General features: G+C 38.7%; 1 protein-coding gene across 11 annotated transcripts; it reads right to left on the bottom strand.

The window, feature by feature from the left end:
• Positions 1–12,984: 12,984 nt before the first annotated feature.
• MYBPC1 (myosin binding protein C1) lies at positions 12,985–106,780 on the bottom strand. Of its 11 annotated transcripts, XM_059936752.1 has the most exons (33): positions 106,644–106,780; positions 88,582–88,623; positions 84,824–84,865; positions 78,652–78,690; positions 77,748–77,783; positions 75,953–76,063; positions 66,698–66,846; positions 66,243–66,360; positions 64,691–64,742; positions 62,592–62,648; positions 57,153–57,319; positions 56,064–56,196; positions 54,410–54,534; positions 53,325–53,430; positions 51,883–52,049; positions 49,967–50,129; positions 48,749–48,855; positions 48,291–48,424; positions 42,578–42,737; positions 41,225–41,329; positions 40,274–40,462; positions 38,895–39,029; positions 35,839–35,892; positions 34,738–34,905; positions 31,347–31,435; positions 28,034–28,229; positions 25,169–25,308; positions 21,719–21,878; positions 20,696–20,832; positions 18,856–19,042; positions 16,920–16,978; positions 14,792–14,834; positions 13,602–13,647 (listed from the first exon to the last, which is right to left on the bottom strand). In XM_059936752.1, the coding sequence occupies exons 1-32, from the start codon at positions 106,666–106,668 to the stop codon at positions 14,829–14,831; spliced, it is 3,558 nt and encodes a 1,185-aa protein (XP_059792735.1). In that variant the 5' UTR covers positions 106,669–106,780; the 3' UTR covers positions 13,602–13,647; positions 14,792–14,828. The 11 variants fall into 11 exon arrangements, with proteins under 11 accessions (XP_059792733.1, XP_059792736.1, XP_059792734.1 ...); XM_059936755.1 differs by lacking the exon at positions 16,920–16,978 and having other exon boundaries at positions 13,558–13,647; positions 106,644–106,779; XM_059936756.1 differs by lacking the exon at positions 35,839–35,892.
• Positions 106,781–112,798: the final 6,018 nt, after the last annotated feature.

The following is a 112,798-nucleotide window of genomic DNA, read 5'->3' as shown; positions in this document are numbered from 1 at the left end:
CGGGTTGCTCTAACTCATGCGGTGTGCACAGCTCAGATCTCCTAGTGTGCGAACGCCCTGGCCTTTAGCCACACTGCAGGACGCCGCAGCCTGCAGAGCCGGGCGGTGGGGAGCGGGGTATTGTGTGAGAACATGATTTTTGCACGTCTTGGGTCACCGGCATGAGGTCCCCATCCGTCGGCCTGAAGAGAGGTCTTGCCTGATAAACACACGGGCACAGTTCTTCCTTCCAACCCCGAGGACTGGGGCCCTGGCTGTGTATTAGCTCTAGAGAACCCTCACTTGCAGGTTCAGGGATCAAGGTTCAGGGTTCAGATTCCAAAGTATTGGACCTACCACTCAGGACTTAGAAACACCGTCTAACAAGGGGACTGAATGGTTGAAAGCCAAATAAATGCCTATTTCTCAGAGCATCTGATACCAATAACAATGGATATTTTTACACACACCCTTCCTCCCAAAGACAGGGATCCAGGTGGTATCTTCCACTGGCCCACGGAGCAAGCATGCTTGCCACACAATGGCAGTTCACCAGGCCCTTACCTCACAATGCACCCATTTAGACAGGGGATAGCCTGTCATAAACACGTCATTTTGCACAACCTTTGCCACTTGCCTTTTTCTTCACCTCCTGGTTCTTATCATTACGCACTTCTCTAAGGCATAGAACAAGCTCAGAAACTGCTTTCATGATAGTTCGGTAGGGCAGCGGCTATCGGCAGGTGCAGTTTATCCCATAGATTCCACCACAACACCTTGGAGACAGGCCAACAAACTACTACCCAGCCCACCACCTGTTTCCATACAGCCCATAAGCTAAGTACAGCTTTTTAGACTTTTTTTTTTGGCTGCCATTGGGTCTTTCTTGCTGTGTGTGGGCTTTTCTCTAGTTGCAGCAAGCGGGGGCTAGTCTTCGTTGCTGTGCGCGGGCTTCTCACTGCTGTGGCTTCTCTTGCTGCAGAGCACGGGCTCTAGGTGCATGGGCTTCGGTAGTTGTGGCACGTGGGCTCAGGAGTTGTGACACGTGCGCTCTAGAGCGCAGGCTTGGTCGTTTTGGAGCCCAGGCTTAATTGCTACCCGGCATGTAGAATCTTCCCCGACCAGGGATCGAACCTGTGTCCCCTGCATTGCCAGGAGGATTTTTAACCACTGCGCCACCAGGGAAGTCCCTAGACTTTTAAATGACTGATAAAAATTTTTTCTGTGATGCAAAATTACATGAAATTCATATTTCTGTGCCAAGAATAAAGCCATATTTATGCCTTACATATTGTTTATGACTGCTTTCATGCTCCAAGGGCAAAGTTCAGTGGTGTGACAGAGAGCATATGGCTCGCAAACCCTACAATATTGACTGTCTGGCGTTTTACCATAAAAAAGATTAGCAATCCCTTCCTTAGAGCAATATGAGGGTGTCTGCAGACCAAACCATGCACTGAATATACATCTCCTAATCTTTAATGTAAAAAATGATGCTGACAAATGCAGGAAAGGAATCAGAACGACAGAGATCCACTTTTAACTATGTTGGTTTTTTGTACAGTAAACTTGGAAATACCTGTCTTTTAACTTAGTGCCATGAGTAAGCCAAGGAAAAGTCCTTTTCCAGGTAAATAAATTTAACTATATTACAGATAATTTCTAATATACATGAAGAACATCAGAAAGAATGAAAGGGCAAGCCATAAATGGGAAAAAGGTATTTCCCTCAAATAAAATCCATATTGAATAGTACCCAGATCATATAAAGAATTCCTAAAAATCCACAAGAAATAGAAAAACAATAAACTAGATTTATGTTCAGATATCTATAACAAAAGCCCCAAAACGTGGTGACATAAACAAAATAGAAGTTTATTTCTCTCTCACATAAGTTTAGAATTGACAGCCCAGGACTGGGATGGTGGGTCCATGGCCGTCAGGAACCCAAGCTCTTCTGTCTTTCTGCTCCAACATCCTCACTCTGGCTTCCACCTACAAGGTCATCTCTTGGTTCTGAACAGGCTGCTGTAGTGCCAGCCATCCTATTTGTATTTCAAGCAGCAGGAAAGTGGAAGAGGGTAGGAAAAAAGCTGATGCCACTCAACTCAGCCAGCAAAGTAGAATGCTTTTTCAGAAGTCCCTAACAACAGTTGTACATACCTCCCACTGGCCAGAACTTAATCACCAGCCTACCTAAGTTCAAGTGTTATCAAGGGAGAATAGATGGGTACAATCATTTGGTAAAACAGTCTGGCATTATCTGGTAAAGTTGATGTGCCCATACTCTGTAACATCACAATTCTGATCCTGGAGTGTATCCCAGAGAAATTCTTGCATGTGTCCTAGGAAACACATATAAGACCATTCATAGCATCTTTGTACAGTAACCAAAAGCTGTAAATAACCTAAATGTCTACCAATTCTGAATGGATAAATAAACTGTGGTATTTTCACATAATTTAATATTATTTAGCAAGTTTAATAAGCTATGCTTATTAACATAGATAAATTGAACAAGCATAATACTGAGTGACAAAAAAGCTTACAGAAAAAATGCACACAGTATTATTTAGCAAGTTTAATAAGCTATGCTTATTAACATAGATAAATTGAACAAGCATAATACTGAGTGACAAAAAAGCTTACAGAAAAAATGCACACAGTATGATTTCATTCATATACAGTTCGAAGACAGGCAAGATTTTGTGTTTAGGAATACGTACATATGTGGCAAAGCTATGAAGAAAAGGAAAAAATGATGAATACAATTCCAGAGAGTCGTTACTCCTGGTAGAGAGGAAAGAAGATGGGACTGTGGAAGGGCACACAGATGGCTTCAAAAATATTGGTAATTGTATGAGTTAGGATACAAAACTACAGAGGCTGAAATAGGATAGATGTTAATTTTTTTCACACCTAATTGGGTAGACAATCCAGGGCTGGTATGGCAGCTCCAAGGTGTCAGGGACACAGATTTCTTCCATTTTATTAGTCTGACACCTTAGTGTGTTGCCCTTGTCCTTGTGGTCAGAAATGGCTGGCCACAACTTCCAATCAGTTGCAAGGGGGAAAAGAGGGGAGACCCTGTGTTCCTTTCCTTTTAAGGGCATGGCCTACAGATGCACACATTGCCCTGCTTTCATCCCATTGGCCAGAACTTGGTCACATGGTTACATTTAGCTGCAAAAGAGGCTGGAAATGAAGGCTTTAGCAGGCCAACCATTTTTCCAGCTAAGAAATTTCTATTGAAAAGTGGGGGAATGGATATTGGAGTGTCACCTAGCTGTCTCAACCACAGTTTTTAAACGAGGTAATAGGAACATGGTATTCATTTTATTATTATTTATGCTATATGTATGTGTAATCCTTTTCTTTTGCAAATATGGAATAGTTAAAAAGTAGTAAAAGTCAAAAATTAAAAAAAAAAAAAAGCACAAAAAAAGCACATCTTTAACACTCATGCTCCTAAGCTGCTTTTCACCTTTCCCATGGTTTTTATTTTTTGAGGGGCGGGGGTGGGGTGGGGGGCGGTGGTTGGCGAATTTTTGGAAATTTCAAATTAATTCAAGGCGTATCTGTCTAATGTCAAAGAAAAGTAGATTAGAGATTTCCTATTATTTTACCTCTTGCATCATGGCTTCCTTTGATTATCATGGTTTATTACATAGTGATTGATATCTATATAATTTTTCCTTTTCCTGAACAAACATGGCAGCTTACACTTAGGAGTTCCTATCCTATGCCAGGAACTGTTCTGAGCATCAGGAGTTATTTCATTTAATCCTCACAAAAATCCTAGGAAGTAGGTACCATTATTAGTCCGCATTTTGCAGATGAGGAAATTGGAACACAGTGAGGTTCAATAGCTTGCCCATGATTGCTAGAATAGAGATACAGCCAAGATTCCAGCCAGTGTCGTCAGAGTCCAGAGCCTGCACTCCTACCTATGGCTAAATGTCACCTAATAAGTTACATATATTAAATACCAGACTTAGATGAGTATTTTTGTCAATATTAAGCAGTCCTTTTTCTATATATCATCTCACTAAATTTACTGAAACTGATGAATCATTCCCTTGCTCAGAGGACTTTGGTAAAGTCCAACCTCCCTAGCTTGGCATTCTAAGGTCCACTCTTCTTTTCCAGTCTTATCTCCCAAGTGTCTCTTCCCTCACTCCCCTCCCTAAGTCCGATGCTCCAGCTTCACGGGTCCATTAGCTGTTCCTAAACATACCAAGCGCTTCCTCATGCCCCGCCCCACTTTGCTCCCTGGGCTTGGGGAGTACCTTCCATCCCTCATCACCCTTAAAACATTGCTTATCGGTCAAGGCTCAGCTTAAATTCCACCTTCTCTGAGATGGCCTCTCCTATTCTTCCAGTTGACCTCTCCTGCTTCCACACAGAGTACCTTGTACCTTGTGATCCAGTCTGTCTTGGGGCACTTATTTATGTACTGATCTGTTTCTTGTCCAGCGTCAGAGTATCAGGACCACATCCCTGCACCGAGCGTGTTCCTGAGTTCTTGGCACCCAGCAGACATCCATACTTCTAAAAACTCTTTGTTTTGAAATAGTAGACTCACAGAAAGTTGCAAAAATTGTACAGAGAGATCCTGGGTACTCATCCCCCAGCCTTTCCCAACGTCTTACGTATCCACAGTACAAGAGGCACCCACAAGTTTTTAGTTGGTTGCTTATCTTGGTTTTATTACTGGTTCTTTTTGCGTAACTTGCACTCACATTTCAAATCTTCTTCCTCAGCGTCTTCAACATCTAGGCCAACTTCCCACAAAATGTTATTGTCTCATATAGCCACATTAGGTGTAAAATAACTGCTTCAAAAAGCCCCTGACTTTCATTGGTTTGGAAAAAGGCATGGATTGCAATCAAGAAATCACCTGGCTAGATTTGCTGTGTAGCAGAATTTTATCACTCAGGGAGTCAAGCTATCTGTGTAAGGGTTTAGAGCTTTGGACCCACAGGCTAGAGTATTTAGGAAGATTAGTATAGTTCTGTAGTATATACTTGCCTTTTCTCATCTACTTGCTTTGGTTTATTTTGTTTTTATAGTTTTGTACTTTGTGACTCTAAAGTCTAAATTTTATAGAACCATGGAACCTTACAAAATACACGAGCAGAATACAGTTGTCAATAACAGATTGACAAAAACCTTTGCTGTCTTCTCGAGAAATGCTTAATTTCTGGAACAAGGTCAGAAAAGCAAATTTCACAACAGAATCCCTCAGATGTTGTAACTGTGCTTTTTATCTGAAATTGCAAAAGTGATTTAGGGTTGGAAACTGATTTCCCTCAGAGACACAGTTCTTAGCATTCTGCCCTATTTATATCCTTTAACTGTCTTTTATTTATTATCCTTTTCTGAGTTCACATCCTACTGCTTTAAAATGTTTTCCATGGTATGATTTGAGGGCACTAGAGGGAATCCCCTTCCTCAAAAATTCCTTCTTCAGCAATCTGAGGTGAGTAAAGCCCCACAATGAGTTATTCCTATTTTGGGGTTGGGGCTTTTAGGATAAGCAGAGTAGGTCAGACTTCCACGTTAGGTTAGGTCATTATCAAAAACACCTTAGGAGGGCTTCCCTGGTGGCACAGTGGTTAAGAATCCGCCTGCCAATGCAGGGGACATGGGTTCGAGCCCTGGTCCGGGAAGATCCCACATGCCGTGGAGCAACTAAGCCTGTGCGCCACAACTACTGAGCCTGCGCTCTAGAGCCCGCGAGCCACAACTACTGAAGCCTGCACACCTAGAGCCTGTGCTCTGCAACAAGAGAAGCCACCGCGATGAGAAGCCCACGCACTGCAATGAAGAGTAGCCCCTGCTCGCCACAACTAGAGGAAGCCCGCGTGCAGCAACGAAGACCCAATGCAGCCAAAAGTAAATAAATAAATAAATTTATGTTTAAAAAATAACACCTTAGGAGTGATGCTTTTATCAGAATGTCTTTCCTCTGAGACACCTGAGAGAGAATGGCTCCAAATAAATAGCCATGCAAGGAACTTGCGAGAAAGACGGCTGAAGCTGAACTTCCAACATAATCGAGCACAGGAATCACCTGGAGATTCCGTGATAATTCAGGTTCTGAGTTAGCGGATCTGGAGAGAGAGCGGAGGGAAGAGTTTTCATTCCTAAGAAGCTCCCAGGTGATGCTGATGCCGCTGATAACCGACCACATTTTGACTGATGAGGGACTGAAGCATATTGAGTCTCAGGAGGCTTGGGTGGAGGCTCAGCTCTGAGCAGGCCCCAGGTGGAAGGGGGACGGGGCACAATGAGGAGACACAGGGCTGAGGACAATTAAGGGATAAGAAAGGCCAGGCTGGCTCACTTAATTTTGGTTAAACCTGTTCTTTCCAGGGCAAAGAAGGGATATATAGATAGATATCAAATTTTTCTATTTTATTTTTCTATTTTCTATTTTATATATATATAACTGATTATATAATACCACCTACAGTGGAATTGAGATCTACTTGTTGGTCCTCAGTGAGGGTGTTTGTTGTTCAGTGTTGATGAGTCTTTTCTAACATTCTGCTGTGCTTCCCAGACTGGGATACCTTTAGCTCCCTGACAATATGCTTGGAACAACATCCATTTGAAGATCTGGGAAGAAAAAAATTACTTTTCTATTAAATAAACTCATATATCATGGAGAAGAAGGTAGCATGTGGATAAACTTTAATGAATAGCATGTGAGGGGTGGTGGCAGTGGCTTCACGCTGGGCTCTCACAACCTGTCCAAAGTTCTCCTTTCTTCTGCAGAGAGGAGGGCTGTCGAGGTAGACAGGGGGAAGAACCTGTGACGGAGACCATGCTCGCGAAGCACAGAAGCAGGAGCTCTTTTCTTTCTAGTGTTGCTTTTCTCACTGCCGTTTCCTCTTTCCTTAGTTCCTTGTCTGGTGAGGTTGTTTCTGGCTTCATTTCTGTCTCGCTGCTCTTGACTGCCCTTCCCTCTGTACAGATAATAATGTGTTGGTCTGTCCTCCTTTCCTCCCTCCTACTTGACGTTGATCTTGGTCTTGGCCTTCACTGAGCCCTTTCTTGCCACGCCCTCCCTGTCTGTCCATCACTGTTGCTTAACTTCTTCAGGGAGTGGAGTTACTAAAGGCAGACTTTGGGTCAAAGTCCATGCTGGCCACTAGGAAGGCTTGACAGTCATGGGAAGACCCAGGAAACAACTTGTCTCACCGATGAACTCCCGCTTCTATTGCAAGATAATGTTTCTTGAGCCTTAGCTAGGAGCTATTAAGAAGCACATAAAAATAACACCACATATAGAGGCCCTGTCCCTTCTTGGCAACCTCCACTATTACCCTACCTGCCTCCAGCTCAGTGGTATTGCCCAGGGCAGGAATGAGAACTGAGTTTACAGTGAGCCCACTTGGACACTCAGGAATGAGGCTGGGATAACCCACCCAATGGCACTTTATCCCATAGCTTGCAGGGGATACATCATTTGGCTCTCTAGTGCTTGGAATCTTCCAAATGACCACATGACTTCAAATCAGCCTTGGTTTATTTTGAAACGTGGCTCCCTTCCAATTACTCCTCACCCCAGTTGTCCAAGAGGGATGCATTACAAACTCTGAATAGTGGCTCCTTTCTTTGCCACAGTGTTGCTGGTAACGCCTAGTTATTTTTTCTTTCTTTCTTCTTCTTCTTTTTTTCATTAACTTAAAAAAAATTTTAAGCCAAGGTTTTTAAATTAGTGTATAATATCTTTAATGTATTTTCTTGGTCTCCAAGACTAGGATGAAGGTGAGAGGAGAAGGCTGGAAGGATGAAATCTCTTGCCTGTGGATAGCTGTGTAAGTGCTTATCTATGAAAAACAGAGACATTCTCTCTAAAGCTATCGCTTGGGAGAAGAAGATGTTATGGTCAATTACCCACTTGAGTGCAAGGTTTTTGCCTTTAAAGATGTGAGTCTGCCAGTGTCCCAAGCCACACTCTGAGTGACCCCCCTGGGAGTGTTTAACTGACCTGTCACCTCCCTGGTGTTTTGTCCCTAACAATCAACTCCAGATGGAAGAAAAATATTTATCTAGGCCAGAGGCTACTCCAGCCAATGCATCTGGGGACAGAGAGAGATCATCAGGTGAGTTTAAGAGGGTGATGACAGCCCTTCGAACCAGGAGAATTGGTCATTCCATTAGTGCATTTGTTTCTCTCGTCCATTCTAAATTATCAAAGTTTAATTACAAAGGATTATATAAATACCTACATGTAGCAATCAGCTAAATCTTTGGTGCAAGGATGGTAATTAGTGACCCAGCTAAAATAAGGAAATAAAGATAGAGTTCAATTTAGAATCAAGTAATATTACAGGGGGAGCTGGTGAGAAGTCTGTCTGCTTTTCTTATTCCTTATTCTACTACTCCTAGGAAAAGAAGGCCAAATTTGTATTTCTAGAATTCCATTCAAAGGAACTGAAGTGAGGAAGGAGATGGAGGGTCAGGCCTGGAGTCAGGGGAGAAGAAATGGTGATAGTGGAGAGGTGAGAGAGATCTTAGTAAAGGAGAGTGAGGAGGGGACCCAGGAAAGGGAACAGAGGTGGTTGGGGGCTGGCTGACCCCTCGTTTTTATAGCTCACATACATAAATGTTTAGCAGTTATAAATCAAGCTAACCAATGGTTAATAAAATAGTTGTAGCCTCCAGTTTTTTGGGGGGATACCCTCATCATGACTTGGAAGGCTAGATTTGAATGTAGAATTATCCAAGTCTTCAGAGATACTTGCCAAAATATTGTGGCCCACCGAGGCTCAGGTCTCCCTGCGCTTTCCGCCCTGCTCCCTCCTGCACCATGAGGGGTCGCAGGTGTACACAGGCAGATGCCCTGCCTCATGCACAAGCTCAGTCAGATCCTCCACACCCCAACTCCCTGACAAACAGGTGCCTCTAGGCCACCCATTGGGCCTCAGGGTATATAGTCTGGCCACTTGGTTCTTCCTTGGGGGTTTGAACTCAAGGAAAAGGCCCACAAAATCTTTAAAAGTGGACTTGGGTGCCGTCTGCAAGAAAGGGGGGTTTGTAAGAGTTCTAAGTATGCACATCCCCTTGGTTCCATGGCCTCCCTAATTTGTGGAGGGAGATGTGGCTAGAGGAGGGCCAGAGTGAGGCTCTGGAAAATATAGAGGTCCCTCTTGCCCAGGTCCAAGGCTAATACTAAGTGGTAAAACTGTCCAGTCTCCCCACAAAGAACATGTTTAAATGTAGCAGATAAAGGGAATTCTCTGGCGGTCCAGTGGTTAGGACTTGGTGCTTTCACTGCCACGGGGCCCGGGTTCGATCCCTGGTTGGGGAACTAAGGTCCCACAAACTGTGCGGCGTGGCCAAAAAAAAAAAAGTAGCAGGTAAATAGCCAAGCTCTGGCCTTGGAGGTTGAAAGACCCCAGGTCCACACTTGTCAAGGAAGTTTCAGAGTCACTTGTCTTTGGCTGGACTCTACTGGGTTGGACCATAGGCATCCTGCAGTCACCAGTATAGCCTGAAGACCAGAGGCCTTTCCTTCTCTCCATTTTCTAGGCACCAAAAAAGATTCCAGTTGACCCAGGGCCTGAGATAGGACCCAGAAGGAGGACAGAGAGAATTTCTCAATCTCTCTGGCTAGTGGGGAGCTCAGAGTCATAGTTAATTTGATTTAGAAAAATAAAATCATGTGGCATGTCCTGTACTCCAACCTAGTGTGATACATGCATTGATAATAACAAATACATAAACCACATGATCCGATTTCTGAATCCTTATGGCGTTCTCTTACGCCTGCAGCATGCTCTGTTTATGTGCTTCCCTTTGGGTGGTAGTCTCGTATATTATCAATTTCTTGAAGGCAGGAAGTGGCTTATTTCTCACTGAGTTCCTAGCTGAATCCATCACAGTGCCATGCACACATCAGACATTCAAGAACTCATTTGTTGAGTTGAATAGAATGTTTCAGAAATCAATTTAAAAATGAGTGGTTAAGCAGTATGGTACTGGCACAAAAACAGAAATATAGATCAATGGAACAGGATAGAAAGCCCAGAAATAAACCCATGCACCTATGGTCAATTAATCTATGACAAAGGAGGCAAGAATATACAATGGAGAAAAGACAGTCTCTTCAATAAGTGGTGCTGGGAAAACCGGACAGCTTCATGTACAAGAATGAAATTAGAACATTCTCTAACACCACACATAAAAATAAACTCACAATGGATCAAAGACCTAAATGTAAGGCCAGACACCATAAAATTCTTAGAGGAAAACATAGGCAGAACACTCTTTGACATAAATGGCAGTAATATCATCCTTGACCCACCTCCTGGAGTTATGAAATTAAAAACAAAAATAAACAAATGGGACCTAATTAAACTTAAAAGCTTCTGCACAGTAAAGGAAACCATAAACAAAATGAAAGACAACGCACAGAATGGGAGAAAATATTTGCAAATGAAGTGACAAACGAGGGATTAATCTCCAAAATATACAAACAGCTTATGCATCTCAATATCAACAAACAAACAACCCAATCAAAAAATGGGCAGAAGATCTAAATAGACATTTCTCCAAAGAAGACAGATGTCCAAAAAGCACATGAAATGATGCTCAACATCACTAATTATCAGAGAAATGCAAATCCAAACTACAAGGAAGTATCACCCTATACCAGTCAGAATGGCTATCATCAAAAAGTCTATAAACAATAAATGCTGGAGAAGGTGTGGAGAAAAGGGAACCCTGGGAACCCTCCTACGCTGTTGGTAGGAATGTAAATTGGTCCAACCACTATGGAGAACAGTATGGAGGTTCCTTTAAAAACTAAAAATAGAACTACCATATGATCCAGCAATCCCACTCCTGAGCACATATCTGGAGAAAACCGTGGTTTGAAAGGATACATGCACCCCAATGTTCATTGCAGCACTATCTGCAATACCTAAGACATGGAAGTAACCTAAATGTCCATTGACAAATGAATGGATACAGAAGATGTGGTACATATATACAATGGAATATTACTCAGCCATAAAAAAGAATGAAATAATGCCATTTGCAGCAACATGGATGGACCTAGAGATGATCATACTAAGTGAAGTAAGTCAGACAGAGAAAGACAAGTAACATATGGTATCACTCATATGTGGAATCTAATTTTTAAAAAATGATACAAATGAACTTATTTACAAAACAGAAACAGACTTAACAGATATCAAAACCAAACTTATGGTTACCAAAGGGGAAACATCAGGAGTTCAGGATTAACATACACACACTACTATATGTAAGATAGATAACCAGCAAGGACCTACTGAATAGCACAGGAAATTCTACTCAATATTCTGTGATAACCTATATGAGAAAAGAATCTGAAAAAGAATGAATATATGTATATGTATAATTGAATCACTTTGCTGTACACCTGAAACTAACACAGCATTGTAAATCAACTATACTCCAATAAAATTTTTAAAAATAAAAATAAAAGTGAGTGGTTAAGGATGTATTGCCTTATTCCAATGTTTCTTGGAACTAGTAGGGTTTTTTTCTACTTCTATATTAACCTACATGAAAACATTCATTAAGCTTTCTTTTAAAGTGAGTAAATAGTGTAATGCTTTAAAAATTTTTAATGTTGTATGTTTAGCTCCCCAAAAGAATTTTTGGTAAATCCTGTGATATAATGTTTTTCTTTAATAGAACAAAATTTAAACAAAATTAGAACAAAATTATAGGAAAGCTAATAGCAATGACAGCTTCTGATATTTTTTGTTCTTTGCAGTTTCAAAATAGATGTTTTCTTCCTCATGGGAACTTTACAGTAAGTACCCTTAATATGAGGAGACATCATATGTAGAAAAATAACATTACCTAGCATACAATACAGTTAGAGTGGATAAGTCATGACTGGGGAAACAATATTTTGTAAAAATGCTCTATAGTTGCATTTAGGCAATGTTTATAAAAGGCATAACAAACTTGACCATGACTTGGCAAAACAGGTCAATGAGTATCTGAGTTAAGCAACCAGTCCAGAAGCTGCACTGAGGCCCTGACCCTGCAGCGGGCTGCGGGGACCACGCCGACAAGTTTGGCCACACTCTTGTTTGTTTGGTTTGCACATGGAGGTATGGTCTTCACGTCTTTATAGATTAGCCAGATTTCTCTTATGTAAAATATCTTAGCCAATAATGTGTACATAGGTTTCCTGATTAACATGGGTATTTACATAGGAATTGCACACATTATTATTTTGAAGGTAATTGAGAACATGGGGTGATAGCCAATATTCTTAACAGACATAAGGCAAGATCACCAGCCAAACAAAACAGAAAAAGAGGCAGCCACCAGAGTTTGGACAAGAACTCAAGTTTTCCCTTGCTTTTCCCAAAAGTACTGCAACTACCTGGATCATCCACTCCTTCCCTTTATGAGCCTCACAACTACCACCCAGGTTCCTATCATCACATCTTCCCAGCTCTGATCCGGAAAGAAAGCAGAGCAGAAACTTTAAGATGCTGTCCCAGGACGCTGTGGGTCTCCCTGTAGGTCAGGATATATTTAGCTCCTAGAACAAAAGGCCAAAAGAACAAAAGGGAGGGAGGCGAGGGAGAAAACAATAATGGTATGGTACTTTACTCCCCCTTCTACTCCACTTCCCTAACGGAAACTTTCTCTGTAACATCAGGAAGAGTGAAGGATGCTGCTGAAAAGATTACAGGCTTGTACGAAGGTTTCTCAGTTTCTAGATTTTGGGAAAGGTTTTCATCAGTTTGAATGGAGGCCATCAGCAAACTCTAAATCTGTAACTGCTCTGTAGTCTGCAACAGCTCTCCATCACTATGACTAGCTGTTTTGGCAGGAACTCTGGTGGATCTGGCCAGGATGCTATGCCAGAGACATGATTTGGGTCAGGCCTGAGTTCGGTAGAATCTTGGCTCCCAGCCTTCGTCCTCCGTTCTGTCTGATCATGCAACCCGAAACACATAAACGAATACTGTGTCATTTCATCATAAACACTTCAGATTTATTGTACCATTCATTGAATACATTTTCCCTTCTGTTGAGAAAACTTGTCTGAAAGACTTTAAAAAGTCTTGTAATGACTTTAAATGGGAAAAAGGGCACAGATCCACTGGTGTTAAGTAGGGTTGTATGAAATAAACAACTCTTCTTTGCTTAGAAAAATCTGTTAGATCAAAAGAAAGATGGGTTTTCAAGATTCTATTACGGTGTATTGTACTGTTTTTTTACTCTAGGGGAAAACAAAGCATTTAGAGCTTACTATTTTAAATTAAAATAAATGCTTTTGCTTATTCTATAGCTTGCTTTTTTTGGAAAGTACAGTGACCAAGCACAGACAACAATGACCAAAATGCTAACTTCAAATGAGATTTTGTTTGCAATTTTTAATTAAGCAAGCTGTGCAAACATCTTTTTTTTTTTCTTCAACATCAGGAGGAAAGAAAACAACCACACTTGGGAGCCTGGTAGCAAAACAGAAAACGCTTTCTCATTGCAACCCGATTTCAAAGCAGTGGTGAGCAGAGAGGCAGTGCCCAGGCCCTTAGTATTCCTCAGGATTGCTTGAGTGCAAGTTTCGCAAATAGGAATCAATTACGTTAGGAGGCACACCTTGCAAGAGGAGCCTGCAGAAGGAAAGACCACCTAGAAAGGACGAGAAGGAAAAGGCAAAGTCAAAACCGTCTACACGTGAAAAATCCCTGAAACAAGACTTCTTGACTAGCTACCTGGAAATGTGACTAATTATGTTCCAGTTCGTTACAAAGATTCATTCAGTCCCTACTTGGAAATCTTCTCCTGGGTTTAGCACATTTAGAATCTAAAACACTTGGCATCTAGAAGGAAAAGCAAGTTCCCTGCAGACCCATAGCAGTTTTTTGTTCCCTACTACTATCCGTTCTTAAATTCCTCATAGTTGGAGAGTGTTTATCGCTCTTTTTGAGGTTTTGAGGTTCCTCTATAGATGATTTAAGTGTTCTGATTGAATGGCAGAATAAATGCAAATCATGTTACAAATCAGTGGGAAGAACTGTTTCCAGTTTGTTAATGTTCCTTTCAATTAAGCACAAAGAGTTCCCATTCAAGCACATGGGAGAAGAAAAAAGGAACTACTCCTTTAACTTTGGTTATTCATACACTGTCAAAAGTGCAAAAATTGGAAATATTTTGTTAAAAATGGGAAAACCTGTCCAATACCTTCTGAAGGTGAGAGAAACACCTACTAATATTTCATACTTACCCTCCATGGTTCTGAATTATATTTAAAAAATAAAAGTACCCTTCACGAGAGAACCCATGAAACCATAAAAATGGTCCTTTAGAGAAGTGTTTTACTACTTGCTAATAAATTCACGTCCAGACAAAAACAGCATGCCATTTGAACATTCTTAAAACTTCTTCAATGCAATTTGGGAAAGTCATTCTCCTTTTTTTTTTTAAAAAAAAGTCACATATTGGTAGAAATGATGCCACTTATGTACATGTCCATTCCTTGATGCAAAGAGTTCAGAATGCTTGGGTATCACTCATTTTCATCTACATTAAATGCTTTAATTCATGCTCTACTGCATTCAACAACTTGCTTCATGTCAACAGAAGATTGTTGTGATGAATAAGTACTAGCTGTTAATGTCAAGATACTGAAATACACATTAAAACTACAATGTTAGGGAGTTTAAATAGTCTATTTTCATTGGGTTACATAATGAAAATCATGCCATACTCCACAGGCTTTGTATGGCTTATGACAGTCATAAGCTTCATATGCCAAAACCATATGAAAGCTTACCTTAGATGATAATATACATTCAAAAATCCTTACTGTGCTACAACTAAGGAAAAGAGAGAGAGAAAGAGAGAGAGAGAGAGAGAGACATGTTGTAAGCATTAATAAAGTGCTAAAACCAAAGTTGAGTACTTGTTGGATGAAATTATGGTCACGATTATGATGAGGTGATTTCATTAATCCTTAGTCAGGTGAAAAGTACAGGAAAATAGAAGCGCACGGAATGAAGGGCTGGGATCCAGTCACTTCAAAAGGATCATTAATAGGTAAAACATTTATTAATATGCACAACCACTTTGCCTGAACAGGTGGCAAAGCCAATTCGACTGTAAAGTGAATAATTATGGTAACAGTTTCCAAACCATTAGCTAAAGAAACCCCCCTACAACATATATATATTGTGTTTTTCAACAACAGAAAAACATGGACAATCAACAAAGCATTAGTATACATATATATATGTTGAAATTCTAAAAGGCAAAATTATCAAGTGGATATAGAAATTAGACTATTCTAGAATATTGTATTCTGAACTGACTATATATGACTGATCTAAATAAATGCAAGGCTTAAAAAAACAGGCTAGAAAGTGACTATACGTGCAATCTACAAAACTTTTAAAGAAAGAGTCCTGGGGGCTTCCCTGGTGGCACAGTCGTTAAGAATCTGCCTGCTAATGCAGGGGACACGGGTTCGAGCCCTGGTCTGGGAAGATCCCACATGCCGTGGAGCAACTGGGCCCGTGAGCCACAACTACTGAGCCTGTGCGTCTGGAGCTTGTGCTCCGCAACAAGAGAGGCCGCGATAGTGAGGGGCCCGCGCACCGCGATGAAGAGTGGTCCCCGCTTGCCACAACTAGAGAAAGCCCTCGCACAGAAACGAAGACCCAACCCAGCCATAAATAAATAAATAAATAAATTAAAAAAAAAAAAAAAATAAAGAGTCCTAATTCTTTCCTCTTTCGAAGTTGACATTATCTCTAGGAATTCAGAGAGCAAACACTGTAAACTCAGGCATGGGTCTATGTCATTAGAGTTTACATCAGGTTGTTCACCCAGCCCCAAAGAACTTCTTAATTCGCTCTTCCAAATAGGGGGTCAATCATACATATACTGTAGGACTCATTTATCACTTAATACATTTAGTAATGGGGCCTAGAATTTTTTTTCCTTTTAAGTTCATGAATATATGAAATAATCTTGGTCCCATGAAATTATCCAAAATGTTCAACAGATAGATGGGTTACAGCCATTCTACTAGAGAATTTTTCATTGGAAAATCTTAAATATGAAAGTTTCCAAATATTGGATCCAAATAGTCCAAATAGTTTTTATCTGTGTCCTCTCCCCATCAAAAATGCCCAGAACGGGCTTCCCTGGTGGCGCAGTGGTTGAGAATCTGCCTGCCAATGCAGGGGATACGGGTTCGAGCCCTGGTCTGGGAAGATCCCACATGCCGCGGAGCAACTGGGCCCGTGAGCCACAATTACTGAGCCTGCGCGTCTGGAGCCTGTGCTCCGCAACAAGAGAGGCCGAACAGTGAGAGGCCCGCGCACCGCGATGAAGAGTGGCCCCCGCTTGCCACAACTAGAGAAAGCCCTCGCACAGAAACGAAGACCCAACACAGCCATAAATAAATAAAAAAAAAAAAGACTAGCTTTAAAAAAAAAAAAAAAAAATGCCCAGAACAATTTTTCTACAACTTAGCAATGGAAAAATGTTCAATTTTCTGAACTTCAACATGAATCTAACGAACCCACACTGGAAGCTATCTTAAAGGAAGAACATCTCTCTCTACACTTGAAAATATTAAAGAAATGCCAAATGATTCCCAAATTTTGGTAATATTATATCTAAAATGAGGTCATCTTCAAATGTGGCTTTCTGGCTTTATTTATGGAAACCTGTGGTACGGTCCTTAGTTTTCTGACAACACTTATTCCTATATTACCTAATATCCTTGAATAATTTTGCCTTCCTTGTTCATGGCATAACCACTGTATGCCATGAGCTGCTAAGAAATACAATTAAAAGCAAATGAGAAAGACAAGCTTTACATGCAAAGTGCGATTTCATGTAAGAGGAATGGAACGGAAAGAAGAAATATCCAGTGGGATATGAACTTATAAAACCTGTTGCTGCCCCGCCAGGAAGACTGGTTGTCCAGGGGAATTTACTCCTTGATATATCACTGCAGAATTAGAATATTTGCACCAGTATTTATTTATTCTCGGTTGACAGTCTTACCATTTTTTTTTTTTCACAGCTTAACTTGATTCAAGTCACCTATTATCAGATAACAATCTGATGATAAATAATCTTGGCTTTACTTTTAGGACCAAAAGCTTTTACTAATATATCACAGTTGATACCTTATTATGAATTTATATACTAGAATACATTATTTATGTTATTAAATTCAATTACTATATAATTACTATAAAGAATATAGCATTTATATGCATAACATTATTCACTTATGGAGGACCCCAAATGTTGAACCATTTTGAAACCATCATTTTATATCATTAGCAACACTCAGTTATTTTCAAAGCATGCAGAAGTGGTATCGGGTTTTTGATTTTTGGGTTCTTGTTTTTTGGGTGTTGGAACATAAGTACCAACAATACCTTGGAACTAATAAGGAGTTTAGAAACCAGATGTGTTTGCAACTATGACCTTAATCTGCATTTAAAGCTAATAAGTAGGACTTCCCTGGCAGTGCAACGGTTAACACTCCACGCTTCCAATGCAGGGGCACGGGGTTCGTTCCCTGGTCGGGGAACTAGGATCCCACGTGCCGCGTGGCACAGCCGAAAAATTAAAAAAAACTAATAAATAGCTAAAAGAACAACATTTAAATTTGTATCCACTATCTCAATAGTAAAGTTTGAAATTTTCTAAGAATATTATATGCTTTACATTTAAGAGGAAAAAAATTTAAAAATTTTCTTTCTTTCAATTGTGAATCTACTATCCTGTATTATCTGAGGATGGACAAAAATCATAACAGAGAGACTACTGGTTTTTTAAAGTTACAGAAGGAAAAACTTTTTTCGAGAAGTTTCTCTACTATATTTACACTAGGTTTAGGACTTAAAAACTCTTTTGTTGTTGTTATTGTTTATATAAATACCCTAAGCATTTACTACGTTTTTCTAAAATAGATATTTATAAAGTTATATCTGACTTTTAGATTATAATTTCTTCATTATAGAGAGGTAGGAAAAGTAAAGACTTTGGTTATCACAAAATGGCAAAATAATGCAATAAGAATGAGAGAAAAGACATTAGGATCATGTCACTCCTTATCTCCTAACGGTGACTCTGACAGCTGTAAGAGTTTTCATCAGATCCCAAAGTAGGTATTGATTGTCAAGAAAAAAACTTCAGGATAAAAATTATACTCAATTAATATGAAAATTGATTAAGAGGACAATTACACTGAGACTTTTCTACCACATAAATCTTTATGTGTTTTCTTGGTTTACATTAGTTGCAACACTTCTGAAAACTAGTATAAATGAAATGCATACCTACAAATGGAAATTCTCTAGTGAGATTTTAAAAGGAACAGGTTATAATATGTGTATGCTGAATTCTACATGTGTAATATTAAGTACTAAATTAGCAAATTTATATATACATAGAAAGTTTCACAAAAATAGTAAACGAATTAAAAATAGTTAAATTCCTCAACTGCAGTTTCGTTAGATGAGTTTTTACATGAGGCTTCTATTTATCTAAGATGGACTACATCACCAAAGTAATACCGCTTTGACTTGATTCATTGTTACCATGCTGTGTATATACCACAATTCATTGAAATTAATAGTGCTTTAGTTAACAAGAATTGCAAGAGGTGAAAGTAAGTCAACTTAAAAAATCAAGTAGCCATCACAAATAAGAGTGAGTTCAGAATGTAAAAATGTCTTCTCTCCCCAAATCTTCTCCCCCCTTCCTCCCCTCCCCCAGAAAATGTTGACAAGTAATTTGGATTTGGCAGTAAGGACAATAATTAAATGATTTTCTTTCATTTCAGCCTACACAAGATCTGGGATGTCATACCTTTCACCTCCAGTTTGCAGTCAATCTCCACTGCCCCAAGGTCATTGACTGCTTTGCAGCTGTAGGTGCCTCCGTCATAGGGGCTGGGCTTTCGAATCTCCAGAGTACAGACCCCCTGGTTGCTGAACATCCTGTATCTTGGGTCATCCACAATAGCAACTTTGTTTTTCATCCAGGTAATTTTGGGCTGAAGATGGAAGCAAATTTGGTCAAAACATATCTGTACTTAGCCTAATAATAGACCATCAAAGCCAGTGACAGAATTTTAAAGCGTGGCTTAGAAAGAAAATACTACATCTAAGAAGAATCCACGTCAACTTGAGAACAGTTCCTCTCAAATTAAATTCTACTTAATGCTTGGCAAGAAAGCGAATGAGCAGTTCTGAAGAAGCCAGCCAGATTTGTTCAGAGGACAGCCCTGGGGCAATCTTCCCAAAGATTCAGTTACATTTAAATTTGATCTACAGGTCCATGAGGTTAACTCATCCTGGAGAGTGTATATTGCTCAGTGTTTTTCAAAGAATCCCTGTAAGGTGTCATCACCAGCCAATTTTCTCTACTTCCTTTCCCTGATATGCTTTTCTAATTCTTTATGGGCTGCTTATGCCTCCTCACCATTTAATCTCTCTTCTGACATCTGTTTTCATCACCTGGTGGCAATGGATGGATCTACTCCAAACAGATAATCCCAGATCAATCGCCCAGGAAGCCTACTCCATTCTGCTTGACTTCTGAACTACAGTCGATACCACTGACTTGCCATTTCTTTTTCATATTGTCTTCTTCTCCCTTCTGTAAATGCACACCCTCCACACTCTCTCCTCTACCTCTTATTGATTTTGTCTTGCTCAGACCCAAGAGACAGCACTTCTCAGTGTCCTTCACACCGTCCTCTTCCTCCTTCCGCCTTTCAAATGGGAGTATTTCCTGAGGCTCACACCTTGCTCCTTGACATTTTGCTTCACTACTCTCTTTTGTTTGATATTCCTTTCTGGAGCCTTGGCTCCAAGGGGTGGGATGTAGTGTCCCCATGCTTGGGTCACCCAAACCAAGAGTCACAGCCCTCGCCTTTCTCCCAAGCTCTGGCGATGCTCTCCTCACCTCCTGGTCATTCCCGCTTGAATGTACCAACATCACCTCCAATTAAACATGAATTCAGCATCTCCCTCCCACCCTCAGGCTGCCTTCTCCCTTTGACTTCTCTATTTCTGCTCATGGTATATGCAGGAAAAATATCACTGTCTGCAATTGTTCCAAATTCTAGGGCACTTTCTCTCAGTGCCACCCAGGGATAGATAGCTCTACGGGCAACATTCATTAATTTGCTGTTCTTTTCAAATGCCAGCAACATGAAACCTGAAATCCTTTCTAAATCTCTTCAGTCAGATGCGATCTCTCCCTTCCTGGTACTCTGTACCCTTATCACTGTACATTCGTATTCTGCCTTGCATTATAGTACAACTATTTGCTTTACACTATTACAGAAAGCTTGATAAATCAGTATCACCATCTAATTTTTCAGGTGACACAATATTACTTCCATCTCTTGATCTCTCAGTTCTTTTAAAAATAAGTGGTTTGGTTTTTCCTTAGAAAGTATCCCTTAGTTCGTAAAGAAATATAAATATTTTTTCTACATTTAAATAGTGTCCTTAATTATCCACCAATACCACCACCCTGTATCCCCCCTCCCTATCCCATAAAAAGACACAAATAGCAGTTGGAAGGTCAGTTTATATTACTACTTATAATTATAACATAGCGAATATAAAAGAGGGAGTTTGGGATTAATTTTTAAATTTAATTAATATGATTAAAAAAACCCCCCAAAACATGGTACCTTAGGATTTCCTCTCACACTGCAGTTCAGGGTGGCATTGTAACCAGCTATGGCGTAGGTGTTGACCAATGGCTGAGTAAACATGGGTGCCTCTGTGAAATTGAAGTCTTCATACACTGGATTTTTGTAGATTTTACCTTAAAAACAAGCATTAGAGATATACAAATTGGCCTGAGAATATATTATTCTTAGCATACTTGACTCACGTTGAAAACTTCCCTGAGCTTAGAAAAACATGTGTGAAGGCCACAGGGCATTCATTCAGAAGGATACCAATGTACAGCCCATCACACACGGGAAAGAAAGCCAGAGGGGTCATCTGGAACTGACATAAATATTGGGAAGAATTCAGCGTCTGGGTGTTTTGCTCAACAATGTGCTTTAACGTGAAAGTAACGAGGAAGGGCTGGAAGGACACGGTTTATGAGGAAATGAAATGACAGGGGTGGAATCCAACTTCTCCTTTCATTGAAAAGCAGCTCTCATGTGTAGCATCCTTGAAGGTGTCCAAGAATAAAAGTAACCCAAGCTCTAAAAGTACATGGTGACTTTTTCCTACCTCTGTGATTTTAGCCATTGAGAGACCCACTACCCAGATGTTGCCATGAATGAAAGCTTGTACATTAAAAAATGCAATCATAAAATAATTTTCCTGAAAACATTTTACTTGGAAGATTAACATTTTGGTTGGACATTCTTACCATAATTTTATTTATTTATTTTTTATTTCTTACAACAACAGAAATTTATTCTTTCACAGTTCTTGAGGCCAGAAAGACAAAATCAAGGTGCTGGCAGGGCCACGCTGCGCCTGGAGATTGGAGCAGGGAATCTGTTCCTTGCCTCTTCCAGCTTCTGGCGGCTGCCAGCATTCCCTGGCCTGTGGCTGCATCTCCTTACCATAATTTTAAATGTGCGTTTATGATACTCTTATTCCCTTTCACCACATCTTTTTCTTTCTGTCTTCTCTGTCTCATCACTGAAAATCAAGGTTCCCAGATGTCCAGCCCGCTTCCAACTCACCATCCTTGGCAATCACGGCACTCTCTTTTGTCATTGTTGCATCCTCACTGAGGCCGCACATGTTTTCGGCAAAGACCCGGAAGTAATACTCGTTTCCGATAACCAGTTCAGTGATGGTAGCACTGGTTCGGTGATAATGCTCAATGACAGTGAACCACTCCTGGAAAAAAAAATAATAATTTGAGGAAAATCACTTAAAAGTACACAGCTATTTCATCTGTTGATTAGAATAAATAACAGGGATGTTGCATTAACTAAGAGGGAAAAAAAGCACTAATTTTTATATTGAGGGTAACAGAAATGTATATTTAACTTGTTTAACGCTTTACAATTGATTTACACTTTTGACTACGTAATTTAATCTTCATTTACACATTAGATTCATTTACCCTAGATGTGGATGGAAGAAATTTTCATATATTGAGGTATGAAGAAGTCATTCTGGCTTATATGTGGTTTAACTTAAACTTCATGCTAACTAGAACAGCCTGTTTTGGGGTCTAATAAACATACATTGTACATCTGCTTTAACCATTTAAAGAAAAGCATGCACTGTCCAGAAGTGAAGAAGGTCTCTTTTGAAGACCCAGATAAATGCCTCCTTTCCTGGGACGTCAATGCTAGTACTCCTTCCGGGATAAAGCTCCCTTCCCAGGCACCAAGGTCATGATGACTTGCTGTGTATGTGCTGAACTGTCTCTTTTGGAAACCTTGAAGGAATGTATCCCTGTCATATCTGAGGTTCTTTGTTCAGACACGGTTGAAAACTCTGCTTCTGTGAGGCAGTTCCTCAGAGCCGTCTGAGAAGCTGTCTCCAGGGCTACAGTCCTCTCCTCTATTCTTATAGTAAATTGGTTATTGATTATTTCCATGGACAATGTCAACTACTATCTTTATATTTTCTTCATTACTGTGCAGTGTCTGTCATCTATCTATCTACCTACCTACCTGCCTGTCTATTTATCTTTTGTATAACGAAGTATAATTATAGAATTTTCATGCCAACTTATCTATTCTGAGGGAGAGATGATGCTAAATCACAACAATTAATATCACCCAATCAACTTGCCTAACTTTATTATCGTAGGTTCTTTCAATTCTTTGCTCAGATATTACTTCCTCTACTGTTTACCCTCTTACCACTCCACTTTGGTCATACTTTTTCACCTTAACGTTTTCTTCACAGCACTTGTTACCTTAAATATATGACATACTTACTATTTCACTTGCTTATCTGCTACCTCCCTCACTGGAATGGATACACAGTGATGGTAAAAATGGACTTTTCTTCTCACCCCTGTATTTCCAGTGCCTTATCACAGCACCTGGTATACAGTACGTAGCATGCATAAAATAAATGTTCATTGAATACAGGAATGAATGAATGAGCTAAAGCTATATTTTTCTTTTTTTTTTTTGACTTTTTCCTCACCATGTCAAGAAATATAGTGGTTTCAAAGTTTATCTTGCCACCAGTAGAAAACCACATTGTACTACATATGTTTAGTACCACTAATTGAGAAAATATATTTGCTGACAAAAAATTTCAGAAAGGAAAACGATTTTCCTTGCAACTTTTAGGGGCCATGATCATCTCTATATCTGGGATATTTTAAAGACACCAGACAATTGTAGTTATGCCCTCCTTTATTTCCCAAGCACGTTATGCAAACCTTTATTCCAACATTTATTATATTGTTTTATCATTTGGTTTTATGGCTTTCTGCTTGCTTATACTATGAGTGCTCCAAGAGCCGGAGCTGTCTTTTTGTTTTTGATCCACCAGCTAGAACAGTGCTCAACAAATAGTAAATGAGTGAATAAATGAATGTGTTGGCATACATCGTGAAGACAACGTTTATGGAAGGTATAAAGGACTACAGGAATTTAAGTGAAAAACAGCATCTGTAGCCACAGTGAGATAGTGGTGTGGCGACCTCCGGGGACGTGCACTGGGCAGAGTGAGCGTCTTCTGGTCTGTAGGTCTGTCCCTGCTGAAATGCACCAGAAACACAAGGGGATGGGATTGGGGCTCCTCTCCTGTCAGCAGGCAGACCTCAGACACACGAAGCAGCAGGAAAGTCCTGGCTCAGCTGGACTTGACTAGATATCTGAGAAGACAAGTGTTGGCAATGTGGTGGGGGTGGAAGAATGGGGGGCACCTGAAGGCAGTGTGGTACCCCTGGATTCACTGCCAGTATCTGGACAAAGGTCCAAAGAAGAGTCCTCATTGCTAAGGAAATCCAAGGTGGTCAATACCTCCCCTGCAAAGTCATCCATTGATCTAGCTCTCAAGCTGTCCAGGTTTGGCTGAAACATGTTTCTTTAAATGCCAAGTCTTATTTTGTCATGTAACACCCACCCAGGGGTGGGGGGAAAGACATGCTAGAAATAGTTTATGGAAAGGCAAGGCTTGAAATCCATTCCGGTTACTTAGACTGCTCTTTCCAACCCTCTCCCCTTCTATTAATCCAATGTAACCTTATACCCTAAGTTCTTACTGAGATCTAGTAGTGTAAATGCCTGCAGATTTCCTATCAATATCACTTGGTATGATGTTTTACTCTTCCTATGAGAATGAATAGTGGCTCCAAGCCATTCTGTGTCCAAACATTCATTTATTCATTCATTGACTTACAGGTAGAGCAATGGTAGTTGTAGTGGATGGATTCTGATTCAGAAAGACCTCGACTTTAACATTTAAAATCTGCTGATCTCCAGCAAGTTATTTAGCCTTTTGAGCCTCTGTTTCCTCATCTATAAAACATAGCTAATAATAATTCGTACTCCAACTGAGTTGCTTCTTGAATACTCTAAATGCTTTTCCTCCTCAGGACCTTTGCATATGCTGTTACCTTTAGAATCTTTCTTTTCTAACTGGAATTTTTTTTTTTTTTAAAGACATCAGTCCATGCTACCAATATTCATTTTACAAGGAGAAAGAAGTTGCATGGGTGCAGATCTGAGTCAGAATCCAGAGTGAGTAAATATTTGTTGAACGAATAACTTTATTGAATTCTACTGAGCATTCTGCCAGTTGCTTTATATTGTTTTGGCCACACTGCGCGACATGTGGGATCTTAGTTCCCTGACCAGGGATCGAACCCACACCCCCCGCAGTGGAAGCATGGAGTCTTAACCAGTGGACCGCCAGGGGAGTCCCTGTTTTAGCCTCTTGATAAACAAGCGAGGTAAACATCAGTGTCCTTATTTTACAGATGAGGGAAATGGAGATCAAAGAGGTTAAGTGACTGTCCATGTGTATGTGGTTTTAAGTGGAAATGCAAGTCCAACTCTTAGTGGCTCCCAAGGCTTTACCCTTCCCACTGTGCCACATCACTTCTCCATGACCGTCATGAGCTCCTCACCAGAGAGGACCTCATGCTTCCCCCTTTACTTCTGATGAAATGTTATTTTGCTGCTGCTGAACCAGAGAAAGCCAGACCTTACCATGCTCTTCTTGTCGGCCTTCTGGATCGTGTACCCTGTAATGGCAGTATTTCCATCATCCTTTGGTGGTAACCATGATAGAGCAACATTCTCTCCCCAGACATCGTTGATCTTCACAACTTGGGGTGGACCCGGACGGTCTGTAGGATGAATTCATGGCATCACTGTGAGGTCACTTTCCCCCCAACCTAGACCTTGTTACAAGAGGATATTTAAAAATGTCCTTTTCTTCTTGTATTTCTACCCACGTTTCTTTTGCATTCTTCTTCTCCGGAGAAGTACAATGCACTCCTACTAATCTTATCTGGAAACCCTTGACTTTCATCTTCATGGAAAGAAAAGGATTTTGAAAAGAAAATGTGAATGAAACTTCAAACATCATTAACCATCCCTCCAGGGGCCGACTACTGGCAGTGAGTCACAGGCTACCCTGCTTAATGGGAAAGGTAAGCTGATGCTAGACTTGAAATCATAGAGCCTACCTGGGCTGTGTAGCGCCAGCTTTCGGTGAGAGCCCTGAAGCCCACAGTCTGTGAGAGAGGTCCTCTGCTGCACTCAAAAAGCACCTTTAATGGGAGTGAGGAAAACTTATTTCCTCTGCCATTTCTCCCTCCAAGATTCATTTGTATTTATCAGTGTTTCCATTTTATGGAAGTAGAATGCATTAATGAAGAAATCAAGTCTTTCTTCACTTTATTTTTCTGCACCATGAATTTCTGTGACCTCTGACCTTCCAGTAAATTGCAGTAACATTCAGAAAGGCCAAAAGTCAAGCAAACGAAAACTTGGGGGGAGGGATAAATTGGAAGGTTGGGACTGACATATAACACTACTATATATAAAATAGATAACTAATAAGAACCTACTGTGTAGCACAGGGAACTCTACCCAATACTCTGTAATGACCTATATGGGAATAGAATCTAAAAAGGAGTGGATATATGTATAGGTATTCACTTTGCTGTACAGCAGAAACTAACACAACACTGTAAATCAACTATACTTCAAGAAAAATTAATTAATAAAAAAGAAAACTAAATCTTCATTGGGAGGCCCCCCTCAAAAAAAAATCACGCATAGAGGTGCAAGGAAGGACAATAATCATACTACGTATCTGCATAGCACTTCTTAATTTTTTCAGGGAAATTTCACATCTGTTATCCTTTGCAGTGCAAGCAGTACCCTTTCTGCCCTGAAATATTTTTCAGGTATTAAAAGGCAACTATAATTATTTCTATTTGAAATGTCAGATTGAAAAGAATAAACATCAGAGTGCTTTCTGGTCACGTTTTTCTCTCTTTTAAGCAACATTTAACATGCAGTCTTCATGGGCTCCGGGGGTGGAGCCCTTTCTACGATTACCAACAACGAGTCTCTACAACCACAGCTTTCTATCTCCTGTCTTCACCAACTTGTCCTACAGACAGATGTCTTCTCCCAGTTCAACTTCCCACCTGCACCCCAGGTCTGCTTTGTCTTCAAAGTTCACGTTGGCTTTTCAAACACTTGCTCCCCAACAGTAAATGGCTAGATTTTTACAGTCATGGCAGAAACATAAATCTGGGACTAATAAAATAAGTAGGATACTAATAGTTACTATTTATTGAACACTTTGAGTGTGTGAGTGACGTGCCAGGGACTTGTAACTACCTGGTAAAGTAACTACATGGCAAAGTAGGAAAAATAAAAAAGTCCCTCCTCGTGTTTCAGAGGGCAAGGCTCTTCCAGACCCAACCACAAGGGCTTCCATTAAAATAGAGCCAGCGCAGAACACAGGAAGATCAGCTCGGTGCTTTGTGTCCACCTACAGGGGTGGGATAGGGAGGGTGGGAGGGAGACGCAAGAGGGAGGAGATTTGGGGATATATGTATATGTATAGCTGATTCACTTTGTTATAAAGCAGAAATAACACACCAGTGTAAAGCAACTATACTCCAATAAAGATGTTTAAAATAAATAAATTAAATAAAATAAAACGGAGCCAGGCCAGACCCAAGGGCACATATAACATCCTCAACACTCCTTTCAACTTAACAAAAATCAAGACAGTTTAGTCAGCACGAAAAGATTGCTTAGTTCAAAGGACATGACCTTTCACCTAAGGGAAGGCTTGCCACAGGAAGCTGCTCCTTTGGTTAGAGAACCTCTAGTTCTAGCACATGTGCTAAACTGTAATCATAAAATTGATTGGAGACAAGGCTTCTCCTAACTCTGCTCTTAAGTTTATTTCTTGACATTGCAAAAATTATAGAACAGTTCAAGCGAGAAGGGTCTACTTGTAAGAGACCCTCCCTCTATTGTCCTAACTGTGGAAACAAGTAAGAACTAACCTTGTTTGGACAGGTAAGTATCTAAGCCCTGCACGACCAACCACAATTCAGTCTTTAACTGTTTAACTCTGTTTAGGTATACCTTTCTTACATTTAATAAAAATTCTTCATTCTCCATTAACGTTACTATTAGCAAATTTTAAATGTAGTAGGAAACATGTTAAACTATATCTAGAATCTATAATGTTTTCTTAATGCAAGAATTCAACATGGGAAATAGTTTTAGCATTGAAGCGTTGAGAAACAGTAAGAGAGAAGTGGATTGTAAAACAGCACTGATAGTTTTCACTAGAAAGTACATACATTAATTTTCTTTACTATATATGCCCTAAGTCTCCCATGATTAGTCCTTTTAGTCAGTGAAAAATTATTCTAAAATGCTAACCAATCTTCCTAATTTATCTATTTTTTTTTAATTCTAAAAAGAGGAATTTTCTGTAGAGCCAGCCTAACAGAAGAAATTCTGACTCTCGCCTTATTGACAAGGACAATTTGTCTCCATATAGAATGTTCTAGTTCCCTCCTCCAAACCTACCAACAACCTGGATATCGATGGATGCAGTTTCCACGTATTTTTCCACTTTGACCTGCAGATCATATTTCCCAGAATGGCTCCTCTCTGCTTTTCTGATAAATATGATTGTATCGGTCTCAGAGTTGCGAATGTTGATCTGATTCTTATCAATAGGTGCACCATCTTTCTTCCAAGTTAATTCTGGTCTTGGTTTTCCCTTAAAAGAAAAAAAAAAAGACAGAAAAAGTAGAGGCGGGAGAGGATCAGATTGTCTCCAGATTTTTTTTCAGCATTAAAAAAATGGGCAGTGGCTTACCCCATCCTAGGCAAGGTTGGAAAATGGTCTGGTGGTGGGCAGTTACAGCAGTAACGTAATATTCACTATTGCCCATCGATTGCATTCTGTATGCAAGGTACTATGTTAGGTACACGATATTTATAACTTCCCTTACTCTTCACATCAGGATAAGTATTATTATCCTCATTTTTTTTTTTTTTTTTGATAAAGGTATTAAATGACTTGCACAAGGCCTTGCAGCTAAGTGCTGGAACATGGTCTTCTAGCCAGGTCTCTTCAGCTCCAAAGCCTGCACATCACAGCCTAATGGTTCAGAACATGGGCCCTGGGACCCTAGAATCTGTATTTGGATCCTGACTCCACTACTTAATAGCTGTGTGACTTTGGGCAAGTTACTTAAACTCTCTGCCTCAGTTTCCCAATTTGTAAAATGGAATGAGAGTACCTTTCTTCAGGGTGGTTATCACAACTGAAGTTCTTAGAAAGCTTCTGCGCGCTGCAGAGGTGTTTCATTAATATCATCTACATGCTAATGATTATTATTGTTCCACTGTACTTTGTTGCTCATTTCAGACTTGTCTGTAATTCTCTCTCTGTTCTCTCTAGCAGCTGAAACTATTCTTTAAGAGCAGACTTTGAGTAATTATAATCTCATTCAAGGACATGAGTTTCAGTTTACATTACAAAGGAACTTCCTAGGATTCCTGAGCGCCCAGGCTCACCCCACAGACAGGAACCAAGCATTAATTCTGTTGGGTAACGCACAGCCTTCCCATGGGCTCCTAATGTGGCTTGTTGAAAGGTTCTGCTAAGGAATGTGAGAGACACACATCAAACCCCTCCCCATAGGGCTTGAAGAATGGTTGCAGGTGCTCAGATGTGCATATGGGAAGTAGAGAACAATATTGTTAAAGATGGGGAAAACAGGGCTTCCCTGGTGGCGCAGCGGTTGGGAGTCTGCCTGCCGATGCAGGGGACGCGGGTTCGAGCCCTGGTCTGGGAAGATCCCACATGCCGCGGAGCGGCTGGGCCCGTGAGCCACAGTTGCTGAGCCTGCGCGTCTGGAGCTTGTGCTCCGCAGCAAGGGAGGCCGCGACGGTGAGAGGCCCGCGCACCGCGATGAAGAGTGGCCCCCACTTGCCGCGGCTGGAGAAAGCCCTCGCACAGAAACGAAGACCCAACACAGCCAAAAATAAATATAAATAAATAAAAATTAAAAAAAAAAAAAAAAAAAAAGATGGGGAAAATAGTTCCAGGTCTCATTTCCTTAAGTGTACAATTTACTATTAACTACTGGGGAAAAAAATTGAGTTCTCTGATAACTTATGGAGTGAAAAAAGCACTGGATTCAGTATCTGGAGATATAGACTCTGTTCATGGCACTACCATTTATTTGCTGTGTGACTTTGGGCAAGTCACTTAACTTCTCTGAATGTCAGTTTCTTCCCTTCTCAAGGGGGGTAAGGAAATCTGCCATTCCTGCCTCACAAGGTGTTTCTGGGGTTCAAATGAGAAAAGGTTCGAGAACTCTAGAGGTTACATAAATATACAAACATGACATACCAGTCTCATCACCCCCTTCCTGGTAGCTGACCAGCCCCTGGGATGCCATACCTATGAGGTCCCTGTTCTCATGCTCTCTCCTCTCCCAGACCCAGGGACAGAGCTGAATACACTCCCCCACCCCCAACAAGATCCGGGAACTGGGATTAGCCCTAGCTGTTGACATGATGTGGAAACTAAAGGGCTGATTCAGCCCCAGTCCAGGGCTGGGGCTGGGGCTGGGTCCTGGGTGCCCGCCTTGTGCCAACTCCTGGTTTTTTTTTTAGGCTATGGGAGGACAGGAGTGGGAGGAACCTTGCCAAGCCATCGCCTTCCTCCTCTGCTGTGTTCACACTCACATCCTCCTTGACTTCCGTTCTGATTTCATGTGCTGTGTATGTAGAAGCTAACTGCCTCTTCTAAGGCTGGGCCCCAGGTGCAATGAGAATGGCCTGAACTGGCTGTCCCTTGAGGTTAGTTTTCATGGGAGCCTGTGTTTGAACCAGCTCTGCGTGTGTGTGTATGTGTGTGTGTGTGTGTATCCAAATGTTTGCAGAGACCTAAATTCTAGTTCTAAGGCCATGCTGTCTGATGTAACAGCCGCAAGCTCAATGTGGCCATTTAAACTAAAACAAATTAAAATTAAGGAAAATTAAAAATTCATTTCCCCAGTTGCCCTAGTTCCTAGCTGCACCTTTCAAGTCCTCAACAGCCACATTTGGCTGCTGGCTACCATATTGGACATTGCATATACGGAACATTCCTATCATCACAGAAAGTTCTATTGAACAGCACTGTTTAGAGGCATAAAAGGAATCGAATGAGTAAGGAGGTAATGGTGCAGTGTGTGTGTGTGTGTGTGTGTGTGTGTGTGAGTGTGTGTGTATGTGTGTGTGTGAGAAAGAGAGAGAGAGAGAGAGAGACCAAAAGTGATTATCATATGCAAAGCCTGGTTAATCTTATAAACAACAGATTCTTTTGAGGGAGCGATGATTTAACAATGTTCGTTTATTTCAGTTAGGGGCATCAAAATTTCAAATTTCAGTTATCCCTCATTGGAATTTGGGTGATTTGAGTGTGGTTTGAGGTAATCATGGGAAGTAAGCACATGTTGTTTTCCTGAATGTTACACCAAGAACTTCACTTAAAAAGGAAGATCAGTTTTACAGATGGATAGAACCAGAAAGATCTTTAAGCATTTCTTGTTGCGGTGTCTCCTGGGTGTTTCCTCTCTGGCACCCTGTGGTCCCTGAGCTTCAGACAAGACTAGGTCTCATTTATCTCATGCAGAAGGAAAATCTATGACAGTTTTATAGATTTCTGTACTTGTAAAGCAGGAGGTTGTTTAATCACTCTCCAAATCTCCTCCATCCTTTCCTGCTCCTCCTCTGAGGAAATTCTGAATCATGAGTAACTTAAATGCTGAAGTCCCTCCCTCTACTCCTTAAACACCCCAGCATGGGAAAGAGAAAATGAGCGACCCTGAATTATTACCTGGAAAGGTATAACCAGATTGATGGCTTCTCCAACTCTGCGGATATAGGTTTGCTTTAGGTGCCTTGGGATGCGAATCTTTGGAGCCTCTGAATGAGAGTAGAAGAGTGTAATTTTGCAGTCAGTTTCATACACTGGAAGCAGCATTACATAAGCATACTTGTCATGATACTCACCAGGACTTCCCTACGCTCATGTCTCTGAAGTAAAACCTCAGTTGGGCTACTAACAGATTATATGTGGTAACTTTGGTTCCAAATGTTCCCTTCAGGGAGAGATGTTTTAACAGTTTGACTCAACAAGATTATTCCCTGACCTCCTTAATTTTACTACAACTTCCTATTTTTATTATAAGCCTAAAGCAACTTTCTAGAAAAACACTAAATTTTCTCTTAGGACCTTATATATTGTTTTCTTAGTTTCTAACAGTGAGTATATTCTCCAATGAACATTCCATAAAAGATCTGCAGTCACCACATTAGCTGGTAGGACTGCCCATTTTTTCTCACCAGAAAAGAATAATAAAAAATGCTTTAGCACCTAGCACTTGTTATTTATGTAATTATGTTAGAATTTGATGGTAACTTTCTCCCTTTATGACTAAGGTGAAGTATATAATAGGCAGCCCTAGCCCACTGTATATTAATGTTCAGTCATTAAACACCATGAAGATACTAGAACATGTGGATGTAAACCCATCAGAAGCAGAGAATCAAGGCTCATGGCTCACAGCGATGAGGTGGGTCATATCACTTGAGGGCTCTGTATGGAACAGATACTGGGATAAATGCTTTTCACGAAGGGACCAGTTTAAACCTCATAGCCACCTTATGACACAGGTACTGTTTTTACTTCAGGATAAAGAAGCTAAAGCAACAGGGGTTTAAGTCACCTGCCCCAAGGTGACACAGCCAGGATTAGACCTGGAATCAGCTTCCGGTGCCTATGCTCTGCTTAGACACATGGACTGCGGGGTCAGAGAGATCTGGGTTTGAGTTCCAGATCAGACAGTAGATCTGGTCTCAGCCTATTCCGTAAAACTGGTATGATAACAGCATCTAATTCACAGCATTGTAGTGAGGATTAAATAAGGTCATCCATATAAAGCGTTTAGCATAATGGCTGAGAATAGTAAGTGCTCAATAAACTTTAGGGGAAGAAGATGATGATGATGGTAGTGGTGGTGATTTCTGAATGTTGGAGCTGGAAGAGAACTTGAGAGATCCTCTAACTCCCTAACTTTACATAGGAGGAAAAGGAGACTCAGCGAGGTTCTGTAGCACATTACACCATCATCATAATAAACGCTAACATATACCAAGGGCTTATTATGTGGCCAGCATTCTTTAAGCAAATAACATGGATTAATTTATTCAACTCTCACAACCTCTTGATGTGGTAAGTACTATTATTGTATCCGTTTTGCAGATGAAGAAATTAAGGCACAGGAAGATCAAGTCCCTTGCCTGAGACCACATGGTTAATAAATGAAGGAAACAGGACTCAGCTTTCATAGTCTGTCTCCAGAATCTACTAAGAAAATGTGCATGCTTCATACTTTCTACCATCCATCCATCCATCCATCCATCCATCCATCCATCCATCCATCCTCTAACTTACTCCCAAAAGGTTTCAGGCAGTCACACCGTAAGTCTGTGGCTCAACGTGGTCCAGACCCAGATGTTCAGGCCCCTTCCCAGTATTCTTTGCCCTGGAGCACCGATTCTCAAATTTTTTGGTCTCAGAATCCCATTACACTCTTAAAAATCATCAAAGGCCCCGCAAAGCTTTTGTTTATGTGGACTGTATCTATCATATTTACCATACTAGAAATTAAAACCAATAAATTTTGAAATACTTATATATTTATTGCTTGAAAAATAATAACAACATAAATATCATTTAAATGAAAACAACCATATTTACATTAACAAAAATCTGTGATATGAGTGGCATTATTTTATATTTTGGCAAATCTCTTTAATCTCTGACTTAATAGAGGCTAGCTGGACTTTATTTGTTTCTGCCTCTAATCTGTTGCAATACACTGTTTTGGTTGAAGTACATGAAGAAAATTTGGCTTCACACAGACAGAAAGAATATTTTAATAAACTTTTCAGACAATTGTGGGTATTCCTCTTTGATTCTACACTAAAACACGAGTTGTAATTTCTTAAGGGTTAGCTGCAGGATGGAATCTGAAACCTTCTATGAACTTTTCATATCTGTTACATTAAAGCCCATTGGTCTGCCTTCCATTTTGAATGTATCTTACCCATGCATGATTTTTTTAACTTGCACTGGTCATTTGGAAAATATTGCTTCAATGAATTATGCAGATTGTCCAAATGTTGAAATACTGCATTATTCAATGTCAAAAAATTACATTTGCTACTATCACCACCTACTTCATCAGAAAAGATTTTAAGTATTGGAAAGCTGCCAAGTCCATGATGGTGGATACCAGTTTTCCATAATTTTAATTTTTGCTTCAAAGATTAAAGTTTTTCATTGACAAGTTGACAATAAATACTGTAAGTTGTTTTCCTTCAAGTAACAGGCTCACTCCATTCTTTTTCTGGAAAATGTCTGCCAAATACCCAAGTCTGACTAGCCAGAGTTTGTCACTTTGTCATTCTTTCGAGGAAGAATGGAGTTTCATGGAAAAGGTCACGAGTTTAGGCTCTAATTCAGTTGCACAAATGTTTTTCCTAGAGACAACCATCGTACTACGGTATTTAGCGTAAGAGTTTCACATATACTTTGCATTTCATTGTCATACAGAGTATAGGAAAAAAGTGTACTCAAGAACCAAGGTTTAAGAATATTAATGATCTGTATGTATCATCAAGAACACTCCAAGGCAAAACTGGCCCTTTAATTTTAATTGCGAGTGCATGGTGGTGAGGAAGAAAAGACCAGCCAGACAATTTGGTGGCACAGATTGGAGCTGTGCTAAGGCACCAGCAGTTCTACACACCATCACTTTTGTACCATCCGTGCAGAGGTCAAGCATTGAAAAGGGAAAACAATGTGTTCATATTATTATGAAAATGGTTTTGACCTCGCAGACTCATTTGAGCCATTTTGCTGCTGTATGGTTCGTCTGAAATGCTTCCCCCCCGCCGCTCCCCCCAACCCCTTGTGACTAGGCAGCCCAGCTGCCTATTGGCTCATGGAACCTGGTGTAGTTATCTGGTCCTCATACCAAGTTATAAACCGGGAGCTGACCCCCCACGCTGCCTATAAAGGGCAGTTTTGTTCATTTCTAACTCCCAGGAGATATTAATAAAATATCAAAGGAGTGACAACAAAATAGGAGGGTTTGAGAAAGAAAGAGGTTAAAAAAAATGTGAAATGGAGACAAAATTTTGAAAGCCTTGCCACCTACCTATGATTTCTTTCACAAGGATGGGCTGAGAGTAGTACTTGGGATCGCTGGCACCGGCGGCGTTCACAGCTTTCACGCGCACAAAGATCCTTGCATCCGTTGGCAGACCTGTGATGGTGAACTTGGTCTTCTCGATCAGCTCTGTGTTTGCAACTATCCAGCTGTCAGCTAAAATCCATTAGGAAAAAAAAAAACAAAACCAAAAGACAAGAAGGAAGAATGGTGGTTAGTGAAAGAAATCATCCTGTTAAACAGTCAACTCCAAATTAGTATTTTACTCAAAATTAAATCATTTGGAGGGAATGTGACTTTGGCCTAGACTCAGACTACATGGCTGGGTGTTTTTCATATTTAAATGAAAAATGGCCTAGAATGGCTAATGTAAATAGCAGGAAGAATGATAATCAGATTCTACCATCTTTGAAAAACCTCTTATTCAGGATACTAGGGTATCCTGAACAATGGTAACTGTCCCAGGAATTTTGTAGTAGTTTATCCCAATTTGGTTTTACAAGGTACATTTTTACAACTGATGTAACCATGATGATGTTTAACCATCTATACACATTAAAGTTCAGAAAAAGAGGAAAATACTATTCTTATGAATGAGAGACACCAACCTTTACAGTCATATGATCTCTCCATTTTATCCTGGCTGGTTTATTATTATAAGACATTAATATGGGCAGGGGAAATCTGATCATGCTCCCAATGATGAAGAAAAGATGCTTATATCCATGGCAAAAGGAACCACAACTCAGGAGCCAAGACCTCATAAGGAATTGGCACGATCTTTTACCGCAATCGAAAGTTCTGATTTTTAAAATGCTTTTGGTGGCTTTGTCTACAACAGCAAGAAAATTTTAAGCCAGCATCCAGGTTTTACAAATATTTCAGGTTCTAAAAGTTTGTATGCATTATTATGCCCACGGGGGGAAAAAAAGAAGCTTGGATCCCACATTGTAAATTCACCGCCCACCCTCCCCCTCCATCTCTAAGGGCTTTTTTGTGTGTGGGTGTACTTCAGGCTGGGGCATGGAACATTCCCAGAAACTTTATCATACAGTAAGAAAGTCTGAGAGCTTTCAGAGAATACTTTACCTGGTAGATCATATGCAGCCTCCCCATTTTCACCAGACTGTTTTGCTGATGTACCTTTGAGAATCCATCATTAAAATTAATTAAACACACCCACTTTCACAACAGAAGAATATCGTACCAGTAGTCAGCATTCTCTGTTAGTAAAGTATGCAACGTATGCAAAGATATTTGTCTTCAGAACAGTGAGAAGAGACCAAACACATTAGAGGAGGGGGTAATTCCTCAGGAGGGGCACAGCCTGCCCTGTTCAGACCGTGGGCTTTTTTTGTCCTGAGGCACCTGCCACAGAGAAGAGGAGGAGAAAGGAGGCTGGGGCACCTCCAACTGTGGGAGCAAGAGGTAGAGAACAACAAAGCAAGACCCTGAAGACAAAGGCGGAGCAGTTCCTGGACTCCACAGGGGAGCAATGCCCAGTGGAACAGTCTACCCTTGCTCCTGTCCCTGCTACTTCAGCCTGGGAGGGTCCTGTGGGTCCCCAGGGAACACAGTTCTCCCACTATGGGGCTCACACATCAGAGTCTGGGAGTGAGGGCACTTGAGATACGGCCAGCCCTGTCTTACCAGGAAATGAAAATGCTCTCCGTGGAAGTGGAAACTGCCCCAGCAGCCCAGGAGGCAGCCCCTGGTTGCCATGACAACAAGCTCTTGGTCTGGCAAACTGAGCTGCATTCCACATGGGTGGAGGGAATGGAGCAGGGGGATGGGGACTAGACTGGCCCCTCTTGGAACCTTCTCCTCTCTCTTATTTCAACCCTTCTAGGAGTATCAGGTTGAAGGAGCAGCAAGCGAGAGGCATGTGGATGATACACATTACTTAGGACTTGGAAAAAGAGCTACATCTTGAAGCCAATGGTTTGTTTGGGAGCTACTGTGTTGATGTTTTCATAATCAAGAGACGATTGATGAGAACGTGAAATAGGAGACTGAGAAAACATGCATGAAAGAGTGAAGAACTAGGGAAGAAGAAAATTTCAAGAGAAAACAGGATGAAACAAGATCAGAGGGAAACGAAAACATCTCTTCGCATTTGAACTACTTGAGGGAAAGAGAGAAAGAAAACGGTGTCCAGGGGAAGGGAAAGGAAAGTGAAAGTTATTTAATACATGAGGAGAATTTTTAAGGAAGAAAAGAAAGAACCAGGGTGATGAAGAGTAAAATGGTGCAGGCATTAAACAATAAAATAAACACCAAGAGAAAGACAGAGTCCAAACCAACACACGATCTTATAAAAGAAAGAATTCTCTTACAGAATAAAACCTGCCATATCTAAAAGCATTAAACACTACAGAAAATTAGTCTGGAGGACAACAGCCATTAAAAGAGAATGAAGAATAGGGCAGCCACATAAAGGAAGTAAGAAAAGACTGCAAGAAGAAAGATATACACGTTATAAAAGAACTTCCATAGAAAGCTAATTCCAAAACGTTATGTGGCAAAAATATATACATAATAATGACTGCGTACATATATATATGTATATGCGGGTATACATATATATCTACATAGACCACACACAGAATTATGCAAAATACACTTCGTTGTATTTTATCTAAGGTGGGTAACATCAAAATGACAGCCATCTATCATTTTGCTGTATCTTCTTACTTTTTAAACCTATCAGAAAGAAAAGAGTAAACAATTTGCTCTGTTTCATACATACACAAAAGGTTTGTATTCAGCAGCCCCACCACACAGAAGATTGGGAGGTTCTGCTAGCTGGGTGGTATAAATAACAGAGAGGAGGGCTTGGGAGTTTTTCAAATTGGGGGAGGGGAATGGAATGGGAATAAACCATACTCCAAAGCACTCAAGATTATAATGTCTCCACAGGTTTTGGTTAGTGGCTTTCTAAGCCCTGGAAAAATCAACAATAGTGTTCTGTGAGTGAGTGCATGTGAACGGAACTGAGTGTTAACAAGATGCTTTATTCCCCCTTTCTCTCTACTCTCCCGACCAACACTGGTTATTTCCATGCGTGCCCCCATCCAGAAGCCTGGGGCTTCTTTTTCAGCAGTTTTCTCTTCAAAGTTAGAAATTTCTTCTCCATAGAGGTTTTCCTTCTGGGGAGGTGTTCACACTCCTGGTTTCCCAAATGTGCTCTGGAGTCTCTCTTTCCTTCACGTAAGATCCACGTTAAAGTTTGGGGTCCAAAGAGTTTTCTTAGAGTTAGAGGCCAAGTCTGGCCTCTCATTTGTGGAGATAGGAACAAACTTCCCTGGTGGATTGTTTCCCTACCATGACCTAGAATGCAGCCCGAGTCCAGAGCTGGGGCAATTTTATTCACCCATCTCCAAATCATGACAAGTATGAAATCAAAAACACAAGAGGCTTTTAGTGAATTTCACATCTTTTTTTGGTTTTAGGTACACTCTGGCCTATATTTTCTTGTGTCATTTTCTCTTTTTCTATTATTTCTATCAACAAGGGTTTTTTTGCCTGTTTCTCTTCCCCTCCTAAATTTAAGCCATTAAATTTTTATGCACTCATATCCTGAGACAAGTTACTGCCATAATGTTGAATCTATTTCTTACACCCTCTGGGATTTAATGCTGATTCTTTTAAACACTGAAAGTTGTCCTTAATTATTCTTTTTTTTCCCTTTAAGAAGGCAGAATTGATCACCAGATAGTCAAGTATATAATCTCTCTTTATTACCCAGAAATAGGCAGCTCTGTTGATAGCTGACCTCTGCTCAGTATAGAGTTTAGAATTTCCAACTTGCTTTATCCTACCTAGAATTTTATTTTGCTTTGGTACATTTTAATTCCACCAATTCAAGAAGTGGGAGTCCCTGAAGTTTGGTCAGAATCTCTCCTCCTATGTCCTAGATCGCTCGTGTTGTCGGATCTGGGAGCCTACCTGGGATATTTTTGAGATCTCAGTTTGTTAGTCAAGTAACAAAGAAGGGCTAAATTCTCATCCATCATAGAAGGATGACCTTTGGCTTGTTGTCATTTTCAGGAGGAAGGAGATGAGTTCCCAAGAAAGAGAAACAAAAGGGGGGCATATGTCACCTATTGATGAGGGTATTCGTTTGAACTACTAGTTGTACTTACTTCCTTCAAAGCAATACTCTAGCACATAGCCATCTAAACCTGCTGCACCAATGTGGTCGGGGGGCCGCCACTTCATTGTGACGGTGGTGTCAGTTACAGAGTCAACAGCCAGAAGAGTAGGTGGGCTGGTTACAGCTTCAGAGATAAAAGAGACAGAAAAAGAAGAAATTATTCACCACAGAATTATGGCACAGGAACTGTGATAAAATGAACTAGGATACAAATAAAAATATACACAGGGACTTCCCTGGTGGCACAGTGATTAAGAATCCGCCTGCCAATGAAGGGGACACGGGTTCGAGCCCTGGTCCGGGAAGATCCCACATGCCGCGGAGCAACTAAGCCCATGAGCCACAACTACTGAGCCTGCGCTCTAGAGCCCGCGAGCCACAACTACTGAAGCCCTTGTGCCACAACTACTGAAGCCTGCACGCCTAGAGCCTGTGCTCTGCAACAAGAGAAGCCACCACAATGAGAAGCCCACGCACTGCAACGAAGAGTAGCCCCTGCTCGCCGCAACTAGAGAAAGCCCATGCGCAGCAACGAAGACCCAACACAGCTAAAAATAAGTAAGTAAGTAAATAAATAAATAAATAATAAAAAATATACACAGAAGCCCCCCACGTGTTAATAAAATTCAACGAGACTCCTCGAGCATATGCTGTGTTTACGGCAAAGATCTGCCAGATGTGAAAATTTTTTTATCAACGCTGTCACACTTTCCCTCCATTTGGGAGGTTGACATGGGAGTCTGGGGGGCCCAGGAAGTTGAAAAAGTCAAAGTTTGAGATCTAATGATCTAGAGTAAATTTCCCATAACTTTCTAATTTTAAAGTGCAAACTCTTGTACTAAATATTTCTACTGAAAAATCTACTCACTATCAGAAAATAGTGGAGACGTCTTGTCTTCTCTTTCTTTGCCTTTACTGAACTGACTTTTTTGGTTCAATAGATAACATTTAAAGTGTGACTATAAAGCAAAGAGACTAGCTTTCAAGTGTGCTTGGTTGACTTGATGTCAATTTGTTTTAGTTATAGTGTTTACACCAGGGCGCTGGGTTATACTTTCAGAAGGACAAATGGGGGTAGTCTTGTGTCAATGGGCCCAGCTACATGTTTCCAGTGGGGAGGGGCAAACAGAGCCACCCACAGCTGTCCTTGGAATTCTGGTAATAAATTCCAGGGCCTACATTATGAAGGCATTCAACTCTATTGTGTTGTTTGTAATTTCTTAGAAAATTGCCCCTAACCACCTCTAGTCTCCTACTCCTGTATCACTCTAAGAAGCTTCCAGGTCTGCTCCAGTTAGAGGTCAGTAGGAAGCAGTCACAATCTGGGGCAACGATTTTCATGACAAAGACACACCTCTCTTGACTCACCCAATGGAACAAAAGGTTTGGAGGGCATACTGGGCTTGGAGAGGCCAACGGCATTGACGGCAAAGATGCGGACCTCGTAGGCCACACCTTCAATCATCTTCTTGGGCTCAAAGGTTGTTTCTTTGCAGAGATCAAAATTCAGCCTCATCCACCTGGAGCTTTGCTTCTTTTTCCTCTCAATGAAGTAACCTGAAGGGGACACAAAATGGAAACTGACGTTTTTTCCTTGGTCTCCAAAATTAAACTTTGTCAGATATTATAATGTTCAAAAATTTCCCATATTCTCAGCACTCTAAGTAAAATAGTCATATATGTATTTTTAACCCATCTTATTCCATTGGTTTTTTGAGAGAGATTATAAAGAATACAAATATTAACATCATGGGATATAGATAAAAATAACAAGACTAGAAAAAATTAAAATTGTATTAGGAAGAGAAGAGAAAAAAATAAACCACAGATATGTAGGCCATAGAAACCTACATAGTCACTCTATTTGAGCAACAGATGTGGCTTTGAGTCTCAGCAATGTAAGAAGGGGGAAATAACCAGTTTTGTGAGTTTCATTATTAGCAAGTAGAAGAAAGTTCCTGTTCCACAGGGGAAGCAAATTCTTCTAAGTATTTAACTCTAGAAGAAATTGCCTCATAGACATAATTCTATGGATCTAGGCATTTACTGACCAGAATAAAGTTAGACTTACAGTTGTTTCAAAATTAGATATTGAACAGAAATGTCAAACAAAAAAAGAGGACAGGCAATCAGATGATATTCATCAGAGCTATTTAAATCTCAAGTACTTATAAAGCATCCCCCAATATATTTCAGTGTGAATGGATATTTAAAAGTTTTCTTCTAAATGCAGTATTTTAAAATGTACTTTGTACTAATATGCATAAAGGGGACACCAACTCCACTGGCAGTTCCACAGATGGACCAACGTGCAGTTACCTAAGAGTGGGGACCCTCCATCATAGAGAGGAGGCTCCCAGTTCATGATGCACCAATCATCTCCCACATGTGTCACACTCGGTGCCACTGGAGGATCAGGGACGTCTGTAGCAAACAAAAAATAGAATAGAATAAAAAAAAAATAAAATTGAGGGAGTGAGAGCACAAAGAAGAATGTTCATTGGAAAGTATGTTTTTGGATGATAATCATAGAAGCAAGGTTATTTCGTATTATTTTTCCATGTTTACTGAAATGCACGGGTAACTAATTTGGGTACAAGGTCATGCTCCATATGGAATCAGGGAAGATGAGCCCAATACAAATAAAATCATGATGTCTCCAAATCCTTTAAACTACTGTCACATTACAGAGCCGTATGAAACCCAAGACTCTTGGTATTTACATTGAAAATGGCGACGAAGAAATTACTGCCTAAATGTTGGACGTGATTTTGTTTTTTTGTCTTTTAACCACAGAAGTGAACTTGCAGCAGAACTGAATCAAGGACTAATTACTGCACATTTTACATCAGTTGTTGTATAAGATGTTGGCTGGTAGAAATCCAAGTCAAAAATGGCAAGTTACCATGTCTTATAAATATAGTTCAGTACATAACAAAGTGACCTTAGTTTTGGATTAGTTTGAAATATGTTTCTTGGGAATTCCCTGGTGGTCCAGTGGTTAGGATGTTGCACTTCTGCTGCAGGTACGGGTTCGATCCCTGGTAGGGGAACTAAGATCCCGCATGCCACATGGCGTGGCCAAAAAAAAAAAAAAAAAGAGAGAGAGAGAAAAGAAAAAAAAGGAATATGTTTCTTAAGGGAAAGCTAAAGTGGGATGAAGAGATCATGAGACCTTGGCGTACCAGTAATCTGCCATACTCATTTCACTTGATTTCAGGGTCAGGAAAAATGTACTTAAATGGTCGTCTAAGAACCAAAGCAGATCTCACTCCTCTACAGTGAGTGTGATGTTGGAAATTATTTAGCAATTGTGTGTCAGTGACTGTAGAGGGCACTGAAAGGGAGTGTGGCTGTGGAGAGCTAATGACAGCAACCTCAAAAGGCTAACCTTAGCTACTCCTCGCCACAACTAGTCCTCTAGGCAAACAAAGAGACAAGAGAGGAAAGGAGAGGAAAAGGAAGAAAAAGGAAAGAAAAGAGAAAGAAAGACATATCAAGAAGTGGCAAAGATAAAAAAAAAGAAAGGCAGTGATTTATAAAATACAGCTACACCGTGTGCTTCTTTGTTGGCTACCCAGAAAAGCTGAGAGAACCAAGAACTTGCAAAGTCTACTTTGGATCTAGACATGTCAGCCTGATTCTAGAAGTCTGTGGACTCAGAGGGCTTACCCACAACTTTAATCGTGATGGCTGCATGTGCTTCCCCAGCTTCATTTTTCAGATTTATGTGGTAAACACCAGAATCATCTTTTTCTGCTACATCAATAACCAGAGTGGTGCTGTCAGGGTAATGTTCAGCTCTTATCCGGCTACCGCCCTCCATAATAGCCTATGGAGGAAAGAAATACAATGTGGCATGACCTGTGCAAACAACAAGGACACCTCCAGAGTGCCTGGGCACTTAAGCTGGACATGGTGCTAATGCCTGAAATATGTGTTCTTAGTTTAATCCTCCACCAGCTCTAAGGACAAAAGTATTGTCATCCCATTTTACACATGGGAAAAACTGTGGCCCAAGGTTACACGGCTAAGAAGTGGTAGAACTGGGATTTGACTCCAAAGTTCATTACCCATTAACTCCTTAAAGAGAAAGTTGGAGGACCAAAAATATAAGCGCAGAAGTGTCATTCTAGGAGAAGAGTTTCTTTGTACATGAAATTAGAAATCCTTAAACTCATATCAGAAACTAAATAATGATTTGTTCATTTCTTTAGATGTCTTGGAAATTTAAAAATACTGACAAGGGTTGAAGAAGGCCACAGTGCCAATTTCCCATACAAGTTGAGTACTGATTTTTCCCTTCCAGTAGGACATGAAAGAATGAACATCTAATTCCCAAAGTAAAGACAGAGTGAGGTTGAGACTTCTATTATATTTTCTTTCTTTTCTCCTTCTTCTCCTTCTCCTTTTCCCCTTCTTATTTTCCTTCATTTCTCGCCTTCCTTCTTCCTTACACCAGAAGTTTAAAGCAGCATTACATTTTTCTGATTCCCAGGTCATATCTTCCATGCAATAATGGACAGCCAATATACAAAGAGGAAAAACAGAGAAGGTCAAGGCAATTTAGAAACAGGGTAATTTGCCACTATTGTCAACTCTACCCTTTTGTGTCTGGATTAGGACTTGTAAGTCTTCAATAACATAAGATTGTGACAACGGTAAGAATACTTGAAATGGCTTTCATAATTCTCATTTTATAATAGAACAAAATTTCCTCATTTTAGCCAAATTCTAATCTTAAGATTGTAAAAGATGTTCTGCTTGAAAAGAAAAATAACTTACTTAGGGTGGTGTTATATTATCCTCTTCATATTTCTATGTTTTATTTTGTTTGTTATGCTATAATTTACATAAAGTAAAATTCATAGTTTTAGATACATAATCTATGAATTTTGACAAATTTATGTGAGTGTATAACCACCCCCATAATCAAGCTACAGACTGTTTCCATCACATCTCACAGTGTGTCCATGCTCCTTGGCATGCAACCCACTAACCCCACATCCTGGTCCCTGGCACCCACTGGTCTGTTATTTGCCCCTTTGGTTTCCCCTTTTCCAGAATGTCATATAAATGGAATCAAACAGTACGTAGTCTTCCGAGTGCATATTTTTAGACTGATCCATGTTGCTGCTTGTATTACTAGTACGTTCCTTTTAATTGTTGAGTAGTTTTCCATTGCATATTCCACGTGCAGTTGGAATATGTTTGTACAATTGGACTTTTGAGTCATTTCCAGGTTTTGACAATTATAAATAAATCTGCTATAAACATTCCTATACGAGTTTTTGTGTGGGCATGTGTTTCATTTCTTCTGGGTAAATACCTCGGAATAGCCTTGTGGGGTTTTATGGTAAGCTCATGCTTAACTTTATAAAAAACTGCCAAACTGTTTTCCAAAGTGGATGTACAATTTTGCATTCCCACCAGCAATGTACGAGAGTTTAATTGTTCCATATCCTTGCCAGCATTTGGTACTGTCAGGTTTTTTTTAATGGCTTTTAAAAAATACTCTTTGTTTTTTGTTCCAGCTTCTTTCACACAGCATAATTATTTTGAGAGTCATCCAAGTTATTGCAGTATATCACTAATTCATTCCTTTTTATTCCTTAGTACTCCCTTGTATGAATTTCTTACAATTTGTTTATCCATTCACCCACTGATGGAATTTGCATTGTTTTCAGCTTTTGAATATTACAAATAAGGCTACTATGACCATTTGTTCTAGTAGATTTTTTTGTAGATTACATTGGATTTTCTACATCGATGATTATGTCATCTGCAAATAAAGACAGTTCTACTTCTTCCTTCCCAAAATGGATGTCTTTTGCTTCTCTTTCTTGCTTGACTGCCCTGGCTAGAACCTCCAGTACAATGTTGAACAGAAGTGGTGAGAGTGAACATCTTTTCTCTCTTCTTTCTGATCTTAAAGGGAAAGAATTCAACCTTTCACTATTAAGTAGGATTATAGTTGTAGGATTTTTATGGATGTCTTTTATTATGCTGAGGAAGTTCCTTTCACTTCCTAGTTTGCTGAGAGATTTTTACCAGGAATGGATGTTGGATTCTGTCAAATGCTTTTCTGTGTCTATCGAGATGACCACATTTTTTCTCTGGTTTGTTAATATGGTGAATTATATTAACTTATTTGAAAATGTTAAACCTACCTTTGCATTCCTGGGATAAGTCCCACGTGGATATAATGTACTGTTCCTTTTATGTATTTTTGGATTTGATTTGCTAAATTCTGTTTAGAATTTTTTCATCTATGTTCAGGAGTGATATTGATTTGTAGTTTTCTCTTCTTATAATGTCTTTTTCTGGTTTTGCTATAAGGGTAATACTGGCCTTCAAGAATGTGTTGGGAAGTATTCCTATCTTCTCTTCTTCAATTTTCTGGATGAGTTTGTATTGAATTTGTATTATTTCTTTCTTAAATGTTTGGTGGAACTAACCAATAACGCCATCTAGATGTGGAATTTGTTTTGTGAAAAGATTTTAAACTACAAATTCCATTTCTTTCATAGATATAGGGCTATTCAGTACTGATTTAGTGGTATTTTGCAAATTCTGATATGTGTTGTGTTCACAAATATTTTCTAATTTCCCTTGTAATTTCTTCTTTGATCCATGAGTTACTTTTTAAAAAAGCTACTTAGTTTCTAAATATTTGGAAAATTTCCAAATCTTTCTGTTATTGTTTTCTAATTAATTCCACTGTGGTCTGAGAATATACCTTGCATGACCTGAATCCTTTCACATTTACTGAGACTTACTTATGGTCTATTTTGGTAAATCTTCCATGTGCATTTTAAAATAATGCCCAATCTACTTTGTTCAATGGAGTGTTCTATAAATGTCAACTACATCAAGATGGTTGATAGTATTTCTCAAAACTTGTACATTTGTTCTATCAGCTATTGAGAAAAGTAGTAAAATCTCTAACTTACCTATTTTTCTTTGTAAGTCTATCATCTTGCTAATTGTTTTCTATTTGTCCCATCTGTCCTTTGTGTCTCTTCTTCTGCCTCCTTTTGGATTCATTAGATACGTTTTTGTGGCTCCATTTTACATTCTGTGTTGGCCTATTAGCTATAACTCTTTGTTTTATTATTTTAGTGATTCCTTTAGGGTTTATAGTATAGTCTACCTTCATGTGGTATTATGATACTTTACATTTAGCAAAAGAAACTTACAATAGCATACGTCCATTTCACTCCTTTCAATCCTTACTTCCATTTCTCCTCTCTTGGCCTTATGTTTTCATTGTTACAAATTTTACTTACACTTATGCTTGAAGGCCATGGTGCATTGTTATTATTTTTGTTTAAACAACCAAGTATCTTTTTAAGGAGATTTAAATAATAAGAAAAAAATTCTTATATATTTATCCATGTAGTTATTATTTCTGACCCACTTATTGATAGCTCCTTTGTGAAAATGTTTTCATCTTAGTATCATTTCCTTTTGACTCTAGGACTTCTTTTAACATTTCTTGTAGTGCAAATCTGCTGGAGATGACTTCTTTCAGCTTTTGTATATAAATAATTTTATTTTGCCTTCATTTCTGATAATTATTTCTACTGAGTATAGAATTCTAGGTTGACAGTTTTTCCCCCTTTAAACGTTGCTCCACTGTCTTCTCACTTGCTTTGTTTCCAGAGAGATCAGCTGTCATCTTTGTCTTTGTTCCCACGGGTTTAATGTGACTTTTTCTCTGACTACTTTTAAGATATTTTCTTAACCACACGTTTTGAGCAATTTGATTATGATGGGTCTTGGTGTAGATGTCTTAATGCTCCTTGCGCTTGGATTTTATTGAGCTTCTTGTATCTGAGATTTTCTAGTTTTTATCAAATTTGGGGCCATTTTTTCTCCACATATTTTTATGTCCCCCTCTTTGGGGACTCCAATTACACATAGATTTGACTGCTTGAAGTTGTTCCATAGCTCACTAAAGCTTTTTTTTTTTCCTCCAGAAAATGGAAAAGGAGGAAACACTCTCCAACATTTAAAAAAAAAACAAATTATTTTTTAGAGCAGCTTTGCATTCCCTGCAAAATTGAATGGAAAAAGTACAAAGAGTTCTCATATAACCCCTGTCTCCACACACACATAACTTTCCCCACTACTGACATCCCCCAGTAGAGTGGGTACACTTGTTATAATTAATGAACCTACACTGACACTTTGTTATCTTTGAAAGTCTATAGTTTACATCAGGGTTCACTCTTGGTGTTGTACATTTTATGGGTTTTGACAAACCTATAATGACACATATCCATACTTTTAGTATCATATGGAACAGTTTTACCGCGCCTAAAACAGTTTATATAGGAAGCCGCAGAGTCACACTTGAGCCGGCTCTACTCTACCACTCCAATCTTATTTATTATTCTCCTCCTCACTCTCGCTGCCTTGGCCACACTGGCCTTCTCTGTATTCCTCCAACACATTAAGTGCATTCTCTCCTCTTGTTCTTTGCACTTGCATTGACATCAACTGGAAATCTCTTCGCTTTGATCTTCTCAAAATGGTTCCTTGTTGTCATTCATAGAGGCTGTTCTCATGCCCCATGCAGTCACTTACTAATCATATTACCCTGTTTTTTTGTTGTTGTTGTTGTTGTTAAATAATTATTTTAATTATTTTATTTTTGGCTGCATTGGGTCTTCATTGCCGTGCGCAGGCTTTCTCTAGTTGCGACGAGCGGGGGCTACTCTTCCTTGCGGTGCACGGGCTTCTCATTGTGGTGCTTCTCTTGTTGAGCACGGGCTCTAGGCGCACAGGCTTCAGTAGTTGTGGCACGCAGGCTCAGTAGTTGTGGCTTGCAGGCTCTAGAGAGCAGGCTCAGTAGCTGTGGCACACGGGCTTAGTTACTTTGCAGCATGTGGGATCTTCCCGGACCAGGGATTGAGCCCATGTCCCCTGCATTGGTAGGCAGATTTTAAACCACTGCAGCACCAGGGAAGTCCCACCCTGTTTTGTTTTGTTTTTTTAATTTTCGTAGCACTCATTACTATCCAAAGTGACTTTGTTTATTTATTTATTTAATAATTCATTGTCTATTTCTCTTCCACCCCATTCCCTGACACACATTAGAAGGAAAGGTAGAACCTCTTCACTGCACATAATAACATTCATATGCATATGCACAGGGTCACATAGTAGGTAGTCAGAAATATGAAAAGCAAATGAATAGTTATTATATTTGCCTGAAAATCAGTGATCTTTCTTTATTAAAGGAATTACATCTTTACTGTACATTTATTTGCTGCCTTCTTTCATGTGACTCATGGGAAGCAGGGAGTAAGGTAGGCTGTGTGTGTGTTTGTGTGTGTGTGTGTGTGTGTGTGTGTGTGTGTGTGTGTGTAGAACAAACCTTATCTGCTCGGCTCCAAATGGCTTTAGGAGGTGGTTCTCCACTGATGGGAATCTCTAGACGAAGCTTGTTTCCTGCAATTACTGTCACTGTATTGTCAGCATCAAGACCATCCAGGTTGATCTTTGGAGGATCTGGAATATTAACCGTGGCCTTTGTTATCAGACGGTTATTTCCATGTGATCATCTGGGTTAGTACTCGGCTAGTGTTAAACATTGGTAGTAACCAATATTTTATCTGGTCAAAAAGGATATAAGCGGAGTCAAAGTAGTTGGTGCCTGGTACCTTGCAAAACTACTTCATTGTTAAGACCTCTTAAGAATCAACTATTATGATTAGTGATTACTACCAATTCATGTATTTTTCTTTAAATATCATATTTTGAATATAATTCCAAGGTAAGCAAAACCAGAAAAACAAGAACATAACTCTGCAATGATTTCTTTTATCTACTCACCAATAACATGAACTTTGGCAGGCAAAATAACAGAGTAGGCATCTGGTGCAAATACATAATCACCTTCATCCTCAACGAGAGCATTGGTTACCACTAATTTGTGGATTCTAAGGAAATGAAAAAACATATTTCTAAGACTTTGCAAAGATTTAGACTGTGTAGGACCCAAACTGAGGAGACACCTGGTTTTATCTTAACTTGTTTAGTGCAGCCTGGAGAGAGACTGAGAATAATGTGATGCCTTAATTATCCTATTTATTGATCCACATTCAGTATTTATTTTGCGCTATATGAAACTATCTCTACAAATACAGCCTGCTTACTATGCAAGAATCTCTTGTGCCTTTTTAAAATCTCATAGCTTAAAAAAGGATAGAAGATAACACCTCACTGATGCCATATTTTAAGATTCAAGAAATTACCAAGAATAACCTGACTTTGGCTTTTTATGCAAACCTAAGAGCAATTGTTCTTTTTTTAAAAAAGGTTGAGGTATAGTTGACCTACATTATTATATATTTCAGGTATACAACATAGTGATTCACAATTTTTAAAGGTTATACTCCATTTATAGTTATTATAAAGTATTGGCATAAGAGCAATAGTTCTTAACTTTATTGGCATCATGAGCCAGTGAATATCTGATGGACACCATGGCTCCTCAATCTGGAGAAAAACAAGTATTTTTGCACACACAGAACTTGCTTACAATTTCAAAGGATTTGTGGGGGCCCCTGAAGTTCATTCACAGTCTCCTAAAAATCCATGGATCCTAGTTTAAGAACTCTTGTCCTACATCTTTGTTAGATTCTAGGATATTATGCAAACCGTCCCCCCCTCAGCAAAAAAAAACTGTGGAAAGGTCATATGAGGGGACAGTGAATCCAATTCAACCAGGGACAGTGAATCCAATTCAACCAGTTCCTCAACTAGAATACAGTATCATTCCGCTAAGCTCATGTTTATATGGAAAGACTCAGTCAATGGGTTTTGAAATAACACAGCACCTCACTGTAAGGTACAGGTACAGGATCACAGGTAGGACATGATGTATAAGAGAGAACTCACATAGTCTTGCTATTTGAAAGCAAAGAACTGGAAATAGAGCCTCTCCCTATGAGTACTCTCCAAACATCCTTACCAGTCATGTAACTTAGGAAGCAGAAGAAGTGAAGATGGGGACCAGCCCTCACTTAGGGACCACCCTAGCTTACTTACCTTCCCCTGTGAACAATCTTTAGACGGTCAGACTCCTGAATGGGTATGCCATTTTTAGTCCATTTTCCTGATAAGTTTTCAGATATTTCACACTTCAAGCAGATTTCTTTTCCAGGATTTACAGTCTGATCTGTCAGAGGTGTCAATATCTTCAGAGGTTTTACTGCAGAAATAATAGATGGTTATTAAGTGCCAAATCTAAATTCCAGACAGGCCAAGACGGTGTCATTTCACAATGGTACAGTTTCACTATAATGCTTGTTTTGAAAATGAGAATTTGTTCAATGCAGTTGAAATATTCGGGGACAATTAGAGCATAACACACATTTCACGTTTGATTATGCATGATTTTATTCATGAGAAAGACTAGATGAATCCAGAAAACGGCACCCAGCTGAACTGAGTCAGGTAGGACTGCACAGAGCGCACACATACACCTCAGACATCAACCAGCTACTTTAGTTCACCCACGTTAAATGAGCCACATCCATGCGCATCTGAGATCCATGCACATCCAAGATGACAGCTCTCCATCCAGTTTCAAATAACCTCCTTCCACTACTTCACAATAGCTCACAAACTGCAACACTTCTGATACCACTTCCACAAGCAAATTTCAGGTCTTTTTCAAGGTAAAGTGCCATACTTATTGTAGTATTTATTAACCATTTAACATCTGTAAAACTGTACTACTGTTTTTTTCTTATTAGGTTCTTATCATTTTATTTTTTAAAAAATGTGTCCCTGACAAAATTGTTGAGTGTTGTGTCCTTAACCCCACTTTCCCCATTAGCCTTATGAATTTTATTGCATGATGTTGTACAGCACAGTAATTTTTAGAAATGCATATGTTACATTATAGCAGGACTGACTGTAATTGCTTTAAATGGATACAAATATCAGATAAGGATCTGCCTATGGTTGAAAAAACTTTTTGATATTACACTACAATGGCCATCATTCCACAAAACATAAGCAGTGTATTGCGATTACTTCCAAATAATTCAATAATCATATGAATTGCAACTGGACTTAGAAAGAAATAAGGAAGCAGGGTTTCTGCTCTGCATGTATTACCGATCTTCTTGTGAAGTTTGCTATTCTAATTTTCATAGCTAACTGGAAGGGACAGACTCTGCCATTAAGAGCTGACTACCGTTAGCGGGTATTTGGGAAAGGACATGAATTCTTTCACGCCTCTAAAGCATATCGGGGGACTTCCCTGGTGGTCCAGTGGTTAAGACTTTGCCTTCCAATGCAAGGGGCGCAGGTTCGATCCCTGGTTGGGGAGCTAAGATCCTACATGTCTCACAGCCAAAAAACCAAAACATAAAAAACAGAAGCAATATTGTAACAAATTCAATAATGACTTAAAAAAAAATGGTCCACATCAAAAAAATCTTTTAAAAAATTGTTTAAAAAAAATAAATAAAGCATATCGGCAAATTAGCTCTTAGTCTTCTCAATTGAGGCCCATTAGTTTGAGCAACTTCTCAGCCCAAATGTAATTGAAGAATGTTGAATGTTTATTGAAGAGATAGCAAGTTCACCAAACCAAAGGTCACCAAAGGATTAAGCAAACAGGATATCAGGATTTGATATCATATCTAAGTATTTATCATCTATTTATATGGTTTGGGGATTGAAATATTTCTTAACCATCTGGGTAACTTCTCTGGCAGGTGATTTTTATACTTCCTTCCCAATATTGGTATTCTACTATTAAACTGAGTAGTAAGTTCTTAGAGACCATGATTGATATGACATAGACACTCAGCTGGAATGGAATCTAATTTTACATATTGAAAATTGCCACAAGTAGAAGTCAAATAGATTGAAACTCTCCTAAAACTGAATTAACAAACACAACACACTAGTAAAACAGCTTGGAAGACATCCAAGGAAGTCTTACTTACAGTCAATGCTAAGTTTAGCAGATGACTGCCCTCCTGTTGTCATTACAGAATATTCTGCAGTATCAGCCTTTGTTGCTTCGTCTATGACCAAAATGTGTTTTTTGCCATCAACTTTAATGTAGTGTCTTGATCTTGGACCAGGGATGATTTCCTCACCATTCTTAAACCTGAGTCAAAATAGATTATTAAAAAAAAGTTTTATAAAAGACCCTTCAGGAGACAGGTACCAGACACTCAAGAACTTTTTGTTGAATTAAAGAATGTATGGATCAATGTATCAATAGATTAATATTGTAACAAGTATTGTCTGAAAAATGACATTAAAAACATAAGCTCACTCTTTCCATTTAAGATCAATCAGATAAAGATGCTAACAGCGGATATTACCTATGTTTGGGCTCTTGATGCACACTAGTAAGAATATCATTTTAATACACTTTAAAGACAATTGTGATTCTAGATTAGAATGAACAATCTATTCGTACCAATTACTAGAGATTCCTGCTGCATAATTTACTCTGTTTCTCAATTAAGATTTTAAGATTCCGAATCGTCTAGTCTTTAATTTTGAGGTTACTCACAGAGAACTTGAGAAAACACCTCCCATCTGACCCCAAAACTACGCTTTTTATTTTTAAGAAATGTTAAAGTAATTGGTAATTCTCAGTCTAAAGTATTTTTCTGAGATACTGTAGCAATAAAGTTACTAGGAATAACATGAAAAAAGTATATTTTCTTTTTCTTTTTTTTTGAAGAAAAGTATATTTTCCACGTAACTTGCCAGTATGGCATAGTGAGAGTAAGCATGGTATAGAGCACCCATGGGCTTTGGAGTCAAATAGACCTGGAGAACCTTGAGCCATCCATTTATTAGTAAGTGCCTATTTCCCTATATCCTTACCAATATAGATTTCTGGATCTTTTTTCAGTTTTGTTTCACAGGTGAAAAAAACCCCCAGTATCTTAGTATAGTTTTAGTTAAAACTTCTAACACGAATGAGGTTGAAATCCTTTTCATATCTGTAAATGCAATTTCCTGTTCTCCAAACTATGAAGGTACTTTTTTTGTCTATTAAAAATGGACAGGGACTTCCCTGGTGGCGCAGTGGTTAAGAATCTGCCTGCCAATGCAGGGGACATGGGTCCGAGCCCTGGTCCAGGAAGATCCCACATGCCGCGGAGCAACTAAGCCCGTGCGCCACAACTATTGAGCCTGCGCTCTAGAGGCTGCGAGCCACAACTACTGAGCCTGCAAGCCACAACTACTGAAGTCTGCGTGCCTAGAGCCCGTGCTCCTCAGCAAGAGAAGCCACCGCCATGAGAAGCCCGCACACCGCAATGAAGAGTAGTCCCTGCTCGCCGCAACTAGAGAAAGCCTGTGTGCAGCAACAAAGACCCAACGCAGCCAAAAAAAAAGGACAGACCTCAGGAAAGCTATTTACCATTTTACATGGGCATCATCTTCAGACACCTCACATTCTAATTCCACTCTGTCCCCACAGTACGCTCTTGTATCTTCCAGCTGTTTGGTCACTAGAACTGGAGGCTCTAGTGTGAAAAAAAGGAAAATCAGAATCATTAAATGTCCAAAAACCTGCCTTGTGACCCTGGGTTTGTTCACAGATGAAAAACCAACAATAAGAAAGTATCATCCATCATAGAGCCATGGTCAGATGGTGGTAGGTAGTAGGTAGGTTTTTTATGATTTTTTCATGGCAAAATAAGTAGCTGGCAACCCTGGGTAAGTTTTTCCAATTTTCTAAGAACTCTTCAAATCAAATAAATTATTGTTTTAGAGAGCAGACACATTGTATCAGATATCCTTCTTTTGGCAAATAAGATACCAGATGGTAGGCGTTTCTGGGGAAGGAGAACCTATAACACTAAAATTCTCTACTTCTGGTTCTAGGCGGATGATAGAGATTGCAGAATTGTCTTTTTACAAAATTTTTTAATTGAAGTATAGTTGATGTTCAAGATTACAGAGCTGCCTTAATCATAGGTCCTCATAAAGAAAATAAGTGATTCATGGCTTCATTGACACCCTCCAGCTCTTTCACAATGTCTTAGTAAATGATGGTCTTCAGTGATCTCAGTGCCAACGATTGATGCCCTTTACTAATGAAGCTGTTTCAAGGGAAATCTATTTGTGATCAGCTGAGTGTGTTAAATGGTTATCCAGTAGACTTTATTGGGTTTCAGAAGTTATCACGAGAACAATTATATGGCAAAATACTGCTTGCTTGAGCCAAAACTACAAGGCACTTTTACTCAGCAGTTTTTTTCTCCCCATGGCTTTTCTAGTCTTCAACAAACCTGAAGATTAATTAGGATACACAATAACTGCCAGTACAGAGAGGCTTTAATCCAGAGCCAGTCTAACACCCAAGATAAACCATCTCTAGAGGTACTACCGTCTCTGCTCTGGAGCTCAAAAGCTCACTTCATCATTTCCATTTTGATTATTACCCCTGAGAGAAGGAGAGCTGTTGGCTCTTGCTGGCTATAGTAAGGAATTTCACTTTACCTCTCACAAAGAGCTCAGTGGAGCATTTGTCTTCACCAGCTGTCACATAATACTCTGAATCATCTGTTAGCACACAGTTATTGATAAACATGATTCTTTCACATCCTTTATGTTCAAAGATGTATCTGTTTTAAACAGAAGGAAGATAAACAGAGTCCGTGAACTTGATTTTATTCTTTTCTTTATTGCCAGCAAATTTGGCTTATAATTCGGTAATATTTGAAAGTCAGAAATAGTAATTTTGATCTGCAATTTATGTAGCCATGTCTTACATAGTTTAATAAACATCAAACATGAAACCAATTTCTATCTTTATAACATGTAATGTAACACATATGCATATTTACACATAATATTTGTCATTTTCTTTTTTGTATGTTTTTCATTTCAAATATAAATCAGTACTCACATATTTGCCAATGAACCTATTGTTGGAAAATAGGGTTGGCTAAGATTTTTAACTCTGTACATTTTAAAAAATGAGCAATTCATCTACTTTATAGAGGAACAGAGACGATCCTTTTCATTGATTCATTGATTTCACTCCTTGCTAGCCCAGTGAGACAGATTTTATTGGGTGAATAAATGATTATACAATTTAAGCAATAATATGAACTTAACCATTAACATAGATGGTGAATTCTATAGAATGTGATATTCTCTTAAATGAGCTTAAGAACTAGTGTTATCATATCACAGTTACCATCTACTAAGAAAGAATTTGAGTGTTTGGAAACAAAAACCTGAAATCTAAGAAGATTGCAAAATTTGATTATCTGTGACCTAGATTATGGATGGGTATATTAGGGCATCATAACGGACTAAAGAAAAAGTTCTCATTTGGGAAATTCTCAACTTGAAGACTTCAAGAACAAAACACTAAGCAACAATTTTCTAGATAAAGATAACCAAGTAAAGTTATGTTTTTGGTAAATTCAGGCTGCCTTCAAGAGATTTTTACCAGATATAAACATTATTATCACAAAGTCACTCTGAGAGCATGACCACATTAAGAAATTGGAATCCACCTAATTGTACCACAGAAGTGACAGATATTCAGGATTAAAGTCTTTTATAAATATGCAAGTGGTTCCTGTTAAGTTACAAAATATATATTGGAGTTGAAAATCTCTCAGACTGAGAAGGATCTCTGTAAAGTAGTTTCATAATAGACTAGCGATACCATCAGATATCAGGGATTAGTCTGTTTCCTTCATTTGGGAAAGGGCCAAAAAACAATAAAACACAGGCTTTAGATGCTACTCTGGAAAAACAAAAGTTATCTAATTATAAGGTGTGATTCCCAGCTGGTATATCAAATATAGATTTCAATTTTTTTCAAAATTTGATTTTAAAAATACTGGGAGAAGTTTGGCAATGCTCTGAAGTAATCACATATAACCTACAGTGACACAAATCCATAGTTAGGAATCACTTGAAATAGTTTGTATAGGATTAAAACATAAAACAGGGTTTAATTTATATAGTACTATAATTTTGATGGTTCCAAAATACATGAAAAGTTTTTGCTGTCCCACTATATGATTTTGTATCATACAGGTATAACTAAAAAGTGCTTTTAGGCATAGAAAATTAAGTCAAATTACTCTTTGATTTGTATAGTTACCACTGATTATTCGCAAATTCCACTTACTTTGTACTGGGTCGAATTTCTTGACCATTTTTATACCATTTCACCTCCAACTTTGGATCCGCCAGTTCCACAGCAAATCTTACCCTGCCTCCTTTATCAACCTGATATGCAGGATCGAGAATTTTTGCAAAAGCTGGAAGAGAGAAGAAGCAAAACTATGTTCACATGCATATACTATGAATTTAAATAGTCAATATATGTATGAGAACCTAAAGCTAAATAAAAAATTGAGACTGAAGAAGAAAGAATTAGGAACCTTCCAAATTATCCCTTATATTTTAGGAGTCTGCATCGATTTATAAACAATAAGATGGTTTAAAAATGTAAAGAGAATCCACATGCTTTTGGAAGAAACATAAGAAAAGAATTATTGAAGAGGCTTCAAAAATGATTACCTTCATTCTTCAGGGAATGTATGATATAAAGTATCCAAATGAAATTTGGACTTGAAGAACATGCTCATTCTCCTAATATGATTATTATCAGGATCATTGGGATTATCTGTGTACATCTATGTCACAGTTTTTTATCATATAATTTATGAGATACTTTCGATGACTCGTGAGCTTAAATGGAATGCCTTTGACTGACTGAAACAGTAGGCTTATCAAAGTTTTTGTACTGTGGAAACTTGCCCAAATGTTGGCATGTTTAAACACTTGCGTAACCATATCGGGTGTGAGAAGTGAATTCCCCATGCCTCATCAAATGGGTGGAAGAATATAACAGTAAAACAAAGAAACAGAGAATCTACTCTGCCTAAATAAGAATCAGGAATTTGAGAGTGAGGGAGAGATGCAGAGGCTGGAGAAAGGGGCCGCTGAGAAATTCCCAGTAACAGCGGGAATGTTTAATATTCCATTATATAATACATTGTATGTGTCACTGTAATGCACCTTCTGTTACCTTAAACCTTCAGCAGCTGTCTGCTACCCGCTTAGCCTGTGCGATGTGCGGGGCAGTAAACTACTTCACCTGAAGTCAAGTTAACGAAGAGAAGAGTAACCCCTGCAGATTCCACCCCAACTAGTCCGTCCCCAAACCCAGTAGGAAATAGCAAGGATTAAGATCTCCCCCAGGGGTGCTCACCTGCGCTCTTCTTCTCCACTCTGCGCATGCGCTTGAGCCGCCTGAGCATCCCGCGCAGGTCGGTGATGCCGTATTGGAAGGCGATCTTCTCGTACTCGCTGGGTTTCGCATTCTTCAGCAGCTCCCACACGTCCACCTCAGGTACTTCCTCCTGCTGCTTCACCTCCCTAACCGGGGAGAACCATTGCCTAGTTTAATAGCTGCCCACTGGCCCTTAAAGACAAGGAAGGTCGGAGTATGGCACCGATTTTTCGGGTCAGTGCTACAAGCTCTGTTTAAAGCCTGAGTCCTTAAAGCCGAGGGGAAAGTGTACTTTGCCTGAAGTCTCAGGGAAACTTCCAGATAGTCAAAGATCAGATACGTGCACTTATATTAACGCTCTCGTTTATCCTAGTTAAAAACACAATATTAGGGGGAGAGGAGGATACCAGGAAATATCCTTAAGATATTTTTACTTATTTTCAACTTGCAAGTCTAAATAGGAGGTGAGATTTTAAGGAACTTAAATGTTTTCATCTAGGATATCGGTATTGAAATAAGGATTAAGAACTAGAAGATTTTAGGTGTTGGTCTGTGAAAGAACAATGCTCTCTTTCTACCTTCATTGGCGTGCATACCCTAGCTCTATATGGAGATGGTACAAATACAGTATTTCAAATCTTCGGATTTTGCAAATAGCATTTTTCCTACCATGTTAGTAAATGTGTACATTAACCATTTTTGCTGTTTGTTAATACAAAAAACATTTGAAACTGTGACTAAGCATTTGTTTTTTGTTTTGGTTTTGGTTTGGTTGTTTTTCATATGATTTTTGTGTATACATAATTCTTTTTAAGAGAAAACTATTTTTTTCTAAATTGTCAGAGTAAAAAAAGAGAATGAGATCCAGAAATCTCTCGTATTTCATCTTAAAGTATTGTCTTGAACTTTTTTGGAAGCAGGTTGGGTATGAATCATGAAAATATAAATGTGAAACTGTAAAGCAAGTCATTAAGCGTCCCATGAACAAGGCGAAAGTAATTTCTTAGCGTAATTATCAAAATTATGACTCTAAATTTTGATCACTGGCAAAAGAACATATAAAGAACATATATAACTAATATATATACACACATATATATGATTTAAAGTACATACACTTGTCTGTATTTTAAAACCAAAAATTGAAACAAAACTCAGGAATAAACACTCTTAGGGAAAGAGACAGTATAAATGCAAAATATAATTCAAATTGATTTCCTTCACTAGCTAAGTAGTCCTAATTTTGTTTAAGCTTAGTTGACTCTTTTTATCAACTAAGGTTAATTTGGAAATGTTATAGTGACTGCTTACTGTGAATAATGCTGGTTTGGATATGATTTTTCCAGGAAAACTGGTCAACACATCTTAAACATCAGTGTGAAAACAGATTCATGCTATCATGTTAGCAAATAATGAGTTGCATATGTTTGCATTGTCCAATTAATTACACCTGCTTCAGAATTTCTTGAGGAAAGACTGGGTTGTAATCATAGGGAAGGGGAGGAGAATATAAATATGAACATAGAGTTTAGGGTGGCATTAGGCAAGGATGACTTCTGCATATCTAATTTCCACTGTTGTGTAACTCTTTTGCCCAGTAGAGGATGCTGAGGCAAATCTGGGACATGGAAGGAAGTGAGAGGTCATTGGTCCATCAGTAACCTTTGTGGGAAGGACTAGCAACACCATTAGGAAAATGTGCCTCTTAAAGACTCAAGACACAACTAGTATCTTCATTTCACTGAAATGGTAATTACACCCTCTATTAACATGGGGAAATTGAAAAGCTTAAGAAAATTGTCCTGAAGTTGAAATATTGGTAATAATTTGCCTGATCTACTATATCTACTGCCTGAAAGCAGTCTAAATTTCAAATATAACATTTAAATATTTTGTAGGAAGTCTTGGAGAATTGCAATTAAAATGTGTATGTGTGTATATATGTATATATTCTCTGTGGGTCTTTCCTCAATCCACTTTATTATTGCTCTATTTTTGTCACATTAGCCTGAGTCCCCACATTGTAAAATTATGCCATACTACATTGTGTTCAATTTGTATTTCAACCAAGAAGAATTACATACACATTTCAAGTGTCCTCCTGACATTGATGAAAAGATTTAAAGATATCAAACTAGATTAAAATAGATAACAAGAGGCACAAATCAAACACTGAGATATACCTAGATGAATGAGGTGAATGTTTATATGAGGAAGCCAGTAATAAAGATCATCACTTTCAGTGTGTTTCTTGAGTCACTTTTGTTGGTAGATTCATAAAACCAATCATCCTCACCATTTTTTTCTCATTAAAACACCAAAATACACCCCACTCTACTACGACCTTAATCCTAAAACAAACACCAATGACCTCTTGCCTCTTCCTTCTTCCTTTCCTCTCCATCATTTCACTGAATCTCAAATTGCAAGGAGATGGATTCATTATTTTGTACTGGAACGTGAGGTCAAGGCTGCCATCTGTAGCATCTCCTTTACTCATTCAGAATGCATCTATACTTACTGTGGTAGCTGCACATGACCCTATCTGCATGGCTACATTAAGCTTCAGTAGGGAGAAAAAGCCAAATTTCTATAGGCACTACTGATTCCTTTCCAAGCATGGGGATAGACCTATATAACAGTTACAGTACTTCCATCTACATCGAAATTTCTATAACTTGACACTCCTAGTGAAATATAAAGCAGTTATAGAAATTTTATGTAGAATAAACTTTTAAGTATTTATATAGGTCAAGTCCCATAACAAGATACTGCCCAAAAGACTGTCTGTCATTTATCTAATGTCTATTTGAAATAGGCTGACTTTGTTCAGGGCAGGGAGATCTTTCGTTGTATAAAGATGTTGGTTGTAATGATATTTATACTCATAGGGATTTTGCCACAGACTCTTGGAGGAGTAGAAATGGTAACCACATGTCATTACCACAATGAAAACACATGCAATTCACAAATTAGTAGGAAAACACAATGATTTCTAAAGTTATACTGGTGGACTAGTATATAGTATATTAAATGAATATAGTCTTATGATAACAATAATCTAATTATGAGTCAAAATAATAATTAGAGGATGTAAAGAAAATGAGAACTGGAGACATGTTGACTGCCCATTTTTTTCTAGTAATTTTTTTTTCTAGTAATTTTTTTTTCTTTAGTCATTTTGACCATTAATTAGATTTCTTTTACTCTGCAAACTACTGGCAGAACTAGTCTGTTCTTTTTTCTTTCTTTTTCCTTTTAATCAGACTTGGCACCTAATAATCTACTGTATTACATTTTTATTGATTGTGTGTGTGTGTGTGTGTGTATGTGTATGTGTATTTTGTCACTTTACTAATATAAATTCTTCAAGGGAAAATGTCACATTTTGGGGGGAAGTGGATATTTATTTGACACCTGTACTAGCCAGGCCTTTTACGTTTAACTTAATTCTCTTAAGTAGTTTTATTCTCCACATTTACAGATGTGGAAAACAAGTCTCAGGGAGGACATATAATTTGACCAAAGTCATGCATAGTAATTAGTAAATGGGAGAGTTGAGACTCAAATCCATGTTTTAACCACTACCTTTTCCTTTCCACAAATATGTATCTATCTCTTTCTACGTGCCAAGTGCTGGAAGGCACTGGATTTCTTTTCCTCACATCACCTACTATTATATTCTACACAAAGAGAGCATTTAGTATTTTCCTGGTTCAGTAAATGCAGGAAAAAAAACCCCAAAAAACAAAAAACCTCTCTTGTCTTCCTAAAGTTTCAATTTGTGCTATAAATGTCCGAGGCGCCAACTTCTGAGGCAGATTCAGAGTGGCGTTTCTTATGTGGAGTCACAGGAAATGTGCTGACTCAGAAAAGGGAAACTTGGATTTAGGTCCCTGCCCTTCCTCTAACTAGCTGTGTGACTTGGGGTAAGTCACTCAACATCTCTGGTCTTTGGTTTCTCACCTGTAGAACAGGAAGAGTGAGGCTCGCTTAAGGTCAATTCATATACTATTGCTTTAAATACATCTGGGGAATTAATAAATATTATTGAGACTAATGATTATTTGAAGTATCCAGAGAAGGAAAAATGTTTTTGATTCTGCCAAAGTCTATTGATTGGCTAATATCCATTTGATTATTAATAAATGGCACCTGTTAATATTTCTGTTCTCAACCTAAATGTTTAGAGCTGGGGGTGAATTTTTCATTCACAGGGACTTGAATAAAGCCATCCAACTAAACTGAGAATGAACACAAGCCCATTTATTACTATTTGTAATTTGTTTTGAAGCATTTCTATCTATACTTACGATTTTTTAGTAACCATAGAAAGCAGTAAAAATAATAAAAAGTGAATCTAAAATGCTAAATGAAAACATATCAATATTATATATCATTAATTTAGAATTATAGTTTTACTGTTTATTCACAAGTTTGGTAGATAAACACAATCCCAGCAAAAGTCATTTTCTTTTTGTTGCTTCTGTGCTATAGTAAATATCTAGATATGTATATCTTTATATATAACATATATATAATATAGTATATTTATGATTATGTATATGCATATTTATGGGCAGAAATTCTATAAAATGGTTGTATACTAAATATCCATAATGAAAATCTATAAATTTTATTGCCGGAGAGTACAAAGTTAAGGGAGTGTGAGTGATAATACTAAACACATCTCCATTTTACTACTATATTTTATCTCTTCTAAAAACGCACATTTTTGGACATTTTAAACATCTCTGAAATAAGGATGTACCTTATAGTCAATAGTATGTCATAATAAATAATTTGGAGCAATTTTTTTCATTGCTTAGTGATTTATAAAATACAGGTATATATTAACATGAATGGTGTCTTAGATTTGATGAAATATAGTAAATCACCAATACTATGTTAAAGTATATATATATATATATATATATATATATATATATATATATATATATATATATATATATATACTTGCTGAGACTTCTACCAAAATTTTGAAATTGATTTTTCAGTCAAATATCAAAAGCAGAAGAATGGAGGCTTTATTTATTCAATCATGACAAGGAATCATGATTGAAATAATAGAAATCATGAGAGAAATAAAAAGTATTCACGTATTTAAGTCTCTGTCTCAGTTTTCAGATTTCCTCATCCCCTTCTAAGAAAGTATGTGAAGACTCATGAAACATTTAAAAAGAAAGTAAAAGCATCAGCTAAAATCTTTAACAGATTAGTATGCAGTTGTTTCTCTGTCTCTTTCTTAGTCAACGCTGTTATAGTATTCCATAAGCAAAACGCATTTTAAGAAATGAGAAATTCTTTGAAAAACATCTACTTTAAACTTGACTCCTCTGAGTGGGTATCTAAAAGATTTCCAGGCCAAAGCGCCTCACTCCATCACTGGATTCTCACCTACGTTTCAGGAGACCACTAAAGTCAAGTTCCCCTGCATCCTCTTGACCTTCTCCACTGTCATTAACAAAAGAAAAGCAAATCCGGGTTTAATGCTGAGACACATACACAACAGTTTCCCCCAAACACTCTACATATAACGTATATGCAATTTTGTACTAGCACACAAGTCACAGGACTAAACCAACACAAACACTTTCTTTTCACACAAGTGACATTTTAAGTTTTGGAGAATGTACTTGTGGAAAAGTAAACATGAGGAGCTTGTGTTACTCTACGATTTCGGAAGGCACATTTTTGTAGATTGCATATATAGAACTGCTTGGATTTGTGTTCAAACAGAGGAACACAAATGCACTTAAGCCAAGCAACACAAAGTACTTTGTTTTTGCAAGTTGGGGGCGCTGGAAACATACCTGTGTAAAAAGCAAAGGACTTTTGCTGATCTCTGTTATTCATGTCAGACAGAGATTGGCTTGGAGGACGAAGTGTACCAGTGTCAAATATATAAGTACCAAACTTATATTTAAAGGTAACCTCTTTGTGTCCATCAATACATTAATCAGATAATGTGATACCAACATAACAAAAATGGAGCTAGTGCAGAGCTTTTTAAAAGATGCATTCCTTTCTCTTTTAAAGAGAAAGGATTATAAGCTTTTCATTTTCTTATTAATATTTATACCTTTTAAAATATATTTTCCAAAAATTTGTCTTGGAATTGTTGAGCCCTTTACTAGGAGTTTTTAAAAGTGCTTTCCTATAGAGAAATGCATCTTAATTTAGGCATGCAGCCACCTTCATGATTTCATGTAAATTCTAAATATAACAGAAGCTATGGAACTGACATTTAAATGGCACTACATATTTACTTACGTGTTTAATTTTTTAATGAAGATTTTGTTTCCTGCTCTTTTACAAATGTTAGTTATGGTTTCTAAGAAAAGAGTCTGTGGGTTTAAAAACAGCGTGTATAACACGTAAGTTATAAGAATTGAGCTCAAATCGTGTGTTTTCAAAATTTCTCTAATAGCACATATTTGGAGAAGACCTTTTGACATAAACACATTTCTATTCTCTTAAAGCCCAAAACTTAGTAGATTACGTCTTCCTCTCTTAAAATAGGCTTATACATAAGATGAATGTAGTTTTAGATCTATGCATTTGCTGAACATGGGGTGACGGGAAGGTAAGAGATTTTGAAAGTTATGACTTAAAAAAATACAATTGACTGATCAGGAAGTATTAAATATCTTTTAAAAGTAATTACAATTTTCATTTGTTCATAATTTAGGAGGGAACTATGACTTTTATTAACAGACTAAATCGTTGTTTTATGCTAGTTTCAGATGACTTTCCTTATTCAACAACACTGTTATGTGGATTCTGTCTTAAGAAGAACAAAACATTTGCTCTCATGAATGAATTTTTATTTTGGAAGAATTAAGTACAGAGCATAAAATAATGGCAGGAAAAGGCTAGTCACATTTCTCATAGGCTAGAAAATTCTTTTCATTTTTCTTCTTTGACCCCCTGATATTTCAGCCTTGGCAGGTGCAAAATAAATCAATTAAGTATCTATATTTTGCCTTTCTACAATGTTCTTTATTCCAGCAGACTCAGTGGTCTTTCATTTAGGATAATTCCACATTTAAATAGCGCTAACTTCAGTAAGTAGCTACTTAATTGCAGTTTCCTGGGCACATGGTTTAATTGCTCCATACGTGATTTCTAGATAAAAGGCAATATAAGTTTTCTGATATCACTTAACTGATGCTGTATGAGATGTGTATTGTTATAATCTTTGTGGGCCATTTGGTAGAAAATAATGCAATTAAGGAAGAAGCCTCATAGACCCGTAAAATGGGAGCTTCCTATAACAAGAATAGTCTAAAAAATGATCAGCATATACACGAGTTGGCATATTAAACCCACAGCTTCTCTTGAACTCTAACTTTTGAATATTTAGCATGTTTGACTTCAGTGAAAAGAGTTGATCTCATTTGGAATATAGAGTGTGGGGGAAGGGAAAGTGCGTTTTGAAAATCTGCCACTTTCATGTGATACAAAAGCTACCTAGATTCCCCTTTTGAAGTTACCTTCTCTTGAAAGCAGATCTGATGTCAATGCTTGGGGTAGTCCCAGTAGATTCTTTGAAAGGAAAGAAAACAGTAAAATAAATACCCATTAAGAAGGCAGTTCTGTGTTCAGTTCCTTTCCCCGCTGTGGGGATTCTTCAGATGGAAGGGATGCCAGGTGAGGGGGGGATGGCTCTCCTCTCAGCGGGTGAGCTGCGGAGGTATCACACCTCACCCCCCCTCGCACGGAATCAATGAAGGGATTTAGTAGGAGTTACCGTATCCAGTTGTCATTCCACCTGTCTGCCCATTAGAGTCACCTAAGGAGCTTAAAAAATGTCAGCTTCTTGATCTCCCTGCTGGAGATTTTGATTCACCAGATCAGGGATGGGCTCCCGGAAATCAATATTCTGAAAACGCCCCTCAGGTGATTCTCAGAGATGCCTGGCCAGGTTGAAGAAGCAGCGCTCAGGACCAAATTCCCACTTAATACAGAAATCTCGACAGCACCACCACCCATGGTCACCCAGCCTCTGCTTGACAACTCTCGGACTGGGACCCTCACAACCTTCTGTTGTGTCTCTATATAGCTTTAAGGAAAGAGCTTGTGCTAATGTGAAGACAAAATTCACCTTCTCTTAATTTCCACCCTGTGATTCTAATCTGCCTAAACACTTCTCGAGGACATGGATAATGGCCTTTTCCTTCTGTGTGACAGCCCTTCCCCTATTTACAATGAGTCATAAATGCCTGGCCTCCTTCACCTACACATTCAAGCTGAATGGGGCATAGTTCCTGGATTCTTCATCTTCCCAGCTACCCTACTCCAGGAGGGATCCCAGTGGAGGTATGGTACCCATGGCCAAAGGCATTACTTCAAATGTGGAACAAGTAGCATGTTACAGAGAGTGGTATCACTTCCTAAACCTAGATCCTATAACACTTGTAATGCTCTGGTTTTAAATTACCTCAGCTTTGTCTTTTGTAGCTGCATCACACTTCGGATTCATTTTAAGTTTATGATGTTTGCTGCCAAGTCAACTTTCCCTTTGTATACTTATCAAAGTATTGTCTTTTCCCCTATGTACATACATACCTTTAATTTATTCCTACTAAATTCACTCTTGGCAGTACACAGAACATATAGATGAAGAACTTCCATATCTGACATCAGTCCTTATAAGAGAAATCCTCCCTTCTACCTGGGTATCCTGGCATCTTCATCCCATATTAACTTATCCCCAAACCTGAGTGGGAATAAGAGGACCAAACGAAACAGGTACATTCAGTAGCAGCAAAAAAAGTCATCGGCCCTTATCTGAGAGATTGAATAGCATGGATAGCATGGATAAGAGATATTTACAATAAATTCCTCCAAATTCTGTTTTTAAATTGTCTCATAACAATTTAATTCAGCAAGCTTGCTGAGACTACCACAATCAGAAACACACAGTTTTAAAGGAAACTTTATTTCCAAAATCTCATACTAATAAATGGCCTTATTCTCCTCTATCCTCTCATACCTCATAAACAAAAAACAATTAAACTTATCCAGACTAGAAGTCTCTCTTACCATGTACTTCAAGATCGAAGGAACAGCTGTCAAACTTATCCTTATAGGTGACCTCGCATCTGTAGTTTCCTGCATAGTTCTCTTTGGCCTGGATGATCTGCATCTCAAATGTGTACACCTGCAATGAAATGTATCCGGACATATTTCAGCCCTACCTTGCCGACAGAAAGAGGCCATCACATTGCAGTTATTTCCCCAGTTCCTCAGCATTGGCTTAAAGACGTGTCTGTATCTGGGGATTCCGGTACCATGTTCTCAGTATGGGAGGGGTCAATGCAATGCTCTGAAGCCCCTGGAGACAGCAGGGCAACCACACTGGAGTGTAAACACTAGAAATGGGAACTCCAGCAGATGTTCTGGGACTGAAGTCTGTCAAAGATGAACCGAAAATGACCTTTTACGCACACAGAGGAATGAGCTGGCTGAGCCCCTGCGGCAGGAGGTCAGGGTCATACCCGACTGTGCCTTTCGAAGGTTTCCTTCAGCTGGAGGTGCTTCCCAGCTTTGCTGGCCAGGTCCATCCATTTCCCTTTGAACCATTTGATAGTGGGCTTTCTAAGAAGATCTTCGGCCTTGACTTTCGCTATAAAGGTGATATTTTCACCTAGGAAAAAAGCACAAGTAATTCAGACTGTGGTTTTAAAATTGCCATTTGTTTAGCTCTTGGATGGAAGGAGTTAGACAGGAATACACGGCATAGCCTATGATGTGACTGGCACTGCTGGAATTGAACAATGAAAGGGCCCTGATTTTTTTTTTTTGAGTACCCTAGTTCTTAGGATACTCTAACTGCTTCTGCTTTTGAGGTTTATGGAGCAGAAAAAGAGCAATGGGGAAATCAGTGGAAATAATTTTTGTTTGGAATTCAAGCAAAAGTAATATGTATAAAATAACATATACAGGCATACCTCATTTTATTGCACTTTGCTTTATTGCACTTTGAAGATGGTGAGTTTTCTTTTTTTTTTAATTTCTGAATTTTATTTTATTTATTTTTTATACAGCAGATTCTTATTAGTTATCTATTTTATACATATTAGTGTATATATGTCAATCCCCATCTCCCAAATTCATCTCACCACCACCCCTCCACTTTCCCCCCTTGGTGTCCATATGTTTGTTCTCTACATCTGTGTCTCTATTTCTGCCTTGCAAACCAGTTCATCTGTACCATTTTTCTAGATTCCACATATATGCATTAATATACGATATTTGTTTTTCTCTTTCTGATTTACTTCACTCTGTATGAGTCTCTATGCCCATCCACGTATCTACAAATAACCCAATTTCATTCCTTTTTATGGCTGAGTTATATTCCATTGTATATATGTACCAGATCTTCTTTATCCATTCGTCTGTTGATGGGCATTTAGGTTGCTTCCATGACCTGGCTATTGTAAATAGTGCTACAATGAACATTGGGGTGCATGTGTCTTTTTGAATTATGGTTTTCTCTGGGTATATGCCCAGTAGTGGGATTGCTGGGTCATATGCTAATTCTATTTTTAGTTTTCTAAGGAACCTCCATACTGTTCTCCATAGTGGCTGTATCAATTTACATTCCCACCAACAGTGCAAGAGGGTTCCCTTTTCTCCACACCCTCTCCAGCATTTGTTGTTTGTAGATTTTCTGATGATGCCCATTCTAACCGGTGTGAGGTGATGTTGAGCAGCTTTTCATGTGTCTCTTGGCCATCTGTATGTCTTCTTTGGAGAGATGTCTATTTTTGATTGGGTTGTTTGTTTTTTTAATCTTGAGCTGCATGAGCTGTTTATATATTTTGGAGATTAATCCCTTGTCGGTCACTTCATTTGCTTATAAATTGAAGGTTTGTGGCAACCCTGCATCAGGCAAGTCTACTGGTGTCATTTTTTCCAACAGTATTTGCTCACTTCATGTTTCTGTGTCACATTTTGGTGATTATTGCAATATTTCAAACTTTTTCATTATTATTGTATTTGTTATGGTGGTCTGTGATCAGTGATCTTTGATGTTACTATTACAAAAAGATTACAACTCACTGAAGGCCTCAGATAACGGTTAGAATTTTTTAGCAATGAAGTATCTTTAATTAAGGTATGTACATTATTTTTTAGACACAACACTATTGCATACTTAATAGACTATAGTATAGTGTAAGCATAACTTTTGTATGCACTAGGAGACCAGAAAATTCTTGGGACTCGTTTTAGTATGATATTTGCTTTATTGTGGTGGTCTGGAACCAAATCCACAGTATCTTCAAGGTATGCATAAATATGAAAAAAATGAAATAAAAAAATTGGAAAACACACACAATATACATATATATGTATACATATATATGTATGTATATATATTATATATATAATATATATATACACACATAGATTTTTTCCATCCTTATTAGGCAAGATAATGACAAGTCTGGAATCATAAGAATATGACTAAATGAAAATGATCTTTTTGACGTAAACACTCCTTTTTTTTTTTTTTTAGTTATTTCTGAGATATACATTTTAAAGTAATAACTAGAATTATGACTTATAACATTATACCAGAATATATAAGATTTTTGGAATTTTCATGTAATGTCTGAAACATTTATATTAACATATTTCCATACAAATAACCCAAAGAAAGTTTAGTATTAGTTGTTTTTTTTTGTTTGTTTGTTTTTATACTGCAGGTTCTAATAAGTCATCAATTTTATACACATCAGTGTAGACATGTCAATCCCAATCGCCCAATTCAGTACACCACCATCCCCACCCCACCGCGGTTTTCCCCACTTGGTGTCCATACGTTTGTTCTCTACATCTGTGTCTCAACTACTGCCCTGCAAACCAGTTCATCTGTACCACTTTTCTAGGTTCCACATACATGCATTAATATACAATATTTGTTTTTCTCTTTCTGACTTACTTCACTCTGTGTGACAGTCTCTAGATCCATCCACGTCTCAACAAATGACTCAATTTCGTTCCTTTTTATGGCTGAGTAATATTCCATTGTATATATGTACCAGTTCTTCTTTATCCATTCGTCTGTCGATGGGCATTTAGGTTGCTTCCATGACCTGGCTATTGTAAATAGTGCTGCAATGAACATTGGGGTGCATGTGTCTTTTTGAATTATGGTTTTCTCCGGGTATATGCCCAGGAGTGGGACTGCTGGATCATATGGTAATTCTATTTGTAGTTTTTTAAGGAACCTCCATATTGTTCTCCATAGTGGCTGTATCAATTTACATTCCCACCAACAGTGCAAGAGGGTTCCCTTTTCTCCACACCCTTTCCAGCATTTGTTGTTTGTAGATTTTCTGATGATGCCCATTCTAACTGGTGTGAGGTGATACCTCATTGTAGTTTTGATTTGCATTTCTCTAATAATTAGTGATGTTGAGCAGCTTTTCATGTGCTTCTTGGCCATCTGTATGTCTTCTTTGAAGAAATGTCTATTTAGGTCTTCTGCCCATTTTTGGATTGGGTTGTTCTTTTCTTTAATATTGAGCTGCATGAGCTGTTTATATATTTTGGAGATTAGTCCTTTGTCTGTTGATTCCTTTGCGAATATTTTCTCCCATTCTGAGGGTTGTCTTTACGTCTTGTTAATGGTTTCCTTTGCTGTGCAAAAGCTTTGAAGTTTCATTAGGTCCAATTTGTTTATTTTTGTTTTTATTTCCATTACCCTAGGAGGTGGATCAAAAAAGATCTTGCTGTGATTTATGTCAAAGAGTGTTCTTCCTAAGTTTTCCTCTAAGAGTTTTATAGTGTCCGGTCTTACATTTAGGTCATGAATCCATTTTGAATTTATTTTTGTGTATGGTGTTAGGGAGTGTTCTAATTTCATACTTTTACATGTAGCTGTCCAGTTTTCCCAGCACCACTTATTGAAGAGGCTCTCTTTTCTCCATTATATATCTTTGCCTCCGTTAGCATAGATTAGTTGACCATAGGTGCGTGGGTTTATCTCTGGGCTTTCTATCTTGTTCCATTGATCTATGTTTCTGTTTTTGTGCCACTACCATATTGTATTGATTACTGTAGCTTCGTAGTATAGTCTGAAGTCAGGGAGTCTGATTCCTCCAACTCCGTTTTTTTCCCTCAAGACTGCTTTGGGTATTCGGGGTCTTTTGTGTCTCCATACAAATTTTGAGATGATTTGTTCTAGTTCCATAAAAAATGTCATTGGTAATTTGATAGGGGTTGCATTGACTCTGTAAATTGCTTTGGGTAGTATAGTAATGTTCACAATATTGATTCTTCCAATCCAAGAACATGGTATATCTCTCCATCTGTTGGTATCATCTTTAATTTCTTTCATCAGTGTCTTATAGTTTTCTGCATACAGATCTTTTGTTTCCCTAGGTAGGTTTATACCTAGGTATTTTATTCTTTTTGTTGCAATGGTAAATGGGAGTGTTTCCAAAATTTCTGTTTCAGATTTTTCATCATTAGTGTATAGGAATGCAAGAGATTTCTGTGCATTAATTTTGTATCCTGCAACTTTACCAAATTCATTGATTAGCTCTAGTACTTTTCTGGTGGCATTTTTAGGATTCTCTATGTATACTATCATGCCATCTGCAAACAGTGACAGTTTTACTTCTTCTTTTCCAATTTGTATTCCTTTTATTTCTTTTTCTTCTCTGATTGCCATGGCTAGGACTTCCAAAACTATGTTGAATAATAGTGGTGAGAATGGACATCCTTGTCTCGTTCCTGCTCTTAGAGGAAATGCTTTCAGTTTTTCACCATTGAGAATGATATTTGCTGTGGGTTTGTCATATATGGTCTTTATTATGTTGAGGTAGGTTCCCTCTATGTGCACTTTCTCGAGAGTTTTTATCATAACTGGGTGTTGAATTTTGTCAAAAGCTTTTTCTGCATCTATTGAGATGATCATATGGTTTTTATTCTTCAATTTGTTAATATGGTGCATCACATTGATTGATTTGTGTATATTGAAGAATCCTTGCATCCCTGGGATAAATCCCACTTGATCGTGGTGTATGATCCTTTTAATGTGTTGTTGGATTCTGTTTGCTAGTATTTTGTTGAGGATTTTTGCATCTATATTCATCAGTGATATTGGTCTGTAATTTTCTTTTTTTGTAATATCTTTGTCTGGTTTTGGTATGAGGGTGATGATGGCCTCATAGAATGAGTTTGGGAGTGTTCCTTCCTCTGCAATTTTTTGGAAGAGTTGGAGAAGGATGGGTGTTAGCTCTTCTCTAAATGTTTGATAGAATTCACCTGTGAAGCCATCTGGTCCTAGACTTTTGTTTGTTGGAAGATTTTTAATCACTGTCTCAATTTCATTACTTGTGATTCGTCTGTTCATCTTTTCTATTTCTTCCTGGTTCAGTCTTGGAAGGTTATACCTTTCTAAGAATTTGTCCATTTCTTCCAGGTTGTCCATTTTATTGGCATAGAGTTCCTTGTAGTAGTCTCTTAGGATGCTTTGTATTTCTGCAGTGTCTGTTGTAACTTCTCCTTTTACATTTCTAATTATATTGATTTGAGTCCTCTCCCTCTTTTTCTTGATGAGTCTGGCTAATGGTTTGTCAATTCTGTTTATCTTCTCAAAGAACCAGCTTTTAGTTTTATTGATGTTTGCAATTGTTTTCTTTGTTTCTATTTCATTTATTTCTGCTCTGATCTTTATGATTTCTTTCCTTCTGCTAACTTTGGGTTTTGTTTGTTCTTCTTTCTCTAGTTCCTTTAGGTGTAAGGTTAGATTGTTTACTTGAGATTTTTCGCGTTTCTTGAGGTAGGCTTGTATAGCTATAAACTTCCCTCGTAGAACTGCTTCTACTGCATCCCACAGGTTTTGGATCATCGTGTTTTCATTGACATTTCTCTCTAGGTATTTTTTGATTTCCTCTTTGATTTCTTCAGTGATCTCTTGGTTATTTAGTAATGTATTGTTTAGCCTCCATATGTTTGTGTTTTTTACATTTTTTCCCTGTAATTCATTTCTAATCTCATAGCATTGTGGTCAGAAAAGATACTTGATATGATTTCAATTTTCTTAAACTTACTGAGGCTTGATGTGTGGCACAAGATGTGATCTATCCTGAAGAATGTTCCATGTGTACTTGAGAAGAAAGTCTAATCTGCTGTTTTTGGATGGAATGTCCTATAAATATCAATTAAATCTATCTGGTCTATTGTGTCATTTAAAGCTTCTGTTTCCTTATTTATTTTCACTTTGGATGATCTGTCCACTGGTGTAAGTGAGGTGTTAAAGTCCCCCACTATTATTGTGTTACTTTCGATTTCCTCTTTTACAGGTGTTAGCAGTTGCCTTATGTATTGAGGTGCTCCTATGTTGGGTGCATATATATTTATAATTGTTATATCTTCTTGGATTGATCCCTTGATCATTATGTAGTGTCCTTCCTTGTCTCTTGTAACATTCTTTATTTTAAAGTCTATTTTATCTGATATGAGTCTTGCTACTCCAGCTTTCTTTTGATTTCCATTTGCCTGGAATATCTTTTTTCCATCCCCTCACTTTCAGTCTGTATGTGTCCCTAGGTCTGAAGTGGGTCTCTTGTAGACAGCATATATATGGGTCTTGTTTTCGTATCCATTCAGCAAGCCTGTGTCTTTTGGTTGGAGCATTTAATCCATTGACGTTTAAGGTAATTATCGATATGTATGTTCCTATGACCATTTTCTTAATTGTTTTGGGTTTGTTTTTGTAGATCCTTTTCTTCTCTTGTGTTTCCCACTTAGAGAAGTTCCTTTAACATTTGTTGTAGAGCTGGTTTGGTGGTGCTGAATTCTCTTAGCCTTTGCTTGTCTGTAAAGTTTTTGATTTCTCCATCGAATCTGAATGAGATGCTTGCCTGGTAGAGTAATCTTGGTTGTAGGTTCTTCCCTTTCATCACTTTAAGTATATCATTCCACTCCCTTCTGGCTTGTAGAGTTTCTGCTGAGAAATCAGCTGTTAACCTTATGGGAGTTCCCTTGTATGTTATTTGTCGTTTTTCCCTCGCTGCTTTCAATAATTTTTCTTTGTCTTTAATTTTTGTCAATTTGATTACTATGTGTCTTGGCGTGTTTCTCCTTGGGTTTATCCTGTATGGGACTCGCTGTGCTTCCTGCACTTGGGTGGCTGTTTCCTTTCCCATGTTAGGGAAGTTTTCGACTATAATCTCTTCAAATATTTTCTCGGGTCCTTTCTCTGTCTCTTCTTCTTCTGGGACCCCTATAATGCAAATGTTGTTGCATTTAATGTTGTCCCAGAGGTCTCTTAGGCTGTCTTCATTCCTTTTCATTCTTTTTTCTTTATTCTGTTCTGCAGCAGTGAATTCCACCATCTGTCTTCCAGGTCAATTATCCGTTCTTCTGCCCCAGTTATTCTGCTATTGATTCCTTGTAGTGTAGTTTTCATTTCAGTTATTGTATTGTTCATCTCTGTTTGTTTGTTCTTTAATTTTTCTAGGTCTTTGTTAAACATTTCTTGCATCTTCTCGATCTTTGCCTCCTTTGTTTTTCCAAGGTCCTGGATCATCTTCACTATCGTTATTCTGAATTCTTTTTCTGGAAGATTGCCTATCTCCACTTCATTTAGTTGTTTTTCTGGGGTTTTATCTTGTTCCTTCATCTGGTACATAACCCTTTGAGTTTTCATCTTGTCTGTCTTACTGTGAATGTGGTTTTTGTTCCACAGGCTGCAGGATTATAGTTCTTCTTGCTTCTGCTCTCTGCCCTCTGGTGGATGAGGCTATCAAGAGGCTTGATGGGAGGGACTGGTGGTAGGTAGAGCTGACTGTTGCTCTGGTGGGCAGAGCTCAGTAAAACTTTAATCCACTTGACTGCTGATGGGTGGGGCTGGGTTCCCTCCCTGTTGTTTGTTTGGCCTGAGGCAACCCAACACTGGAGTCTACCTGGGTTCTTTGGTGGGGCTAATGACAGACTCCGGGAGGGCTCACACCAAGGAGTACTTCCCAGAATTTCTGCTGTCAGTGTCCTTGTCCCCCTGGTGAGCCACAGCCACCTCCCCCGCCTCTGCAGGAGACCCTCCAACACTAGCAGGTAGGTCTGGTTCAGTCTCCCCTGGGGTCACTGCTCCTTCCCCTGGGTTCCAATGCACTCACTACTTTGTGTGTGCCCTCCAAGAGTGGAGTCTCTGTTTCCACCAGTCCTGTTGAAGTCCTGCAATCAATTCCCACTAGCCTTCAAAGTCTGATTCTCTAGGAATTCCTCCTCCTGTTGCCAGACCCCCAGGTTGGGAAGCCTGACGTGGGGCTCAGAACCTTCTCTCCAGTGGGTGGACTTCTGTGGTATAAGTATTCTCCAGTCTGTGCGTCACCCACCCAGCAGTTATGGGATTTGATTTTACTGTTATTGCGCCCCTCCTACTGTCTCATTGTGGCTTCTCCTTTGTCTTTGGATGTGGGGTATCTTTCTTGGTGAGTTCCAGTGTCCTCCTGTCAATGATTGTCCAGCAGCTAGTTGTGATTCTGGTGTTCTTGCAAGAGGGAGTGAGAGCATGTCCTTCTACTCTGCCATCTTTTTGAGTTTATTTTTTCAACACTCCTGTTTGTATTGACTCATTAGACTCAAAGGATTAGCCCAGTGGCCATCCTAGCATTTTGGTGTCTTGCAGAAACACAAGGGTAGCAAACAGTTTGATTCACATGCAGTGTGCTTCTACATTCTAGACCTGAAAGATGTAATTTTCAGACTGTAGTCAGCTGTGTGTTCATTTGCATAATATTTGGTAAGTGTCAAAGACTAGTTCTGATTACAATATGTTCCTTATAAAAATTCATTTAGTTAAAATTCCTGGACCCCCTGGTCATTCTCTGGCTTACCACCTTGTTTATTTCCTTCATGGCACTTGTGATGGCTTTTGTGATGATCTGTTTTTTTTAATTTCTTCTTGTTTGCTCCTCCCATTAAGACTGTAAATTCTGAGTGATCACATATTTTACTCAGTGTTCAGCACAGTTTCTAAAACAGGAGGTGTGTAATCGATATGTTTCGAATGAATATATCCAAAGTTGAGCCATCTGTCTGACCAGCTTTCTCTGAGATACTACATTTCATGATCCAGCATGTCTGCAGATTTATAATCATCTTATGGAATGAGGTGTGTTGAAATGGCAGCAAACACTGGTTCTGAGCTTTAAGATGTACCAGGTACTGTTCAAAGTACTTCACAGGTGGTATTATCCCCATTTTACAGATGAGGAAACTGATTTGAACCTACCCTGGCTCCAGGGTCCAGTCACTCAACTACTACGTGTACGGGTTACTGAAATGAAAGCTGTCACTCACTTTTTCAGGTTATAAAAAGCAGGATTTAGTACATAATACAATAGAATATTTTTCAGCCATAAAAAGGAATGAAGTGCTGATTCATGCCACAACTTGGATAGACCGTGAAAACATTACGCTAAGTGAAAGAAGCCAGACATAAAAGGTCATATATTATTCTGTGATTCCATTTATATTAAATATCCAGAATAGGGAAATTCTTAGAGACAGAGCAGATTAGTGGTTGCCAGGGGTTGGAGGGAGAATGAGGGATAACTCTCAATGGGATACAAGGTTTCTTTTTGGGGTGACGAACATATTTGGGAACTTGGTTGCACAACATTGAGCGTACTAATAGCTACTGATTATTCACTTTGAAACGGTTAATTTTATGTTATGTGAATTTCATCTTTATTTGAAAAAAACCCCAGGATTTAATGCTTGGCACTCACCAACTTTCACTGTTCCACCTTGAGGCTTTTCCACGAACAGGGTGGACAGCTGATTGTTGGCATTCTGCTTATCCTGCTCCTCCCCTGCTGGTGATTCGCCAACAGACCATTCTAATGAGCAGAAAGGAGGAAAAGGATCATTTCAGGGCCAGGTTCTTCCTGGGCAGACTTACCTGGGTTTGTTGTTCTTGTCAACGCTGAGGCTTACTCTTTGTCTAATTAACCTGGATAAATATAACATCTTTCTTTCTATCCACCTCCCTGACAGCCATCAGTAGAGAGTGACAGATTCCCATTCTTACAGGGATATCTCTTCCACGATGGGATCAAGGAACATTTTCTAATTCCTAGAAATAGCAAAACTTTTTAGGAAGGTTGTTACTCTTTCCTGGCAGCCAAGTTTCCTTTCTTTCCCAATCCTGCCTCTCCCCTGATAAATAATGGTGGGCAGGCTATGAAAGCAGTACTCTCATTGTTTTTCCAGATGACCGGCTATAAAGCCATGTCTATACAACATCTGAGTTGGAAAAGACTAAAGGGATGGATCAGTTTGCAGCTCAAGTGGGAAAGGTCAAACAAGCCTGGCCTTGAATTTCTAGATGCCTCGCTCTTGTATGACTAGATAATTCTATCAGGGTTGTATAGATGTGGCCATAGTTTGACAAATAACAGATCATGACCTGCAGGCACAGATTTCAAGAATTCTAGGAGCGTCTTGAAAGGGAAGGAAAAAACGAGAAAAACAGAAAGAAAAATAAACTCTTTGAGGCTTTCCCATGAAGACAGACAAGCTAGAAATGAAGTTTATTTTGCATTTTCTAGTTTGCACTCCAGGTACTTAGAAGGTATTAATCAGCAGTCAACTCCAATGAAGAGGGTAGGAGAGAGAACGGTAGAAAGTTCCCCTGTCTCTGAGAACTGAATGAAGAGAAGTTCCGTTTTAGCCACTTAATAACTGGAAAAAAAATGCGTGGGTTGCCAACTCTCAACCTGTTAATGTTCCTTGAAAAGGAGGAAATGTAGATTTAGTTATTTTAGTTCCCATGTATCAATCATGCTTAGTATTTCTATTCATAGGCCATCATTTTCACAATGAAGTTAGGCAATGTAGTCACGTGATTACACAATTTTTAAAAATACCCAAATTGATGTTAAAATTTTATGTTGTGTGTAATTGTAATATTCATAGTAATAGCAAATAGTGGCCATTAATGTTTGGAACAAGAGGACAAGGATTTTTTTGTTTTGTTCATTTCTATATCTGCGTCTGCAAAAACGTCTGGCCCATAAGACTCCCATAGCAGGATCATAGTAGGCCCTCAAAAAAATTTGTTGAATGAATAAATGAACGAATAAATAAATAACAATCCAGAATTGTGGCCCCATGCAGAATTTGGAGGTGTTCTTTCAACTGTATGTAAATTTCCATAAAAATATGAATTATTATCTAATGTCAATACATCCCAGGAATGGCGATTTTAAAAGTCTCTTCATCTCTGTGTATTTGCCAAATGTTAAAAATGATAGTGATAATGAAACAAATGAACCTGTGGTATACGTGGCTAGATTCCTGAATTTATGTGTGTGTGTGTGTGTGTGTGTGTGTATCATGAAAAATTAATTGTTTCTCAATGCATTAGTTTTCTAGTCAGAGGAATGTAATAAGAGATTGCTATAAAAGCTACAAACTGAATAAAACCGAGATTAGAATCAAATACAGCTTCAAGAAATGAGATCATTAGTGATTACTATATTAGGATGGGGTCGGGACGCCTTGCTTCTGGCATGTGCTCACCTGAATCTTTTCTTTCCAGGGCCCGACTACCCGAACCTGAAAGGAAAGCGTGATTTGGATGATGCAAGGGGGAGGGGGAGAAAATGGAGTGCTGACTTCAACCTTCTCGGATCCCCCAAATCCTGTCTCTTTTCATGATGGGGAGACAAAAAGCTAGAAGTTGTCTTGGATGGAAAATCAGTAGGGCTTTAATTTTGAAAACGTCTATAAAAAGTATGTGTTTTATTTAAAAAACAATAATAAAATTTAAAAAAATCCAAATATCTAAAGAACAGGGGAAAAGAGTATATAGCTGGAAATGAAAGACATTTTTGCCCCTAAAATTTATACCCAAGAGTTACTACTTTTATTTATTTCACAAAGTACCTAGGGGCAGGACAGGAATAAAGACACAAAGAGAGCCTCTTTTTAAGAAGTTTCTCATGTTAAAAAAAAAAATTGCCATTGGGGCTTCCCTGGTGGCGCAGTGGTTGAGAATCCGCCTGCCAATGCAGGGCACACGGGTTCGAGCCCTGGTCTGGAAAGATCCCACATGCCGCGGAGCGACTAGGCCTGTGAGCCACAACTACTGAGCCTGCGCGTCTGGAGCCTGTGCTCCGCAACAAGAGAGGCCGCGATAGTGAGAGGCCCGCGCACCGTGATGAAGAGGGGCCCCCACTTGCCGCAACTAGAGAAAGCCCTTGCACAGAAACGAATACCCAACACAGCCATAAGTAAATAAATAAATTAATTAAATTTAAAAAAAAATTGCCATTAAAGCCAACATTTTCCCTCTTTGGCACTGGCAAGATCTGAGTCCCCTGCTCTGAGCGTTGTTTCATCAAGGTGCTCTGTCGGTTCATTATCTTTACTGTCAATTAGTAATAAATTACAAAGTGGGGAAAGGGGTTGGAATCATCCTAACCTGGAGGCAGGGCACTAGGCGGGGAGGCTTCCTCTTCATCTGAAATAAGAAAGAGGAATAAAAAGTTAAGGAGAAAAGAACTTCATCCCGAGTATCCTGAGAAAAGAGAAATCTGCAAAAGAAGCAGAGAAACTACACAAAACACTCAACTGATTACTAAGCCTTAGAAGACTTTCCACCTGAAAGATTAAACTTCAGTGTTTAAGGCCAAAGAGAAAAATAAACAAATAAAAGGGTGAGAGAGTTGGGTAATCCCAATGAAAGTAGCTTTAAAAATGGTACTCTATGCAAACGTTTTATATAATTGTAAGCTAGGAAAAAAATTAATGCTAAAAATCTAACCTTGATAACATCAACAATGGAGGTGGTTTTCGAGTTCTTATTTTGTAGCCAAAGTCACTGACAGCATAATTCATATACCACATTCATTTGGACACAGTCATAAAAGCATATGTTTTTATGTAATTTGAAAACTCAATACCCCCAGAAAACCTTATAATTAATTCCCCTTCTATATTTAGGTAACAAAAGTCAATATTAACTAGTATAAATCAATTTGTCATACTTACTAAGTTCACCAATAATTATTATAGGGACTTTATCTGCTTTTTCCCAAGATTATATTGGTGTTGGCCGATATAATTTGAAAAACATTTACCAATTTGTAAAATATTTACAAATATTTTATATATGTGTAAAATATTTACCCATTTGTAAAATTCAAAATATGCCTTGTAGCGTTTGTGCAAAGACACTGAATATTCCCTTTTCTAACATGTCTAAATTTCATAGTGTCTTACATTTTAGATGCTTAAATAGGTATTTGGTGTTATCTGAACCTCTGCTCCTTCCCTCCCAAAGCATGAAGACTAGTGTTAGTGTAAATAATAATAATCTTTGTATTTAAAATATTAGAATAATTATGGGTTTCAAAATATGAACTTAAATGACTATATAAAATAGGATACAGAAAACAAACGCACATGACTGTTAATTAAAAAGTGCTTTAAAAATTTCTGACAAGAAGAGGTAAAAGAGCACAGGTATAACCTATTAGTATATTTACAACATATATTATTTACTAGTCTGAAATTTCTTAAACTGTCAACCAGAGATATGTTTTGTTACTTTTTAACAAAATAACTAATGTAATATATAGAAAACCTTAATGTCATATCTTCAGAAGCCAAGAGGTGATTCACTGGATACTGTGGGATTCGGGATTCTTCAGAGGAAGATTTCTGTGGTCAAAGAAGCTTGGAAAATGCTAGGCTAAATAAAGTTAAATGCTTGTGTTTTATTGTATTGTTTGTGTGCTTTTACCGAAGGATATCTCAAAGCCATCAGTGTGCTCATGTGTGTTGGCACTGGGGATGGAGATAAGAAATGACACACTATTAGCATTTCCCAAACTTAGTTCACATTTGAATCCTTTTCTCCTGGAATATCCATTAACTTTCCACAAAATCTTGCATTTGGGGAAGTATAGGTATTTCTGAGCTCTTAGGGGAATTCTGTATTTCAGAAGACTGCTAAATAATTAAAATTTTACATAACCAAAAATAAAATACCTTGCAATTTTTCTATTTTATTTGCCGTACATTTAACTCAGTATGTAGTATTTTATTCTTGACACCTATTTGAAGGCTTTTATTTACTAAAATATGTAAAGAATCTTGATCTAAAGTCCTGTAAAAATTCTTGAAAATGAAGTTTTAAAACTCAACCACATCCTAGAAAGGAGCTTCTTTTGTTTTATATAAACTAGAAACTAGAACCATTTTTAGTCAGATAAACACTTCATTTTATACAGGTTTGGTGGTTGTTTGTTTGCTTTGTGCACAGTGCCTAATAAACCCTTGAGTTAATTGTTTAGAATGCAAAATGATTGGGAAAAGAGTGTTCACACACGTTCATAAAACTGAAATAAAAAGAGAAGCCGTATTTTAAGCAAAAATTTGATGGGTGAGTAGTTTCAAAGTCCACTAAATGTTAAGACTATGTGGGGGACATACACAACTATTTTAGACTATTAAGACAACACATATGAAAGCAATGCTTCAAAGTATCATAAAAGATACTCTAGATGATCCAACATTATTTCCAAACAGTAATTACTTCTCAGGGGGCAATATTTGAGTCATTGTACATGCATTTTCAAATTTACTGAAGTGCTAGAAAAATACAGTTGACGAGGGCCAACATTTATTGTTTCCCTTCTTTTAAATGTAGTTTTGGGAAGTTTCCTGGTGGCCTAGTGGTTAGGATTCTGGGCTTTCACTGCAGTGGCCTGGGTTCAATCCCTGGTCTGGGAACTGAGATCCTGCAAGCCGTACAGTACGCCCAAAATAAATAAATAAATGCAAATTTTAAAAATAGAAATAAAACAAAATGTTGATATTTAAATAAATAAATAAATAAAAGTAGTTTTGGTCCTGGCATCCCCTCAGATTGGGATATACAGCTAAGATGTTGGGATTCTGACCCAAAATACTTGAAAAGTTGCCTGGTTGAATTTGGTTGAGTTGGTTAAGAATGAAAGGTTTAATTGTTCTTATTTACCATAGAAAAACAGGTTCTACTGCTAGTAGGGAAACTGAATATCCAAATCTTCTGGGTTATGCCTGATCCAACATCACATACATGAAAGGTATGGCGTCATACAAAGAACATTTTCAAACAAAAAATAAAATATATGTCATATTTTCTTGTTTTCTATTTAAAAGTGACTACAGTGATGATGAAAACTTAAACATCTATTTTTGGCTCTTTAGAATACGGCCTACATGACACCACGGACCAAAAGCAACAGACCTATCTTCCCTAGCTATGTAGAAAGGAAATTTACCAAAATGTGTCTTTAAGTCATGCGAAAATCGCATTTATAAAACCATAAAAATGATTCTTTCAACACAGAAGTTCCCAATGAAGAACACCTGGAAAGTAGGGAAAGAACTTGGTCTCATATTACAAGCCTGGAATTTTTTGGGGGGTCCACAGAAGGAAATCTGGAATGTGAGGGAGAGAACGCCAGAGACAGTGGAACGTGTACATTCCTATAATTCTCCAAGCTCTCTTGGGCATAAAATAACTTCTACCTATGGTTGACTTAAATTGCCTTTTAAATCAATTTTTAAAGTATATGTACTTGGGACAATTGTTGAGATTTTAGAATAAAAGCATATAAAATTAAAATGTACTGTAAACAAACCTCAGTTAAATACTGATACAATACCTTGTTTGATGTAGACAAATTTATGAATTCCTCAAGTAGAGTAATCAGTTGTAGTAAATATTGGCATATGTTACCAAAATAATAGCAGCAACAAAAACAACCACATATGGAAGGCAATAACAAAAACAGCTAACATTAATTCATCATGTTGTAAGGCATTTGATTAATTTATCATATTTTCTGAATGAGAAGACACATGTCTCCATGCTTTGGTGCTTCTGAAATCAGGATTCATCTTATCATAAATACGTTTATTTAATGAGTTTTTTTCTCCCCCAAATCTATTAAATCAATGTTGTATTTTATAATCGTTGTGTTTTAAAATCGTGAAGTACAGTGATATTAATTTTTAACAAAGTTCATTACAAAGAAATCATGTAGTTGGAATACACAGGTAAAGCAGAGACATTTTAGTAGATGGTTGATTGTCTGATACCTAAAGGTAAAATGGCACAAAAATATTTTAGCATGCTAGTAAGAAGCACCAAGATAAAGATATTGCAGATGTAAAGGGACCTAAATGAAGAAAAAACTTAATCATTCTTTTAATTAAAAAAAATCATAGCATGTAGGAGAAATTCGCTGGAACTTCTGCTGATTCACTTCCTCATCTGACAACCACATTCATGCCAAAAGAATCTTCATCTCAAATTATGAGGTCGTTAATACACACAGGGTTCATTCATGATAGTTTGTGGTAATGTTAGTGATGATGCCTGGGAAAAGAAAGTAAGTTTTTACTTCCATTGCAACAATTACCAAGGGCAGTAATTTTTCTGGAAGGAAAGTGAAAGTGAGTTAGGATGGTCAGGGGAAAGATGCACAAAGGAGTGACATTTGACTTGAATGGTTCCGTAAATTTCTTTTTTCTTTCTTTCTTCTTCTTCTTCTTTTTTTTTAATACATTACTTTTCTTTCAAAAAAAAAAAACAATTAGATAGACTGAGGGTTGGGGGAGGGTAGAGGACAGGGATTCTAGTGTAAGCTGGAGAGCAGGTCTGTTGCACCTGTCAATCTTGTTTATGCTCATGCAAGAATTCTTTCTCAACCAGGGCTATACATAATAGCAATGATTACTGTGTCTACTTTTCACTTGGGTATTTTCTTTGACATTTCCCTGTCCTTGATGAAAGTAAGTAATGGTTGAAGGGGACTGTATATTTAGAAATAACTTCCACCACCTATCTTCTTTATTTAGGGATGTCCCTTTCTATCCTAAATTGATTTGCTTTCTAGGCATGTAGAGCAAATACATACGTGGCAGTTTATGTACCTGGGCACATGACTGCATGTGGCCATGACCTTGTTTAACTTCTGCAAATGTCAGGAAAAAAATGCTACTAATTTCAGGATGCCTTTCTTGGTCATCTGGCCTTGCTCTTTCATCATATTGTGTTCTGTGTAAGGAAAAGGGTTTTTGTTGATTGGTAGACTGGTTGGTTGGTTGACTGGTTGGTCGGTTGGTTGGTTGGTTGATTTTAACTTACAGAAAGGCATTTTCACATTTAAGCATACAAATATAATATGACTTTTCAGATTAAGGGTCAGGCACAGGCTTTGTTTAAACATTTGACAGTTTGCCTTCTGGGATTACATCATCTGCTCTGTTGGCTGAGCCTTACAGCCTGGTCCAAGCACCTTTCCAAATTTGGAAACAGAGGCGTATGCCATCAGCCTTGTAAAGAAGAATGTTATAATAACTTCAGCCAGGATGTCCAAACCTCCTTGAACCCATCTCATGGAAGGAGTTCTAGGAGTTTGCACTGTTTGCATTCCATATGCAAATAACCTTCAGACTGTGGCCCATGTGGCCAGGATTCATGTTACTATTCACGGAGCCACTGAAGGTCAAGGACAAAGTAAGTATACTAACACTATGTGTTCATTTATGAGAGCTGTAAATTCAAGTTAGCTGAAGAAAAGTGGTCCAATGTACTGAAAGAAAAAAAGTATTTTACTAATATATAGAAGACAAAAATATCATATGAATTAGTTAATGAAATATGACATAGTAAGAACAAAGAGATACTTAACATGCTTTTGAGTGGTGTCCAGAAAAAAAGAGAAAGGTCTTATTGTAGTCAAGAAATAATGGGTTATTCCAGAATCTAAACTGTGTTATTCAGTGCACAAATAAAAAATAAATTTTTAAAATGATGATACAAACATACAAAGCAAAATTGTCAGGTCTACCTCTGTGAAAACTTTCTTCTGTAGAAGACTAATGCTCCTTTACTTAAGACAAATGGTCAGTAATGACAATGACTTCCTCCATGGGGAGACAAAGGAATTAGTATTTCATGGATCCATGAAAAAGTATATGATAAAGGTTATTCATTTTCTAAAACTGGACTACCTCCATATAAAGTGAAAATAGAAAAACAGGACAGAAACAAATGTTTCCAATTCAATGAGGAATAACGTGATGTTTGCTTAAGATATTGTCCCTCTATATAAATCATTATATAAATCTCCATGAACACAAATGTTACAAAATGAGATGCTAGTTTTCAAAATTACTAGTGAAACCTGGAACAGTTTACACAGTAACATGAAAATATTAAAATTTTAAAAATCTGGGTAATTAAGATAATTTTCCAAATTGGTATAATCCCAAGAAGACCAGACACCTCTTTTCCTTCACATGCACATGGGAACTTTGAAACTACAAATAAATTTGCTGGCATCTCAACAACTGCTTGTGATATTTTTATCATTGTTGTTTTTCTTTAAAAAATGTAATGAAAACTGATCAAAGCGCCATTCGTCATTATGCTGATTGGGTTATGCAGATAAGATGCAAAGGAAGAACTCTGAAACACACTGATGAAAGATAATGCAGAGGAATTCTATGGGGCTTCCATGGCAATCATTACTGAGCTCTTTCTGCTTCTAACTTTGCTGAATTCAGACTCACTTTCCCTCCCTCCAACTCACCTTTTGCTGGTGAAGTTCTGGCCTCCTTCTCTTTATTTGGTTCTGTGTGGAAAGTACAAACACATTTTAAAAAGTATCTTAAAGAAAGCATTTTATTGTGTGATGAGCAACAGGGTGGAGGTGGGGAGAGAAGAAATTAATAACAGAACAGAGCACAAATGATGCTATATGCTCCTTTATTATGCTATACGTGAATTACAAATTGGGGAATTATAATGTAGAGTCACATTAAACTTAATAAAAGTAGTTAATAAATCTGATCATTTTGGGGAAAAGTATACATGGAAACATGTAACAGATTTTGTTAAAATAGCTTAGCCATTCTGGGAACATATTATAACATGCTGGTGTGGAAACAGTATAAAATATAGATCACTTCATTTTAGATCCCAACAAGGCACAACTTTTTTTTTTTTTTTTTAAACTCATTCTTTTTTTTTCATTTAGTTTTTATTTTTGGCTGTGTTGGGTCTTCGTTGCTGCATGCGGGCTTTTCTCTAGTTGCAGTGAGCGGGGGCTACTCTTCATTGCGGTGCGCAGGCTTCTCATTGTGGTGGCTTCTTTTGTTGCGGAGCACGGGCTCTAGCCACGCGGGCTTCAGTAGTTGTGGCACGTGGGCTCAGTAGTTGTGGCTCATGGGCCCTAGAGCGCAGGCTCAGTAGTTGCGGTGCATGGGCTTAGTTGCTCCGCGGCATGTGGGATCTTCCTGGACCAGGGCTTGAACCCGTGTCCCCTGCATTGGCAGGCGGACCCCCAACCACTGCGCCACCAGGGAAGCCCAAGGGACAACTTCTTATGGAAATTTGAGGTCCAATAGTTTGGATGTCTAGATAATATTAAAGAGCCAGGGTATAAAATCTGCAATTGTACAGTAGTTTCAAAGAAAATATTTGGGTGTACATAGTAATCTCGGTTGAGTTGAGTGGCAATAAATGCAATACAAGAATAATAACATCACATTTTGTCAGTTGAGACCCTCTGGTTTGAATCTCTCTGTTTAGAATCATATTAATTTAGATACCTGCAAATAGTGGCTGACTTGTGATGTATGTAAGAAAAGAATTGTTTCAACCATGAATTCTCTCTTTTTTAAAAATTGATGAATAGACATCTGAATCTCAGTTAACTAATAAGGACAAATTCTATGGGGCCTCCATGGTAATCATTACTGAGCTGTTTCTGCTTCTAATTTTGTTGAATTCGGCCTCACTCTCCATCCCTCCAACTCACCTTTTGCTATTGAAGTTCTGGCCTCCCTCTCTTTATTTGGTGCTGTGTAGAAAGTACAAACACATTTTTTTTTAATTAATTAATTAATTAATTAATTTTTATTTTTGGCTGTGTTGGGTCTTCGTTTCTGTGCGAGGGCTTTCTCTAGTTGTGGCAAGTGGGGGCCACTCTTCATCGCAGTGCGCGGGCCTCTCACTATCGTGGCCTCTTTTGTTGCGGAGCACAGGCTCCAGACGCGCAGGCTCAGTAGTTGTGGCTCACGGGCCTAGTTGCTCCGCGGCATGTGGGATCTTCCCAGACCAGGGCTCGAACCCGTGTCCCCTGCATTGGCAGGCAGATTCTTAACCACTGCACCACCAGGGAAACCCTGACATCTGAATCTTAATTAACTAATATGGATAATTTTAGTAGACTTTGGAAGAAGACTTGTTTTAGGAACAGGAGGTCAGTATTGTATAATGAATATGAAACGTGGCGTAACAAGGGAAACTTTATAGTGGCCCAGTGACAGCTGCTGATCTGAAGAGCAGAAGGGAAAGGTTATGTCAGTAATGGCCTGCAGGTTCTCAGTGTCCTCAGTGCTGGCAAAAAATAAATCTGTATGTGCAAGGAGAAAACACACCAAAGAAGAAGTTCCTAAGAAGAATGTCACACATCTTACATGGGTTTGAAAGAAAACTAAACTTGAACTTGTCCCTGTTTGAACGAACATGGCACTGACCCTGTTTCATTCATTTTAACACATAGCAGTACTCTTCTTTACTATGTAAGGATTTTGAGTGTGTGAATCTAGTATTCTTAGCTGGACGGAGGGGATTCCTCTGAGCAGTTAGATTTCTCAAACTGCCCTCCCGGAAATAATCTCTAAAGCAGAAGAGCGTCATATCCTCTTATAAATTTCCATGCAAAAATACCAGCAACTGAGGCCTTATTCAATTCCTGCTTTCACCCAGGCTGGACTGGGCTATGGTGACCTCCTAGCCCTTGGCTTCACACCACATTGTCAATTCAACTAACCTGCATTAAGTCACATACTGCCTTGTGAGGTTCTTACAGTAGTGTCTGATGTTTCAATATTGTGTTTGTATTTAACTTAATTGTTCTCTGGGCTGTATTTCATTTCCTACTTGGCTGTAAGCAAACTGAATACAGGGAAATATTTCCTACTTAGAATTCCTCGACTACATCTGGTAGAGTACGTTTGCATCTAGCTATCAATAAGTATTTGATAGGTAGCTCTGTAACCTTCTGAAGGGTTAGGGTAGAGGTGTACACATGGTAAATATCCTGTGAATAATACTTGAATGGATGCCAGTTTCTCATCTTGTTTAGGAGGAAGAGTGATGAGAGAGGGCACTTTGGTGCCCTCATGGGAAAATGCATGTAATTTTGGTTGCCCCCACCCGGGGGGCTGAGTAGACAAATGGTTCTGGAGATTCCACTTCAGCTTGCCATTCTTTTTTTAAATTTTTGGCTGCATTGGGTCTTCTTTGCTGCGTGCAGGCTTTCTCTAGTTGCGGCGAGCAGGGGCTGCTCTTCGTTGCGGTGTGTGGGCTTCTCATTGCGGTGGCTCCTCTTGTTGCAGAGCACGGGCTCTAGGCACGTGGGCTTCAGTAGTTGCATCACGCGGGCTCAGTAGTTGCGGCACATGGACCCTAGAGCACGCAGGCTTCAGTAGTTGTGGCACACGGGCTCAGTAGTTGTGGTTCGCAGGCTCTAGAGCGCAGGCTCAGTAGTTGTGGCGCACGGGGATTAGTTGTTCCGTGGCATGTGGGATCTTCCTGGACCAGGGCTCATACCCGTGTCCCCTGCGTTGGCAGGCAGATTCTTAACCACTGCACCACCAGGGAAGTCCTGGGCTTGCCATTCTTCTAATCCTGTTCTCTTCCTTAGGTGTTGGTGGATATAAAAGCAGGCTTTACCTGTTGTGTTGCTGGGCACTACCTCTACCTGCCAAGGAGTTCACTGGAACTCTTTATTGCTTGCTTTTTTGTTGCCCCCTGCTGGACAACAGGGTACAAGGACTGGAGAAGTTGTCGCTGATGTTGAGCCTTGGAGGCCACCAAACCTTCCTGGAAACTCCCCTAGGAGTTTCTGGAGGTGCTTGATGGTGACATAGTTCAAGTAAGGAAAGGGCCACTCATCTTCCAGGTCTGAGGTAGGATCACCCCACTCTCACAAGAAAGATGTGGGCTTTGTTTGCCTTTAGTTATGTGTGAAAAATCACTGTGAATCCTTCGGCCCCATGGAGACTCAGTCTCCACAATGCTAAAGCATGGGCGTAACAACACCTTTGGCATAACTTCAAAGGTTTTATAAGTATATGACGTGCCATCCAAGTCAGATTAACATAAGAAAGTTATATAAACACAAGGTATGGTTATTATTACAAACCTATAAGAACTGTGGTCATCCAACTTCTCCATGGGAGTTGGGTTAAAGTTCACAGCCTCAATGGAGGCCAACTCATGCTGGGATGGATGTTCTGTATTTGCGGCCCAAACATATAAGGCCATGTTTTTACTCACCTTCCCGGGGTGGAGCTGGTGCTGGGGCCAGCACTTCATTTTCTGGAAATGAAAAGAGTAATGGAAGTGTTAGTCTCATTTATCCTGAGAAAAGATATTTTCCACAGCCCCAGGCTCTGCTCAACTCCAGGCAGTCATCTTCTCTGGCCTGACGAGAAGAAAAGCATCAACTCAAGACACACTGTCTTTTGGTGTATGGTGTGAGGTGAGGATCTAAATGTGGTTTGAAGATATGTAGACTTCCAGGAGGAGCAGCGTTTAGTGACGGACAGAGCGCAGGTAAAATGGGCATCCAGACGTCCTTCCACTTAGTTATCCCCTCAGGCAGCAGGTGGGGCATTTATTGGCATTGAGCCTGTTTCCCTTCTCTGGAAAAATGGACACAACACCTATCTCATATGCATAGGGTTGCTGTGGGGACGAAATGAGACACCGTGAGTACCCAGCACGTCCCTTAGAGCCTAAGGTGCTCTGTAAATGAGACCCCACTTTCTCCAGAGTGCAAGGACACTGCAGCATCTCTGACACCATCCTGCCCTCGTGAGACATACTTTCTGAATGATGATGCGACCAAAGTCCTCTGGCTTTGCAGCGTTTCCTTTTATTACAAGGCAAATCACTGTTCAGAACCACTATTCTGTTCTGGGAAACAGAATCAACCCCCCTCCGTCACAGTCATTTCTGGAAGTTTGTATGCCTGGAGCAGATTTTCACCTACACTTATCCAAAGGTTTCCGAGCTCTGGTTTTGAGGTTTTTATCCTAGGCTTTGGAGATCCAGGATTATAGAGCAGTCTGGTGGTAAAGTCTGTGAAAGAAACTTCTTTTAAAGAATATACTATGTCCAAGTAGCTAAAGGCATATCCTATGACCAACGGGCATAGAGTTTCCCCTGCTGAATCCCCATAGATGCCCAGAACAGGGAATTAGTGATGGGCATGGGAGCCAGCTGCTACTACTCCAGGGCAGGAAGAGGCAGTTGTTGAAGGTGACCTTTTTAAAAATGATTTTCTGTTTGATAAATAAATATCAAAGAAAAGTTTTTGTAGTATAGACACACTGTGGGATCCCAGGAGCTTTATCTTTGTCCAGATCTAGGATTTTCCACATTTTTTCCACAAGTGGCTCTTTCCAAGGAAAGAGGACAATACCTCACAACAAGTAGTTTGGCCTGAGAGTCATCACTGGGCAGGCCAAGTGCCCCGTTTTAGTCTAGGCAGGCTGGGAGGAGACAGAAGAAGGAGTACCCTGCCCTGCAATAGCAATCAGGAGAGGAGTGATGCAGGGTTGCCAGGAAACAGCAATGTCTTCTTTCATCACTAATTCTTTGTGCTGAGGACAAATTCCAATTTATTGTTTAAAAATACATGATTACTGTATTTTCATTCAGATGATCCTAAACAAGTATATTACGATTTACTAATGAGGGGGGGTGGAAATCTAACCGAAGGAGAAAAGACATATCACCTTACAGACAGGCAGAAGATAATGTGGTCAATGTGATGTGGTTTGAAGATACGGTGATAGCACAAGTGTCCCGTAGATGGCACACCAGAAACACTTTCGTTTCTTTGCCGCGTCATGAAAGGATCTTTCCTGCCAGTGTCAACCAGGAGACGAAACCCTCTGTCAAAGCATTTTATTTTCAGAGATTTGAGCGCAGCAATGGAAATCTAATATTGACCTCTTGGCTTTGGGTGAGCTGGGGCTACACACAGGTATCAGAATACCGAGAGCGAGGAGACTATTTCTTTGACACTCTATCTTTTGGACTTGGCCATTGTCATCCAATGCCCATGGACATCTTCCTGGCTCCCTTTAAGACAAGTTTCTCTGCCTTCCAGTCTCTTTTCCCACAGCTGCAGGTTTACTTATGCTACCACTGTGTTTCATCCTGTTATTCTACCCAAGAGGGTCCCTATTACCTACTAGGTTAGGTCCACACTCTCCAGGTTAAGGGTCAAAGCCATTGTTGGCAGGCACCTCCTGCCTCTCCCTCTTCTTAGTGACCCCAGTGGCCCCTGTTCTAGAGTTGGTTTCTCTTTTCACCTTCTGACCTTCCTGCCACTGAGAAGAGTGGTGATCTTCTCCCCAACAGACCTTCTGTTTTTCCTCTACATGTGATTGTGTCAGACAGATCTAGGTTCAAATCCTGACACTACGCCTTACAAGTTGTGTAATTGGGAACAATTCCTTAATCTCTGTCAATCTTTGTGTTCTCATCTGTGAAATAAGGATAATAAGATAAATGACCTCTTAGGGTGCTAATCCTATGTAAAATGCATAGCACAGTTCCTGGCGTGTAGATAGAGCTCTATAATTTATAGCAATAACTATTACCATTATTATTCTTTGGCAATCTTGGTCTGTCTTTTTGACATTTCTCTTAAGACTCTCAGAGCTGATTATTCAGTTCTGTTCCCCTCCTTTATTCTGGAGGCATTCTGGACCACCTCATGATACACTATTTATTTCCTAATTATTTTAAAAGTATTTTCCAGTTGTCTCCATATATTTGTGTTTCTTGTCCCTCCCAACTAAACAAAAACACAGATCTTTCATTCCTTTCCTGTCTCCCTGGTACCTCCTCTAATTGCTGAAACCATATTAAATGCAAAATGAATTGATAAAAAAGAATTAAGAAGGGTTTCTTTGGTGTCTGTGTGTGAGCTATCAAATTGGCTATTCTTTCTCAGCATCTTTGGAAACGAAGGCTCATTTTGTAAGGGAAGCTGAGGTTGCTTAAAATCCTGTTTTGGAAAAAAGGCCAAGGGTGAATTCTAATCAAATAAATAAAAGAGAACCTTTCTGGACACTGAAACTGTAAAAGTGCCCTGAATGTGAATTCTTCATTTCCATGGTGTCTATAGCCCCAGTGTTCTATGTAACAAATCAGACCAAAATGAGAATTTAAAGGGCTTAGTTCCACTTCCAACAAATCCACAGAACATCCATCATTAACAGCCAACTGTATCAGATAGTCAGAACTACAGAAACATGATAGGATATTAATGCTGGTGCATTTTTAGGATAGCCGTGACAAATAGAAGTAGGCAAATGCATGCCTGCCTGGTGAATAGGCAGAGCCACAACTTCTCCTTCTTAAAATCATAGAATCCCCATTATTTGACAGCCAGTGAAGGAATAAATAAATAACAACCATGTATGGGCACCCACTGCATGCATGACCTAGTATATATTAGTTCTTACAATCCTTACAACGTTATGCAGTCAGTACTATCACTATCCCCACTTTGCAGATGGGAACTGAGGCCCTGCGGGGTCCCACCGCCCATGAAGGGTGGAACCAGGCTCTGCCCCAGGTTGGCTAGAGTCAGCACCTGGCCTCTGCAGGTTGGGGTTGCATTTCCCTTCTCAGCTGCTCACGCTTGTGGAGGCAGAAGTGGGCTGATGGGCTTTTCAGAGATTTTCCTGCATTTTTCCCTGCTGAATCGATCGGTCAGATTGTCATGGCCACAGAGCCTCATTTGGATGTTGCCCTATGGAATGGGGAGTGGAATATGCCTCAATTTCCTCATCTATGTAATAGAAATAATAGCAAAACCTATCTCTAGGTTTGTTGGCAGGAATGAAGGAGTTCCTGCAGGGGCAGGGAATGTGGTAAACGTCATATATGCTTTCTCTCTCTTTTCATGGCTCTCGTCATCATGATCATGATTTTACTGTGACATAACCTGGGAGAATGACACTCAAGTCTTTCCTCACATGCTACCTGCTGGGATTTGCCTTATTTCTAGGTCTGTGGGCTGCATCATGTTAGAACATGTTTGGAATTGGGGTCGGGGCTGAGGAAGCATCTGGGAAATGAACAGAGGAGGGAGGGCCCTCACTCTCCTACTGTAAAATGGTAATAATTATTATTTTGATGAGTTCTACATGCATTATAGAGTTTGTGCAATATAAATAAACTGATCAATCAATCAGTCCTGGTGGGACAGAAAGGATAAGAAGATGAACTCTCAATAGACTTCAAGGCAGTTGAGACAAAGAATTCCAGCTGTTCTAAATCTGGAGAGACGGGGGACCAGGAGTGGAGAAGGCCAAGCAGCACATGACTTAGACTGAAAATGAATCACTGTGGGTAAGTCTCAGGGCCTTGAGCTATTCCCCACTTTTGCCTTAAAATAACTGTTCATGCATCTCTCTTATTCATGTTTGTCTCTGACAGGCTCTGTCATGCCCAGCTTTGCCCACGCCGCTAAGAATCATTTGCATGTTCCCCAAATCCATGAGCTGCCTCTATAACAATAATTCATTCACAACAATTTCCAGTGTACCCCACTGAACAGGGACTGTAGAAGAAGCACCCATGCAACCAGAATTCATCGAGCCTCATTATGAATTTAACAAGGGCGGGGTTTATAAAGTTGGCTAAGATGAGATGTTTGTGTTTAAGAATCTCACAGGTAGGGACTTCCCTGGTGGTCCAGTGGCTAAGGTTCCAGGCTCCCAAGGAAGAGGGCTGTGGTTCCATCCCTGGTTAGGGAGCTGGATCCCACATGCCGCAACTAAGAGTCGACACGCGACACCAAAGATCCTGCATGCCACAACTAAGACTGGGTGCGGCCAGATAAATAAATAAATAAATATTTTTTTTAAAAAAAGAATCTCAGGTAAATGAACTGCCTTTTTCTATCAGTTTAGTTACCAAGCCAGGTGGCTTTTCTCTCTCAAAACATTCGAGACTCAGCACCTCCACAGCCCCTCTTGTGCTTCTGAAACTGCTATGGGCATACGAATCTCCTAGGGATTTGGTCCAGTGCAGGTTCCGACTCTGGGGGTCTGCACAGGGTTCCAGATTCTGCATTTTTAACAGGCTCCCTGGTGATGCTGCTGGCCCACGACCCATACTTTGAATAAGAATGCTCAGACTGTGCCTTCAAGGTCATCAAATCCTCTCCCATTCCAAATATGACTGTGAATGGTAATGGGTTCACAGTACATGGGAACTTCTCTTCTCTCTTTGATCACAAGCTTCTTGAGGACAAGGCCTGTCTCCTCCTCCTTTTCAAATTCTGCACAGCAGGTGCTCTGTAAATATAGTTGACTGGCAGGCTGTTCCTACCCGCACAAAAGCCCCTTCTGCTCGCTGCCAAGAAATCAAGAACCGCCCCCTGGCACTCCGAGGGCAGCTTTCTTCGTCTGCCTTACCCACAGGGAACACTATGTCATCCATTGGTAACCCTCCTGCTGGCTGACCGCTCCCAGGCACTCACCCAACCCCATCATTTAGATTTCTTCTTATCGTCAGCACGCCTTCCATTTTGGGAGAGCAATTAGGACTAGAGTTTTGGCCCTCAAAACACCACTTGCGGGGCTTCCCTGGTGGCGCAGTGGTTGAGAATCTGCCTGCCAATGCAGGGGACACGGGTTCGAGCCCTGGTCTGGGAAGATCCCACATGCCGCGGAGCAACTAGGCCCGTGAGCCACAGTTACTGAGCCTGCGCGTCTGGAGCCTGTGCTCCGCAACAAGAGAGGCCGCGATAGTGAGAGGCCCGCACACCGCGATGAAGAGTGGCCCCCACTTGCCGCAACTAGAGAAAGCCCTCACACAGAAACGAAGACCCAACACAGCCATAAATAAATAAATAAATAAATAAAATAAACCCCAAAAAAGTTAAAAAAAAAAAAAACACACCACTTGCTTTTCTAAGGATTCTCCTTTTTCAAAATCTGGGCTTGATGTCTTAGCAAAAACCCTCAGCCAACCACGCCAACTCCATTGTCCCCTAGTTTCGCCATGTTGTCACTGTCAGGAAGCACAAGGCCTCGGGAAGCTCTCTAAAGCTTGAGATTTTGAGCTAACAGGTATCTATTGAAGTGAGGTCCTACTATACTCCTGCTTATTCAAACACCACAGGGCAAATTCCATGGGACTTTTCTGCCAGGTGAATAAAGTTAGCTTCTCGTCCCCCTCATCCGTCCTCACCCATCGTCACTATTGGAAAACAGACCAACAGGATGGACTCAAGAAGCAGGGTTATGTAAGTTGTTGTTTTTAAACTTTTTATGAATGATAATAATAAAAAAAAAAGAAACCAGGATACTTTGAAAAATTAAGCCCAAGGAAATATTTTCATGGACAACATAAAAATTAACCAGATTCTGAATCAGCAACTAAAGCTAACTCCTTCCTACTTCAGCAAGGGCGGCTGTGCTTTGATCTTTTCTAATTCGCAGATATGGACTTTCTTTCCCTCTGCAACGCTGACGTGCTTTCAAAGGGCTTGATCTATTTATGGTGGATTTTTCCTATGACCACCTACTGTAAAAAGCGCAGGTATGCCACCAATGGCAGGCCTGCACAGTGAGTGCCAGGGCATTCTAATTGACGGGCACTGGTGGCCGCTATTAAATAGACAGCCCATAAGTGGACTTCGTGCTTTGCTGAAAGACCAGGAACCCGGTCACTCCATAAATGGTTGGCTCCCTCCAATGCCGTCCATTTCTATTTTCCATAATCAAGTGTCCCATCGTCAGTAAATTAAAGGGGAAAATTTTTTATTTTTTTATTTTATTGTTTTTTATAATTAACGATTTTTAAAAAATTAATTTATTTTTGGCTGCATTGCGTCTTCGTTGCTGTATGCGGGCTTTCTTTAGTTGCAGCGAGCGGGGGCTACTCTTCCTTGCGGTGCGCGGGCTTCTCATTGCGGTGGCTTCTCTTGTTGTGGAGCACGGGCTCTAGGCGTGCGGGCTTCAATAGTTGTGGCACGTGGGCTCAGTAGTTGTGGCTCGCGGGCTCTAGAGCACAGGCTCAGTAGTTGTGGCGCACGGGCTCAGTTGTTCCGCGGCATGTGGGATCTTCCTGGACCAGGGCTGGAAGCTGTGTCCCCTGCATTGGCAGGTGGATTCTTAACCACTGCGCCACCAGGGAAGTTCCAAAGGGAAAAAAATTTTTAATTTTAGGAGGCATGAACCTGCCTCTCCCTCTGTGTCTGTACACCGAAATGATATGATTAACCCAGTTCTCTCCTTCCCATGGGCTCACTTGCTCAAATAATACGTTGCTTGACTTACTTAAAATTATTTTACGGGCCCTCATGTGCAATTCAGTTTAGCCATTTAATAGCATGGAGAGCATAATTACATCATATGAATATGTTATATAGGCATAGAAAAGATAAGAACATAATAACAGTTGTTATCATTGAGTGGTAGGATTATACATCTTTGTGTATATGTATGTGTGGCTTTCTTTTTGTCACTTTTTTTGGGATAAAACAAACACTATAACTATCCTTTGGTAATCTGGGGTACAGGAGAAAATTTTATGTTATTACTAATTATTATTTCTTATTCTCAAGTTCTTGGTTTGAAATAAAATATGTGAATGCTTTATGTATTGTGAAATCACGGTGAATAAGGTTTTATCTGGCCAACCCTTGTTTTGTTACTTTTGGTAATATAGCAAGTTATCCTCCCTTTTAGATTAAATATGCAGTAAACACTGTCAGGTGTATCCCCTGTTGATAGTGAGGTCTGGCACTGTGTACATGTCACAGCCTATCTCTCATATGCCTAGATAACAGCACAATGGAAACTGCTTTAATGTAAAATGTTGTCTGCATGGGGACATTCATAACATTTACAGAAGTTTTGATTATATGAATCATAAGTTTCACCAAAAAAATTAGCAAACACAAGTGGCAGCGCATTTATACTGGCCATATTGTTTACATTGTTTATGCAGCAGAGGTAAAGATTTTTGGACATAAATTAATGTGTAATTTAATGTTTTCACAGTTATATACTTATTTTGTTCTATTCATTATAGCCTACAGGTCTGGATATTTTACACCTTGGGATTTAAGGGGGAATTATACACAGAGATTCTCAAAGTATGGTCTGGGATCCCCAAGAGCCCCTGAGGCCCTTTTGGGGAGTCCAAGAGGTCAAAACTATTTTCATAATAATGCTAAGACATTATATGCCTTTTTCACTCACATTCTCTCACAAACAGGCCATGGAGTTTTCCAGAGGATATATAATGTGTGATGACACCAACACTCTGACAGCGAATAGAACATGTGCTTTGTACTCTTAAGTTTTAAAAGTTTATCAATTTTAATTTCAAATGCAGTAAATAGTGAAGGATAGAATGCACAGAAACAAATGCTTTCTAGTTTCCTCAGTAATTATTGAATGCCAATGGACCTGAGACCAAAAATTTGAGAATCATTGAGAATTTATGGTAAATCTTCTTTAAAAATTATTTTGTGTGTGTACACTTAAAAAAAAAAACAACTCATGTCATATGCGTCATTTAGGAAAAATCTGTAGCCTTGCTTAATAAAACGAATGAAGCAATCAAAATAAAAGCCATAAACTGATTTGGAGGGCAGTCACTTATTTTCCAATGTGCATAATAATGGGAACAAAAGGGTAATATTGTCTAGTACCACGTCCCCTATTTAGAATTCAGCTATCTAGCAACCTCACTTATCCACATAACAGCTGCTGACCAGCAAATTATAAGGGCTTCTGAAGAGCAAAATGAGTTGTCTCAAGCTCCTCCTACTTGGTACACTAAGAGGGCAAATGCTTTACTCCCAAGAGAAGCACCCCCCACCCCCCACCCCAGGTCCCCAGCCCTGGAACTGGAACTAGGGTGAGGCGAGCCAGGTGCCCAGGGAGCAACACTTAAGGAGGCACTGACCTCAGGTGCGGACCTTGCATTTGCACGACGCTGAGAATGAGTGCCTCCTTAAATACAGTGCTCTGTAGGGCAGCCCTACTCAGCCAGATTATTGACCTGGCTGGGATCCAAAGCAAACAGCGGAGGGGCGAGAAGGGGGCAGCTTCGCATACTGACTGGTAAGAGTAATTAAAGAGGACGGCAGCCTCCTGGCAAGGGATGAAACAGGAAAGCTGTCAAAAGTTGGACACAAATTCAAAATACAAATCAATGTGGGCCCATTAACAAAAAGGCAAATAATCTGAGCTCTCGGGATATCATGTGGTAAGATAACAGATATCTATAATTGATGACAGAGTTAAATTATATCCACTGTACTTTGTTTTTCAAAATAAGAAGTAATATATTACATTTTAGGCATGTTGATAACCAAATTGGTTGAAATAATAAGGTTCAAGAACAAAATGAACTATTAGCTATCCATCGAATCCAGCTCTTCAGAATTTGATTCAATCAGTTTAATCCATTACTTATTTACCGTGGCCAAATATCACCCAAGACTATATTCTAAGGCTCTGAATAGGTGGAGTCTAATCGTGCATCAAGTATGTAAATTTTCAATGACTCATTATTTAGCTTGATGGAAATTCCCTGAATCCACAGGGTTTTTTCCCTTCCCTAGTCAATTTGTTCTTCCACCGTTCTAATTATACATGTTTTTAACTTAAGATGTCATTCCACACAGGAAGATTAAAATCTGGTTATTATTACACAGCAACAAATAGCTTCTCACTCTTAACATGGAGCTGGATGAAAATGAGACCTTTTGCTAAGATCTAATGACTGGTCTGTTTATCATTATTCTTGCCATGTCTTAAAGTAAGAATCAAATGAGGGTTGGGAGTGACATAGATGTGAACAATAGTGTAGAAGAAGCTTTACTCAAATTGAAGCTTAAAAAATTAGCACAGGTCGGGGCTTCCCTGGTGGCGCAGTGGTTGAGAATCTGCCTGCCAATGCAGGGGACACGGGTTCGAGCCCTGGTCTGGGAAGATCCCACATGCCGCGGAGCAACTAGGCCCGTGAGCCACAACTACTGAGCCTGCGCGTCTGGAGCCCGTGCTCCGCAACAAGAGAGGCCGCGACAGTGAGAGACCCGCGCACCGTGATGAAGAGTGGCCCCCGCTTGCCGCAACTAGAGAAAGCCCTCGCACAGAAACGAAGACCCAACACAGCCAAAAATAAATAAATAAATTAATTAATTAAAAAAAAAAAGATGGGCTTTCTCTAGTTGCGGCAAGTGGGGGCCACTCTTCATCGCGGTGCGCGGGCCTCTCATTATCGCGGCCTCTCTTGTTGCGGAGCACAGGCTCCAGACGCACAGGCTCAGTAGTTGTGGCTCACGGGCCCAGTTGCTCCGCGGCATGTGGGATCTTCCCAGACCAGGGCTCGAACCCGTGTCCCCTGAATTGGCAGGCAGATTCTCAACCACTGCGCCACCAGGGAAGCCCAAGATAATTAATACTTTAAAAAAAAAAATTAGCACAGGTCAAAAGGAAATTATTGCAAAAGTGATTTGAATCGTTAACGATTTCTCCCTTTAGTCCCTTTGTATGCCTTTCCTGGGGGTCTGCTCCTGAGTGGGCCATTCTTACAATCGTATCACTCTTCTGTGGTTATAGGCTTATCAGAATAAATCCCTTACAGGCCTTGCCCCAAGCTATTGCTAGGTCTCACATTGGGTGACTTTTTAAAAATAGAGGAAAGACAGGCCTGATGCCAGGTGGGGTCATAAAAATAAAATTCCACAGCAGTAAATACAGCCACTCAATCAATCACCTACCATATCCATATGTGGTCATGCAGAGTTCTTTATGTGGTTATCTCAGAAATGTTCAGACCAGAGGAAGACCCCACCTGCCAACAGCACCCCGGGTGGGAAGAAAAATCTTAATGTCCCCAACACCCAAGCCTTATAACCTTTGGTGGAGGATATAGTTATATGTTCAACTGTGCTGGGTGACTCTTTCATCTAAGTGGGAAAGGCCATGCTCCCACAATGGTTATCACCATCTGGCTAACAACTGGGGACCCCCAGCTGGACATAACACATTTCACTGGGAACACAACAGAGGCTCTGAAGTGTAGGCCTCTAATTTGATCTGAACCTCCATGGGTGAAAGGGAAGATATTTCACCACAAGTTTAAAAAGAGGAAATACTCGTCGTGGTGGCAATGATGGTTATGATAATAACCACAGCTGTCTGGGACCGTATGATAAATATTAACAGCAGGTAAGGAGGTGAACAGTGGTTGTTACATACCTTACAGTGACTGATAAGAGGGCGGAAATGCCCTCAAATTTTATATTAAATGTGAGACATTTAACGCCTTATGCCCGACAAGATTTCTGAGTTTGCTGCTTTAGAAGGAAAAGACTTGAGTTCTAATTACATGCTAGGATTTATTCTGAGCTTTTTACCAGATTTATCTCATTTAATTCTTATTAAAAAAAAAAAGTGAGTTAGGTACTATTACTATTCACATTTAACAGATGAAGAATCTGAGGCATATGAAGTATAACTAACTCAATACATGTGCAGCTAGAATTTGAACAGTCTAGAACGTTCTGTGAATAGTATACTTTGTTTATGTCACTATGTTTAATGATGACTATTACTCAATATATGTGAGGAAAACCCAAAAATACATACTCTATGCAGAACAAGTCTAAAGACATGTAACTAAAAAAATGAGAAATTAAATTGTAGCATTGCGTAATGTTAGGTGATTCTTAGTTATAAGCAGAACATTCTGCTCCAAAACGTAAAATTTTATAGAAGGAAGAAGATATTACCTGCTACAAGCAGAGAATTCCTGAGGAACTTAGAAAGAGATTTGATGTGATTTAGAGGAAGAACTGGATGATTTTGGAGAAAAAGAATAATTTGAGCCCTAAGTTCTTGTAAATATCTAAAGTGCAATTCAAAAAACAAAAACAAAATTATAAGATCTAACATCTGACATACTAATAAACATGATTTTAGGTATTGTATTGATATGCCAAACTGGCCCATAAAAAGATTCCTAGGGAGCAAAAAAAGGCAAAAGTCTTATCAAAGTAGATTTCAGACTTGAAAGTCATAATGAAAGTCAGATTATGGTTAGCTTCTTGGGAACTAATTTTAGAGAGAAAAATAGGCATGGGATTAAATGATCCTTGTCTTTTTCTTTGCCAAATCAACCACTTCATGACCCGATCTGATGGAATCTAAAACTTTACTCTGGAAATGCATGTAAAAGTGCATAAATAATCTGCCCCTTGCATGGGAACATCCTGAAATTTGGCTTGTTGTCTATCTGTGTGGCTGTCCAAAACAAATATACTCTTTGTGAATTATAACTGGGCCTATCCATGAAGAAGAGATCTGGGTGCAACAATATCATCACTTTGATATTTTGGGGCTGTTTTTGTAAAAAGCTGTGGGGACAGATGCCCTGTTCTCTCCAGTTACAAGACAATTTGCATGCGTGTAGGAAATTAAGTGATAAAGCCTTTTCTTCTTTTTCACAGTTTCATTTTCCTTAATCACTAGGCTTTCAAATTTTAGAAAACTGCTCTTGAATAAGCAATAGCTACTTCATGATTAACCTAACTCAAAACACTGTATTTCAATAACTACCTTTCTGTGTATTTATTGGGCTTCCCCAGGGTGCAATATTACGAACAAACTAAGGACTCCAGAAAAGACATCTGTTCCCATCAAGAAGTGAAATGGGAAAAAAAAGAAGAAAGAAAGGAAAAGACATGGCTATATCTATGCAGGTACACACATGAAATTAATAGTTTTCTGCTTATTTTTGATTGCTAGAGCTTTCATCCTGTTCTTTATTATCTAACACACACAAGTATGTCTAGAGATGAGGTCTAGAATTACCACAGTCATGGACTGCCAAGAGTATCTTGTGTCTCTTAATATAGGTTTCATAAACTAATTAAGGAGGAGTGCAGATAAAAATAGTAATTATTAACAACAATAAAAATTCTTCTGTTTGACCATAAAGAGTTGAAAAATAAATTTTAAATCAAACAATCATAAGAAATTTAAGCAAAAACAACAAAACTGCTTTCTAGGGCTGTAAAAACAACAGCACTATTTCCTTTCATGACAGCCTTTTCTCACAACTCTCTCTAAAAAAAAAAAAAGCATATATGGGTTTACAAAAAGATTCAAAAACATTGTTTCGTATTCGCTCAAGCTTTTTAAAAGATGGTTTATTTATTTATTTTTGTGTCCAAACATTTCTTTAAAGCAACTTCAGCTTGGGCAGTTTATTCTAACATTCATGTCAAATTAAGGGATACTTTGAAATTGCTATGAATAAGGAAACTCTGTGAATTGTGTGTCCAGGAGGAACCTAAAATAAAATGTTTCAAGGCCGTATCTTGGGCCAAAATAAAGTGAGGCATTGAGAGAACAAAGCATTATACGTTTTTCTCTTTTTCCTTTCTCTTGGGTCTCTCAAACCAGCCAGAGAGCCTAACCTTGCTTGACCTTTGTTCATTTCAGGAACTCCCTTACCCCTGCTCTTTGCAAGGCCTGGGGGAGACTGCTTCGGACTTACTGGATGAGAAGCAAGGATACGACCTGTTTTTTTCAAAGTTTTTTTTAAGCGATATATTTAGGGCGCTTGAGAGGAAAGAATTGGCCAGTCCTTTATTTATCTTCCTAACAGGTGCAGTCGGACAGTCATAAAAGCAGGCTACTGAAAAAGAATGATTTTGCCAAGTATTAAGCCCCTCTAGCGTGTTCCTCCTTACAGCAGATAGCTCAAACCTACCCTGTGCCTCTCCAGTACAGCCTGGCAAAGTTTCTTCAGGGGGAAAAACATTGGCATTCATTCATGCAACTTCTTTATCCTTCATCCAAATCTTCAATGTGCCCTAAATGAACCATTTGAAGTTTGGAGGAAAATAGCTGCCCTCGATCAAATATCTCCTCCCTCTTCTCCCTTTCTTTTGCTTACTTCCAACAAAGGTACTTTTCCCCAATTTGAGGGAAAGGTAATAGCCTACATGTAAGATGACTTCTCCAAAGACAAATTTATTTTGGTGTTTGAAATAGATGCAGGTGGAAACTGAAGGTCAAGGAGTAAATATCAGAGGAAGGTTTCCCATCACCAGGTCTCCTTTTCTGATGATGACTAAGCCTTGAGTTATGCTGTGAAATAGTAAGAGGTGATGAATGCTGCTCTGCATTCAGATAGGTTTGGGGCTTAGCAGAACATTAAAATGTAATGAAATCTCTAGGGACCAAGGAAAAGACATAGCAAAGGAAAAACTCCTGTGGACTGAAAACATTATTCTCCATGCCCATGTTCCCACCTAATCCTACTGAAATAGGCCAAGGTAGAATAGATAGATAGATATTTCATGTTGATATAGCAAAAGAATCGGTAACAACAATGCCATACTTTGATTCCTAGAGTTATCAGAACGGCCCCTTAAAATGATGGTCATCAATGGAGCTATGTTTTGCCATATGATTGAGTTTTCAAGAAGAAATCTTACATGGAAGATAGGAAAGTTACAGTGACTCTCCCAAGGTTTTTTGAATGACACACAAGCACCAAGGAGGAACTCTTGCCTTTTTCCTACAAGTTAAGTACATAAAATATAATAGGGCCTGATATATCACATAACAAAAAGTAAAATTCATGTTAAGGCCCGAACTTGGTGTTTTAGAAAAGAATTTTTCTAGGTTCTATAGAATCTGATAGTTAACAGTTGTCTAAGTAGATTAAAGAACCAGGCTTTATGGTTTTAATCATCACGTACTACAGAGATAAAATTCTGAAGAAATGATTTATAGGCAAAAATAATATTAATAGTATTTTTAAACTATAAGAGATTCAAACAAAGAAGAAAGGCTATTGCAAATTTCTAATTTCATAAAATTACTTATCTAATTTCTAGTTTGATAAAATAACTTTTTGACAGGAAAAGAGAAAATTCTAGTGAAAGTTGATTCCTTTACTCAGTAGGACCCACGGGCAATTAACTGTAAGGGTTTTTAGAACATAGACCATGTTGTGTACATCTCTGAAATCCCAGCGACTAGTTCATAGTAAGTGCTCAATTAATAGATGGTATGTAAATGAGACATCCTGGGAGATTCCCACAAATCTGAAACTTCCTACCATATCTTCTCTTGCTATTTGATTAGAACAATTTAATTTTACTGGGTCTCAGGTTCTGCATCAATCTAAAGTGTAAGACAGACCTTAACTTTGGAACTGACAGTACCAAGAGTATAGTTCTCCAGTGAACAGATGTACAAATGATAAAGGTGCAGAGGAGGACAATGGGAAGTGGTTACTCCTTAAAAATAATGCTTTCTGGGGCTTCCCTGGTGGTGCAGTGGTTGAGAGTCTGCCTGCCAATGCAGGGGACACGGGTTCGAGCCCTGGTCTGGGAGGATCCCACATGCCGTGGAGCAACTAAGCCCGTGAGCCACAACTGCTGAGCCTGCGCGTCTGGAGCCTGTGCTCCGCAACAAGAGAGGCCGCGATAGTGAGAGGCCCGCGCACCGCAATGAAGAGTGGCCCCCGCTCGCCACAACTGGAGAAAGCCCTCGCACAGAAACAAAGACCCAACACAGCCAAAAATAAATAAATAAATAAATAAGTAAAATTAAAAAAAAAAAAAAAAGGGATGAAAAGACTTTGCAAATATTTGGAGTGCATCATGGGTATTTAAAAAAAATTTAAAAAAAATAATAATGCTTTCTTTCTCAGAAAGGGCTTACAGAGCCATCCAGAATATTTTGAAGGGTCTAAGTAAGGACCGTTGACCAATTACTTCCATTAGAGCTCCTCCTTGAGGTCTAAAGGTACACCTGTCCTTCCCCCGTCTCCTTAGAAGGACCAGCTCTCCCAGGACCCAACATGAATCTCCCAGAGTTAGACCACTGCAGGTTGGGAGGCAGTTGAGAGAGACATCTTTTGCACCTTCAGATGCTGAAAACTCAGTCTCTTTTTAAGAGTTGTCAGGTGCTCCTGGATCGTAGGAGGGCCAAACCAGCTCGTGTGTCTTATCAAGATTTACAGCAAGTGCTCATGCTATTCCTGAGCATGGTTCTCCCAGCTAAGGAAGAGATGTAAGAAGACCCGTAGGGACTGGAGAAACCTGGTTGGGGGAATGTTTCTGCAGATAGTTTGAAATGACTCTGAAGAATTGGTTTGGTGGCATGTTTTATTCTTGAGGCTGTCTTTCAGAGGGATGCTCATATGTAACAAAACCAACCCCAGTAAAAGTGAAATCAGTTAGGAGAAGGTACAAGGACCAGAATACTTCCTGAATTGCCATACTCCTTACTCTTCTGATGTAAACAATAAAAATGCAATGATTTCACTAAAAAAACTCTTCAAGGTGTAGATCTTTTAAAAATCAGTTCTGCTGGTAAGGAAACCAAAAAATCCCTGTACTTCCTCCAAGGATTTTAAATTAAAAAAAAACCTTCTTTTTGTCCCCACTCCCCACCATCCAAATTTAAACTAACCAAAGAATCAGTATAAAATTACTGTGCTGGGTGAGGGGAACTCCTACACAGAATATCAACAGTGCTTTTATAGCAAAAGATCATGGGCACTTTGGTATGTATGTTGATTTATAACCAAAATATATACGTGGTTTTTCGGGGGGAGCTGAAGTTGAAGATATACTTTCCTCTTTGTCACTCTAAAATTTCATTGTCTTTAAAAGTAGAATGGATCAGATTGAGTTGTCAGACAAAAAGTAAAACTTTATCATATCTGCAATCCAAATAATTTAATTAGCTTTATAGGCTCTACAGCTTGTCATCTTATTTATTAGTTTCTCAGCTTTTTTATCATTTTCCAATGGGCTTTAAAATAACACATGCAAATTGATCCACTAAATGCAGGATAATTAAAACAATATTCTGTCCTCAGTCAGGAAACATAGAATGCATTTCATCCAAATAAGCCTTGAAGAGGCTAGTCAAGTGACAGATCAAATGAAAAGGACACTTAATACACATGTAAATCATTTGCATGACAAATAAGACACTTTAGCAGGGGTTGGAGTCACTGCCTGATAGGATTAAGTTCCCATATTAATGCATGCATTTGGTGTGGTTATTTTGGGTGGCAGACTTCATCCATCAATGCCCTCCGCCACAAAGTAAAGCCAACCTGTAAACTGATCACCACAGCCTGTCAACACTGGTTACTTAATTACATAAAGAAAATATATTTCAAAGACTTTTGCTAATTTGGTTAGTATTTCAACTTTGGATTCAAGTCTAGCATCTTTTTCAGGGTTCTTTGAAATAATGGTTAAAAGGAGTTTTTAGAATTAAAAAATGAAAAAAACTAAATACCATTTTTATGCTCCCTGGCTCCCTGCTAATGTTTGTTTGTTTGTTGCTTTTATTTACAGAAGTGAAAAATAAAGATTTACTAAGCACTAATGAAGACTAATATGAATGAAAAAATATTTTTAAAAGATGTCTCCATTTAAAATTAAACTCAATATACTTGTGCTGTTAATTTGTGCTTTTCATTAGTTATTTTAGTAATTCCTAATTCCAGCTTATTTATGTAATTAATTAGTAGTTTTTAGATATTGATTTTTTATGTATAGGAGAAACTGTTTATTGGAGGAAACATTTCTTCTAACGAAGACTATTTTCAGCTTAATTATTTTTAAACGTCTACATATTGTGAAATTATCTTCAATAAAGCTCATAAAGAATACAATCTATCAGTGATATTCAAAGATATCACTGGTGTTAGATCTTCTTTCCATACAAGAATGTAAGAATGTCATAATAAAGCTCCAAATGATAAAAGCAAAAAATACATGCATCTGCATATTTTAAATGTCTTTCCAGGAGAAAAATACAGAAAATCTGGAAATATTGTTACAAATTCTTTCTTGAAACCTTGATCAAATTTATTAACTATTTAAGAAAGCATTCCAAGCCCCTCTCGTCCCCCCACAAACCACAAATACATGGTGAAAAATTTGTGATTGAACCTAAGAAAATACACTTGGAGATGAAATCTGCTCATCATGACCAATTAACACCCTTACATTAAACTTTAAAGATTCTTTGAAAAATATGATAAAATTATAATTTGATCATTTCAGTTAATATTCATTCCTTCATAAACAATAATTATCAGATATTTTTCAATTGGTTATACTCTTCCTTTACTTTCCCTCTGGTCTGTTTACTCTAAAGGATCTTTTCCTTAAATCATAGCGATTCTATTATTTTACAGTCTATTTAAGAAATTGGATATTTGTTTGAAAATACCAAAAGAAACACGCTTTATTAAAAAGTACAAGAAAAAGATCTATGGTTGACTCTTACCCTCTTTCTTAGTGGGTTCTGGCATGGCCACAATAAAATGTTATTCTCCAACGAGTGTGCTCCCTTCCAGTACTAGTTGACAGAAACCCCACGAGCAGTAGAGAGATGGTACAGGTCAGTGTGACAAGCAGTTGGGTAGAAGTCTGGCGCTTTTATATTCCCTGTGAATATCAATCATGTTGGCACCGCCCCCTCTGCAGCACAAGGATGCTGGAACTTGACAGCTATGAGGACCTTTCTCACATCTGTTGTCTGTATTCTGCTCTCTCGCCTACTGGAAGGAATCTTCTGTCCATCTCATGTGGCTATGAGGACACCTCTAACTTTCTAAATTCAGCTGCAGTCTTGTGCTCCTTCTTGCTCTTCACTTTCTGTCTGACAGAGACATGTGTCAACTCAGAAATGCAAAAAGTTTGCCTGATAATAAAAAATTAAATCAAATTAAAAATCATAACATGCTAATTCAATATCTACTTTAATTTTCACTAACATTATAAAGAAGAATCTCTATATTGATGATAATGTTAGGCTCCCATTAGCTTTTTGTTTTTGTCTATTCTTAATTATTGGGTTTAAGTTTTTTCTTCTTTTTATCAACATATTAACATTAATTTGTCATGCCAAATTTCTACGTTGAATATCTTGTCTCATTTTCTCCTCCAAGAATAGCAAGGTTTTCTATTAAGGAATGCTTAGCATTTACCTTCTTTTCAAAAAACATCCTTTAAAAAAATTACAGTGCATATAAAAGAATGAAGTACTGATACACGCTACAACACGCATGAAGCCTGAGAACATTATAAGTGAAAGATGCCAGACACAAAAGACCATATATTGTATGATTCCATTTATATGAAATATCCAGGATAGGCAAATCCATTGTGTCAGAAACTCAATTAGTGGTTGCCAGGGGTTGAGGGGAGGTGGGATTGGGAGTGACTGCTAGTAGACATGAAGTTCCTTTAGGGAATGATGCAAATGTTCTGGAATTAGGTAGTGGTGATGGATGTACAACTTTGTGAATATATTAAAAAAAAAAAACCCCACTGAATTATACATTTAAAAATATATGGGGCATGGGCAAAGAAATTCAGATAGACCAGCAGCAATTGTTTTGCTTCAAGATGGCAAACATACACACAAATCTAACTTAAGGTATTGGTAGACTATCAGATTTGGCCACTTTCTCCCCAAACTCTCATGGAACCGATGGAGAAATATGAGCTACCAAATGGTCAACCTAAAAAAGACATCTTACTTTCTTTGTCCACATGCATGGCACCTTAGAGACCAGGACTAAAATTAGTTTATATGAAAAGACAACTACTTGTGTGCTTTTATTGCTATGCGTTTTCAAGACCATTTTCAAGAGACTTTGATTGATCTGTACTGAACCAGCCACATTGTCTCATTTAATTTCCCTTGAGACTGAGAGCACAGCTGGTCAGACTTAGCTCTACCAAATTCTTAACTTTTCATATAAGGATGGAAACTCAACTTAGAACTCAATAGCATCATTCTTTAGCTACTTGGAGGAGGGAGGGGGGAGGAAAGCCAGTCAAGAAGGTCAATGAACATCTTCTACAAAGAAAGCCTTTTCTCAACCACATCGTGCTAGTGAGCACATTGTTTTGCTTTTTAAAATATTCCTTTATCTTAGATGCCAAACAGCTAAATGTCAGCCAGAATACAGCATATTCTGTAATACGAAGTCAGATATATTGAAAGAAAAAAACAGTAACTTTTTTTTACCGAGTCTATCATAAGAGTATCAATTAATAGATGAGACAAATTAAAGAACCTAGAATTTGAAGTCAGACCCTTGGTTTCTATTTCTGGACCTGCCATTAACTAGCAGAGTTTAAGAAAGTCAAGTGGCCTTTCTGGGCCTCAGTTTTCTTTTGTGTAAGGTGAGGGGTTTAAAAAAATGACCTCTGAAGCCTCTTCTAGGTTTAACATTGTGATTCTATATCCAAAAAAAAAAAAAAAAAATCATTTTTTTCAGCATTCCCAGCACACTGAATACCACATATGAAATGGACATAAGGGTAAAGTGTCATGTTGCAAAGAATGTTTATAGTGATAGGCAGATTTCACACATGCCACAAAAGAGGTGCCATGCCATCTTTGGCTTCTGCAGACACTGCACTGGGTTTTTAACACACTGATCATTTTACTGAAGTGAACACGTGCCAGGAAATATTGCAACCCATGAAGAAAATATTTTATGACCCAGGGAACTTTTTGGTAATTAAGGACTTGATTATAAAAAGATAAAACATTATTAGAGGAATTTGAAGTATGGACAAATTTCAAGATAAATAGTTGTAGAGTGTATTAGATGGTTAAAGTAAGATTTCAGATTAGAATAATAAGTAGACATGTGTAATTTTCCCAGGACTGTATCGTTTTAAGAACACATGACCTCTATTTCAGATGTCATACGTTCATCTAGAAGGTTGCAGACTCCTTATCTCCAACCTCACTCTCAGGAAGGGGGAAAATGGTCAGTAGGGCTCTTTTTTTTTCTTTTACTAAATCCTTTACTGGGTTTTTCCTTTTGTGTTATTTAGGATGAGATTAGGCTAAATATAACACAGAACCACAAAATAATGACAGTTAAACCAAGAGAGTAGTATTTCTCGTTCACATAAAGCAAGTTCAAAAGTAATTAGTTTAGAGTCATTGTAGTGACTCCACACTGTCATCAGGAATCTAGACTCCTTCGTCCTGCTCTATCATCCAAGGTAACTTTATGGTCTAAAATGGCTGCTAGTGCTCTAGCCATTACATCCACATTCCAGGCAGCGGAAAAAAGGACTCACGTTCTTAATATCTTTGGGACTTCTCTGAAGTCTCACATAAAATATCTGATACCTCCCATGGGCCATACCTTGATTACATGGTCATATCTGGCTACAAAAGAAGCTGGGAAATAAAGTCTTTCATTGTCAGTGGCAATGGGCTTCTTTTACTAAAGAGAATGAGAATGAATGTTAAATAGGTAAATATCAATCTCTGCCACACCTTTCAAAATAAAAGCAGTAATGTTCCGTTCAACAACCAAAGAGGGCAGAGAAGTATAAACAAGTTACAAGGGTATACTGTACAGCAGAGGAAATATAGCCAATATTTTATAACAACTATCAATGGAGTATAACCTTTAAAAATTGTGAATCACTCTGTTTTACACCTGAAACTTATATGATATTGTATATCAACTATACCTTAATTTAAAAAAAATTGTTTTTAATCCTATACCATTCATGTTAAATATGTGCCTAGACATTTTATAGTTTTGTTACTATTTCAAATGGAATCTCATTTTTCCATTTCCATTTGTAACTGGTTACTGAGAGTATAAAGAAAAGTTATGAAGTTATTTGTATAATTATTTTGTATCCAGACACCTAATCAAATAATTTTTTAGTTCAAATAGGATTTTTAGGAAAGTCACTTGGATTTATTTACTATAATTTATGATAATAATATAATATGCACAAATAATAATTTTGGTTTTTTAATTCTCAATTTTATTTATTTTATTTTCTTATTACATTAGTTAGAAGCCCAAATGTGTTATAATAGTGCAGAGGGTGGGTCTTCCTCTCTTGTTCTTGATTTTACTAGAAATGGATCTAGTATTTAAACTTTCATATGATATTTGCTATTTGTAGTAAATAGTCTATCATTTTTAGGTAGTTTCCTTTTTTTCTACTTAACTATTAGTAACAACTACTGAATTTTATCAAATGTATTTTTGTATACATCATTGTAATCACGTTTTTCTTCTTTAATTTGTTTATATAATGAGTTACATATTTTGAAAAATTGACAAATGTTGGACAATCCTTGCCTTCCTGGTAATAATCCTATTTCATTATGGTATATTATTCTATTAATACAATTCTGCATTCCTTTGCTAAACAGAGTCAGCAAAAAGGAGGCCATGAGCTGGTTCCAGCAGAAGTATGATGAGATCATCCTTCCTGGCAAATATATTCCCGTTTCTATCCAAAAGGCCAACAAGAGGTTTTCCGTGACATGTAAAAAAAAGAAAGAACCAGTTTATGATTTTATTATCTTTTCTTCTCCTAACTTCTTTTGGTCATTTGTTGTTGTTGTTTTCTATGTTGAGAATTTAATTTAGACTTTATTTACAGCCTAGGTCTTTAGTTGTATCACATACATTTTGATTTAGAGTTCTTACTTTTTCATTAATTTATGAATAATCTTAGATTTAGGTTTTTATTTTCTCATTGATCCAGGAGTTATTTAAAAGGGCATTTCTTTCTTTTTTAAATTTACTTATTTTATTTTTGGCTGCGTTGGGTCTTCATTGCTGCGTGCGGCCTTTCTCTAGTTGTGATGAGTGGGGGCTATTCTTCATTGCAGTGGCTTCTCTTGTTGTGGAGCACGGGCTCTAGGCGCACAGGCTTCGGTAGCTGTGGCACTCGGGCTCAGTAGTTGTGGCTCGCGGGCTCTAGAACGCAGGCTCAGTAGTTGTGGTGCACAGGCTTAGTTGCTCCATGGCATGTGGGATCTTCCCAGATCAGGGCTCAAACCCATGTCCCCTGCACTGGCAGGCAGATTCTTAACCACTGTGCCACCAGGGAAGCCCTTAAAAGGGCATTTCTTAATTTCTAAGGAATTAAGTTCTTTTGGTTATTTTTTAAACTAATTTTTTAGTGAGGTGAAATTCACATCACATAAATTAACCATTTACTATAAAGTGAACAGTTCAGTTGCATTTAGTACATTCAGAATGTTGTGTAACCACCACCTCTATCTAGTTCCAAAACATATTCCTAAAAGGAAACCTGTTACCCATTAAGCAGTTACTTCCCATTCACCTCTTTGCTTATTCTCTGGCAACCGATGATATGTTTTCTGTCTCTATGGATTTATTTATTCTAGATATTTTATATAAATGGAATCATACAATATATGACCTTTCGGGTCTGGCTTTTTTCACATAACATAATGTTTTTAAGGTTCATTCACATTGTGGTATGTAAAAAGGAGTACTTCACTCCTTTTATGGCTGAATAATATACTATCATATGGATATACCACAATTTACTTATCCATTCATCTTTAATAGATATTTAGGTTATTTCCACCTTTTGTGAATAATGCTGCTATGAACATGTGTGTACATGTACTTCTTTGAATATCTGATTTCAATTCTTCTGGATATATACTTAGGATTAATTTTTGGATCATGTGGTGATTCCGTATTTAACTTTTTGAGGAACCACCAAACTGTTTTCCTTAGTAGCTGCACTATGTACATTCTCACTGGCAATGTATGAAGGTCACAATTTCTCCATATCCTTGTCAACACTTATTATTTTCCTTTTTAAAAATTATAGCTGTCCTGGAAGGTGTGGAGTTATATCTCACTGTTGTTCTGATTTGCATTTCTCTGATGACTAATGGTGTTCAGCATTTTTGTATGTGCTTGTTGGCTATTTGTATATTTTCTCTGGAAGAATGTCTATTCAAGTCCTTTGCCCGTTTTTTAATTGGGCTTTTTGTTGTTGAGTACTAAGAGTCCTATGCATTTTGAATACTAAACAATAATCAAATAGATGATTTGCAAATATTCTCTCCTATTCTGTAGGTTGCGCTTTCACTTTCTTTATTATGTCCTTTGATGCACAAAAGTTTTTAATTTTGATGAAGTCGGATTTTTCTTTTGATGCTTATGCTGTTGGTGTCATATCTTAGAATCTACTGCGGACTCCAAGGTCATGAAGATTTCACGCTATTTTCTTCTAAAAATTTTATGGCTTTAACTCTTATATTTAGGTTGTTAGTGCTTTCCTTCCTCCTTCCCTCCTTCCCTCCCACCCTCCCTCCCTCCCTCTCTCCCTCCTTCCCTTCCTTCCTTTTGTTGCATTTTGAGTTAACTTTTTATAGGTGTGAGGTAGAGGTCTAAATTCATTCTTTTGCCTGGGGATATCCTGTTGTCCCAGCACCGTTTGTTGAACAGACTATTCTTTTCTCATTGAATGGAGGCACTCTAGTTGAAAATCATTTGGCCATAGATGTGAGGGTTTATTTCTAGGCTCTCAATTCTATTCTGTTGGTCTATATGTCTATCCTTATGCTAGTACCACTCTATTTTTATTACTATAGCTTTATAGTAC

This window comes from Balaenoptera ricei, chromosome 10 (assembly GCF_028023285.1).
Source record: "Balaenoptera ricei isolate mBalRic1 chromosome 10, mBalRic1.hap2, whole genome shotgun sequence".
NCBI lineage: Eukaryota > Metazoa > Chordata > Mammalia > Artiodactyla > Balaenopteridae > Balaenoptera > Balaenoptera ricei.
This window is presented reverse-complemented; position numbering and strand designations above follow the sequence as displayed.

Coding starts and splice junctions, on each gene's coding strand:
- MYBPC1 (XM_059936750.1), bottom strand. CDS start 106,668: ATGCCAGAACCCACTAAGAAAGAGG. Junction 53,431..54,409: donor CACTGAGCTCTTTGTGAGAG/GTAAAGTGAAAT, acceptor TTTTCACACTAG/AGCCTCCAGTTCTAGTGACC. Junction 48,856..49,966: donor AAGATTGTTCACAGGGGAAG/GTAAGTAAGCTA, acceptor TCATTTCCTTAG/AATCCACAAATTAGTGGTAA.